Raw genomic sequence first — 144,179 nt, 5'->3', positions numbered from 1 at the left:
CAGTTTTTCTGCTGCGATCCGCAGTTTTTTTTTTTTTTTTTTTCCCGCTGCGATCCACGGGTCCAGTCCAGTTTGTTCAGGTCTGCCTCGGATCGCTAGGTCTGGTCGAGCTGCAGACTCCGGGTTGCGGGGAGGGGGGAGCTCTCTCTTTTGCCCTCTGGGTCTCTGACGTGGGAGGCTTCTCGTTTGCCCCTCTTTATCCGCTCTCTGGGGTGCTCAGATGTTGATGGTAGCCCTGTGGCTCCTCTGAGTCCTCTGTGCGGGAGTTTCCCACTGGCTGAGAGAGCCCGAAGAGCCACGGTTTCCCCGCCGAGGGCCGCCCCTCCCCCCTCTCTGGGAGCAGCGCAGACCAGGATCGCTGATCTGATGGGGACGGAGCGGAGTTCTCCTTACCTCTCCCCACTTCCTCCGGGGGCCCAGCACATTCCGCTCTCAGATGTGCGGCAGTGTGGATCCCTCCGCTCTAGGTTTTCACTGTCTGGGATTCCGTTGTTGGTCTGTGGCTGTTGCTTTTGTTGTATCTTGTGGGGGAAGAATTCACGGGAAAGCTCACTCCGCCATGATGCTGACGTCACTCTGATGGATTGACTTTTTGTCTATCAGAGTTGATTACAATTTGATTCATAACAAATCCACAAAATTGAAAAAGAGTTGTATCATTTTGGGCTGAAAGAGATAAAGATAATATGAAATGAAAATAGGCCTTTGGATGTCCAAATGACTGCTATTGGAGAGCACTCCCCGAGAGCGACATAGCAACAGACACCTGCCATTTCCTGGGGATAAAGAAGGAGGACTTAGAGGACAAAACCAAGAGGTCAGAGGCTGGAAAAGAGGACCAGGGAGAATCATGGCAGCAGGACTGGGTTCTAATCCAGTAACCAGCATCCTTGTCCAGCTGGATTTCAGAACCGGAGCAGTAACTAGGGTGCGTCTCCCGTTTTCTCTTCCTTAAACAGGAAGATGCCCACTCCACCATTGCACGTTGAGCGTGTAAAGGGCATATAACTTGCCTTTTTAGTTCACAGATCTTCAGAGCTAAAGAAATTTTACTTGAGGAGCTGTCTTTGAAGAATTTAACCTGAGGAGCCACACTGGCAACTGCACATGATTTGGACGCTAAGAACCTGGATTTTGAAATGATGCTTTATTAAGATGAGACTTGAGGGTCTTGGGCGAGAAGAATGAATGTATTTTGGATATGAGGAGACAGGAATTATTGTGGCCGGAGAATGAACTGTGGCAGATGATATTTTCCAAAGATGGAAGCACCAATATTTATCTGATCCCACACATTCTTCTTACAATGAGCCATTTCATTGACACCCCTCCAACAAGACGTGAGTTTCACATCTGCTTTGATTAATAGAATGTAGTAGAAGGGACACTATGACTTCCCAGGCTAAATTACAAACGGCAATCTAACATCTACTTGATCTCTTTTCTCTTCCCTCCTCTTCTCTCGCTCTCTCTTTGATTTCTCTCTCTCTCTCTGGGACACTTGCTTACTCTCTGGGCAAGTCAGACACTGTGCTGTGAGGAAGTCTGAACTAGCCTATGTGGAGAGACCACATGGAGCGGTCACATGGAGGGACCATGCAGGAGGAAATTAAGAGCTGAAGCCCTCACCAACTCCCAGGCATATGCATAAACAGGCTTGCAAATGTTTACAGTCCTCAGCCTTGGAGCCACTTCAGGTGATGCTTATAGGACCCAAACTTTCCCAAGCTCTACTCAAATTATAAATTTATGAGCAAAACAAATGTTCTTGTTTTAAGCCACTACACTTCGGAATATATGTTATGAAGCACTAAATAACTGGAACAAAAATTATGTATGTGTAAATGTTTACATTCTAAACCTTTGAAATTAATATCCACAAATTTTACCAACTGTGGCTAAAAACTAGGGTCATATGTACCTTTATGTCAAAACACAGTGGCTTTACTCTCCTATCTGTTCAAGTAGAAACTCATTCTTCATCCAACTCACATCTTGGTCATCTGTGTTCTACTGCTTCAGAAGAAGACACACGTGCACGTGCGTGTGCACACACACAGACACGCACACCAGTTCTCCCTGTCTGTACAATTCGAATCGTCTCCATCCCAAATGCACCAAATCTTTTCTCTCAGGAAACTCAGTCCCCAGAGTCGCGTCTCCGCTTATGTCTCCCTGTAGGTGCAGTCCTCAAGTAGTGGCCTTATTTCACTAAAGGCCTGGTGTTAACTCTCAGTCAGAGTCACTGGTGAAAAATATAGTTCCATCTGGATTCATCTGCTTCTGGGTAATGGAGATCCCTCTTAGGGCCCTGTGTTGGAAGTTTTTCACTGGGATGCTCAGCTTGGCTTCAAGTATTTATTCTTCAGTTCTTAATCTTTGCTCAACCTTCAGCGTTTTTTTCTTTTTCAGGCCATGCCCATGATGCTTGGCTTCTCTACCATGTGCACAGCAACCTGCTGGCTCCCTGCTCCTCTTGTTAGTGGCTGGATGAAACTGCAGCTCTCTGTCTCCTTAGAGTAAGCCGCCGTCTCTGTATGGTCTCTGGCCTCAGCAGCATTCTGCTGTAGCTTTGGAATAGAAGTAGTGCTTTACAGTAACAGTAGTAGGGAGAAGCTGATATGAAAATAGATGCCCATTGTACAGAACGCTGGTGCCTTTTGCATTCTACCACTGAACAACCCTCCAGAAGCCACAGCTCAAGGGTATCACTGGTTAATTGTCTTATACCCAATGTCATGGTAGGTTTCATGTGCAAATACTTTTATTACAATCAAAATGTTCATTCTAATTTTCACCTGTTTTTTTTTCAGTTAAAATTAATGTATTCCAGTGTTCCTACATGGCTTGTGAAACATAATTTTAACAGTTGCATATAACATTCGATTTAGTGGATCAATTATAATTTTCTCAACGACTCCGCTCTTATTGACACAGTAGATTGCTTCCTATCTTTCACTACTATGAACACTACATACATGGGAACCTATTTAATATAATAGTTTTTTTCCCAAATAATGGACAATTTATTTAATCCTGTCAAGAACTAAAAAACTATTTATGCTTCCTAACACATATTGTCATTTTTATTCCTTGACGTTTTCTGTTCTCATTTTCGTTGTCACCTCCATTATACAAGAGAAAATATTTTTCTTATTCTTCCTAGGACAGATATTTACCTTATTTACATTTTCCTAGTTTCATAAATGAAAAAGTACTGATTGCCTAATGCACATTTCTTTGATTACTGGAAAAGGTGAACTTTTTTTTCATGTCCTTGATTATACTGTTTACTCCTTCCTATGTCTCTTATGAATTGTCTGTTTTTTTGCTCATTTACCTTTGCCAAAAATCATAGAACTAGTTTCCTGCAAAGTCCGTGTTTGTAGCCAGGATTGTCAGGCCTTGGGCAAGTCTTATCAGCTCTTTTCTCATCTGTAAACCTCAGAGAGATATGGCATTTTAATGACATAATAGACATAAAAACTAAAACTGGCAAGTAGTGGATATTCAAGAAATGATTCTTGATAATATCATTATTTCTCATGTTTACATTAGTAACTTGATTATCCAGAGTATTAAAGAGCAATGATAGCAGTAATCATTGTTATTTGATTCTTCATGTTTATGGAAACATTTTTATTGTTTCATGCTGTTAGTTTTCTTGAATATTGGTTCTTAGAATATACCACCTTTTAGAAAGAATTTTATAATTTAACAAGGCCTTTTGGTTTATATTGAGATAAATTTTATTTTACTTTGTTTTTCTGATTTGATCAATTGATTTGATGTTTTGTTACAATAAAGTTCTTAGTATATAACCATTTTTGTGTTTAAAAGATTAAACTTTATTTGTTAATGGTGGAATTGTTGTAATGAACCACTGACTTCTATGAAGAAAAAACTGAGGGTTTCCAAATCTATATCCATTGATCTATGGTTTTCTGTTTGTACTATCCTTGTATTTTTTGATATCAGGGTTATAGTTCCCTTATAAATTAAATTGGTTTGCTTTATTTCTTCTGGGATAACATCATTTTCTGTTGTGTGGAAATTTTCTGCTGATGAGTATTTGAAAGTATTAGCTTTTATAATCAACAAGACCTGAGGTTTCAGTTGGTTCATTCTTTAATAAATTTATCAGCTACTTTTCATGTTATGTATTTATTCAATTTTTCTACTTCATTTTGTAATAACTTTTATAATCTAAATTTTTAATATTCTATGAAAATTATCTGTTACACAAGGATTCAGGTTAATCAATATATGCTACATGTTGTATTTTGTTATAAATTACACCTTTTTTTCTAAAATTACTGTTACATCTCCTTTCTTCCTTTGCACTTTATTTGCAGATTTTTTCCTACTTTTAAATTTGTTGTGTTGGATATTTATTTTTCAAAACATAGAATATTGCTATCTTCTAATTAATTTTTAACCACTTATATATTATTTTTTAAACTCAATTATTTTCTTTTTTAAATTTATGGGACATATCATTATTACTATTTTATTTTATCATTATTATTAAAAATTTACATCTATAAACTCACCTCTTTATGCATCTTTGCTATAGCATATAACTCTAGAAAAGGTACTTTTATGGATTTCATTTATTAAACCATATTTATTTATTACCAACTCTGTGCTAGGCCATTGCTAGGCATTCCTGATATAATTATGGCTATGATATTATTCTTACCACCTGGAGCTGAAATACCACCTGGGTGAAAAAGAGGTATTGGCAAATAAGGATTTATAAAACATCATGGTACGTATTAAAATAAAAACCACATGGTCTCACAGAAACACAGAAAAGCAAGCACATGTGAGAAATGCCACAAAATGTTATACAGATATTATATTGCTTTTGCTTTGCTTTTTTGCCAGTGTCATCTGTAAGACATTACCCAAAATACTTGCCTCTACTCTCTGTGTCTGCCCTCCATCACCCCTTTCCCACTCCCCGTTTGATAGGATGCTGATGGGATATGTTCAAATAGTGGCTCCTTTCTACTTATTATCTATCTATCTTTCTATCTATCTATCTATCTATCTATCTATCTATCTATCTATCTATTATTTATCTATTTATCTAATCTGTCTATCTATGCAGCTGAAGGCTCAGAGACCTCCTTTCATGCATGGACTGGCCACTAGGAGCTATAAGCCAGCTTGAAATAGCAGCATTCCAGCTTGGCCTTTATGGAATATTCTGTTTATTACAGCACACTGTTTCCCAGAGTGATTTTTACAATTGATAGGTATTACATTAAAAAATAAGTTGGGAATCTCTAAGAGAAAGATTATCTTTCATTATTAGATTTTTAGAGACTTTAATGTGCTTTTAAGTCTCCAAGAAAGAAATACAGTATGCAGAATTTTTATTTTGTTTTTTTATTTTATAATTTTATTTTATTGAAGTGGTTGGATAAAACATTATATAAATTTCATGTGTACATCATTATATTTCAACTTCTGTGTAGATTATGTCGTGTTCACCACCAAAAGTCTAGTATCCATCCATCACAGTAAAACTGTCCCCCTCTATCCATTTCACCCTCTCCCTAACCCCCTTCTCCTCTGGTAACCACCAATCTGTTCTCCGTATCTATGTGTGTGTTTGTTACTTTTTTTTATCTTCCACAGATGAGTGAAATCATACACTATTTTACCTTTCTCCGTCTGACTTATTTCACTTAATAACGTGCGTTAACACTGTCAAGCTCCATCCATATCCTCACAAATGTCAAGATTTCATCTTTTTTTCTGGCTGAGTAGTATTCCATTGTGTATATACACCACCTCTTCTTTATCTGTTCATCTGCTGATGGGCACTTAGGTTGCTTCCAAGTCTCAGCTATTGTGAATAATGCTGCAATGAACACAGGGGTGCACATATCTTTTCAAATTAGTGTTTTCATGTTCTTTGAATAAATACCCAGACATGGAATAGCTGGATAATATGGTATTTCTATTTTTAATTTTTTGAGGAATCTCCATACTGTTCTCCATAGTGGCTGCACAAATTTACATTCCCACCAGCAGTGTATGAGAGTTCCCTTCTCTCCACATCCTCTCCAATGCCTGCCTTTTCTTGTCTTTTCAATAATAGCCATTCTGACGGGCATGAGGTGAATATCTCATTGTAGTTTTGATTTGCATTTCCCTAATAATTAGTGATATTGAACATTTTTTCTTGTGCCTGTTGACGATCTATATATCTTCTTTGGATGTCTGTTCACATCTTCTGCCCATTTTTCAATCAGGTTGTTTGTTTTTTTATTGTTGAGTTGTGTGAGTTATTTATATATTTTGGATATTAACCCCTTATCAGATATATGATTTGTAAATAACTTCTCCCAATCGGTAGGTTGTCTTTTTATTTTGTTGATGGTTTCCTTTGCTGTGCAGAGCTTTCTAGTTCGACAGAGTCCCATTTGTTTATTTTTTCTTTTGTTTCCCATGCCTGAGGACACATATCCAAAAAGATATTGCTAAGACTGATGTCAAAGATCATACTGCCTGTGTTGTTTTCTAGAAGTTTTGTGGTTTCAGGTCTTACATTCAAGTCTTTAATCCATTTGGAGTTAATTTTTGTGTATAGTATAAGATAGTGGTCCAGTTTCATTCTTTTGCATGTGACTGTCCAGTTTTCCCAACATCATTTATTGAAGAGACTTTTCCTTCTCCATTTTATGTTCTTGGCTCCCTTGTTGAAAAGTAGCTGTCCGTAAATGTGTGGGTTTATTTCTGGGCTTTCAATTCTGTTCTATTGATCTGTGTGTCTGTTTTTCTGCGAATACCATACTGTTTTGGATACTATAACTTTGCAGTATACTTTGAAATCAGAGAGTGTGATACCTCTAGCTTTGTTCTTTTTTTTTCAGAATTGCTTTGGCTGTTCAGGGTCTTTTTTTGTTCCATATAAATTTTAGGATTATTTCTTCTATTTCCATGGAAAATGTCATAGAAATTTTGACAGGGATTGCATTGAATCTGCAGATTTCTTTAGGTAACACGGACATTTTAACTATGATGAATTCTATCAAATATTCAAAGAAGATTTAATACCTACCCTTCTCAAACTGTTCCAAAAAATTCAAAAGAAGGGGACACTTTCTAACTCATTTTACAAGGCCAACATTACCCTGATACAAAAACCAGACAAGGACAACACAAAAAAGAATATTACAGGCCAGTATTGCTGATGAACATAAATGCAAAAATCCTCAACACAATACTAGCAGATCGAATACAACAATACATTAAAAGGATCATACACCATGATCAAGTGGGATTTATTCCAGGGATTCAAGGATGGTTCAACAACTGCAAACTGATATACCACATTAACAAAATGAAGAATAAAATCACCTGATCATCTCAATAGATGCAGAAAAAGCATTTAACAAAATTCAGCATTCATTTATAATCAAAACTCTGAATAAAGTGGATATAGAAAAAAATACTTCAATATAATAAAGGCCATATATGACAAGCCCACAGTTAACATCATACTCAATGGTAAAAAACTGAAAGCCATCCCACTGAGAACAGGAATAAGACGAGGATGCCCACTATCGCCATTCTTATTCAACATAGTATGTGGATGTCCTAACCAGAGCAATTAGCTAAGAAAAAGAAATAAAAGGTATCCAAATTGGAAAGGAAGAAGCAAAACTGTCACTATCTGCGGATGACATGATTTTATATATAGAAAGCCCTCAAGAATCCGCCAAAAAACTATTAGAAATAATAGACAAACACAGTAAAGTTGCAGGGTACAAAATTAACATACAAAAATCAGTTGTGTTTCTACATATTAACAACAAACTAACAGGAGACATCAAGAAGACAATACCACTTACAATTGCAACAAATAAAATAAAATACCTAGCAATAAATTTAACCAAGGAAGTGAAAGACCTGTACACAAAAAACTATAAGACATTATTGAAAGAAATTGAAGACACAAAGAAATGGAAAGTTATTCTATGCTCATGGATTGGCAGAATTTTTCATATTAATTTCATCATAGGTTTCTTTGATCTGGGACCTTCTTAAGAGGACAGTATTCCTTAGAACAGACTTTGAGAAGATCTTTTTTATACTACCATCCATATATTTGGTTTAGGATTCTGCCATCCTCAGAAAAGGAGACATAGAAAGGTCACTGAATTTATTTACGTGTATTGGGAAATGTTAATTGTAGGATAAACACAAGTAAAACAAAAGGCATACACACACAATAAAATATACAATACAATATGTAAATATATCTACTATTTAAAATACAAATCCTATAGTGCCTTGCAGTATTATAAAACAAAATTGTTTTAATGAGACTTAGCATGTATGTGATGCATTACCTAAAGAATGACTATTAGACTATTTAGGAGAAAAAAAAGTTACTCTGTTTTGTGAGACAGTCAGCAAAATGGCATGAAAGATGTAAAAAATGATTGCAAGACTGACTTTATTTTTAAATTGTTGAGACTTAGGATTCACATTTATAGAAACCAAACTATATCCAGCTGGGTAAAAGGTTTAGCAAATTGAATCTACGCCAACTTGGAGGACACCAAAGAGGAACTCACAGTGAGGAGAGAATGTCTATACTCTTATGATATGGAAACCACTAGGGTTGGCTGAAAGTTGGTGATAATTCAATACAGGACGATGAAATAGGCTATCAACCCAGGGGATCTTTATTTCCAAGGTAGAATATTTTTAGACTCCATACCACTTTATTTTCTTTAATTTTTTTGGAATAATTTCACACTTAGAGAAGAGTTGCAAAGATAGTTTCTTTATACCCTGCACGCAGCTCCTCCTCGTGTTAATATCTTACATAACCATGGTTCAACTATCAAAACTAAGAAATTAACATGAGAACAATACTAATAAGTAAACTACAGACTTCATTCAGATTTCCTCAGTTTTCCCACTAATGTCCCCCTTTTTTTAATTCTATGATCCAATCCTGCATTGTACATTGCATTTGGTTGTCATGTATCCTTAATTTAATCAGTGATAATTCCTCAATTATTCCTTGTCTTGGTGACCTTGACACTTCTGAAATGTAGTGGTCAGGTATTTTATAAAATGCTCCCTGATTTACGTTTGTATGATGTTTTCTCATGATTAGACTGAGGTTATACATTTTGGGGGAGAGTATCAGAGGTGTGATGGCCCTTGTATATTACATCATTATCAGAGGCACATGATATCAATATGACAGGTGATGTTAACCTTGGCCACTTGGTTAAAGTCATGTCTGCCAGTATTCTCTATTGTAAAGTTATTATTTTTTCCCTTGTCTTACTCTATATGTTAGATGTAACTCACTAAATCCAATCCATGCCTAAGGGGTAAGGAATTAAACTCCATCACTTGGAAGGAGAAGTGGCAAAGAATTTGTGGACATATGTTAAAATCACCATAGTAATAAATATTTCAAGACAGATACTTAGAAGATGTGCAAATACCCTATTTCTCTTTAGTATTTCTTCCTCTAAATTTAGCATTTGTCAGTGGGTTTTGTTTGCAGCAATTCTTACTGTGGTATTCTAGTAGTAATTTCCCATTTCTCTCCTCTATGCCTATTAACTAGAATTTTTCTGTAAGGACACATAACCCTTTATACCTCATTTATTTATTTATTCAGTTATGTATTTATATCAGTATGGACTTATGGATATTTATTTTATTCTTTGCGTTATAACCTATCATTTTTAATTTTGTCACTCAAATTATTCTAACTTTGGTCACTGAGCTCTTACCGATTGATTCCCGTGACCTTTTGACATGCCCCCTGCTTTGATGTTCCTTTGTTTTTCAGCTTTTCTTTAATTCTGGCACCAAAAGATGCTCCAGGCTTATGCTGTGTCATCCTGTGCCAGCCCTGGAATCATCCATTTCTCCAAGGAGCCCAGAATGGTAATTAGAGATCAAGATTTCTCTCTCTCTCTCTCAAAACATATGTATAAATGTATATATGTTTCTAGACATATATACATATGAACATATAAATACATATATAAATATATGTGTGTGTATATATACTTATTTAGGTATCTATATATTTGTATATACATTAAAAATATAAGTTCATACTAGTATATTTAACTCTAATCCAGCATCATGTGTTCATTCTAGCATTATCTCATTACTTATTTGTTACATCTTCCTCCGACAGCGAAAAACCTGGCTTTCACTGTCTAAATACATATTATTTTGTCCAAACTTGGTTTATATTTAGTTTCAGAATGACTAACCTTTACGCCTGTGAGAAACAAATTTACCAATTAGAATACAGTGTTTATGTACAATTCTTTTTGTATCCTCACGATACGATATCTGGTTGAAATCATTGTTTCCCAAAGATAATTAGGTCAGATCCTTTCTTACCTACACTCTTTTTATTTTATTTTATTTTATTGTGAGGAAAATCGGCCCTGAGCTAACATCTGCCAATCCTCCTCCTTTTTTGCTGAGGAAGACTGGCCCTGGGCTAACATCCATGTCCATCTTCCTCCACTTTTTATATGGGATGCCACCACAGCATGGCCTGACAAGTGGTGCGTCGGTGCGCGCCCGGGATCCAAACCGGCGAACCCCGGGCTGCTGCAGCAGAGCGTGCACACTTAACCGCTTGCGCCACCGGGCAGGCCCTTACCTACACTCTTTAGTGTGGTTATGTTACGCATTCGTAATAGAGTTAGATTCATTTGTCAAAGTCTACATTACATTTTGGGCTACTGGGACCTACTGATTTTCTGCCAACTTGTACTTTGAATTGAGAGTGAAGTGTTGAAGCCTCCAATTCTAATCGCAGATTTATCTCTCATTTCAGTTCTACCAGGTTTTCCTTATGTATTTCTTGTTGTTGCATATACTTGTGGATTAATATGTCATCTCAGAGAATTAAACCCTCTTATCATTAATGAATATCCATCTTTGTCCCTGCTAATATTCCTTGTTTAGAAGTCTACTTCGTGTGAAATGACTATAGCTACTCCAGCTTTCTTTTGGTTAGTGTTTATGTGATATATTTTTTCATCCTTTTGCTTTTAATTTATCTATTTTTTAAATTTAATGTGATTTCTTTTAGAAAGCAATAGCCAGGTCTTGCTTTGTGTCCAATTTGACAATCTCAATCTTTTAAATAATTTGTTTATACCATTCACCTTCAATGTGATCTAGGTATAAGGGGCCTGAATTTGGGGCCAGCAGGGAATCACTGTAGAACTGTAGTCTGCAGTCCTAATTAGAGATATGACCTAGGTCAAAGGATAGCCACGGTAAGGAAAAAGGATGCAGCTTAGGCACAGAGAAGGGCTACAATCTGGAGCCCTGGGACGTTGGTCTGGTTTCTGGTAGCATGATGTAACATAGACTGAGAACTAGCCCACTTTCATTTACGGGACAGATGTAGAGGAAATGTTTCACTTGACTTCTCAAGTGCATTTCCAATTAGCCTGACAAATAGGAATGGCCCAGAGGTCTGCTGAGCCCTGAGTTTGGCCCATGCAGAGCACTGCTCCCCACACTGGGGCTCAGGTTGTCCCCATCACTAGTCTTCAGAAACATCTGTTCCTCAGCCCAGCACTTGCAAGAGGTCTCCCACCAACCCTGGATCGTGGCAGATTTCATCTTAGGGATATATCAAGTTGTTAAAATTTGATCCCAGAAAATGAGATTCATCAGGAGTAATAAGTACGCTTGCCCAGATTCTGATCTGTACACTGCTTTTAAATAGCTGAGTGAGCTTGGGCAATGCCCACTGACTGCTACAAATCTAATCTTCAAAATGGGCATATGGTCTCCATTCTACTGATAGCAGGATAGCCTACTGGGACCTTCAAATGCAGCTTAGCTCCTCTTTTTATATCATTAATTATCAAAGTGTGGAAGTCAGTATTTGTCATCCTAAAATAGGATTGACCCATATGTTGGGATTTAAACATAGAATAAAGTTTGCATGTCTCGCTCCCCCTTCCCTCCAAATCCATCCCCTCTGGGCTTACATATTTTTTGTTTGCTCTGAACTTGGAAATAGAATGTTTGTGGCTCTGAGACTCCTCTGGTTTCTTTCTTTTATGGGAACACTGTTACATACACTTCTATTTTAGACAGAGACCTTCTGTTTTGAAAGTTTTGGGGAGAGAAAGGCCTGCGGCCCTTTGTCAATACAGCGTATGTCAGAATTAATTTTCTGAAAAAGAGACTGCGTTTGTCTTTAACCTTTTAAGGTGTTATAGCTGAGGAGAGAGAGTGGCACCAGGAATCTCAGGGAAGCTGGTTCTGAGGATGAGTAAGTAAGCAGAGTGGGGAGAACCCAGGTTGAGTTTTTTTTACAGGGGGTCTGGGTATGAGGTAGGAATTGGCACGGTTTCTAGAGGGTGCTCGGTGGCGTGCTCACTAGTGAAGGCAGACAAAGCTGACAGGCTCCCAGGTCAAGACAGACGGAACGCCACAGACTCAAAACTGGCAGAGGGCTTCCACACCGAAAACTGTGCCACCTCCTTTACAGGTCCACATTACCCATGAATAATTTCTCATGAAATTAGGAGAACGAATCACATTTTAACTCTCTGAGTTCTGGTTTATCTGATTGTCCTCGGGCAGAGGGTGCAGTGGGAAGTGCGAGGACTACAGAATTAGACTGGGGACTTCGGACACACCACCTGCCTTATTTGAGCTTCATTTCCTCCTTCTGTGTAATGGAAATGATAATTAATAATAATAATTTATCGTGCAGATTAAATATTTGAAACACAAAGAACGCACTTGGAAAGCAGAAAGTATAGAATATATAGAATATATGTTGGCTATTTTTGTTATGAAAATAAGTTAGGCTTCCTCTCAGAAAAACTCTGCCCACCCAACTGAGATCATCATTCCTGATGGTTATTTTTGATCAATCTGAGTAGGACAACAAATCTCTTCTCTCCCATTGTTTTTATCAATCAACCCATCATGGGTCAGGAAATACAATCTATTTATCCTTTCTACTGATAAATGTGGTTAGCTTGCTGAATACAGCTGTGTACTGTGGAGTCTTCACAAGTTAGACTCAAGTGTAGGTTTCATTTAAGGACACACACATATACACACACTTATCTATAAAATTTGAAGCATCTGTTTAGGCTTTAATTCAGCTTCTCTCATTTTGAAGATGAGGAAACTGAGACCTTGAGAGTTCCAATACAGAGTCGGAGCTCCGCAGAGTTGCAATGACCTCGGGAGAAGCAGTTACCTGAGTGCAGCCTGCATTTCTTCTACGCCACCCCTGACAAGTCTATTCCTTTCCTGTGTTTATCCATCTCCAGAAAATTGACCACGACCTTGGCCAGCCCACTACCTGTGAGAGCTCAGAAGGTCCAGCCATTTCCTTTTAGTATCAAATGGAACCTGACCTCCTGCAGCGTTCACTCTCAGGCCAGACCAGGGTTCATAAAGGTCGAGAGTGATTCTCCCCCCACATTCTGGTGCCTCAGTGATTTCTTGGCAACACCATGCCCTGCTGAGTCTTTCCTTTGTCAGGGCCTTTCACTGCCACCTTCCCCATCCTGGCTGGTGCTCTGAACTGGCCCAGTGTGGGGGAAACAGAAGTCAGCGGTGGAGATGTGGCATCAGACGGGACCTATGGGCTCAGATTTCTGATCCTTGAAATGGGGTTAGGAGTCACCACCTCACAGGCACGTTGTGAGAAGATGTAGCAAACGCTACATCTTTGCTTCCTCCTTCTTCTGAACACATGTGATTTAATCAGAAATGTATTGTTAGCTGAACTATGGAGGAATGATCAGTAGAAATCCAGAAGTTAGATCTTCTTCCTTGGTTGAGGATAAGCCCAAAATTAAGAAAATGAGGAAGGGAGAGAGAGATCTGTTGTTTTGAATTCATTTTTTTCCCCAAAAACTGTTGCATAATTACATTGCCTCAAAGCTATATAATTAGATCTTACTATTCTTATCCCATTATAGTAGCTTTGAGCTTCAACAAATTTTAAATTTAAGCAATATTTATATGGCCTATTATGTTTATAAAAGTAAAGAAAAAAATAAAAATATGATAAAGCTGCAATTGAAGTAACAATTGTTTTTATTGGTGTCTCTCTCCCCACCCCTGGCTACAAGATAAAGGCAAAATCTCACGGTTGTAGAACCTCTTCAGACCTTAGCTATGTATTTCCTTTTTTCTGAAAGTCATAAAAAATAAGGTCTTAACAAATGATTTGAAATTAATTTTTTAAGCAAACTTTATTGACAGTCTATCAAGCACCAACCACAATGATGACTGTATTGGATATTTTTTTCTTTCTTTCATAATACTAATGTGTTTCCAGTGTCTGCATACTATAGGGGCCTTTGCAGCTGCTGGCAGGTGTAAAGGGCAGGGAGATAGGTCACACTTCCCCTTGGTATGCAGCCTGAGTTTGGTCTGGGCCAAAGGCTCCTGCCCTAGCTGGCATGATGCAGGGTAGGGGCATGCTGGGAGCTCCCAGCTGGAGGACGAGCAGGCTGTCAAGGGCATGGGAAGGGAGTGGGCATCCCCCAGGATGGCAATTAGGCAACAGCCCCGTTGCTCAGGAGGATGGAGCAGCAAATCTGACTTTATTGGAGACTGAAATTATGTCTAAGGCATCTGATCTAAGGCACAAGGGCTGTGAGGCCACAGGGTTTGGAGGAAAAGAAGTTTCTGGTACCTGGTGAAGGTAAGGGTCGCAGGCCCTATCAGGAGTTCTGAGTGGATACAACGATGCTAGGAATTGGATCCCACTACAGGAAAAAGGGAAAGGTAGGGTGGAGCAAATGAACATGGAACCAGGACCTGGGCAGAAAGCCCACTAACAAACTGAAGGCCCCCAGTGGGGCTCCTCGGTGACTGCCCCTTGCTCCGGCATGGCACCGGGGGCTCCTCCTCTCAGGTCCATCATGGGCCTCGTTCACTACGGGAGGAGGAGTTCTGGCTACACAGGCTGGCGGGCCGGGGTCCGCAGGCTCTGGGACTTGGTGGTGGACTTCTCGCTGCAGCTGGCAGAGCCCTGGGCTGGCCGTGATGGACAGTTTGTCCCTGAGCAAACAGGTCCGGAGGCCAGGGGACTGGGACACGTGGAGCAGCTCCTGCTTTAGTGAGAAGAGGTGGCCTCAGCACCTCACCCTGCTCTTCCTCCCCCTCCGCCCTCACAGAACTCCTCTTGCTCAGAAAAGATGCTCACACAGGGGTGCCGAAGATTAGTTATTTAGTGTCAGGAGAGGGTGGTGTTTCTGATGATGAAGAGTTTCATGTAACTGCTAAGTATTATTATAATTAGGGAGCTAAGCAGATACATTTATCCTGCATCTACTAATTAGGCAGGGAAGTAAATTAATTTTTCCCTATCCATGCTCATTTTGCTTGTTGGTTATTTTTATATCAAGTACAAGGAGAAAGCCTTATCTCTTTCAGTATGGATTATATATGCTGTGCTCCTCTGTCCAACCAATTTAGATAAAACTGGATCTGCCCTAGAGAAATTTCATTTGGGGGAGTGGTGGTGGGAGGAGGAGATAAGACCTCCTTGTCTGAGTGAGTTATAAATAGCGGACAAATAAATAGAGAGTCCCAGCTGCTGTTGGGAAAAAAAAATGTGTGTGGTTTTTTCCTCCCTGTTACTGTATAATTAGCTTGAGTCACTGTCCTCTCGGCTGAGAGTGTGTGCGGGAGAGCAGGAGGAGGCGTGGAGGAGGACAGCCAGGCCCGGGACTGGGGAAGGTGCTGTTCTTCCTTGAGTTCCCAGAGACAGGAGCTCCAGAGCAGAGAGCGCACAAACGGCATTCTGCTCCTAGTGGGGAAGCCAGGAGGAAAGGAACATCATTGCTCAATGGGTCCCCTAGACGAGACACTGTGGATGTGTGTACAAGATGTGTAACGTCTGTATTTCATTCCCCCTTTGAGACCTCATTCCCCAGGAGGTTTAATTGCTGCCAGTCTGTGATCTTCTCACCACTTTTCCCTGTTGCACATACCTTCCCGGTGGTGTTCATCTGGTCCTCCATGGTGTCCATGCTGGCAAGCTCTGAGGCAACCTCATTCACCATCTGGCCTGCGATCCTATTCCCAGATCGAGGAAAGACTGGCTCTCCAAGACTGGCTCCATCTGAGTGAAACCTGCTCCACTCTGGGGTGTTACTAGAGCGGGGCGTTACTCTTATGATCATGGAAAATCATTCCCTTGCTCTATATCCTCTTCCCCGTCTGTTACTCTATGCCTCACTATACACACACACACATGCAAACACACACACACTCACTCAGGCAAACACATCCAAGCTCCCCAAACCACAAGAACTCTATTGGACTGTCTCAGGCCTGCTGCCTAGACACATCCCCACCTATTTCTGCTGTAGCTCTGCTTTGCCAGGCTGGAGCACCGAGGCACTCCAAGACAGGGCCTGGACTAGGGTGAGATGAGCAAGGCATCTACTGCACACGATTTTAGGAAGTGTACATTTTGAGGAGCTGATCCTTCACTCAGGGTGGTCCTGAGAGTGAGGGTCTCCTTAAGTCATGCACCCTGCGTGCCTCACTCGCCTCATCCTGGTCCCGGCTCTGCTCCAGGACTCCCTGGGCTTTACTCATTAAAGGAGATCTGGTGGGCTGAATAATGGTGCCCAAAGATGACCAGGTCCCAATCCCTAGAACTTGTGACTATGTTACCATAAATTGCAAAAATGGCTTTGTAGATGCTGATTAAATTAAGGATCTTGAGATGGAGGAGATCATCCTGGATTATCCACTTAAGCTCTAAATGTGATTCCTGTGTCCTTATAAGAGGCAAGCAGAGGGACATTTGACCACTGAGACAGAAGAGAGAAGGCGATGTCACAACCTCAGCAGAGAGAGAGAGATTTGAAGATGCTACAGTGTGGGCTTTGAAGATGGAAAAAGACACCAGCCGAGGAATGTGGACAGACTCCAGACTCTGGCAAAGGCAAGGAAAGAAGTTCTCTTCCCCTGGAGCCTTCAGAGGGAGCATGGCCTTGCTGGCACTTTAATTTTGACCCCCTAAGAACTGTAAGAGAATAAATGTGTGTTGCTTTAAGCCACCAACATTGTGGAAATTTCTTACAGCAGCCATAGGAAATGGATTGGGAGCCCAGCTCCCTCTACCCTTGACTTTCCCAAAACTATTTGGTATGCTTGTCATCCCTCAAAGCAGGGAAGAGGCTAGAAGTACACAGATGTCTCAGCCACACCCGCTAGAGTCTAACTCTTGGCTTCCCATCAGACTCTGACTCCTCTTTAGCCTATTGCTAGCAATTTGGCTTCTGCAACTCCAAAGCTCAGAATTGACACAGGTGGTAAAGATGGAATGCCTGAGTGAGGGGACAGCGATATGGGAATCTTGTTAAATATCACAATGTGCTTTATCTCCACAAAGGCAGTGAGCAAGGCATTTTATACACTAAGATATTTACCCATCAAGGCAGCCCAATTTGCCCTCAATATGCAAATAAGTAAACAAAGGATGAGAGAGTTAATTTACTTATTCTAGTCTCACAGTTAATGAATAGCGAAACAAGGATTCTCTTTTCTCCTAACTCTTGTTTTCTCCTTCAAACCAGGAATTTAGAGCCCCCTCCTGGAGCTTGTAGGATTTGGAATTTAATATCTGCTACCCATAATGAGACCTGAACCAGAGAAAATACAGCCCTGACAGCCACCAGCAAGGCAGCTGTGTTCCATTGCTCCACCCCTGTTAGTTACTGATGGGGTAGAGTTAAAGCTCTTACCACTGCTTAGGAGGTGATGTGGCCCTGGCCTCTCCCCCCACTGGGTGTGGTCCATCTCCCATGATCATTGTGCTGCTCCCCACGCAGGCTCCTCCAGCCTCAGCACCAGGCTCTGTCACTAACTTACTCATCCATGCCCACCTCCCCTGGTTCTAGTAGACACACTTGCTTTTGCGCATGTCCTCTCCATTTATTCTGCAAGTGCAAGTCAAAAGTACCTTCACTGGCTAAAGCTCTCCTGATACCCCTTTGGGCAGAGTGACAGTGCCCTTTCTTGGGGACTCATAGTTTCCACCTGAAACCCTATCTAACTGCTCTATGACTGTTTATTTTATTTCTTCCTACAACAGACAGAATCTGTATCTTACAAATTCTGTATCTTTTCCCATAAGTGACTTGCACAGTGCCCAGTACATAAAGATCACGCAGTAAATGTTTGTACAATAAGTGAATAAATTAATACATAAATATAATAAAGTAGAATGTTATTATTGTTAGAAAATTAATTCTGGTATCTCCAAACAGTGGCATGTAGGACTTGCCCCAGGGTGAGATAAAGCCTAAGAGCATACCTGAGCGGATAAATTTCAGTCTGACCCTTTGGAATGGGATGAAGGAGTGCTACAGTGATTTTTCCTTCCTGGTTTTTACATTTCATTGCAGTAACAACATCCCGCCTCACCCACAGTGGAGCCGTATGTCTTGCAGAGCACATCGACGTCGAATGAGTGTGCCTGGGAGATGATGCGGGGAACTGAAGATAAACATCAATTTACTTGGGCCTTCAAATAAAAGTGTCATGGTTAGGGAAATCAGTAATGTGAATCTTCCCTTGAACTCAGAGGTAGATGAATAGATGGGGCTAAAAAGGGGTACTTTAAGAACATTCCACAGAACCTGCGGGAGTGGAAGGAGACTCATTTGACCAGACTTGGTGAGGTGGGGCGGGGAGGGGGAGCCTGAACAAGGAAACACAATTGGGAAGGCTCTCCGCTCTTTCCTCCTGCTACTTCCTTCCTCTCACTGTCACCATGAGGTTGCCCTAAGTGTACAGGGTTCAGGAAACTCGCATTTTAAGAGTCCTGTCCCTTCAGCCTTTTATCTTAGTGATTATATATCTTAGTCCAAGAATTCTGCGATTTCAAAAGCAAGGAAGTATTGGAGGGCGTGAGTTGAGGAAATATGACAAGCTGAGTCAGGAACAGGTTTCAATCCTTGATCATAGAGAAACAAAATGTTTGGCCTAAGGATAAGTTGAAAAAGACCCTAAGTACAGAAGCATTTTCTGTTTCCAGGTTTAGTGGAAATAGAAACATGTGTAAGTAAGATGGAGGAGGGGAAAGAGAACGGCCCCTGGGGTCAGAGTGCCCTGGGCTTGAGTCCCAGCTCTGTTACTTGCTAACAGAGGGGCTGTAGGCTACCAGGAGACCTCACCTCCACTTCTCTCCCGGTTAGAAGTACCTCCACCTCCACCATGAAGAATGGTCATGGCTATTGTACAGGAGAGGACACACGCACCATCCCTGTGCACGCACGGCACACTGAGGAATCACAGCCGAGCAGTTCCCCTTCCCCTCTAGACACTTGTCTGCTAATCCAGATGCAGAAATACTATTGTGTCGCATGTCAATTGTTGATGATATGCTTTATTATTCTCATGCCATGATATCACCCTCCCTGACCATTTCTTGGGAAGCTAATTTTAAATTTCTCTATGTTAAGTTACAAGTTTGCTACAAACATCTACATTCTTTTACAGCATTTCTTGAGGTGAAGTTGTAAATATTCATCCCATATTCTTCTGTCTTTGGCTTCAGGACATTAGAGGATAGCATCGAGTTGTGTCTGCAGGTAAACAACACTGGCCTTCAAATCTTTGTTGAGTCTTTCCATCAGAAAACTAGTCACGAGTGTGTATGAATATGTATATACACATATACATGCATATATATGTGTATATACACGTATACACACACATACACCTACATGTAAGTGTGTGTGTATGTTTATACACAGGGAGAGATCGAATAAGTGGCTCTTAAGGTGATGTAACCCTGAAGCAGTACTTCTATATTTATTACATTTGGCTTCTCTGGAAGCTCTTGAGAAACTGGAAAGAGTTCTATAGGAAATGCTGTCCCTTTTGGAACTGACATGTGCTTTGTCAGAGGTTTTCTGCTGCAAGGAGCAGAAGCACACTCAGAGAAGCTTAAGGAGATAGGAGGTTGATTATAAGAGGAAGGGAAAGTGCAGCCCGACCTCGCAAGGAGTACAAACCGTTTAGGCCTACATGTTCTACAGGATTGGAAACAAATAATCACAAAAATGTTCAATGAAGCATTAATAAAAATGCGTAAGAAAGATAGATTCTAAATTCACAGCAATAAGGGACATGATTACTTAAATTATAAGCTGCTTCTGATGCATCATTTAGCCATTAAAATGTGTAAGTATGATAACCATCTCTTAAGTTAGTTAAAAAAATAAGATGCAAAATTGTACATACAGTAAAATCTAAAATATGCTAAGAATAAGCATAAATAAAATATAAAACTTAATACATCGGGATGTTTGCACCTGAAGACTTTAGTATATGGATCTATATTTTTCCCCCCTTTTCCTCTAAATTTTCATGTGTTACAAATTTTGTGTTATGAATATGTATTATTTTATACCAAAAATTTACCCTAAGTCCTGATACTGTTTAAGAGAACCCTTCTGGCTTCCTCTTGCTTTTTAGCTCCTGCATTGGGACTGGAAACATAAACTGATACATGAGAATAGAGGAGGTAATGAACAGAGTTATGCTGATAGGAGATTCAAGGAGTAAATCTGGCGCACTCCAATTTGTGGCAAGAAAAACGTCCTAAACAGGGCTTTCATTTTGCCAAATATCAATTAACCTTAGGCCCTTTTTAGATATGTTAACACTTTTTTGTTAGCTAAATGATGATTACTCAGTCTGCATGTCTCCAAACCCTCATTAAGTCTTCCATTGAAGTCTTCACAAATTACAGCATTTGAGAGATGCATTCTGCTGCACAATCGCAGGAAACCTTAGAAATATCCTTGATCGCTTATTTCTTCTTGGGGAGGAAAAACTTAATTATAGTTATTGGAGATCCATCAATATAATTTAAAATAGAACCAATCTGGCAGAATTTTTAAGCTGGTCTCTGAAAAAGGCTGGTGATTATTTTGTATTATAATAAAGTCTTCCCTCCCCTTCTCCTGTCCCCATTCCCCTGAAAATTCAGAGTTCTTCATGAATGAACGCTGTTACCTGCATACCCCACCTGGAAACTGATAGTCAATAAGGTAAATTTTAATACCATTGGGAAGAAAGAAATGTCAACACAGCATTGTTATGGGCCAGATAGCGCTTTTGTCTCTTTCTGAAGCACACATCTTACCTATGCCACTGTAATTAGCAAAGTTTTATTTTAATTTATACATCCATGTATGTGTTCATTTACTCAACAAACATTTGTAGAAAAGCCTAGAAGAGCTATGGCAAACACCTAAAAAACAATTAGAACTATAAAGGATGTCATGCACACTGGGCCAAGCAGTCCCCTAGGTGCTGAAGGTATAATAGTCAACAAGTCAACATCCCTGTCCTCATGGAACTGACATTTCAGTGGAGGAGATACAATAAAGAAGCATGCACATATAACACATAGAATGTGTGTTACGTATAAATATATATACACACACTCACATATATACATAGATATGTATACATAATATAATATATACACACGTGTATGATGTATGTATAACATATCATAATATACACATATACATATATAATTGACATAATATGTATAAATGTGAATGTGCTTCTATTGGGCCACATGCCATGGAGACTGCACTACTAGAATGGGTTTGGGAGTCACATAGACGAGTTTAAACCCTGGCTCAGTTAAGTACTAACTTCATGGACTTCAGCAAGTGACTTAAACTTCTCTGAAGAAAGAAGATATACAGATAAATAAGCATTTGAAAAGATGTTCAACATCATATGTCATCGGGTAATTGTAAATTAAAACAACAATGACATACCACTACATACCTATTAGGATGGCCAGAAAAACAAAACACTGACAATATGAAATGCTCGCAAGGGTGTGGAGCAACAGAAGCTCTCATTCTTTGCTGGTGAGAATGCAAAATGGTACAGCCACCTTGGAAGACTGTTTGGCAGTTTCTTATAAAACAAAACATACTTTGACCATGATATGTAGCAATCATGCTCCTTGGTATTTATACAAAGGAGTTAAAATTTATATCCACACAAAAACCTGCACGTGGATTTTATAGTAGCTATATTCATAATTGCCAAAACTTGGAAGCAACCAAGGTGTCCTTCAGTTGGTGAATGGACAAATGAACTGTGATATATCCTGACAATGAAATATTACTCAATGCTAAAAAGAAATGAGGTATCAAGCCACAAAAAATATGAATGAACTTAAAATGCATATTGCTAAGTGAAAGAAACCAATTTGAAAAGGCCACATACTATGTGATTCCAACTATATGACATTCTGGAAAAGGCAAAAACCACGGAGACAGTAAAAAGATCAGTGGTTGCCGGGGGTTAGGGCAGGGAGGCATATATTTATTTGGTGCTTACTGTGGACCAAGGCCAGTTAGTTCTGTTTTCTCTGAGGAAACTGAGATTCAGAGGAGTTAAATCACTTGCTTAAGATCATGAATCTCGTACTGAACAGATCCAGGGTTTAAACTCTAGTCTTTGTGACTCCCAATCTGTTCTAGGAGTGCAGTCTCCATGGTGCGTGGCGCAATAGGAGCGCATTCACACTATGAGGAATAGCGAGCTTGAAGCAGGAAGATGACAGATGACACCCAGAGCAGTATTCTCAGTCTCTGAGGCCAGGTAAGATCCACAATGGCAGGCCGGGGTCTTACAAGGCAGAAATACAACCTCTACCTGAGCACTTATGCTATCGCATGGACTGCGCCAGATGTTCCTTCATCACCTCATTTAATACAAATAACAATAATTTATGATGAAGCTGCACTGTATTCATTTAAAAGTGAAAGAACTGAGGCTCAGAATGTTGAAGTAATTCTCCAAAGGGCAAAGAGTTGGTTGTAGTAACACTTGCCTTTGTCCACTCCAAATTCTGTGTTCTATTTGCCCATGCTGAAATATTATTTGCACTTCAATTAAAACAGATTACCAGACACTTGTCTAAGGCACAAAAGAACCAAAGGCATTGTTTGAGGACACTGGAGGTTTAGCCACAAAATGAAATAAACCAGCCAAATGAGCAGAATTCTCAAGTAGCACAAAATTTTTAGTGCTTAAGGATCTAGGCTATGCTTGTTTTTCTGATCTCCCATCTACTGGCACAGGCAGCCTTGGGCACCTCATGGGACAGAGTACTCAGGTTTTAAATGAGACCCCAAGCTGCTCTCTCCATAGCCTGTGTCATGGATTCTCTCAAAAGAATTGTAGTTGGAATTGGAAATTAATTGTAATTATTCTTTTTTAAGAATATACATCTTGGTAACTCTTTTTATTCATCATGGAAACAAGAGAGCCTCTCTGAAAGATTGACATGTCAATGAATGGGGAAATGTTTCAGCTTTTAAGCTGTTCTTGAAAAACACCGCAAACCATCTGCCGAAAGAGGCTTTAGTCTAGAAGACCAGGTGGTCAATATCACCACAAGAGATATGATAAAGAAGAGGATTTACTGAAAAGTTAAGGAAAAGCAAAACTCTTGTTTCAATGACAATAACTTCCAGGATATTTCACATTAGTGAGGAGGACTCACAAGTGCTTTGTATTTTAACCTGTGTACAGGTCCTTGTAGTGGGAAGGGCTTTTCAAGAACACTCCCAACGCTGATACTCTGTGTTTCCATCTTTCAGTATTTATGGTATTGAGATTTATGATACTCATATTTGTATAATCAGTTTTTCTGGTATTCTGTATTTCCATTCTGGGGAATGCCTCTACTCAATATTTTTAATAATCAATGTTTCTCTTATTTGGGATTTATAGCTTTGGAACTCATTTTTTTTTTTTTAGTACCTTTTTTGTTTTTAAGGTCTCTGCATCTTAGTGTAACACTCAGGTTAAGTGTACCTTACCTTTGGGGATCCCCAGATCACTAGCTTAGATATATCACCTTTGTGGAAAATTTCTTTCTCAGAACTCCTAGAAACATCTACAAACTGGGACAAAAGTAAGTCTCAGTAACATACTTAGTGCTTGGTATTGAAAAAAGTATCGACAGACAAAACATAACCTGAAACATGTTGCCCATGTTTACATGTTAAGGGTAAAATTCTCACTAAATTCTCCTCATCTGACAACTGTGTTAGAAGAAGAGGTCCAATGGCCTGGGCACCAGTGTATCTCAACGTCACAGTGGAGCCTCCCTCTGTTCCCATGACAGCATACACCTCTAAGGAGTCCCTTTTCTAATACAGGTTCCTGTAGACTAAGGATCTTCTAGTAGGGTTGCCATGTTGAACCGTAGAGTGCAGCATCTTGAATTTACTCTTGGCATCTTTGTTTTAATATTGGTGTGGTGTTGGTGGTCTATGACACAGCACAGACCTGGAGATTCCTGCTCACTCTCTGACCTTGCTTATCAATTAGTAGGCTGACTTGTGGTTCACTTGGAAGAGCTTGAGACTTCCTTAAGCATCAGAGTAGGCAGTTTTATATGCCGCACAGACCATATGTGGCAGAATCCAATTTCACTCACATTTGCCACTCTCCAGTAACCGTGCAAATGTGCTGCAGAGTGCCATATTTTCATTTTCAAAAATGGAAAGTTCAAAACAATATTGTTCTTTGTAAGTCTTTCATTTATCTTGATTTTTACGTTACTCATTTAAGGTAGGGAATATTTAGTAATTCTCCCCTTTGGGAGACCCCAGAATTGTCTCTATTCATAATCATAGGCTATTTTGCTTAGCCCATGTTCTATTGCTGTGGGACTAGGTCCAACATTAACTGTTTGACCTCTTACCATCTGACCATGACAAGTGAGTTTGCATTTTCTCTTTAAGAGCATGCCAAAATCAAAAGTCACAATTCCAAATACACGCCATCTGAAAGAGATTTATGTCTATTGATAATGAAGTGAATATTTATCTCCAAAGCACTACCCCTCTAGGCATCAATCATGGATCAGGACACAACCACTGTTCAGCATATTGTATGAGCCCCCCAAAATGCCCCATTTTCTTGTACTCACATATGTCATGAGTCCAGCTGATTTAAAGAGCACAGCCAACGCAAGGCAATCCGAAGCTGGTTTTTGCTGAGGATGTGGGTGTGGGAGCTACAGTCCCTGATCCCAGGGCCACAAACATTTCACTCTCTGTGGTCAATTATTTAGTGTCTGCAAAACTCAGAGATGACCCTCACATGGTCACAGCCACTTTTCCATTGATCAGGGGGTATGCGTGTGTGTTGTCGAGGAGAGAGGTTGCTGTATTTTCTCTTCCAGTGACTGTCAGGTGAAGAGCCAGGATGAGGTGAGGTATTAGCAGTTTTTCATCCAGCTTAGGAGGTATGAGATGGACATTGACCATGGTTGGCGCTATGAAAAAGATGCCTTCCCTGGGAGTTAATGCTTATTGTGTTACCCCCATAGAGGGAAAATACTTCGCTGTTCTTTATCTTTTACTGAATCATCTTTCCATTTTCTCTTTGGACTCCAGCTTGAGAGGATGTGCCTTCTTATTAATTTTGAAAGAAAAATGCCAAGTTTTATACACTGTTTTGATAAGTAGAGACGAGTTTTTTAAACAGTGTTGGTAAATCACTGCAGCAACTGGGTTGAATTGTCAAAATTTTCCCAAATTTGATTTGATTCCCAAATTTTTTAAAGAGAGTAATTATTATGATTTTTAAAAATTAACATCCCATTTATATGAATGACTATTTATCAGTTCCTATATACAGTACATCTCCTTCTGAAGTTCGAATATGTGTATGAGGGTGCTCAGAAGTCCAGGAAGGGCAAGGCTTTGACAATTTAACAGTTGATGCTCTGAGTGCTTTGAATTTGGTGAATCACAAAATAAATCACCATCACCATTTTTTGCTGAAGTAATTCAAATTTGGATGGTATAAACACGAAGCTAAAAATGCCTTCCATTTACTTTTAATAAAAAGCCATCGCTTTAAAGATAATATAGAATATAGACTTCACTTGGGAAAATAGCAATGCCTGATGAGCACATTTTTTTTAAGGCAGCAACTGAGCTTCTCTTCCAAATTAGTTAAACTGATTGAATATTCTGTTTCAAATCTCATATAAAGTGATCAAACAAAAATAGTTTTTAGTATCATGGGTAATCTCTTGAGTGAAGAAAGCAATAGATTCAATGTTATATTTGTAAGAAGTAAACTTTTTATGAGTTTTTAGCATATTTTTTCATTTGCATGGACAAAATATGGTCTCTTAAGTATATAATTTTAAGATTATAAAGCCTATAAACCCTACTGTAAAATATAACATACAATTTATATTGTCATTGAGAAACTTTAACTGTTACGTGTTATGGACTGAATATTTATGTTCCCCTCAAATTCCTATGCTGAAATACTAGCCTGCAATGTGATAGTATTAAAAGGTGAGGCCTTTGAGAAGTGTATTAGTCAGGGCTCTCCAGAGAAACAGAACCAATATAATAGATAGATAGATAGATAATTGATAGATCAATCAATCGATCGGAGGAAATTTATTATGACAGTTGATTCACGCAATTATAGAGGCTGAGATATACCATGATATGCCGTCTGCAAGCTGGAGAACCAGGAAAGCCAGAGATGTAATTCAGCTCAAGTCCAAAGACCTGAGAACCAGAGATGTCAATGGTGTGACCCTCAGTCCGAGGCCGAAGGCCTGAGAATGGGGGTAGGGGGCACAACTAGTGTAAGTCCTGGAATCCAAAGGCACAAGAAGTAGGAGCTCCGATGTCTGAGGGCAGAAGAAGATGGATGTTCCAGCTCAAAATGAGAGAGAAAGAACTTGCCCTTCCTTCACTTTTTTTCTGTTAAGGCCCTCAATGGATTGGATGACACCTGCCCACCTTGGTGAAGGCAGATCTTCTTTAGTCAGCCTACTGATTCAAATGCTAATCTCTTTCAGAAATACTCTCAGAGACTCACCCAGAAATAATGTGTTACCAAATAGTTGAGTATCTCTTAGCTCAGTCAAGTTGACACATACAATTAAACACCAAAGGAGGTGACTAAGTCATGAGGACAGAGTTCTCATAAATGAGATTTGTGCATTATAAAAGTTACCCCCAAAGAGCTGTCTTGCTCCTTCCTTCATGTGAGAACATAGCAAAAAGATATGGCCATCTATGAACCAGGAAGTAGGCCTTCACCAGACACCAAATCTGTCAGCTCCTTGATCTTGGACTTCTCAGTCTCCAGAACTGCGAGAAATAAATGTTTGTTCTTTAAACCATCCAAGTGGACTAAGACACTAAGTATTCTTGTTTCCGTGACAAAACTTTATTAGGTGCTTCAGATATTTTTGATGAAGCCTTTTGGCACAAAAACCATCAGAACTTTTTCTTCATGCATGATGTCAACTTCTATATTCTTTTGCCTGTTGACACTCATTTGTGGTATTTTGCTGAAGAGAAACTTACTTTTAGATTTTGTGCTCTTGGGAAAGTTATTCCTTTCCTCATTTAAAAAGTATGGTTGCTGGAAATCTTCCCTCCTGCCCCATTACACCCTCAATAGGAGCGTCTATGGTCAAACCTATTAGCAAACGTTTAATATCCATTTACCTATGCATTATTAGTGCATGGGTAAACTTATTTTAGTGCTTGATATTTCCAGTTTATGCTACATTTTTCTCTATAATTATAATATTCTGGATTTATGATCCTCATGATTTGTGTTATGCAAAAGTATATCTGGTACTCATTTCATATGCCATCTCCACAGAACTCTTTGCAGTATTACTGGTGATTATATTTCTGGTAATCAAAGTTTTCCTAACATTGCTTTAAAAACTCTGTATGAACATCGTAGTCAATAGTGAGAAACTTGAAGCTTTCCTACAAAGATCAGGTACAAGACAAGGACATCCTCTCTTGTCATGCCTTTTGGACATTTTACTGCAAGTTCTGGCAAATGCAGTAAGACTGGAAAAAGAAATAAAAGATATACAGATTGAGAAGAAAGAAATAAAACTGTCTTTGGTCACAGGTTACATAATCATGTAATTATGAATAATTATGTAATCTATGAATAAAATACAAAAGGATAGACAAAAGAACTCTTGGAACTAATAAATGACTATAGCCTGGTTGCACAATGCAAGGTTAATATACAGAAATCAATTGCTTTCCTATATACCAACAAAGAACAAATGGAATTTGAAATTAAAAACACAGTAACATTTATATTAGCACCCCTCAAAATGAAATACTTAGGTATAAACCTAACAAAATATGTATAAGAGCTACATGAGGAAAACCACAAAACCTTGATTAATAAAATAAAAGAAGAATTAAATAAAGAGAGAGATATTCCATGTTCATGGATAGGAAGACTTAATATTGTCTATTCTAAAATCTAAAAATTTTAGTTCTTCCCAACCTGATCTATAGATTCAATGCAATCCCAATCATGATCTCAGCAAGTAATTTTGTAGATATCAATAAACTGATTCTGAAGTTTATATGGAGAGGTAAATGACCCAGAATAGCCAACCCAATATTGAAGGAGAAGAACAAAGTTGGAGGACTGACACTATTTGACTTGAAGGCTTACTATAATGCTATAGTAATCAAGACAGTGTGGTATTGGCAAAAGAATAGATAAATAGATCAGTGGAATAGAATAGAGAGCCTGGGGATAGTCCCACATAAAAGTAGTCAACTGATCTTTGACAAAGGAGTAAGGGAAATAAAATAGATCAAAGACAGTCTTTTCAACAAATGGCATTAGAACAACTGGACAGCCACATGCAAAAAATGAATCTAGAGACGTCTTACACCTTTCACAAAAAATAACTCAAAATGGATCACAGACCTAAATGTAAAATGTAAAAATATAAAACTTTTAGAAGATGTCACAGGAGAAAACTTAGATGACCTTAGGTATGGTGATGATGTTTTAGATACAACACCAAAGGCACAATCCAGGAAGAAATAATTGATAACCTGGACTTCATTAAAATTGAAAACTTCTGCTCTGTGAAAGACAATGTCAAGAGAATGAGAAGACAAACCACAGACTGGGAGAGAATATTTTCAAAAGACACATCTGATAAAGGACTGTTATCCAAAACGTACAAAGAACTCTTAAAACTCAACAATAAGAAAACAAACAACACAATTAAAAAACGGGCCAAAGACCTTAACAGACACCTCACCAAAGATGATATAGAGATGGTAAATAACCATATGAAAAGATGCTCCACATCATGTATCATCAGAAAATTTCAAATTAAAACAACATTGACATACCACTACTCACTTGTTAGAATGGCCAAAATCCAAACACTGACATCAAATGCCTGTGAGGAGGTGAAACAAAAAGAGCTCTCATTCACTGTTGGTGGGAATGGAAAATGGTACAGCCACTCTGGAAGACAGTTTGGTAGTTTCTTATAAAGTTAAACATTCTTACCTTATGATCCAGCAATTATGCTCCTTGGTATTGACTCAAAGAAGGTGAAAATTTATGTCCACACAAAACCTGCACGTGGATGTTTATAGCAGCTTTATTCATAATTGCCTAAACTTAGAAGCAACCAAGATGTCCTTCAGTAGGTGAATGGATAAATAACCTGTGGTACATCCACACAATAAAATACTATTCAGTGCTAAAAATAAATAAGTTTTCACAACAGGAAAAGCATAGATGAAGCTTAAATGCATATTGCTATGTGAAATAAGCCCATATGAAAAGGTTACATACTGTTTGAGTCCAACCATATGACATTCTGGAAAATGCAAAACTATGGGGACAGTAAAAAGATTAGTGGTTTCCAGGGGTTGGGGGGAGGGAGGGGTGAATATACAGAGCACAAAGGATTTTTAAGTCAATGAAACTCTTCTGTGTGATACCATAATGATGGATACAATCCTTATACTTTTGTCCAATCCCATAAAATGTACAGCAAAAGTGAACTCTAATGTAAAGTATGGACTTTGGGTGATAATGATGTTTCAATGTAGGCTCAACAATTGTAAAAAGTGTACCACTCTGGAGGGGGATATTGATAATGGGGGAAGCTAATGCATGTGTGGGGCAGGTGATATGTAGGAAATCTTTGTACCTTCCCTTCAATTTTGCTGTGAACCTAAAACTGCTCTAAAAAATTGTCTAATGAAAAAATATATATGCTAGTCCTTTGGTATTATTTTTGGAAGAGAGAATCGCCATCCTCACTCCCCACATTCCTCAGCATGTTTTCATTCAGTGGGTATAATCAAACCTCAGTAGAGAAGTTAGTTAAATATAAGCTGTTTCTATGAATACTATACCTCAAAGATGATATATTTTCTCATTAATTAGGTCATTTGACAAACTTATATTGTGCACCTACTATGTGCCAGACGCTTTGCTGTGCTTTTAGGGAGATCTTGTGTAGAATAAACCATTATCACTCTTGTCAGAAAGCGGAAAAAAAGAGGAATATTAGAAAAAGGAAATTTGGAAATAAAACACAAAAGCAATAGAAAAGATTTAAAAAGCCCAACATTTGTTCTCTTAAAAGATTAACAAGATAGACCTCAGGCAAGACTGAATAGGAAAAATTAGAAAATACAAATAAGTGCCAAAGGAAATGGAGTGATAATTTAGACACATTAGAGATTTAAACATATGAAAACAACAAGTAGAGAGGAGGAAAACAGAGAGCATGTATATGACAAGCTGCTCAAACTCATTAATAATATCAAAAATGCAAATTAAAACAACAAAGAGATATCTCTTTAAACTTTGTAGATTGGAAAAATTAGAAAGCTGGATAACGCCAAGTGTTAGCAGGGATTAAGACACTGAGTGGGATTAGACTAGGACTACCCACCAGGAGAGTACACTGACAGTACCTTATCAAATTAAATGTACACACGCTTCATGGTTCAGCATTTACACTCCTGATTTTACATGCTGTGATGGTTAATTTTATGTGTCAACTTGACTGGGCTACAGAATGCCCAGATATTTGGTTAAATGTTAAATAAATTATTCTGAGTGTGTTTTTGAGGGTATTTTTTGAACATTAACATTTAAATCGACAGACTTAGTAAAGCAGATTGCCCGCCATAATGTGGACAGACGTCATCGAATCAGTTGAAGGCCTGAATAGAACAAAAAAAGACTAACCCTTCCCTGAGTCAGAGAGAATTTTTCCTGTCTGATGACTTTCAAACTGGGATATCAGCTTTGTCCTGCCTTTGGACTAGAACCGAAATGTTGATGCTTCCTGGGTCTTGAGCCTGCCATCCTGGAATCACAGCCTGGAATTACAACACCAGCTCTCCTGGGTCTCCCGTTTGTGACTCACACTGCAGATCTTGGGCCTCACCAGCCTCCATAATCATCTGAGCCAATTTCTTCTAATACATTTATCTCTCTCTATATATAAATAATTTCTTTATATATATATAAATATAGCTATATTTATATAAATATATATGGAGAAAGAGGGAATACACACACACACACACACACACACACACATACTCACATATCCTATTGGTTCTGTTTTTCTGGAGAATTTTGTCTAACACACATGTCAAAGTCTACGTTTACCAGTCCATAAAGATGTAGATAAGGGTGTTCATTTTATTTGTGGAGGTAGAGAGTGGCTAGGTCAAATACAGTGCAATTCACACCATGGAGGGCTACAGCATAGTTGGAAGCAATGGACCAAATATAGCAAAATGGATGGATAGTGAAGACTGGGTGCTTAATGAAGAAAGTTAGAAATAGAATAAAATATATCACACAATAACACTAGTGTACATTGAAAATGCATGTGTGTAAAACAACAAGTATACATTTTGCAAAATGAACACCTATTTTGCAAGGATACAGTTTTTCATATGAACAGAAAGATATATATTAAATATATTGGAATTTTGCCTAATGTGGGAGAGGAAAATGGGAAAAGACTGTGCAGAGATAAGAAGGAATGAACAAATAATTGAATTAAACAAATAAGAGGAGAGCTTTGCATAAGCCAGCAGAAATAATGTACCAAGAACTAAGGAGTACGATTAACTCAACTTTCTGCAATTTAAAGGGGATAAAGAAAATCTGGTATCATTTAATATCTAATGAGATTACTTTAAAAAAGACAACTAAAGAAGTCAAGCATCCCCGGATGGGAGACTCACAGATTCTCGGAGTTGGAGGCTCCCTTGAGGCCATTAGTCCAATGTGCCTCGTGATGCCGAATCACCTTTCAAACCTCTCTGGGGAGTGGCTGTGCAGCCTGTGACAGAGCACCGTGGGGATGAAGAGCAGAGAGCCAACTGCAGCAGAGACAGTTTTGTCTTTGATCAACTGAGGCTGCTAGAAAGATCTCCTTCAAAATGTGATTGAAAATCTGTCTCCTCAAGCTTCCTGGCTGGCTCTAGACCTTGGGCCTCACAACTTCTCAGTTTCCTTTTTCGTGATTTCCTTTGCCTCATTGTGATCTCAACATAATACCATAGATGTGACAAATGTTCTTTGTATTTAAATCTTCATTGTCGTGATGCTGTCTTAGAAACACTTGGATAAAGGATCTCCCCTCAATCTCCCAACTTTGTTGTGCAACATGAAAACATATGGCTATAGCTCACAAAAGCCCTGTGAGCCATAGAATTACGTTTAATCCCTTCCTAATTGGACTGCTATTGTAGTTAAGAACTCCATAGATGAACAGAATTGGGGGCCAGCATTGAAATAATTGTTAGGTAAAATATGAAAGTCCAATCTTAAATTTGCAACCATGATTTACTAAAAGTTTTTTATTCTGAAGGGCCATAGTATCTAGTCAGGACCAAAACATCAGATAGAAATGAAGTTGGATAAATATTCAGAACTAGATCAACAAATCTGAAATTTAATCCATCACAGAGGTCACTGAATTCTCTATCATCGGTGTCCGTTCATTTAAAAGGAAGGGTGATACAGCCTTGCTCCTAAAAAGAGTCACTTTAGATAAAATATTACCTAACATAACGAAAAAGCAAAAATACTAAACAACTCAAACACCCTTAAAACATGGTTATGTAATAGCAGACTGGGCGTTTCAAACTAATTCTTTCACTAACAACAAATTAAAAGGCTGGAAAAATGCAGAAAGACTTGTTTTAATAGCATCAAAGACCAAACAAGATACTGAAGATTCCTGGACCAAGTCACTGGCTGAAAATAGGAGCACAAAATGTAGAGCAGAATGCTCTGCCCATGGACGTCTTCCTAGGAATCAGGAGGGAGGCAACTGGGAGGCAGAGCTCCGTGAGCACACTGAAGGCAGGGTAGCGTTGAGCCAGGGACACTACAGAAGGGGGATCAGAGAGCCTCATCTCTGTCACACACATACACACATGTGCACGTGTGCACACATACATGCACACAAACACACACACTGAGATCTCATCCCCCGTCTGTGCATCCCTGACAAACAGCTGAGAGGTGAGCAGAGATTTGGTTGACATGGGGGGTTGACAGGATGGGAGCTCAGATCCACCAAAGGCAGAAGGCAATGGTAACACCCCACACTGCAGAGATTCTTAATCCTTTTTTCTTTCTCATGGCCCCTTGACAGTCTGATGAAGCTTATGTGATCCCTTCTTAGAATAATTTTTTAGATGCATGCAATGAAATAATTAGGAATACAAAGAAACCAATTATACTGAAAAACAGTTATCAAAGTATGTTTTACAATAAAATATATTCTTGTTAGTGTATAATTCTATGATTTTTGACAAACACATACAGTCCAGTGGTCATCATGACGTATAACATATAAAAAAGTTCTATCACCTCAAAAAATTCCCCACGTTTCTCTGTTGTCAACCCCTCCTCCAATCTCCAGCCCTGGCAACCATTTGCCTATTTTTTCCCCCTGTAATTTTGCCTTTTCTATAATGTCAGATAAATAGAATCATACAGTATGTAGTTTTTTGAGTTTGTCTGCCTTCAGTCAGTATAATGCATTTGAGATCCATGTAAGTTCTTGTGTATATCAATAGTTTGCTCCTTTTTATTTCTGTCTAGTATTCCAGTGTATTAATGGACCATAATTTGTTTATCCATTCACCCCTTGAAGGGCATTTTGGTTTTCCCAGACTTTTTGTGATTAGAAAAAAAGATGCTATAATCATTCAAGTACAGGTGTTTAGTGTGAACATAAGTTTTCATTTCTCTTGGGTAAATAAGGATTGCTGGGTCTATTTATTTGTTTTTTGAAAACCCTAATTTTTAGAGCATTCTTGAAGAAATGCAGAACTATTTCCTTCAATCCTTAACAAATGCTGTTTTAAAAGGTGAAACTACTTCATTCTTTGGAGGATTTTCTGTGTGTTTCCATCATTGTGCAGAGGGTTTTGTAAATTAGCAAAGTCACCGTTGCTTATAATGGCTCTCTTCATAATAATTTCGTTAGCACTTAGAGAAAGTTTCTTGTTCTTAATTAGGAAGGATAAACATTACCTTTGTCTACCTGTTGATTCACCTTGTAAACATTTTCCCATTTGAACAGTGTGATATCTTGTCGTGGGTGAGGTCTTACTGTGCTCGGGTTGGTCACCATGCCATGACCAAATTGGGACTCAAGGTCTTATCCAGGCTAAGACGCTGAACACTCTGTCTTGAGAGCACTTCCTCAGAGCAGTGGCAAGGGTGAAGGCAGCCTAACGTAGGGAAGATCCCAGACCTGCATTAGAGAACCTGTATTAGTTCTGGCTCTGCCACCAACCGGTCACATGAACTGACCAGGCACTTGGTCTCCATGGGCACCAGTTTCAACGCTCAAACTAAGGTGAGGTGAGTAAGGTGCTGAGGGCACAAAAGTCCAGAGATAGGCACTCTCAGGGCAGGGCCTGCGCCTACTATCCTGTGAGCAAGTGCCCCTTAAATTTCGCACCCTCGGTGCCTCACTCACCCAAGCCCAGTCCAGGCTGTGCACATTTCTCTCATCTGTACAATCAGGAGTCAGGCTTTACAATCTTTCCTAGTGCTAACATTTCATGTCCCAACCTAGAACTTGGCCCAACGGAGAACCGATTAAAGTAAGACTAATATAATTATTCAATTGACTTTGGTCAATAGCCAAGCTCAATAATTCTGACCAAAAATACTCTTTTCCTGTAACTCTTTTCTTTGCTCTCCATTTCAGAAAGGCTATATGAACACTGCTCAATTATCCTGTGACTTCATTATATCCACAGTCCTCAGTCCACTGGCTCCAGTATTTTTCTTTGACTTTTAGCCCAAGCCATGCCTTCTCTTGCCCCATGACAATATATTAACTTATGCAGTCTAAAAATCCTCAAAACGTGTGTGTATGTATGTGTGTTGGTGGGAGAAAGTGTCTTACGAGTTACAATAGCTGCACCTCTAGGAGTGATATTTATTTTATTTTGAATTTCAAGTAACATGAAAGAAATGTATTAAAATATTTTTAAGAAGTTAATTTGTGATATGACAGTATTTGCTTTTTTATTTAAACATTCAGTAACAAGATCAAATGGTGGGTCCTAAAACTATGAAAATTTCAAAGAGGTGATGAGCACAAGTGATATTTTGAGAAATTTGCAATCACTGTAATGTGCATCTTCAGGAGAGATTGCAGAGGTGGAATTGCTGGGTTCAATGGTAAATGTACATGTGTGATTTTCTAGGTACTGTCAAATTCCCCTCCAAAGAGATTGTACCCTTTTGCATTCCCACCAGCAAAGCAGGATGGTGCCTGTCTCCGCACAGCTTGATCCACAGTATAGTGGCAGACTTTGGGGTTTTTGTTATTCTGATGGATGAGAAATAATATCTCATTATAATTTTAATTTACATTTCTCTTATTGTATAAACAAGCTTGAACATCTTTTTATAAGTTTACAAGTCATTTTCATATCTTTTTCTGTGAACTTTCTGTTTAGTTTTTTAGCCCCTTTTTCTATAAAGTTGTTGGCTTTTTCTTTTCTATTTTTGAAAGCTCTCTCTAAGTTAGGAAAATCGAGAATTTGTTTGTCTCATTAGTACTAATCTTTTTCCTGTAGTATGCAATTTTCCCTTTTAATTTGCACTGAGCATTTTTTTGTCTCAGACAGTTTTTAAATGTAATCAAAATTATCTATCTTTATTTATTTGCTGCTTCTGGATTTTGAGTAATAGATTAAAAATATTTCCCAATTTGCAGATTATAGAAGAATTTACCCATGTTTTCTTCTGGTACTTGCATGATTTCACTTAAATTTTGCTATCCATTTGAAAACCTGGTGCACATTATAAGAGATGATCCACTGTTATATTTTCCCAGGTACACCAAAACCACTAAATTAAATGTCCATCTTTTCTATTGATCTGAGATGTTTCCTGTGTCTGAATCACACAGGAATTTAGGAATGTACTGAATTTCCATATGCAATTAGGTCTACTTATAGATTTTACACTATGTTCCACTGGTACATCTGTCAATACCTCACTATTTTAGTCATAGAAATTTTAGAGTATATTTAAATGTCTGATAAGGCTGGGACCCACTCATTGCTCCTTTTGAAAAAGAAGAATAAAGTGGGAGGAATCAATCTATCTGATTTTAATGTTTACTTTATAGCTGTAGTAACAAAGACAGTGTGGTATGGCAGAAGGCCAGACACACAGATGAATGAAACAGAATAGAGATCCAAGAAATAGTCCTACACAAGTATGTCTAACTGATTTTTGACAAAGGGGCAACAGCAATTCAATGGAAGAAAGATATCCTTTCCACAAATGCTACTGGAACAATTGGACACCTACAGGGAAAAAAATGAACCTGAACCTAAACTCATGCCTTATAGACAAATTAACTCAAAATGGATCACATACTTAAATATAAAATGTACAATATAGCATGCATTAGAATAAAACATAGGAGAAAATCTTCAGGACACATAGCTAGATGAAGATATCTTAGATATGATGCCAAAACATGATCTTATAAGAAAATATTGATAAAATGGGCTTCATCAAAATTAAAGCTTTTACTCTGCAAAAGACTCTGTTAAGATAATGAAAAGACAAACTACAGATTGGGAGAAAATATTTGCAATTGTATATCTTAAAAAGGACTCGTATTTAGAGTATATAAAGGATCGGCAAAACTGAACAGAAAAAAAATAAACAATCCAACTAGAAAATAGCAGAAGACATAAAGGGACATTTCACTAAAGAGGATATATGGATGACAACTAAGCACATGAAAAGATGTTCAACTTCATTAGGCAATAAGGAAATGCAAATTAAAATCATGATGACATATTACTAGACACCTAGTAGAACAATTGGGAAAAAAACAGTAGCAATGTCAAATGCTGACAAGGATGTGTAGAACCTGAATCTATCATATATTGCTGGTGGAAATATAACATGGCATAGCCACTCGGGAAAATAGTTTGACACTTTCTGTGTAGGCAGAATAATGATCCTCAAAGATGTTCACAACCTGATCCCTGGAACCTGTGAATAAATTACATTATTTGGGAAAAGGGACTTTGTAGACGAGATTAAGGTTACGGACCTTGAGAAAGGGAGATTATCTTGGATAATCTAGATGGGTTCAATCTAATCACTAGAGTCCTGAAAAGCAGAGGACCTCTCTCAGCTATGTTCAGAGAGAGAGACTTAGGGCAGAAAAAGAGTTGGAGAGATGTGACATTATTGTCTTTGAAGACTGAGGAATAGAGCTGTGAGTCAAAGAATATAGCCAGCTTCTACAAGCTAGAAAAGTCAAGGAAATGGATCTCCCCCCACCCAGCCCCTGCACCGGAGCCTGCACAAAGGAACACAGTCCTGACAACACCTTGATGTTAATCCAGTGAGACCCATTTTCGGCCTCGGGCCTCCAGAACTATAAGGCAAGAAATTTGTGGTGTTTAAGCCACTAAGTTTGTGGTCATTTGTAATGGCAGCAACAGAAAACTAATGACGTTTCTTAAAAAAAAAAACTAAATGTAAACTTACTATGTGTTTTAGTAATCACACTCCTGGGCATTTATATCTTAGAGAAAAGAAAACTTATGTCCACCCCAACAACCCATACGTGAAAGTTCATAGCAGTGTTCTTTGTAATAGCCAAATATTGGTAACAACTCAAATGCTCTTCAATGGGTGAACGTTTTAACTGTGTTATGTCCAAACCACGGAATACTACTCAGCAATAAAACAGAGACAAACTATTGATACATACAATAACTTGGGTGGATCTCAACGGCAATGTGCTGAATGAAAATGCCAATCTCAAAAGGTCACATACTGTAGGATTCTATTTATATAACCTCCTTGAAATGACAATATTATAGAGATAAAGAATGGATTTGTGCTTATCAACAGTTATGGACAAGGTGTGGGGAAAGGGGATGGGTGTGACTATAAAGGGGTAGCATTTGAGGTCATGAAACAATTCTGTGTCCTGAATGTGTTGGTGGTTAACAAATCTACATGTGTGATAAAATTGCATAGAATTACACACACACCCATCCACACCCACCCACACACAGAGAAACACACAGACACAAATGGGTACATACAAACTTGATGAAATCTGAATATGGTTTGGATTGTACTAATGTTAATTTTATTATTTGGATATTGTACTATAATTATGTAAGATGTCATTAAGGGAAACTGAGTGAAGGGCACATGGGCCTTCTTTGTATTAATTTTGCCTTTTTCTGTGGATCTATAATTGTTTTATAATAAAAGTTGAAAATATAATAGGAAAATATTTGGGGTAATTCCCTTGTCATCTGGAACTGTGAACAATTTTTCTAACCACTGCTCAAAATCTAGAAGCTATAAGTGAAATGGTAGATGAATACAGTTCCACAAAAATAAAAACTTTTACATGGTTACAGAAAGAAAGTCAAGTAAAGTAGAAAATAATTTGACAAATTGGAAAATATCTGCAACTTGTATCACAAAGGCTCAATATTTCTAATATATAAAGGGGTTATAAAAATAGAGAAAAAATGAGAACATCTCTAATCAATGGACTGAGAATATAAAGTTCATAGAAAAGAAAATTCATATAATCATTTGAAAATATGCTCACATCACTCACAGTAAGACAGATGAAAGTTAAAATTCTAATAAGGTATCATTTCTCACTTGGTAGACTGGCAACACAAGAAATGATTGACAACATACTGTGTCGTCACAGCTGTGGGGGATATCAGGCAGGCTCATGTATCCCTGGTGGAAATGTAGATTAATAAATACCAGTATAGGCACCATTTCTAGGAAAATTACATATTCATTTAACCTTTGACCCAGCGATTCCACTTTTAGGAATTGATGCCAAAAATGCACAGGTAAAAATACGCAAAATCATATGCTCTAGGCATTCTTTGCAGGAATATTTGAAATATCAATAGACTACAAACAACCCAGATAGCCAACAGTCTCCAGATAGGAGATTGGGTGAATACACTGTAGTACTCCACAGTGGAGTACTAGGCATTCATGAAAAGTAATGAGGGATATCTCTATATCTTAATTTGGAGAGTTCTCTAGAATATCTTATTCTCTGAAAATAAAGGGGAGAAAAATGTATAGTTTGCTACCGCTTATCTAAGAAAAGTGAGAATACCAAATTGTGTGTGTGTGTGTGTGTGTGTGTGTGTGTGTTTGTGAACTTCACTTTAGTTGGGGGATGAAATAGGAATATGATAGGAGGGACAGAGTTAGAAACTAGACATCTTTGAAAATACTTTGTTTTACAAAACTGATTTTGGAATTAGATCCTTGAAAATTTGAAAAGTGATATGGAACAAATGAACCTAAAAGTTTGTGTATTTGGTGGCCAGTCATTCAGAGTGGAACTGAATCTAAAACCTCAATCATTTGTACATATCCTAGTGGGATATATGTGCAGAGGGAAAAACTGCAACAAAAAAGTCTCAAACTTTCTACGGTAAACATATTGTTGGTGACAGTGTTGTTATTTGTTGTTTGTTTTTGAGACTGTTAGGTATGTATATTTGGGAATTTATCAAATAGGTAAGTATACGATAGTCTATCATTCTTGTGTCCTGGAGTACTGGGATTCAAATTATAATTTTATATAGATAGGCAGATAGATAGATAGATAGACAAGTAGATAGATATAGATAGAGAGACACATACACACATGTAAATACATACATACATATATAAATATACACACATATACATATACATACATATAAACAGATATATACATAAGTGTGTTTATTTTCTAGCTCTGTTCCCTGAAAATGCCTTGAAAATATAACATCATAAACCAGTGTCAAGGAACACCCATAGCTCACAGATAGTCTTGAAATGCCATTTCTCACCAAAAGGAACAGAATGACTGATTCCAAGTCTGGGGCAGGAAACGTACAAGGTGATCTTGGAATATCTTGTTATACCAGATAACAAGATAGACTAGTGGGGTTATATCTAAACAAATATGAAGGCAACCCAAGTAAGTTTTTATTGGCCAAAGTGGTACAATTTGAGCATCACTAAGATTAATATCTTCTATGAATTGAAACACATCAAATATGTATAAAAATATAGAGTGCAATATAACTGAAAAAAAATAACTTTGGTGATCATTGGAAACTTGAAAATAAAGGGAAAGAATTCAGCATTTTATCACGCCTTCCCCTACTACTAGGTCACCAAAAAGCAGATGAGACAAAGTTTCTCTTTATAGCAGTATTCTAGTTAACGAATAAAGAAGAAATGAAAGAAGTAGAACATCATCATTGTGTAACACATAATGAATTCATATATCTAAGCACTGGTCATTAACTACTGTAAACATTACAAAAAGTGGCAAGCAAACAGTCCATGTATCCTGATGCAATATACAAATCTATGTGTAAACTAGTCTTGTCCTCACCCAAATCAGTCTTGAATCTGATCAAGCCTCCAGATTCAATTTAGCAATGTGGAAGATTGAACAACATATTATATGTTAAACAACAGACATTAAACAACCACCATATGTCTGTAATCAGCAAAATTCAGCTTGTACAAAACTCTACACGACAAAACAATCCGGTTTCTTCAACAAATACATTGCAAGGTGGATAGAGAAAGATGGAAAAGAACTTAAAATCTAAAAAGAGTCTTAAGAGACATAATAGTAAATTGTAATGTTGGAACTTATTTGAATACTGATTCAAAGAAACTTTAAAAAATGACAATTATGAGACAATTGGAAATTTGTACACTGCCTATTATATTTTCACTTGTAGTGGTGATTAGTTGACTCTCTAATTTATCAACACCAAGTAGAGTGAATTTTTCTGTACGTAAATTTTAAAAAGTTCTAACAAATGGTAGCAAACCAAATCTAGAAACATGTAAGAATAGTGCATCATGCCCAAGTTAGGTTTATACCATGAATACAAGGTTTTTTTTTTTACATTAGAAAAGTCAAACAATTTAATGTAGACATTAAAAAATTGATAGAGAAAAAACATGAATACCTCAATGTTTCAAGGAATTGAGGATTCACATTAAAAACTTGTACTATAATACGAATAGGACATCCTCACTCTGACAAGGAAATCTACAAAACTCATATAACAAACGTCACTTTTAGTAGTGAAATGTTGAAAGCCTCCCTTTTAGTAGTGAAATGTTGAAAGCCTCCCTTTGGGATCTAGAACAAGACAAGGATACCCACTGCCACAGATTGGGTCCTCTTGAAAGCAGACACTTAGATAAAATCAAAGCCAGTATCTAAATCCTGAAGTAGAATAAAATGGAAATATTAGGAATTTAGGTACTTAATGAGGTTAAAAGATGTTTCATGAAATTTTGTTTCAATTCTACATACGTCTACTAGATCGTGATGTAAAACCTAATTCTTGTGATTCACATCACAAAAGCGTGAGGAACACGACAGAGAAGAGTACTGTAAGTCAGAGAAGTATCTCCTGACCCCTGACCTGCCTACCCCGCATCCCCACAATTCCCCCCTGCCAGACCTCCTTTACCTTTCTTTCTAGCATTATTTAACTACTTGCAGATTTTAGATTGCACAGTATAATTTCAGGTACTCTGTGTTTGCAAACGAGAATCCTTCCCTAACTCACCTGCCTAATGCGTTTCTACAGGGGGTTTACGCCCAGCTCTAGTGCGTTCCCTGCAAAGCTGATTCACTTCCACTTCTCTGCCCCTCCTGTATAGTACTTAGCTCAATATGTTTCCATTATTTGCCACAAGCTTCTTTATCTCAGCATAGGCTGCTTTTCAAAGGCAGACATTGTGCCTCAACTATCCTTTTTATCGGGATAATAGATTTGAGGAAAGCAGGGAAGGAAGGAAGAGAGAGAAGAAGGAACTGAGCCCAGAGTAACAGAAGAACATTTCTAGTAATGTCTTTATTTAGGCTTGAGCAGAGCGTGTGGGGTTGGAGGGAGCCTTCCATGGGGAGTCCTCCCAACACCTCCTGTCACTCACAGCCTTCCAAGCCCAGCAGCAAACACACTGAGCTGTACTTTCCCACATGGACCCCTGTCACCCGGATACAGTGACATGCCCCCACAGGGCTACTTTCTGTAATGAGAAATGAGCCACGGAAGTGTTTTCGCAAACAGGCGGCATTGAACTGTCAAATTATCCTCCGCTCTGGGGTAGCAGGAGAAGCCTGGCTTCCTTTGTCATTTGCTTCTCATTACTCTTAGCTTTATTAGCTTCATGATGCTGTGTGGATCCTAACGACTAAAATCTACAGATAGCTGAGGTTGAACTTCAACATTTTCCCACCAAACCTCCAAAGGTGGTTCAGTAACGCATTGGAGAAAGAAGCACTTCTTGGGGGATTGTAGAAACCAATCTTTTTCTCTAATAATTCTGAAAATATTTTCTGAGGAAAGATGTGATCCTAGAACTGTGTGTGTAAGAATACATTGATAAATAAAACAGATTCCCTATCCTCAAGGAGCTTAATGACCTGGGGATTCATGCAGACCAGTAAAGAGAACAATGTAATGCTGTAAGTAGAAAAATAGAGATCTGCACTGTGTGCTCTCCACACTTCCATGTGCACACAAATCATCTGGGATACTTGATAAAGGCAGAGTCTGAGTCGGTAGGTCTGGGATGGATCCTGAGATACGGCATTTGTAACAAGCTCTTGCATGCTGCTGATGTTGCCTGTCTAGGCACCATGCTTTGAATAAGTAGGAGCTAGAAACATGGAGAAGTAGATTTATCCCCTCTGACAGTTTGTGAATAGAGCAGTTTTCCCAAAGGGTTGAAAGCTTGAACCAAATCTTGGCAGCTCTGTAACTGTTTCCCTGCTGATCTAGGGGTTAAGGCATTTAAGGGAGAGAGATGAGCATGCCCACAGCCCATTATGTTTAGGTAATTACAGTGGAGTCACGCGGCTGAAGCAGACCATGAATGAATCAATGGTAGATGACAACCAGAGAAGGCATCGACCAGATGTTAAAGGGCATAATAAGAAGCATAAATTGTGTCTTGTAGGCATTGAGGCGCCATAGAAAATGAAGATATATGGAAATATCTGTGCCCTTTTTATGCTGAAGAAAATGAAGGATCAATGTCTCCTGCTGTACCTGTAATTTTTGAATAGGATGAAGGAAATGAAAGGAAATTATATCAACCCACTGGCTATATATATTTATATTTACATATGCATATATATTTAAATGTTTGTATTTATCTACATTGATGTGCATATACATGTGATTATATGATGTGTGCAGAGTATTTTATTCTTTTCAAAATGTTTTAGCACAAATGGAAGCAGAAATAAACAAATTCAAGATTAAAATTTAGAGCCTATATGAATTGGGGAAAAGTGTGACACTGTTTTTTTTTAAGTCAAGTAAAATTCACATCACATAAACTTCACCATTTTAAAGTGAACAAATCAGTGCCTTTAGTACATTCACAATGCTGTGCAACCACCATCTCTATCTAATTAGAAAACATTTTCATCATCCCAAAAAGAAACCCCATACCCATTAAGCAGTTCTTCCCCATTCCCCCTCCTCCCAGCTCCCGGCACCACTAATCTCTTTCTTTCTGTGTGAATTTACCTACCCAGGATATTTCGTATAAAACGAATCATACAATATGTGACATTTTGTGACTGGCTTCTTTCATTTACGTAGTTCCCAGTTCATCCATGTTTTAGCGTGACTCAGTGATTTCACTCCTTTTTATGGCTCCATTGCACTCATATATCACTTTTTAAAAATCCATTCATTAGTTGATGGACATTTGAGTTGTTTCCATGTTGGCTATTCTCAACAGTGCTACTAAGAATATTCACATGCTAGTTTTTATTTGAATGCCTGTTTTCAATTATTTTGGATATATACCAAGGATTAGAATTGCTGGGTCACATGGTAATTGCATGTTGAACTTTTTGATGAATCATCAAACTGCTTTTCATAGAGGAGACGCCATTTTACGTTCTCACTAGCAATGTACAAGAGTTCCAGTTTCTCTACATTCTTGCCAACACTTAAACTATTTTCCTGCTTTTTAGAAAATTGTAGCAATCCTAGTAGGTGTGAAATAGTATCGTATTATAATTTTGATTTACATTTTCTTAATGACTAATGATGTGGCAAATTTTCTCATGTACTTGCAGACATTTGCATATCTTCTTTGGAGAAATGTCTACTCAAATTCTTTCTCATTTGTTAATTGGGTTGTTTGTCTTTTGGTTGTTGAATTGTGAGAGATTTTGTTGGTGTTGTTTTTACGTGTTCTGGATCTTAGACCCTTATCAGATACACAATTTGCAAATATTTTCTCCCATTCTGTAGGTTGTCTTTTTGCTTTCTTGATAATGTCCTTTGATAAACAAAAGTTTTTAATTTTGGTGAAGTCCAATTTATTTACCTTATTTTTTGTGTTGCCTGTTTTTTTGGCATCAGATATAAGAATCCACTGCCAAATCCAAGGTCATGAAGATTTACTCTATGTTTTATTCTAAGATTTTTAGTTTTAGCTCTTATATTTAGGTTTTTGATATATTTGGCATTAATTTTTGCATATTGTGTAAGATAATTCTTCATTCTTTTGCCTGTGCATATCTACTTATCCCAGCATCATTGGTTGAAGACCGTATTCTTTCCTTTATTGAATATCCTTGGAACCCTTGTCAAAAATCAGTTGACCATAGATATATGGCTTTATTTCTGAACTTTCAGTCTATTCTGTTGATCTGTTATGTCTATCCTAATGCCAGTACTACATTGTCTAGATTACTATAGATTTGTAGTAAGTTTTGAAATTGCAAAGTATGAGTCTTCCAACTTTGTTTTTCTTTTTCAAGATTGAGACCAACATTTCCACCTCTGAAAAAAAGGCTTTGAGATTTTATAGACATTGCATTGAATCTGTACATTGCTTTAGGGACTATTGCTATCTTAACAAGATGATACATTGTATGATCTCAATATGTATGAAGATATGTTGTATGATTTCAATATTTTTAAATGTATTAAAACTTGTTCTGTGGTCTAACATATGGTTAGAATGTTCCATATGCACTTGAGAAGAATGTGTATTCTCTTGTTGTTGGGTTGAATGTTATAGATGTGTCAGTTATGTCTAGTTGGTTTATAGTGTTGTTAAAGTTCTCGATATCCTTATTGGTTTTCAATCTAGATGTTCCATCCATTATTGAAAATGGGAAATTGAAGTCAACAACTATTATTGTAGAACTGTCTAATTCTCCTTTCAATTCTGTTAGTTTTTGCTTCATATATTTTGGGGTTCTGTTTTTAGGGGCATATATATTTATAGTCATTACATCTTCTTGATGGATTGACCCTTTTATCAGTATGTAATATCTTTCTTTGTCTCTTATAACAATTTTTGAACTGTATTTTATCTGACATTAGCATAGTCATCCAGCTCTCTTTTGTTTACTATTACACACATTAACTTTTCCATCCTTTTACATTCCCTCAGTGTGTCTTTGGATCCAAAGAGAGTCTCTTGTAGACAGCATGTAGTTACACGATGTTTTTTTGTTCATTCTGCTAGTTGTTGACTTTCAATTAAAGAGTTGTAATCATTTATATATAAAGTAATTACTGATAAAGACGGACTTTCTTCTGTCATTTGGCTATCTGTTTTTGTGTATTGTCTTTTTTCATGCCTATATTCCTCCATACTGACTTTCCCAATGATTTATTGATTTGTTTCTAGTATATCATTTTGATTCCCTTCTTGTTTCTTTGTCTGTGTAATTTTTTTTAGTTTTCTTTCTTAGTGGTCACCATGAGATTAAAAGTAATATCCAAATTTACAAGAATCAAGTTTGAATTCATACCAACTTACTTTCAGTAGTATACAAAAACAGTTCCTTTACAGCTTCATCCCTCCTCCATTTATGATATTTTTTTCCCAATTACATCTCTATACATTGCATGTTCATTAACACAGATCAATAATTATTGTTTTATGCTTTTATTTTAAATTGTATATGAAAGAAAAAAGAGGAGATAGAAAAAATTGCAAAAATACTGGCTTTTATATTTACCTCTGTATCTACCTTTGCCAGTGTTCTTTGTTTCTTCACATGGCTTTGAGTTACTGTCTAATGTCCTTTCATTTCAGTCTAATGGACTCTTTTTAGCATTTTTGTTGGACATGTCTACTAGTAATAAACTCTTTTTTGTTTTGTGAGGAAGATCAGCACTGAGCTAACATTTGATGCCAATCCTCCTCTTTTTTTGCTGAAGAAGATTGGCCCTGAGCTAACATCCACGCCCATCTTCCTCTACCTTATATGGGATGCCACCACAGCATGGCTCTACATGCAGTGCATCGATGTGCGCCCAGGATCCGAACCGGTGAACCCCAGGCCACCACAGTGGAGCGTGCGCACTTAACCACTTGTGCCACCGGGCCGGCCCCCAACTCTACTTTTTTTAAATCAGGGAATATCTTAATCTCACCTTTGTTTTTGAAGGATAGTTTTTTCTGGGTATAGAAGTCTTTGTTGACAGTTTTTTTCTGTAAGTACTTTAAATATATCATCCCACTGCCTCCTGGCCTTTACGTTTTCTGAAGAGAAATTAACTGTTAATCTTATCTTATTGAAGATCCGCTGTACATGACAAATTGCTTCTCTCTTGCTCCTTTCAAGACTCCATCTTCAAGTTTTGACTATTGTACTACAATTTCTCTCATTGTGGATATCTTTGACTTCATCTTATTTGCAGTTCCTTCAGCTTCTTGGATACATTCCTGTCATTCATTACACTTTTGGCCAATATTTCTTCAAAGATTCTTTCTGCCTCTTTCTCTCCTTTCTTGCTGAGACTCTCATTATGCATATGTTCCTATGCTTGATGTTGTCCCACAAGTCTCTTAGGCTTCATTCATTTTTCCTCATTCTTTTCTCTGTCTGTTCCTTAGACTAGATAATCTCAATTGATCTATCTTCCAACTTTGCTGATTCTGTCTTCTTCATATTCAACTTTGACATGATCTATGTTAGTGAATTTTTAATTTCAGTTATTGTATTTTTCAGCTCCAGAATCTCTATTCAGTTCCTTTTTACAATTTTTATCTCTTTACTGACATTCTCTACTGGGTGAGACATCATTCTCCATGGGATTTTTCAGTTCTTTGAACATATTGAATACAGTCCACGTCTAGTAAGTCCAATGTCTGTACTTTCTCAGGGATAGTTTCCATTAATTTCATTTTTTTTCCTGTGACTAAGATATACGTCCTCATTTTTTGGCATGCCGTATCATTTCTTATTGAAAACTAGATTTTTCTGAACATTTTACTGTGACAACTTTAGAAATCCTATTCTTTGCCCTCCCTGGTTTTGTGTTCCTGTTTGGTAGGAGTTGCTGTTTCTTTGTTAATGACTCTTCTAAACTATTCTTCTAAAGTCTATATTCTCTGCCATATGTAGCCAATGAAATCTCTGTTCCATTACCTTAGCAGTCAACTAGTGTTTTGACAAAATTCCATTAAATATCTGAAGCCCAAAGAAGAAAAAATTTTCCCAGTCTTTGTAGATTGGCTTTATTTTGGGGCACTTCTTCAGTGCTTAGTCAGGCCATTTACAACTCTGCCTTAGCCTTCACTTCCTGCTTGTGTGGAGCCTGAAGGTCACCCAGAGGTGAAAGCTTAAAGACTTTTCAGGCCATTATTGAAAATGCATCCATCCATAGGAATGGTCTTGGTCTTCTTGATTCTCCCATGTACACAGGAGCTTTTTAAAGCCCATATTCCCCCCACATATTTCATTTCTCAGCCTCTCCTTTCCCAGGAGTTTGGTCTGTCTACTTCTTGTCCTAACTGTTTTCCCTTGCCTAAGTTTCCTGCAGTCAATACTCTTGCCTTTAAATGCTTTCACTAAAAGCTGCCTTGGATGCCACTCAGCCCTGGGAATGCGCCTGGTCAGGCAAAACCAATGCCAGCCCTGTGCCAATCTTTGAGGAGGCTGCCAGAGAGGGTGAAGTCCACAACCATAATGTTTTGATAATAAGATCTTTATTGCTCCGTATGGTACTTGCCACCTGCACCTGATGTTCAGATTGCCATTTTCCTGGCTCCTGACATTCTGGAGAGGGGGGATGACAGGCAGGTGATTTAAAATGCCACAGCTCTCTCTTACTGCAATACAGCTACTTTGTTCTTCATTAAACTTTCCCCTGGTTATTGAAAGTTTTTGACTAGATCTCAGAGTTCTGTAAAAGTTAATTCTGACAGTTTTTGTCAGCTTATTAGTTGTTTTTCTAGAAGGACAAAGTCATAGAGCTCCTTATTCCACCATGTTTGTTGAATTCACCATGATATTGTTTTATAGCCCATGCTGTAATTAATCCATGTTTCTGCCCAATTTGAGCAGAAGAGGAAGCAATGTTAAGTTGAGTGTTAATTTTTAAAGAGAATGTTACTTCCAGAGCAATTTCTTTTACTCTGGAGCAAAAGGAATTTTTTATCTCTTATATGCTTTGATTAGATCTCACTGTGCTGGCCTCATAGAAACTCAACAGCTCTGGTCCCAGAGAAAGAACTCAACTGTCGATGGAGATAAATGTTACTCTTATATTGGGCTGGTCTGCACATACCTCTGTGCTTCACCTTTGCCTCTCTCTCTCTTCCTCTCATATAGGGTTTGTTAAAATGTGACTTTTTACATTCTAGACATCTCTGAGGGACTGTTTTGGAAGAGGGCACGGGGCGTGCACATCATCTTTCCTACTTAGTCATTCATTCAATGATTAGAACAACTTCACACATAGCTCATGCTGGGACAAAGCCACAGGGAGGAATAATGTATGGGACTATCCTCACATAGCTCACTAGCTGCAGGCACTGCAAGGGTTTCAGATCAAAATATTCTATCATTTTGTAATTGTGGGGAAGGGCTGCACACTAAAAAGAATGATAGACTATAAACCTACAGTCATGACTTTTATTTGTTAGCAAGATAGTTTTAGCAGTTTCAGCAAGATACGTGTCTGTCTTCCTCCAATAAATTCATGGAATCAATTTTTAATTCATGCTCTTATTTTCTGAGTAAAAGCAGGCAACTCTGAAACCCAAATGGATATCTAAAAATCAAAGCAGATCTGTCACAGTGTTTGATCATATCTCTTCACCCAATGTTAACATGAAAACCAATCACTACACAGTATGCTCCTTCCTCTGGTAAAGGGTTATGAACTATAATGATCCAAATTCTAGTGACTTTATAAAATTATATTTGTAATTAGGAAATGGAAGAAAAAGAAGTAACAATTAGTTCTGTTAGTAAAATTGGAAATCCATTTGGGGAAGTGAGGCTAAAAGAGTGTATTTAACCAAGATTGAGAAAATACTGGATTTACTCCCTTTCCATAAACAAGTAGAAAACTGAACAAAATATATTAAAGAACTGTTTCCTATGGGCAGGATAGGACTGTGATTTCTGAGGGAAGAGAAACAAATGAGGTGAGCCATACAATTAATTACCCTAGATTTCTGAGCCTCCTTCCAGAGCAAGAGAGCCCAAGCGTGGAACTGAGGTCTCCCTGAGTTAAGGACAGAGATCAGGGCTCATGGAGGCTGAGGCAGCTAGAATTTCCAGGGCAGATACCAGAGAGGAAGAAGTCACATAGATAAAAACCAGCAGAAATTTTCATAGGTTTCCCTCTGAATCTTTGTCTGTGCATATATAGGGTGATTCCCCACAAAGCCAGACAAAGAATGACCAAGGACCTGTAAACTGAGCAACTGTCACAGCTCACACAAGGATAAGGAACCTTCTAGTTCCAACCAGCCAGAGTGGAGAGGCCTTGGTGAACATCCGGGACATTCAGTAAATTACCTAGTAGAGAATCTTACTAGTAGGGCTAAACTATTTAAAAACAAACCTGAAAGGAAAATATTCAAGTTTTTAACAGCCTTATTGGGATATAATTCATATACCGTATATTTCAGCCATTTAGATTGTGCAGTTTGGCATTTCATCAAAATGCTAAACATAGGGGTACCACGTTCCCAACAATTCCACTCCTAGATATATACCAAAAGAAAAGAAAACACAAATCCATACAAAAGCTTGAACGCAAATATTCATAGCAGCTTTATTCATAAGTACCTAAAAAGTGGAAACAATCCCAATGACCATAAGTTGATGAATGAATAAACAAAAAGTGTTAAATCTATACAATGGAATATTATTTGGCAATACAAAGGAATAAAATACTGACACATGCTCCAGTATGGGCAACCCTTGAAAACATTATGCTAAGTGAAAGAAACCCATCATAAAAGACCAAATATTATATGATTTCACTTATATGACATGTCCAGAACAAGCAATTGCATAGAGATAGAAAGTAGCCTAAGGCTGGAGAGGAGCAGGTGGGGGATCAGGGAGTGACTGCTAATTTTGGGAATGATGAAATGTTTTAAAATTAGATTGTTGTAATGGTTTCAGAGTTTTATGAATATACTAAAAAATACTGAACCATACATTCTAAATGGGCGAATTATGCTATGTGAATTATATTTCAATAAGTCTGGGTTTTTTTTCCCATGAGTTTTAAAGGGCATAAAAACTAGATACAATCCCTGGTCCTATATTGGATGCCCATAGACAAATAAACAAATTATTAAAGATGGTTAGAAAAATTTGAATATGGAATGGGCATTATTGAGACAAAGAATATTAAATATTGACACGGAAACATGGGAAGCTAGAGATTGCTCCTCTCAAATAATAAAATAAACACAATAAGAACAACAGAAAATCCTCAAGTTAAAAAAATATATACTTTTATCTAATTTTGGTTAAATAAAAGACAAAAAGGTAAGACTAATGTGTGTATCTGCGTCTACACATATGTAAAGATTTGGAAGGACCTATGACAATATACACTTAACTGTGGTAAACTCTGGGTAATAGAAATACGACGTTTTCATTTTCTCATTTTTTCTTTCCTTTTTTCTTCAGTTCTTTACACTGCATGCATACTTGTTTTCTAATAAGATTTTATTTTATTTTTATCTGTTTTGTATATGTCAAACATACACAAAGTATAGACAATAGAGTGACAGACTTCTCTGTACCTGTCAAGCTGCTTCAATATTTATCAGCACAGCCTATTCTGTTTCACTTGAACCCTACCAACTGTCTCCTCCCACATGCTCCATGTATTATTTTGAAGCAAATTAAAATGTTATTTTTAATTCAAAGATTATCAACTTAATAATTAATTTTATATAAATGCCTAGAATAAGGTCTATTAGGGCACATATCAAACTGTGATTGAGAATGGAATAGGGGTGCAGTAGAGTGGGTGGATCTTTTACGATGAAAAAGTATTCATGTAGAATTTTTGTCATAAAACATAGAAAGATACTTTAAAAAAAGAACTATCCCTCCATATGTGCTAGAGGCATAAGGTTTTCCTCAGATTAGTAAAGGTCCATGTAAAGTAATTGAAGGAGCACTGAACTAGAAATCAAAAGATGAGAGTTTTACTTTTATTTCTGTCATTGTAACCATATTTCTGAGTCACTGCTTATAATTGCTTGTAAGGATCAAGCATATTATTCACTCATTCCAATAATATATTTGAGCATCTACTCTACACCCTACGTTGTCCTCAGTGCTGGAGATACAGCAAGAGTTCACTTCCATATTAGTCAGGGCTCTTTTGGTTGTAAGTAAGGATAACTCCAATTCAAACTAGCTAAACTAAAGAGAAGATACAATGGCTTGCACAACCGCGGAATCCAGGGATGGACCTGATTTCACGTGCACCCGGATCCAGAGGTCAATAGAGTTCCATCAGGACCTGGTCTTCCTATTGCTCCCTCCCACCTCCTCAGCTCTGCTTTCCTCTGGGTGGGCTTCCCTTTCATGTAGGCTTTCTCAGTGTAGTGACCCCTGGCAGCTCCATGATTATATCCTCATCACATCAACACCAAGGTAATGCCTTTCCTCCTCTAGGTCTAATGTGATCCCATCTCAACATTCTCCTGTATAAAGTCCAAACAATGTACACCAAACACAATGTCCGGTACATTAGCTGCTACGTAAATGTTATTATCTCCCACCCTCTACCTAGAGGGTGCATTCCTTATGCTTGACTCAAGTTGTTTCTTTCTTTCTTTTTAAAAACTAGTTATTCTTTATATTTTTATTTTTATCCATGATCTACTTTCTGAGGCCACAGTTTGGAAAAGATCCATGGCCCAATTATTCATAAAGATATTCTGGGCCAGTTTCCAATTAATCATCATTGGATGCTTCCCCATTGTAACCATCAGGGATTCTGCGGAGGTTACTTTGCCAGTACGTCCCACATTATCCACACTCTGCGCTGATGAGAGAAGCTGTGCTTGTGTTTTCATAGCTATCATTTCAGAAAAAAAAGTGCCGTGATTCCCCCCTCTTTTGGAGAGCTGCTTGTACTTTCCCTGTCATCTAATGTAAAGTTGCAGCAATAGCACAGTTCTTTTTTCTCTGGGGCCAGTGAAAACGTCTTTCCTCTACTGTCTCTCTCCTTAGAGTCAATGAGTATTCCAGAAAGAGCCGACCTTAAAGTCAGACATGTAAAATCTCTCTCATCATCTACTAGTCGGGGCTTCTTGGAAAGTCATCTGGCCCTTCTAAGCCTCAGTTCTCACAACCATTAAATGGGAAACTAATCGACCTACCCTACAATGAGTTGGGAGGATTACGGAAAATAAGGTTTGTAAATTGCTATCGTAGGTCCTGAGACAGAGTAGCCACCTGCTAAGCACAAGTCAACTTTCCTCCTCTGATGGCACAGCAATTCCAGATTTATTTCTATAGGTCTCACTTTACTTCTTGTATGACCACTATTCTTCTTATCTCTCCTACTCATTTATAAATCCCTTGAGCTTGTGAATCATGCTTTGTTTCCTTTTATTACCCATGGAGCTGAAGGCAATGTCTTTTCTTGGAGAGGGGCCCTATCAAATGATTCATAGCTGTATAAAACATAATAACTTTGATTGATACTCCTATTCCAAAACTATAGGTAGAAATATATTAATGATTCAAGCATCTAATAATCCTACCAAGTGTCAGACTGTGTTATGTGATTTCCATTTATTTTCTCATTTAATCTAACATTATGAACATAGGTATGGCTCCTTTCTCATCTTACAAATGAGGAAACTGAGGTTTGCAGTTACTAAGAACTCGCTGTGAAGTCATCCAGCTAGTGTGGTGTGGTGTCTTGTCCTTAAGCCCAGGTCTGGTCACTCTGAACACCCAGCTCCTCTGATTCGATTAGACTGCTGCACATTGCCCAACTTCCAGGGAGGCCAGTGCCCAGGATGTTGGCATCTCTCAGTGTGGCATAGTCCTGGCAGGATGAAAAGACCAGGCTAAGCCATGAAGAGACTTTAAGAACCCATACTTCATGGTACAGGTGGATACCACTGTGGGAGTGGAGATGTGAATACTCACAAAGGCAATCTGGGGAGAAAACCAGGCTACAAGAATTCCTCTCCAGCCCTGGAGCCCAGCCAAGTATGCAAAAATAACCTCTTGTTGCAAGGCTTAGGCATGGTGCCCATTCCCAACTCGGTTGCCCCATCTAAGGATCCTTTCCATGTTACCGTCTCAGGCCTAGATTGGATTCTCCGTGGGTGCTTTGTTTTGAGTCTCAGGTCTGTGCTCCACAAAGACGCCTACTCCTCTGACCTCCTGCTATACTTTGATGTCTAAGCTCCCTTCTTAGCTCCTGCCTTGTAAAATGGTCCAGTCAAATTCTAAGTTGTCGTGGGAACCTGGCTTCCCACCTCTCTTCTGCAAAGAAGCATCATGTCTTATTCGTGAGACCTAAAATTTAACAGCATGCATATTCCTATGTCAGAAAAATATTTTAGCTCCCTTTCCACTGGCTTTTTGCTAGTTTAAACCTTCAAGCTTTCTCTTCTCAATATCAAATTGGGTCATTGCAAGCCCAGCCCAGTTGCAAGTGAGTAGAGTCTGATCTAGGTTACAAAACAAGAGTAGACCCCAAAGTGTTGGATGGAGATGATGGAACTCCACTCTCCACTCATTGGATCCTTTGATCCAGATTCAAAAGGAGGCAGAAAAAGTGCACCTGGGGCCAACCATCAGGAAACAGGTATGCAAGGAAACGAAGAAGAACCCTGAATCCAGATCAACTGACTGAAGAATTAGGTAACAGCATCATGACATTGGGAGGCAGTTATGGAGAAACCTTACAGGTGTAGGCAAAAGAGGTTAGAGCAGGAAAGGTTTAGCCTGTCATTTAATACTAATGAAAATATTTGCTATCTCCTTACAACGATTACTTCTTTCCATCTTCCAAACAAGTCTGTGGTATACATTTTTATATCCATTTCAAAGATGGGAAATTTGAGATTCAAGAAGGTTAGGCAATTTGTCTAGCATCCTACAGCTAATGAGTGGCCAAGATTTGAATGCAGATTTCTCTGATTCCAGAACTCATGCTGATATTCCAGAGATATTCTGGGGGCTACATTTGAATACGGGTATTATCCCTGGAAGCCAAGATGGTCTCCAAATTCAATGGACTGATGGGGCAGGAGGTTACTGATGTACTGCTCAGCCTGCTTTCTTTGCCACGGTACTATTCAGCTGACTGAGGTCCCATATGGCCAGAGAAGACAGGGTGGGAAGCTGCGGGAGCTTGCACATGTGGATAAAGGGGTAGCACTAAAGACCTTGACTTGGGCTGTGATGTTCTACTCAGGGCCCCTTGAACCTGGCAAAGAGCTTCGCCCTCCTTCTTCCCCCACTCTGACTTTTCTCTCCCTTTGCAGGCTTTCTCTCTCCTGCCCACATAACATGTCTGCAGTGATTTGAGAAGGTTCATGTGCTTCCCATGTCCCTCCAAGCTTGTAATTCCACAAGGCATGTTCTAAAAATAAAATGAAGCTATTCTGACGTAGGAATGTTCATTGCTCAGAGCTAAGCTTCTGGGGAGCTCCAGGCAGTCACTGACATGTGTCACATTTGCAGAGACCTGCCCTATCTCTTATCAGCACTGGGGTCTACTCCCCTAACCTAGAAACATTGCCGTCTGGCTTTTAGCACTGTATGACTGGTGCAGGTTCTCTTGGCCTCATTTCATTAAAGACAAAATATATATTTAGACAGGATCAAAGCAGATAATGCTTTAAGCATCCCTAGAGCAATGATGGTAACTTGGGAGTCACCAATGAATAATCTGGGGTCGGGGGTTGCAGGGAAGGGAGGTGAAATGGGCCTGTAGAGTCAGGAGCTGTGGGCGGAAGTTACAGAGAAGTAGACTGTGGTCACATGAGGACATTCTAACAGCCAGAGCTGTTGGAAGATGAAATGGACTACGTTGGAAGGTAATGTGTTTCTTGTTACCGAGAGGGGGGCTGGAGAAGCACTTGAGGTTGTAGGGGAAGGGCTCACCCCCTGAAAACCTGGCCTATAGGCAGGCTGAGGTGTCCATGCCAAGTGGGCAGTGTCAGGGGAGTAGCCAGGCACCATGGGGACAGGCTCTGGGAAATAACTAGTGCCTGTGCCTGACTAGGAAGAAAGCTAGCTGTTAGCCCAATCCCATCATCTCCAGGGGGCCATTGCAGTCTGGACAGGTGTGGGTGGGGGGTAGCAATTCCCAGTATCAGGAATCTGGGTAGTGATGTTAATCCACCTTAGCAGGAAGCAGAAGAATGAATGAAGCAAAGCAGGATGTTTGCCAGAATCTGAAGGAGTAGGGCCAATTTTGCATTCTGAGCGGAGTACCAGGTCAAGTCATAGACCCAGCCAAGGGGGTGCTGAGGTCCGAGTAGGAATCTGGGACTCGGGGAAACCAGAATGATGTGCCCTAGATACAAATGGTGTGGAGGAGGGTGCAGGAAGGTGGGAGGGAGTGTGGGGGGCAGGGAGGCCTCCTTTGTTCAGTGCTCCTGCCAGTGGACATGAAGTTCTTACAGAAGGAAGGCCAACACGACACTGCATGGGGAAGGGCCTGCGTGTCTGTGCCAAGTGAGGCAGGGAGAGCAGGAGCTGAGTCTTCCAGCTGGGGCTGGGTGATTGCACGTCATACTGCCTTCAACTCTGAGACCATGGCATCCCATGGCCTGAGGGAATCTGGGATTCAGCCAGAGTTGTGTTAAATTTGCTTAGTGGTGTCAGTCCTTGGTCTAAAGCAGTTATTCTCAAAGTTTAGTACGTGTCAGAATCACCTGGAGGACTTTTTAAACCCCAGGTGGCTGGCCCTACCTGCAGAGTTTCTGAGTCAGTGTGTCTGGATGGGGCCTGCGAATTGGCATTTCTAACAAGTTCCCAGGGATGCTGATACTGCTGGTCCAGGGACTACCCTTTGAGTAGCTCTGGTCTAAAGTAATGCTAAGCCAAAGGGCACCCAGAACAGTAATGCTTGCTTTCCTTCACACCTTATTGAACAAATGTAGCCTCTTCTTGATTTCAGTTACCTTGCCAAGAACTAGAGACAACCCAGTAAACAAGACAGAATCCCTAATGTCAAGTGGCTTATAGTCTAGAGATACACGAAAGGGCAGTTACAAGGCAAGGTAAGTGCCAAGACAGGGGTAGTTACTGGGGCTGGTGAGCATGTGAGCATGGGTGCACATGTGTACTGAGACATACACTCTTGGGGACACTAGAGAAATTTTCTGGATCATGTGACCTTGAACCCAGAAGCTGATTTTGGAGTCAGGAAACTCTGCACCAATTTTTGGCTCTGCCTCTTCTTAGCTGGTTGACCTTAGGTGAGTCAGTTAAGTTCTTTGAGCCTCAGATTCCTCATCAACCAAATTGTCCTGAGTCACTCAACACCGTGAACGTGGGCATGTGCTAGGCACAGGGTCACAGAATGAACAGGCCTGACACCCTGTCCCTGTTCCCAGGGAGCTCACATTCAGTTTGTGGCAGTGGGATTGGAGACAGGACACTACCATTCAGATACATAAATAAGGTGAGCTGTGACAGAACAAAACAGGATGACAATGACAGGGAAAGATGGAAGAGAGCAGATGATTTTAGGGAAGATTGTCAGGGAAGGCCTCCCTGAGGAGGTAACATTTGAACTGAGATCTGGATGATACGAAGGAAGAGGCTGTATTTTCCATATAAACTGCGCTGTCAGGGGTGGACGTTAGAGTAGATATGTGAGTTAAACAACTCTGATGGTAAACTGTCAACAAAATGTGCTTATCATCATCATCATCATTCTCCTTATTATCCTTATTGTTGTTATTATTAGCACAGTCATTACAATTACTGATTCCAGGAAGGCAAGTGCACGAGAAAGGCCCAGAGGAGCCTGGCCCCCGGGCACAGTTGGAAAGGTCATAGGTCAGTAGCACTGAGGCACAGAGGGTTCAGGGGGGCATGAATGACAACCCTTGAGAACCCAGTAACAGATCTGGGTACAAGCTGGACCCTGGACCTTGTCATCGGGAGCCACCAAAGAAATCTGGGTAGCAATGTGACATGTTCATATTTGTGTTTTCAGAAAAGCACCTGCCATCTCGCTCTCTTCTGCACGCAGTGTGGCGAGTGGGTGGAGGTGAATGAGACTGTGTGCGAGGGGGAGACGCCGAGAGTCTGCACCAGAAGAGAGCGATGGAGCAGGCGGTAACAAATATCTGGGAGGAGCGAGGAACAGCTGTTGATTGGATTGGAGGGCGAAAGGGCTCAGGCAACGGAGGAAGCCCACCCTGAGGACAGGATGTGCCTCTCCCCCACCTCCCTTGGACCTACAACCCAGGAAGACAGACCACTGAGGCAGGACTTTGGGGAACCTGCTGTGGGATGTCAGGCAGGTGACTTTGCCCTTCAGAGCTTCTTTATGTCAAATAGGATGTTTTCCTGCTTCCCGGAAAAGTGTATTGTGAGGACTGAGTCAGATGAGAGGTATGAAAAGCACTTTGGCAATTTTAAAACATTTTTCAAATGTGAGGTGCTATTTTTAGTGCCTTCGGTTTCCCTGTATAGAATGTGACCCAATAACTGGATGATGGCATCTGGCTGCTCCAAGGGAGCTACACAGGACGGGAGGGCAGGACCCAGCTTCCCCTGCCCGGGCCTCCAGACAAGGCCTCAGCTAGCCCCCTAGGGGCCCACCCTTTCCAACAAGGCCCTTAATGGGTCTCTCATTTAAAGTGATTTGCTAGGCAAAGCTGTGTATATCATCAGAGAAAAGGCCGCAGCCTCGGATGATTCGGTGGCTGCAAGGAAACAATCCCGGGGGACTCCAGGGGGAGCTAAGATTGCAGTGCCATGATTACCAAGCAGCCTCCCGTTACGAAGCTGCGCAGGGCGGCCAGCAGACAGACACTCCCAGCTGGGGCCTTCCCTGAGCAAAGCACTAACAAGAACTTAAGACAAATTCCGCTTCACTGGGCTTTGGACAGGAAACCCATTTCAGGCTGGGCACGCCACGCCGTGGAAGTCATTATACAGGTAGTGGATCCCCTCCTCCTTTCCCGTCCTCTCTTTTCCTCTCTCCCACTTCTATTTCCCTTCCCACTCTGTTCCTGACATTTTCCATCTCCTGCTGAGACTTGGAAAGTACTCCCTGAGGCACGGTCCCTGAGGCAGGTGGAGCCCAGCTATTGACTGATGGGGCGGGGGAGTGCTGCAGGGCTCGCTGCGTGGGCGCTGGGGGTGAGGATGGTGGGAAGCCTGTGGTCACACCCACACTTGCTTCTGCCCCTTGCAGATTGCACAGGTTGACACGTGGCTCCTGCTGCTCTTGAGTGTGTGTGCACATGAGAGCACTGGCCCAGCATGGCCTCCTGTCCTTTTACCCCTACCAAGCCTCCTGAGGACTTGTTCAGAGTAGAGCAGCTCCCTGCACTGAGTCCCCCGAAGTTCCAAAGGAATCTGCAAACATTGGCAAACTCATTTGCTGTGAAGAATTTTATATCAAGACTCTTACAAGGGCCACAGCAAACTCGCTCAATCCCAAATTGCAGAAGCTGTCGTGGCTCTGTTCGGTGCCCTCTCCTTCCCTGCCCGCAGTGAAGAGCAGTCTTTTCTGTCCCAGACCAGCTCCTGGGAGCTCTGCTCCCACCTTCTCTCAGACTGAAACTCTGAACCCTAGAGGAAGTCCTGGATCTCTGTGGGAACAGACCCTGGGTTCCCCTTCTCAGAGCTGCTTCACCCATCTCTAGGGCGTTGGCTGGGCTAGGTTACCGCCTTCCCCAGAGCTCACCCCCTTTCCAGGGTAAGGCAGCATCTACTCAAGGCTGCGCTGCTTCCTGCGATAGGGACCACTGTCCTTGTTTGAGCTTCAGTACGCACCTGGCATTTGCATTAGTTCGATAAATGTTTACTGATTAGCGATTGCTGGGGATGCAAATAAAAATAAGACACAGCTCCTGCCTGTAAGAAACTCACAATCTAGAGGAGAGACATATGTAAACAAATAAGTACAGTAGATTATTTTGTGTCCTTTATCATTTGGAGATGTTTGCATTTGCTGATATTTTTTTCATCACTGGATGAAAAAAATGGGTTGGAAAAAAATGGGGTGTTCCACTAGGGTGGAACAGAGCATCATATTCCATAATTCCTGGGGAATCTCCTGTTATGACTGAGAATAGCAATAATATTACAAGCCTCACTGTGATCTCACGGTGTCACTAAGTCCATTATACAGCTGAGCAAACTGAGGCATAAAGCAGTTAAATGACTTGCCCAAGCCTAGACATTGAGAAAATGGCAGACATATAAATCAAATCCTTGCCTATTTGACTCCAAAAGACTCACTCTTTACCCTGCCCCAGACTGCCTCTCTCTGACACCTTCCCTTTTGGATGGGGACTTGTCACCAGCCTGCAAAATAGTGGAGAGTGACCCTTTTTAGGTCATCATCATGCAAGACTGTTTTAACTTCTGAAATCAGGCCAGCATCAGACATGTGACACGACAAGGGAACATTTCCCCATTCAGAGGATCATTAAAGGAAATGAAAGCCAGCAGATCATTGTTATGCACTAGGAAACAACATAAATGGAAAAATCTATGAATATCACATCCGTAGGTCTCTGGGACACTTGCAGCGAAAACAAATGGGCCAGAGTGAGAATGGGTAATGCTCCACCAGTGGGAACCTGGGAACTATGGGGCCAGGCTCACAGTAAAATGACCCATTCTGTTCAGCATGAAGTGAATTCTCTGGAGAAACAGAGGCGAGGCAGCTCAGCCACCTGCTCCTTGACTGTAAGATCTGTGGGTCTGGTTTTGACTTCTGGAAGATGAAGGAATGCGTACGCATATTCCTCTAGGCATATGGGCAGACACTTGGCGGATTCTTCTGCAGGTGGGTGGAAGCCCTTTGGCCATGTCCTCGCAAACTTGGCCAGGTTTGGAGATTAGGGCTTGATCCACACTCCTCAGGTTCTTTCTAAAAATGGGAATTGGGATAAAAGGCCACCCCAGGAAGTTGAACATGGCATCCAACACAATGCCTCTTAGAGCAAAGACTGTTCAGCAAGCCCCCGTCTTTTCTGACAAAGGGACAGTTCCTAGTTAATCAGGAGGATGTTTCATTATCAGGCCAAAGTTTCCATTCTGTCCATATTTGGGCATATTATGAATTTCCCCCAAATCCCTGTCTACTTGGGAATTCCATTCTGCTTCTCCTCAGAAAAGTGTCTTCCTTGTGCATATCTGATTGATCCACTAGTTGCAAACCTATAGTCCCTCCCCCTCAGGGTCCTTATATATCCACCAGGAAGTGTGAATCAAATGCAAAACACAGTGGAATCTGTGTTTTCCCTGCCCAGTATCCATCCTCATTTTGTATAATAGTCCCACGATTTTCTGAAAGAGAAATCTCCTTGACAGACACTTGTTCTCTCCTTAGGACTTAGTAATTTTACAGAAGAGAGGCTCTGAGCAGCTTCCAGGAAACACGATGATCCCATCTCTTTTTAAAAATATAAATAAGACTAATATTAATGAGTTAGCCTTTCTTGAATGGTTAAGCACTTTTCCAATATTATCTCATTTAATCCTCACACATACATCAATGAAGAAAACACTATTATTCCCATTTTATAGATGCAGAGTCAAGAGGCCGATAGTGCAGAACCAGATATATGCACCCCAGTGTCTCTGACCTCAAAGTCTTGGCCACTATGCTCTGTGCTGTCTCATAACTCATTTTTTTAGCTTTACAATACAAATTAGAGGATTAAATGCTCTGACATATACTCAGTAAAGAACCCTATTTCATTTTGCTTAACGTTAAACAACATTAAGAGCTCTGTTAAGCTCTGCCAGGTACCATTGCCACAGTCAGCAGGTGTATCCTTCCTGTCCTGTATGCTCAGAACAGGACAATCATGTAGAGGTTGGAGTAGCAGTATTGGTGGTGACAGTGATGGTGATGATGATGATGATAGCATTTATTGAGACTATTATGTGCTAAGTACTTTCCGTGTATTATCTCATCTAATCTTCACAATTTTGCTAAAGAATGAAGGCTATCAGTGTCCCTATTCACAGTAGATGAGGACACTGGAATATTGAGAGTTACCTTGCCAAAGGTGACCCCACCGGGAAATGGTAGAACAGGGATTTGAACCCAGACCTGCCTGAATTCTCAGCCCCCCAGGCAGTGTCTGCTTTTCCCCTAAGCATTTGCCTCCTGCCTTCCCTTAGGGGTGGGGCCAGCTTCCAACCCAGCAGAGCCCCACCCACCCTGGTAGCTCAAACTCTAAAAGGATCTGACGATTTTCCTTCAAGGTCTTAAGCACACCAGAAAGAGCAGATCCCCTTGTCCATCTGTCCCTCTGCCTTCTAGAATGCAAAACACTGGAGCCTGTGGAGGCTCTGCTGTCAGCCAGAGAGCTCTCCTTGCAGAAGCCTGGCCAGGGGAAGGCAGTCCCACAAGCCTCACTGCAGCAGCGTGGGCCTTGCTTTACGTGAAACTCCATAGACCAAGAGTAGATTAAGGCTCCAAGATACACGACTTTCAAAATTGAAGCAATAAAGCACATTTTTTTTTTCTTGGCTTGCAATTTCTCCTTAATTGGACCATGAATAGCAATTACACTATAAAGGCTAACAGGAATTTTTGAGTAATTAGAGTTTGTCTTGGGCAGTGGGTTTTAATGGAGGAACCGGCTAATATTTGAGTGACTTTCACTCTCTGTCGAGTGATAAAATCATCATGAAATGCCTAGCAATCATTCAGAGAAATTGCAAGCATGATTTTAATTCCTGCTAGAGTGGGACTAAGAAGGCTGGAAAACCACCCTGCCCAGAAGGCTCTGTCTGTGTCCTGGAAGACGTGGGAGACACAGAAGCAAAGGTTCTCCCACGGTCTGGAACCTACAGTGTCTGTCTGCAGCTGCTGTGCACACATCACTTACTTCAGTCCTCCACACAGCTTCGTGGGGAGCATAGCTTTATGCCCATTGCACAGATAAAGGCATTGAGACTTGGAGTAATTTACCCAAACTCACATAGCTAGTCAGTGACAGATCCAGAATTTAAATCCAGGTGTCTAATTTAGGTCAAGCTCAAAGCTCATGACCTTTCAACTCTACAATTGCTGAACGTTTATTGAGCACCTACTATGGGCAGCAGCTGTCCATACGTCATGCAATTTAATACTTTCAACAGTTACATAAGGTAGGTATTTTTATCACACTTATAAATGAAAAAGTAGAAATCTGACAGGAGTGGTAGTTCTCGTCCTGGGCTATATCACCCTCTCTCACCCTTCTCATCTCACACACACACAGCCCACATTTCTTCTGTGTCTCTACCTCTACTTTCCAGCAGCTGAGGCCACATTTTGGGGGTTCCCTCAAAAGCAGGGCATGGGACCACAATACAAGAGATAACCTAAGGAATACCCCTAGGGGGATGGAGAAATGGGGCAAGGAAGGAAAGGCAGCCAGAAAAGGAGTTAGCAGAGCAGCTACCAATGTCAGAACCTGGGGCTCTGCCTCACAGGGAAACTAAAAGCCAGTGGACCAACATGGTCATTGGAAATATGTTGTGACACCAGTGTCGAAGAGCGTACTTCCTATGTTTTCTTCTAGAATTTTCATGGTTTCAGGACTTACATTCAAGTCTTGAATCCATTTTGAGTTAATTTTTGTGTATGGTGTAAGATAATCATCTACTTTCATTTTTTTGCATGTGGCTGTCCAGTTTTCCCAACACCATTTGTTGAAGAGACTTTCCTTTCTCCATTGTATGTTCTTGGCTCCTTTGTCAAAAATTAGCTGTCCATAGATGTGTGGGTTTATTTCTGGGCTCTCGATTCTGTTCCATTGATCTGTGTCCTGTTTTTGTGCCAGTACCATGCTGTTTTGGTTACTACAGCTTTGTAGTATATTTTGAAATCAGGGAGTAACTGAAAAGCTTCTGCACAGTGAAGGAAACCATCAACAAAACAAAAAGACAACCTAACAATTGGGAGAAGATATTTGCAAACCATATATCTGATAAGGGGTTAATCTAAAAAATATATAAAGAACTCATGCATCTCAACAACAGAAAAGCTAACAACCAATTGAAAAATGAGCAAAAGACCTGAACAGACATTTCTCCAAAGAAGATACACAGATGGCCAACAGGCACATGAAAAGATGTTCAGCATCATTAACCATCAGGGAAATGCAAATCAAAACTACAATGAGATATCACCTCACTCCCATCAGAATGGCTATAATTAACGAGACAGGAAACAAGTGTTGGAGAGGATGTGGAGAGAAGGGAACTCTCATACACTGCTGGTGGGAGTGCAAACTGGTGTAGTCACTATGGAAAACAGTATGGAGATTCCTCAAAAAATTAAGGATAGAACTGCCATACGATCCAGCTATTCCACTGCTGGGTATTTATCCAAAGAATGTGAAAACACCAATGCGTAAAGATACGTGCACCCCTGTGTTCACTGCAGCATTATTCACGATAGCCGAGACTTGGAAGCAACCTAAGTGTCTATCAAGGGACGAATAGATGAAGAGGATGCGGTATATATACACAATGGAATACTACTCAGCCATAAGAAACGATGAAATCCAGCCATTTGTGACAACATGGATGGACATTGAGGGTATTATGCTAAGTGAAATAAGTCAGAGGGAGAGGGTCAAATATCATATGATCTCACTCATAAGTAGAAGATAAAAACAACAACAAACAGACACATCGAGACAAAGATTGGATTGCTGGTTACCAGAGTGGGGGAAGATAGGGGGGAGGGTGAAAGTGATGATAGGCACATGTGTGTGGTGATGGATTGTAAGTAGTATTTGGGTGGTGAACATGATGTGATCTATGCAGAGACAGAAGTATAATCATGTATGCCTGAAATTTATACACTGTTACAAACCAATGTTACTGCAATAAAAGAAAGAAAGAAAATAAAGAAAGAAAGAGAGAGAGAGAGAGACAGAAAGAAAGAAAGAAAGAAAGAAAGAAAGAAAGAAAGAAAGAAAGAAAGAAAGAAAGAAAGAAAGAAAGAAAGAAAGGAAAGAAAGGAAGCAAAAAAGTGGAGGCAACACATATTAGCACTGTGTTTACCAACTCTGCTAGTCATCCTAGAGGTAGGAGAGTTAATTCCTCCTTGCTCCCAACTTATGGTGAGGATAGCAAAATGGGGTCCAGAGCAAGAGAAGGCCGTCAGCAAAAGAATTCAGGCACCTATAGGTAGTAAGGACAGAGGCCGGGCACAAGTCCAATAGCAAAGGAACGCACTGGTCTTTAACGAACCAAGAAGCAAAGAAGAGGCAACCAAAAGCATAGCTTTGGAACCAGATAGACCTGGCTACTTTCACTTGTTGTGTCATCACCTGACAGAGATTGACCTGGTCCAACGTGCTCGCCATCGTTTGTTCAGTCCAGGTCAACCGCGCGTGGGCCAGGAGCACTGATGCCCACATCACAGCAGAGTGGATTACAAGACCCAACAGATAAGACCGTCAGATCCCAAGATTGCACTTACCTGGCGTACAATGCTGCTCCAGATAGTAATTCACCTGCACCTTGAAAACTGCCTTAAAACCAAACAATAAGAGGCAGTTTCTGGCCTAGCCAAAATATCAAGTCATACAGGTCCTCTAAAGCAGTAACAGTAATCTGTAACTTCTCTATCAAGGGGGTCATGGATTCCTTTGGAAAATCTATTGAAATCTCTTAGCTCCCATCCCAGAAATACACACAGAAGATAGAAAAATACATCTTGCAGAAAGCAGAAGAAATACCTACGCAATTATCTGGGGGAATCCATATGCAAGCACAAGAACATTTAGTGAATTTGCTGGGGTTTTTTTTGCCTGCTGTGAGCATTTATGAGTCCTAATGCTGGTAGTGATGTAAGCCCACATGGACTCTTGGAAGAAAAGCTTCCTGAATGGTGTCTATGAGTGGCTGAGGGCCAGATAGGACCCTTATTCTATATCCCTGTTCCCAGCAGCATGAGGACCACATGCTTTAGTAGGGACAAAAGCATTTTGTGAATCATTTGCTCAGTTCAGCTCTGGGCCATTGGTTTCCCTTCATGTCAGCATCCTTCCAGAAAATGATTTAGGTCAAGCTCAAGGATAACTGCTGACTGGTTTATTTTCAGCTCTCAAGTATAAGAAAAAGAGTGATGGAAAACAGAAGCCAAGTTTGGAGTTACTGACCCTAGCTGAGAGACATCAGTCTTTCATGAAAAAGATACTGATCTGCTAACATCTTGGATCTAAGTCTTGGCTTGTTCCTTTTGGGAAAGGAAACCTCCACATGGGAGTGATATAATATTTCATTACCTTTTTATAATCCAATTCCTAAGTTTTGCTTGCTAAGGCTCCTCTTCCCTACCGAGCAGCAGAGGTCAGAACTACACAACACGGGGACCCATAACTTACTTGATATTGCCCTGTGTCCTCACTTCTTTCCCCCTTTATTCTCTCCGGCAATAATCCAGGACAGAGAGAACTCTTCTGAAGCTTAGAAGTGGAGTCCTACTATTTCTACTTTGTGCCAAGGGGCTGTTCCATGTGAAATAGACGCTATTCCACTAGGACCCTGAGCGACCCAAGAGGGATCACTTAACCTCAAGTTTACTGCAGAGCAACTCCCCCGCTGGGCTCCCTTTCCACGGAAGAGGAGTCTGCTACCATCTGTATGTGACAAAAGCAAGCGGCTGGGGGACTGTTTGAGTCAGTGAATAAGGATTTATTCCTTCTTCAGAGATTAAAAAGAGGCACATTTTATATCTTTTCCACATCTTCCCTGTTTCTCTCTTACCTTCATTTGTCCTCAATAAAGTAGAGAGTTATCAACAGGCCTCTCAAATGTCATGCAACAAGGGAACACACGGGAGGCACAAGAGTGACAGGAAAATAGCAAGAAGTGCACTCCCTCCTCACGGCCCCGATCTCCCGGTGTGCCTCCACAGAGATCAGCACACTGTGGAGCTATGGACACACGGGCTTGGGGATCAGGTGGTTCTGGGCAGAGAGTTAAACCTCAACTACCAGCTGTGTGACCCTGGGCAAGTCCTTCTCTGAGTGTCTGTTTCCTCACAGCAAAGTGATGACACTCGCAACTGTTGGGGCTGTTGAGAAGATCGCATGAAATAATATAAGTGAAATATTGGATGCATTATAAGTGCTCAATGGATGTGAGTACTCTTTCCCACTGATCTCGGTTCCCAGAAGTCTGTATCATCTTTTCCTTGCCACGTGTTAAAGTGTTACTATGTATCCCATAAAAGTAGAAAAAAAAGACAATTTTTTTTTTTTTTGGTGAGGAAAATTGGCGTTGAGCTAACATCTGTTGCCAATTTTCCTCTTTTTGCTTGAGGAAGATTGTCCCTGAGCTAACATCTGTGCCAGTCTTCCTCTATTTTTTGTATGTGGGACACTGCCCCAGCATGGCTTGATGAGTAGTGTGCAGGTCGGTGCCTGGGATCTGAACCTGTGAACCCCAGGCCACTGAAGCGGAGCACACAAACTTAACCACTACTCCACCGGGCCGGCCCCTAAAACAGACCCATTTTTTAAAAGGATGTAGGAAACATACCCAGCCTCCCTCTACCTTACTTCAACTTATGATAGGTTTATCAGGTAAAATACAGGCATCCAGTTAAATATGTTTTTAGTTTAAGTATGTTCAAACATTGCATAGGATACACTTGTACTAAAACATTATTTATTATTTGTCTGAACTTCAAATTTAACTGGATGTCCTATAGTTTCATTCACTAGTTCTGGCAACCCACTTGTGCATGTATGTCACCACTCGAAGCTGCCCTACTTGGTTGTGGAGTGTAAGAACTCAAGCGCACCAGTCAAATCAGGTGGCCCTAATTTGGATCCCAAGTGATGAAGACTGTCCTGTGTAGTCTTAACCATGTTTTATGCAACTTTGGAAAGATATTAACAAGCTTCAGACAAGCAGACATAAGTTTTTTTTATGATATATAGATTTTCCAAAAGCAATACAATAGCAAAATGAAAACAGGGCAGCTAGAACCAGATAAACCACATTACCTCCTCATTCAGAGGCAGCAATCTATAAAGGAAATTTAACATTTTTGTCCTAAGAGTGTGGAGATATAGTTTTATGACATGTAGATTTGCCAGCAGCAATATAAAAGCAAAACGAAAACAGAGTGGTTAGAATCCAGAGAATGCTTGTCACTTCTCAATCCAGAGCATCAATCTCCAAAGGAAATTCTAATATTTTTTTGTTTTAACAGTATTTCTGTGTCTGTGCCAACATAAGAAATTGGAGAGGAAAACTTCTCAAAGGATCGACAAGATTTGTCCAAATAGAGAGAAGATTCAATGTCTTTTGCCAAAAGCCTGATTTGTGGCTGTCCTTCTTTCAGAGGAACGTGGCTCTTGGGAGAGCAATAGAGGCAAGTAGACTCTTGGAAGGATGTGTAGTGGGGAAATCTGAGATCATAGGCTAGATTCCATCATGGAGACTTTTTCTTTTTTTTTGAGGCATTTCCAAGTTTTCTGTTCTCTGGCTGTTTCAGCTGCCTATTGCTGTATATCAACCCCCGCCCCCACCACCAAATGGTTAAAAACAATAACTACTGTTTATTATCTCTCACAATGCTAGAGTTCATTTGGGCTTAGCTGCAGTGCTCTGCTCCTCATCTCATTGGCTGAGACTGCAATCATCTGCAGGTTTGACTAGGCTAGAACAAGCAAGATGACTCATTCAAATGGCTGATGTTTGGTAGTACGGTTGGCTGGGAGCTAACTGGGGCTGTCATCTAGAGAGATTGCTCCTCCTCTACGCAGCCTCTCCATACAGTTTGAGTTTCTCACAGTGCAGCAACTGGCCTCCAAGAGGGAGAATTCCTAGTGCACAAAAGCTGCACAACTCTTAAGATCAAGACTTGCAAGTTATGCAGGGTCATTTCCACCACATTCCATGTCAAAGCAGGTCCAAGGCCAGCCCCCATTCAAGGGGAGGGGAATAAGTCTCACCTCTAGGTGAGGGGAGTGGCAAAAAAATTACCACCATCTTTAATTATCTATAGTTCATCCTGTGGCCACAGATTATTTACAATCCTCCCACATGCAAAATACACTCCCCCACATCCCAAGAACCACAAAAGTCCTATTCAATAATAGCATCAGACTTAGGCTTGAAGTTCAGGATCTTGTCATTTAATCATGTCCAAGAGTGCGTGAGAAACTTACCCTGATGTGTTGTTCCTTGGGAGTAGGCCCTCTAGCATGGTTCTTCTTGATTTGATGGGGTATGAATGAAAGAGACAAAACACAACCTACAATGATGAAACAGGCATAGCACAACTACTATAGAAACTCATGTTCAGAAAAGAAGGAAACGTGAGGAATACAAGCATCACTGTTCCCTAGCAATTCTGTTCCACAGCAATTCTGAAATCCAGCCGGGCATGTGTCACCACTGCCCCTCCTCTGGGCAAGGGATGTATATTGATTAGAACTCAATTTTGCTCCCTCAGATCTTAGCTTTGTTAGATCTTAGCTTTTTTACATCTGGTTCTCCTCAGATCTTTGCTTTGCTGTCTGAGTGCCTGGCTCCACCCTCTGAGTCATCTCTCCTGTATTGACTACATTTTCCTATTTTTTGTGTTCTCAGAGTTCTGTCATTTGGGGCCTTCATCCTGAAGAGACTGCCCCTCCCAGTGTTAGCTAATTCCTAGAGATAGTAAGCTCCTCCTTTTCCAGTACGACATTGACATCAGCCAATCCAGAACCCATACACCCAACCATCGCCTTTATCAAACTCTTACACACCAAGCCAATATTCTTTCTGTCCTAAATCACCCCAGGGCCAGGTACTGGACAACGAGGGACTACCCCTAGAGTCCAGAGCCCACCTGAAATTATTCAAACTATCTAATCCTAAATTTACTCAGCATGTCCACTCTGCCTCACCCATTCCCTCCTACAAAAATCCCAATAAAGGCTCTGGCTCAGTCTCTCCCCTCTTGCCCTGCTCTGCATCCTCACCATCCCTGGTTCTTCCTCATATGGCCCTGCATGGCATGGCATGCCTCCTGCTTTTAGGGATCTGTGAGTATAAACTTCCTCTACGAGTCTGCTGTCTGACCATACTTGATTAAAACAAGTCCTGGGTACATTTTAATACATCTCCTTTTATATAAGAAATGGTCTGTGTTTGCAGCAGAGTAGCTTTCTCAGGCTGCTTCCTGTCTAAAGAAGATTGGGGGTATAGAGGCCTCCTCATTTCCTATTAGTTTGAGTTCAATTAGGAAAGAAGATCCACTACAAGTACTGTGGAATGAGGGATCTATTGCTGTAATTAGCCTTCCACAGTTGTGGGAGGAGCTGGGTAAGTGGAGATCTAGAAGGAAAAGGTAGGTGATTAGAGGAGAGGGACACACTGGGTGTCCTGGAGAAGTGGAGCAGGTGGACAGATTGCAGCTTGCTGAGAAAGCGTCACAGTGGGCTGTGAAGAGGATCTGAGGGCAACATCTATGGAAAGCCATTGCTTCTGTGTGGCTGTTGCCTTTGGCGGACTGCAAACAAGTGTCTGATGATGGCTTGGAACCACTGTTGGTTAGCAGAGCTAGCATCTGGAAGAAGATCTGGACACAGAGCAGATGAGCACAAGGATCGGTTGGCAGCCATCGGGCACTTCTGTGTTTGACCTTCATCAAATCTTTGGCACACTTGCCTTTACTTCAGACATTTAGTTTTTCTCTCCTTTGCTGAAGACAGGGCTTCCCACTGCCTGTGACAGGAGACTATTTCTCCCTTCCCTGACTCTTTGTGGACAGGGTTGATTCATAACATCTGAATCATCCTGACTGTCCCAGCTTTATCCACCCCCACCTCTGCCCTGTGGTCCAAGAGAGAAAATTAATTGATGGGACTGTAATATAGTTTAAATCCTGACCACCTTGAGCTCATTTTTCCTTTTCTCCTTCCTTCCTCTCTTTCTTTCTTCTTGTCTTCCTGCCTTCCATCCTTTCTTTATGCAAGTCCTATGCATTGAGTACCTATGATATACCTAACAGCGTGCTAGGTGCTACGCAGATCACAATATGAATAATCGAGTAAAGGTGCAGCTTCATTTATCTGTACCTGCCTACCTTATTCACTCATCCAACTGTTGTAATTGGAGACAGTATTTGCAAGACTTGTGCTAAGGTTGGGGAGGCACCCAGCTCATTCTCTAGCAGAGGACAGAAGACACAGATACTTACTAACAGGCACAGCAGATATTGAAAAGGCCACGGGAGAGTTGAAGACAATTAGCTAGAAGGCATTGAGGTTGAAAAGATACATTAAAATCAGACTATAGGAGTTTCTCTACTGTTTGTCTAAGGACTTGGGCCTGTTTCTGAGCCTAATGGGAAGGCATTAAAGATTTCTGAGCTACAGAAGGCTTTGGTAAGAAATGCCATGGAAGGATTGGGAGATGGGGATGACTGGAGTTAGGCTTATCAGTTGGGGGCTGAGGAAGGGAGAGCTGTCATTGAGTCATTTATTAAATGAATCTTCTTGGAGCAGGAGCCTCGATGGTGTGTGTAGTCCTGGGCTGACTGCAGATCTCTCCGAGTTTTCACAGCTGTTGGTGTGGGAGGCACTAGGGAATGGTTATGCTGTCCTGCTGATGGCAGTGGGGCTTCAAGATTGTAGGACCAGGATGCTGGGATTTAAGTCCATTTGGAAGGCAGAGTATAAGCAGGACTCAGGAGACCATGTTACGCAAGACAAATTCACTTGGTCACACCAGGGCAGTAAACTGTTCTCTTCACCATATCCCCTTTGACAAATGAACTTTCTCTTGCTACCAGATCAATAGTTACTGAGCTAAAGAATTGTTGAAGATAATTTTTAACTGAGTGGAGCCTATTTTCTATAAATCATATTTATTTTTACATCCATTTATTCACACATATTGGTTAAGCGTGTCCTGTGGCACCATGATCTGTGGCACACTGATGGTGGTGGTGGTGGAGGGTGCCTGTTCTTTCTCTCATGAAATAATGGTGATAAGAGATGGCAGTATTTTCTTTCTTCCTCCCTCCCTCCCTCCCTCCCTCCCTTCCTTCCTTTCTTTCCTTTCTTTCTTTCTTTTTAATAAATAAAAAATGCCCTTACTTGGCAAAATAAAATATTGGGAACCTATGTTAATACCCTCCCTCCCTCCCTGGTCCATGACTCCCAGGGTAGAAATCACTGCTTCATGACAGTCTGCGTGTAGTTTTTATCCTATTCAATTGTTTATTGTGGACTTATGAAGGCAATGACGATATTCCTATCAAATTTTTACATGACAGGAATAGGAAAGGGTTGTAATATGTAGCTATCTACTATGCTGGATCATGTTCTAAACCTTCTGAAAAAATTGCCAGTGCCATCAGGAGATGGATTACAGAAGCAGCTGGCGACGCAGAGGAAGGCAGTGGTTAAGGTCCAGGCAGCACGGTTCAGGTCACAGCTGGACACTGGGTCTAGAACTGGCCAGCATACTCCAAGAGCAACACTGACAGATGGGGGAGTCTAGGAAAGAGTGGCCGGGGTGCGAAAGTCATCATGTTAGAATAGAAAAAAATAGAAACATAGTTGTTTCATAAAAAAAGAGACGCTTGAGGCAAAAGGGAGAGAGTAGCCTAAGAATGCTCATAAAAAAAGGAAAAATGGTATACTCTTGTATTATAGAGACTTTTGAACTTTTTGCAGGTCCCACCAGGGGGCAGGGATAGTGGATGGAGACTACAAGAAACCCAGTTGGTTTCACTATCAGAAAAAAAAAAAAATCCCCCAGATATTAGTGTTTACTCCAAATGGGATATATTGTTGCCTTGTCTACTTCCTCATTCAATTTTTAGCTCCTCGATGACCAGACCTTGTCCTGGAGCTCTGGGTGCATCCCCAAACTGGCAGCCAGAACAGTACCTGGCTCCTTGTGGGGGCTGGGGAAGTGTGTGTTGAATGTAATTAAACGGATTCACTGCTTTGGGGTTGATTTGTGTCTAGTATCATAAATTTTATGAGCAGTTTCTCATAAAATTCTTTTTGGGATAACTCAGTATAGTGGACCCACAAGTAAATATTTCCCAGCACGCTAAAATCTTAACTTGTATTCCCTGTGGTACACGACTTCTTGAGGCTAAAATAGCCCTCTGCCTCAGTTCCTCCATATGTACAAAAGAAATTGCCAGGAGTCCATGAGCCTAAATGGTGCATACTTGGAGATATATAAAGATAGGATGTTTTGTGACACTATCTTTTCTAATACTTGTTGATACTGACTGACAATAATTGAGGCTCAAAGGAGCTGGGCAGAAGCAGCAGGGAGGAAGGACATAAGGCTGCTTGTGGGGGTCAGGAAAGCTGAATTTGCTAGGTGGACAATTGGTAGAGGGTTGACGCAGGAGGCGAGTGGAGAGCATGGGTGGAGCCAACCCAGAAGCGTCAGGGACAAGATAGTTTGGGGAAGCTGAAGATGTGATTTGATATAACGCCAGCACAAATTTTGAGAGAGAATGGGTTGAAGTGACAAGAGACAAGGCCACACAAATAGATGAGGGATCATGATGGTCTTATAGGGCAGTCTAAGGAGTTAGCGACATCCTGCAGGTAAGTGGGCTTCTTCTCAGGGTGGTCTATTCTGTGGACCGTGCAGGCTTCCAGTGGTGTGACTTTCTCATCTTTCACCTACATCTCCTTAGATAATCTTCAAAGTATGATGTATCCAAATGGGCTGCGATCTAATGACTCAGATTTCTAGTAGGAGCATTGGTAATCAAGTTAGAAAAATGTCTTTATTTTCTCCTTCAAAAGAAGTGTTTTCTCTCCACTCTTCTCTTCTGCCTGTTTCTCTTTTTTGTTGGCAATAAGAATCACGAATTTGACAAATGAGCAGGTGAGCTGCCTTCAGCCTAACAACAAAGGCAGTTTTTTAAAAATATTATTTTATTTAAAAATGAGCTTAGCTTCTGCAAGTCTTCCTGTTTTCTAAATCTATACCATTTCAGGTGGGCCTCCACTGTGAAAAGTAAACACTCCAAATTACCCCTTCTCCTTGCAGGCCCCTTAAAGCTGAGACTATCGTGACGTGAGAATCATGTTTTGATAAATATTTTTTAAAGCAAATTTCCCTTCATCTGACACTCATCAGCAGGTATTAAAGCTTCACTGAAAAGTGACATTAGAAAGCAGGAAGATTGTCCTAGAGCCACCAACATAAAAGGCTTAAGGAACCCAAATGTTTTTAACAAGATAATTAGAAGCCACAGCCTGAGTTGGGAATTAAACTTCTCTCTTTTGTCTTTTTCAGTAGAAAGCACAAAAGAAATAATGATTCTTAAAGCCATAGAGCAAAAAAAAGGATGGTCCAGAAGAAATGGAAATGTGTGTGTGTGTGTGGGTGTGTGTGGAATGAGGAGGCTGGGGATGCCAAGCAGAAAATTTGCAAGCCATTTGCATGATAAAGACTTCCAGACAGCCTGTCCCTACCACACAGGCAGGAGTGGAGGGCTGGCTGGCCAGACAGCATGGTTTAGGATCTCGATAAAGCAGAAGTGAAGATGGACGCCTCAGCCCAGCCAGGATGGGGGGTGTTCATAGCACTTTCCATAAGAAAAGGACCTTGCAGGTAAGACAAGTCTCCTCTTCCTCTCCTTTACCCATCGCTACTGCTCCAGGTGGTTGGGGTGCTTATCACCTCACCCTACTGCCTCCTGGGAAGGCAATCCTGGCTGCCAGTAGCCTCTGCAGCTAATGCAGTCCCACTCATGGTAATGTGATCCCACCAGCATTCTCAAGCATCCTCCGCCAGCTTTCCTGCCCTGTCTACTGTTCCTTTTCTTCCTTTCTTGTCTCTTCCTTCCAATGGTGACTCTAAACAATTCCAGATAAACATGACTTGCAGTGAAATGACAGTGAAATGACTATGGTTACAAGTACTAGATATTCAACAACCAGTGCTACTACTGGGACTTATCCAGCACACAATAAGCATGGTACTAAATGCTATAAAACAGTGTCTAATTTTGTCCTCACAAGAAACTTGTGGGAGGAAGCAAGTTCTTATATCCAGTGTAGTTCACAGCTAAGGAAACAGAAAGACTAGGTAACATGTGTAAGGTCACCGAGCTGATGAGTGGCAGAGCCATGTTTGGGATCCCCACGCACATTGTCGCTCTTGAATACTAACAGTGAGCAGGCTACAATCTACCTTCCCCATTGATCACTTACCTACGTGAATGGACATAAAACCAGGATGCCTCTTTGGTATCCTCTGACCTCAGTAATTCTGACAAGTCTGATTTTCTGAATTTAATTTCTGTGACTTGAAAAGAATCAGAGAGTTGCCCCCAGATCTTGCCCAAACCAGCAAAGACCCCCAGGGCTCAGCATCAGTGAACACAGAATTTGGAAACATACTGGGGGTTGCACCTGCCTCCCAGAAAAGTTGCTCATGGGTGGGTAAACACTCCCAGCTTCCTCGTGGAAATAACATCTTCCTCATGGGGCTGTGATGAAGGCTAAGGGAACTCTTCTATAAAGAGACTGAGTACAAAACCTGTCAGAAAGGATGTGCTTGGAAAATATACGTCCCTGCCCTCATTCCCTCTCCTCAGTTATTCACAGGCTCGTGCCAGGAGGGCGGTGGACAGCAGCAGCCCCGGGACACTGCTTCATGTGGAACGTTTCCTGGTGGCACGGCCAGAGAGAGGGACAGGCTGAACATGCCCTTCCTAGAGCCTGGACGGGAGGCAGGCAGGTGAAACGGGGGATCCTGATGTTGGGGTGAGAAACTTAGGGTGGGGGCGACCTGGGCAAGGCACATACCTGTTTTCAGTTCCTGCATTTGGTCACCTTCAAGACCTCGCCTCTGCGGGGTGTTTTGAGAGTTATGCCCGTAATACATGAGGAGTGCTTGGGCTGATGCCCGCTTGAGAGGAAATGGTTACCGTTCGCAGGCTCTCTCTTCTCCCTTCTATTTCCTTTAGATTAGGCCTCTGCAAGGGGCTGATCTCTGGCCTGAAGGGTTTGGAAGATTCACAAGACGAGCTCTGCCTGTCGTCGGATCCGAGACTGTCCGGGGGAAGGATGCGCTTCGCCCAGAGGTGAGCGCCGCCCAGGCGCGGGGGACGCAGCTTGAGCGATGAGCCGGCTCCCTCCTCAGCGCTGGGTCAGGGAGGCAGAACATCACACTCACCCGGAGCCCTTCTTCATTTTCCGCAATGAAATTTGGGAGGGTCTTCAATCAGTGTCTTTCCCAGGAAGAGAAGGAGCCACTTTATTTGTTCACTCCGATTTCCCACAAAAATAAAACCTTGATGAGGCCATCCCTGGGCATCCGCGCCCTCCCGGGTCACACGTCCCCCACCTGACGCGCCCACCCCCTCCTCCCGAAGCCACACAGCGCAGCCCGTCGACTGGTGTGGCCCTTGTTCTCTGTCCACCCCGTTTCCACCTTGTTTCTTGGAGGTGCTCCGCTTCTGACACCCTCTCTCAGCCACTGGGGCTCCTTGAAGTCCCTCGTTCTGCCTCCTGCCGCACATGTGACATCTAAAGGGGCTCTGTAACACCCCCCCAACCCACCCCCTGACACCGACACCAGTCACCACCGTTGGCCTTGCTCCTGAGTCATGCCGGGCTCGCCGATGTCCCCTACCTCCCTCACTTCTTTTTCACCTCACTCTTTGGGCTTGAGGAATTGTAGACTGTACTCTTGCTTATAATCCAACATGGCGCTTTACTAAACTGCTTTAAGATCCTTGCCCTGAGACCCTGTCGATTTTATTCAAGTCTTTAGAACTTCTTCAGGCTTTTTCCAGTACAATGAGCGCCTGTGTTACCCTAGCCCGCAGGCGAAACTGAGCACAGTCTAAAACATTTTGTAAGACGGCCGTTCCTCACCCTCCCCACGCTGGTCTCCTGGTTTAAGCCCCTCTCGTGGGTCACCTGCATTGTTGGGGTAACTGCTTACCTGCTGTCTGCACCCATGTCTTGCTCCTCCTCCCGTGTGCCTCCAGAGTCTATTCTCAGAGCAGCAGCAACAAAGAGACTCGTAAACCTAAGCCAGAGCCGTTCAGACCTACTCACGGCTCCCTCTCCCTGGCGGGAAAAGGCTTGGGCATTCTAGCCCCTCTACTCCCCGCCTCACACTGCCTGCTCTCTGACACCACCTCCTTCCCTGCCGCTTGTTCCTTCTTTTCTTTTTAATTTAATTAATTTTTACTGAGGTAACGTTGACTTACAACATTAAATAAATTTTAGGTGTATATCATTATATTTCGACTTCTGTGTAGACTACATCGCGTTCACCACCAAAAGTGTAGCTGCCATCTGTCACCACACACATATGCCCAGTCGCTCCTTTTGCCCTTCATTCTCTGCCTTCCCCTCTGGTGACCACCAATCTGTTATCTGTACCTGTGTTTCCTTGTTGTTGTTGTTGCTGCTGTTTTTTATCTTCCACATATGAGTGAAATCATACAGTATTTGTCTTTCTCCATCTGACTTATTTCACTTAGCATAGTGCCCTCAAGGTCCACCCATGTTGTTGCAAATGTCAAGATTTCATCTTCTGGGGCTGGCCTGGTGGCGCAAAAGGTTAAGTGTGCGCCCTCCACTGGGGTGACCCGGGGTTCGCCAGTTTGGATCCCGGGTGTGCACCAACGCACTGCTTGGCAAGCCGTGCTGTGGGCGTCCCATACAAAGTGGAGGAAGATGGGCATTGGATGTTAGCCCAGGGCCAATCTTCCTCAGCAAAAAAAAAAAAAAAAAAAAAAAGAGGAGGCTTGGCAGATGTTAGCACAGGGCTGATCTTCCTCACATACAAAAAAAGATGCCATCTTTTTATGGCTGAGTAGTATTCCATTGTGTGGGTGTGTGCGTATACATATATATATATATATATGTATACACACATACATATATACCTCATTTTCTTTATCCCTTCATCCATTCGTGGGCACTTAGATATTCCTTCTTGCTGTCTTCCAACATGCTAGGCAGCCCTCTACTTCAGAGGAATGCTCTTCTCCCAGAAATGAAGTGGGTCTTATTGTGTTCTTTTCTTCATTTCCTTTATTCTACAGCCCCCCCTCCAACACAGCCTTTTCATTGAGGTCTTCAGTAAACACTCTATTTTAAATTGGAATTTTTAGCTCCTGAACTCCGGCATCTATTATTTTTAATCCCCTTTCTTGCTTTCTTCTTTTCTTCACAGTATTTATCAGTTTCTAACATGCTATATATTTTACTTATTTTGTCTGTCTCCCCCCAATCAATTTTAAGCTCCATGAGGATGATATAGTTTTATCCGTATCCCAGCACCTAGAGCACTTCCTGGAATAATGTGGGCCCTCAATAAATGCACATTAATAAGCGGACTCTAATAACTGCAGCCAAGACTGGGACCTGGTCATCTCTCCACCCATCCCTTCACAGTGTTGTTCCTCACTACAGTGCACATGGCCCGTGACTGGCCTCACAGGCTCCCATAGCAGGAAGAAGATAAAGGCATAGTTCCTTCTTCAGGAAACAGATCTATGTAGACTTTTTTCCAGTCATTACTTATGCTCTAACTCTAGATTTTTCATTACCATGTGTCACTGACTTTAAGGGACTCCTAGGATGGAGTGCAGATGACCCTGTACACACCTGTGCCCTATTCAAGGGCCAGCATGGAAATGAAGGATGGCCCTGTTACTGTTACAAGTTCTCAAGAAATCTCATTGGCTTGATCAGTCCAGACAACCTGTATTCAGAGGCAAGAGACAAATCAGTCAAATCACTTATTTGACAAGGTGTCAAAAACACAATCAGTTATTTGGCTGAAATGACGTTCTCTATCAATTAGGTTGGTTTTGTTTAGAAATTTTCCTTCCTTTAGAGGCTCTATAAAGTACACATATACCCCGTTATTCAAATCCTTGGAACATGAGCCCAAACTTGCCTCGTTTACTTGTCCTAAAACCAGGAACTACTATTTGTGGGTGGACATGGGGGGAACTCCTAATCACTTCCCTGAGGTGGTATTTGTCAGCTTCCATAGTCAGAGACAGATAGGTTGCCCCTGAGATGAGTGGGGAACTAGTCTCTATAGAGTGGCTACACTGGCTGAGTACTTTATATGCATCCTGTTCCTTATTTCTCAGAATAGCCCTATGAGAAAGGTTTTATCATCACGTCTTACTGATGAGAAAACTGAAGTGCAGAGAGGTTCAGTAATTCTCCAAAGCCATTTGATATACAGTATCAGAGCTAAGATTTGAACCAAGTACTGTCTGATTCCTATCCCAGGTTCCTTCAGTATTTCAGTCTGTATCCCAGTCTCATTCTTTCTCTTCTAGGCTAGTTCTGTGGCCAGCTGGATAAGGTCTGTGTTTAAAATAGCCAAAGGTTCAGAAGGAGAAGTAGATTAAATATCCAACCCCTTCCTCTTGCATGATTCTTGGAGTGTATCTGCTCTCCAGCTATGTACACAAGCATCAAGGGGTCAGCCATTCTTCAGTTAATATCCAAGGTCAACAATTACTTATTTAATTCTATATTAAGACTCATCCAATTGCTAGAGGGAGAAATTCACCTTAAACTGTCTCAAGGAATGAAGGAAAGGTACTGACTTCCTAAAACGCCCGATGGGTAGCACCAGCTTCAGCAATGGTGGAATACAGGTGCTAAAACTATTAGCATACCAGGAATATGTCTCTCTTTATCACGTGTCTCTATTTTCTTTCATGTCAGCATTTTGTCACCAAGCCTTCCCCTTGAGATGGTAAGTTGGTCGTCATTAGCTATATTTATCTTACTTGAGCAATCGTAAGAAAGAAGTATTTCCTTTCCTAACATTTCTAGGAAAATCCAGGAACTGAGTCTCACTGGTCTGGCTGGGGCCATGTGCCCATCCGGAACTCACAAAAAGGCCAGGACAGTGGAACAATTTGATTAGCCAGCCATAGGCTATGGAGTGGGGTCAGCCCCACTCAAACAACATATGCTAAAAGTTGGACAAATCAGGGTATTATGGCTAGAATGATGGCAAATGGATGCTGAACAGGCAAAAATAATAAATAGCCACTGAGGCAAGCGTGTGATACGGGACAATTTGCAGATCCTCTCTGTGTATCAGTTTCCTCATCTGTAAAACAAACATACGGCATATCTCACAGCATTTGTTAAGGACACAATGACATAATGTTTGAAATTGCTTAGCACAATGCTTGATGCTTCGTAAGTCCTCCAAATAGCATAAGATCAGTTTATATTATCATGCCCCAGGCCTCTTGACTCTCTTCTTACCTTCATCCAGGCAACTGGATTGCCTTATTTTCCTCATGCCTCTGGCTCCTTATTTAAATGGCCCAGAATTCCTCACACTATCTTTGAATTTTTGATGGCCAGAGGGCACGGGAAGCTGGAACTTTCAGAAAGGCTGCTACAAAAGCTGTTGGCGGCCATCGTTTTTCAGCAGGAGTTGTGTGTGTAGACACAGTGTGAGGCAGAGGTACACATCTCATTATCCTGTTAATCCTCTAACATGTTGCTATTTGGTCATAATCTCCTTTCCCCAAAGACAAGGAAGGAGAGAGAGACAACAACAGCAACACACATAACAGATTGTGCTTTGATACACATGGAAGATCTGGGAGGAGAAGCACTTCCTCTGTAGAAAATACTCCATAAAATTTGGTCCCGGTAGCAATTAACTGGTTGGGGCATATCATTCGGGGAAAGTCTTATTAAATAAGCTGTGGAGATACGCTTCTGGGGACAGCTTTTCCTTTCCCTTTCTCCAAATCTGTTCTGTAAATATTTCAGGATAAGTGCCGAAAGCTGACTTTGCCTCCCTGGTTGCGGATATCATTGTTTTAGGAAACACAGTTTATAAGCAAGATTCTTTGAAATGCTTAAAAAAAAAATGTCAGCCAACTTTCCACTGAGGGAACACGAAAATGGCGCAGGAAACAAAGGAACTCTAGGGAGCAGGTGACCATGACAAGGACGACTCAGTCTTCTCATTTTGTTTATGACATGTTCTTTGTCTGAACATAAACTATTTTTCTGTTTCAGAAGGAAAAGGTGTGTGGCAATCAACATTCACTCATTAAACCAGCGTTTGTTCTGGAGTATAGAGATGTATCCCTGAACAAAACAGACAGGGCCGCTGCTCTCAAGATCCTATACTCTAATCAGGGAGACAGAAAACCCACAAATAATTAAGCAGGAAAAGTATTAGAGAATAAATGTAAGCCAAAGAGTTGAACTAAGTTTCTGTGATGGAGGGTGTAGATGGCAGTGTGGGGCCAGGTGGTCACAGCAGGTGAGCTGGTGCCTGCTGGATCCTGTTTGCAAGCCAGTGCACACATCCTCCAGCTGCTGGAGGATGGTTTTGTGGCCAGTAGCTGAAACCTGCAACCTTTTCAGGAGAAGTGTCCTTGGCTGGTAGGAGATGCCTGTGAGGCAGCCCAAGACTGATTGATGCAGTGGTACAAAAGTCTGGCTTCAAGGCAGGCTATCTATGAGGAATGACTCATGCTCCACATCCCTCCCCACTACCACAACGCATAGATCAGTCCGAAGCTAGACATTACCTGAGACCACATCTAACACCACATCCTTGTCCTCTGTTCCTCTTCCCCTCTTTGCTACCCTCACCTCTTTACAGGTTTTCTTCTAAGCATACACTTTAAACAAATCCTGTGCTCCCAAACTCCTCCCTCAGGCTCTGTTTCTAGGAAACCAAACCAAGACAGTGGTCAAGGAAGGCCTCTTCTGAGTTATTATATTTAAGCTGGGAAATGAGTGATGAGAAGTAGGCAGGAATGTAAACATCAGGTGGAACAAGCTTAGCATGCTTTAAGAACCAAGAGAAAGTCTTAGATGGAGGGCACTAGAGAGGGGAGAAGTGGGAGAAGAGGAGGTTGGGGAGTCCTAAGAGCTGAGCCCAGATCTTATAGGATACAGATCCTAGAGTTTAGCCTAAGAGTAATGAGAAGCTGTTAGAAAGTTTTGAGCAGTTGTATATTCTGACTTAGGTTTTTCAAAAATTCCTCTGGAGAACAGATAATTTGGGGGTCAGAGTGGAAACACGGAGACCAGGCAGGAGACTGAAAACGATGACCTCGGTTTGGACTAGCAACCACTGTGTGCCTGTTATGTGTGAGACCATTGACATACACTTCTTCAAGTCTACTAACAACTTCGTGAGGTGGGTATTATTCTAGCCATGTTAGAGATAAGGAAACTGAGACACAGATTGCTTAAACAGCTGATGTGAAATCACCCAGTTATTAAGTGGTATATCTGTGATTTAAATGAAACTATTAGGTTCCAAAACGCACATTTTTCTTACTATGCTGCTCACCTTATCTGATTTTCTTGTGTATTGTTTTCTCTGAAAACAGCTCAATCACTTTGGCTTGCCATATTTGGGTTGTCAGAGGTGTTGAAGCATCTCTGTCCCACTGGGGATATGAATCCCTGCTGAAGCGTCAGTCTCTTGGGCCCCTGAAAGACTGGCTGCCATTATTCAAATACATCTGTTTGTAATTACAAGGTACCCTTACACTTCCCCTTTTGTCAACATAATTACTTTCAATTATATGAACACTCTGCCCCAACCAGCCCAGGGATCCACTCCCCTGCCAACTACAATGGTCGATTTCCAAAGCCCCTGCCACTTCAGTCCAAACATATGGACCCTCTTCTCAGCTCCAAGCACAAGAGGGTTCAGCTCCAAAAACAGTATAAATAGAAGCTACTTCTCACTTTGTCTGTATCATTAGGGCAGTGCAAGAGATGGTTAAATTACCTGGGGCCGTATTTGGAATGGTAACAAAATCAATGACTTTGTCAACTAGAGGGAAATTTTTAATGGGCATTTAATTTCAAAGTGGTTCTCTTGCCATGAAAAGCCATGGCAATCCAAAAACTCCTCCTACCAACGTGATGCAGATAGAAAAAGAGAAACGAAACCCATTTCCAATGATCAATTTAGAATTAGGGAAAGGAGACCTCCCAAAATTCAAGCAGTGTACAGATCTGAAGAACAGCAAATTAGGAACAGTAGTAGCTAGAGTTTTTACATGATTGATGAAGAGTCTAGATTAAAATCCAAACTTTGAGAAAGGGCAAGTTGAGAAGTTCTGTAGTTTGTGTAAAACTATGAAGTAAATACATGATAAGTCCAATGTGCACTAGAATATGGAAGGAAAAAAGGAGGAGAATTATCATTTCCTTAGCCTCTCTCTTGCCAGGCATGTTTTAAGGTGTTTTGCCTCTAAGATGCATTTAGTCCTTCTACCAATCCTATGGGGGCGATTATTGTTATTCCGGTTCTCTAGCAGAGGAAATGCTCTCAGAGAGTTTAACAACTTGCCAGAGGCTACACACTTAGTAAATGGCACAGACGATATCTGAGCTCTGGTCTCTGTAGTTTCAAAGGCAACAATGTCTTTTCAACCTGCAATAGTGAAAATGGAAAAGTGAGTGAACAAAGGAAAAGTTAAGAAAGTAAGAAAACATGACGAAGAGATTTTCTTTGGAGATGCCTGACCTAGAGGGTGTTGAGGGAATGATTAGAGATAATACAGAATCCCAAAGTATATTAATTACAGCTTGATGAGTGTGTGTGTGTGCACCAAAAATAACTTCATTCATTCCATAGTGTATGGTTCAGTTGCTCTCAAATATTCCTCTTCGACCCTATTTAATACTGAAGAACCATTGAAGTCTGTAATCCAGGTATCATGCTGCTTACAGAGCAGGTTACCATTCCCCAACGTAAAACGGAGCCTAAATGAGTTCCACCTCCACCGGGCTAAGGCAGAGCTTAATCCTGTACTGCTCAAAGGAGGGTCGTTCATTGTCTTAGTTCTAGTTCCAGACCTGTATAGATCACCTGAGGTTAAACCCACGTGGAGGGCAAAGCTGTTGATAGGAGTCTTTCCAAAAAATTTCCAGTGACCTGCTTGGCCTCTCTCCTCTCTGTCCTATATTTTTGTCAGAGTTTCTTTAGCAATTCCCCTTGTTCTAGCGGAAGTACAGGCATGAGGCTTACTTGCAGGCTGACTCTGCAGACCCTCTGCCTGAGAATAAGGAGTTACTGTTGGGCCCCTTCAGTGGAGTCCCAGCCTCCTCTATGTAATGTCCTATTTCGAGAAACCTCTCGGGAGAATCTTGACTTTAGTCTGGACTTCTCCCTAATTCTCCCCAATTCTCCCCATTATGCTGGTCCTGCTTCTATTCAAGAACTTGAATACAGTCTGTCCCTGATGGCAAAACGTATATGTTCCTTTTTTAAAATTTTTTCTTTTCATTTCTTTTTTTGTTGTTTTCTTTGTTCATCTATTTGGCTCATCCTTTGCAATTTTTTCCCCTTGTCCACCTAGAACTCAAGCTGGTCTCCTGTGAACTTTTCTCTGAGTAATACACAGCCAACTACAGTGGATAGAATTTTCCTTTATGCTCTGGGATGTCTTTTGAGAACTAGAAATGCAACTGCCAATCTTAGCAGGGTTCAAAGACAGCTGTATTCAGAAAGGTAAGTGGAAATATGATCAAGTGAGCATTTTCAAGTCTCAGTAAAGTGCATTTTGCTGAATTGACAAGGCTGAAAAGCCAACTTACAAAAGGCAATCCTCTAACGAAAACAGCGTGGTGATGTTCCCCTAGCTTTGCAGGACCTGGCTAGAGAGATGGCATTTAGTTGGCTCAGCTTTGTTGGGGTCCTAATAGAATATTTGGGGTATGACAAACTCTGGGCCAGTTTTCTCAATTCTTTTCCCATGAGTGTCTAATTGGGTCTCTGGGATAGAGATAAATATAGTAACAACAGCCACCAATGCCTGACGGTCACATGTCAGGGACTGTTCTAAGCACTGTTCCATGTATTATCCATAACGATCCTGTGAGGTAAGTATTATTACAATCTCCACTTCACAGGTGAGAAAACTGAGGTTTAAGAGAAATAAAGCATTGCCATGACCACCTTATAGGTCGATTTGACATCACAATCGGTACTCTTAACACTTTGTGTCCCTCTCGGAGGCTAACTGCAGATTAAAGCCCCAGGCAGGAAGAAGAAGCCCTCACTGCTCTTGGGTATTGGGAAAAAGAGAACAGAAGAATTTGAAGGTATGGGGTGCCACTGTGTGCCAGCCACCATGTGAGGACCTTTATAGACACTTTATGATTTAATCCTCATCACAATCGCTCTGGCAGGTTACTTTCATTATTCTCATTCTACATATCTGGAAATATAGGCTCAGGGCTGTTGGTGTGTTCCCAAAGGAACATTCATTTGTTCATTCATTCAACAACTGTTCACTGGACATCTATGAAGTATCCTGTCTTGTGCTGGATACTGGGGGCAATGAAATAAGTGAATCATGGCTCAGGGAAGGAGTTGAACACTAATCAAATAGCCACAAGAATGGATCTGTGATTACAATGGTCACCAATGCAGGCCGTGGTGCCTCAGAGAGAGCGTGTGCCTAATCGGGGTCAGAGAAGGATTCCCTAAGGAAGTGACAAACGAGCTGAAATCTAAAGGATGCACAGGAGGTAGTGAGGAGGAGGGGAGCGATCATTTTAGGCAGATAGAAAAGCAAGTATTAAGACCGTGTGGGAGGAGGTAGTGTGACTTATTTGAGGAACTGAAAGAAAGCAGAGAGAGTGAGGGAGTGGCTGGGAGCCAGGGGACCAAGTGAGGCCAAAGCCTTTCAGCGGGAGCAAGGCTGGCTGAGCCCTGTGAAGCCACACAGTCAGTGAGGAGCTCCTGACCCATGGTTGCACCCAGCCCTTGTTGTGTGCTCTGTCATTTTCCATAGGGCCTCTGGGTTCTGTAGACTTGTCTACAGTCTACTCTAGAGGTCCAGGGGAGGCCGAGGAGTGAGCACAGTGCAGGCAGAGGCCGGCTTAGAGGAGGACGAGAAGAGTAATCGAACTCTATCTGCCAGGAAAGATTGGCTGTGGCTAGGTAGCACAAAAGAAGTAGTGTTCCTGGAAAGATGGAAAATGCCAATTGTAGGACAGAGGCCACATTCCCAAGAATATAGAAAATGTATGTGTATGGTGAAGTGGTGGGGGAGGTTCCTGGTTTGATTCTTTTCATTATCAAGTATGGCAAAATCAGAAAATCCCTTTTAGTGGCTGAGGGCTTGGTTGGACCATCCTCACAGACCAGTATTTCTTAGAGCCCTGTGTTGGGTGGAGCACCGAGTGACTTGGAGCCACTGGTCGGGGCCTTCATAGCAGCCTCTGGGTCTGGTGTGTAATTACATTCCACTGGGTTGGGCCTACTCCTCTCTGTGTGGGACCGCCTTGCAGTGTGGGGAACAGGTGCACAAGAACTAGAATCTTAAATAGACACACTGTCCAGTGGATCCAGACATGATAGCCTATCTGATCTGTCTAGAGGGTTGAGACCTTACAAGCAAAGGCCATGTAGCACTTATTTGGGAATCCTATATTCATCAACCCAGCATCTAGGCCCTTCCCAGTCCTTCTAGTTTCAGGATAATCTACTCCATGGATCGCAGTCTCCATGACACAAGAATCCTTACCCATCCAACCCTACGCAATACTCAGGTTTGGACAGCAATTTGGATGGTGAAGTATACATGTACTTGCTGGTGGCATCCCACGATGCTATCTGAATGCCTGATCATCCTGTGGTGCCATCTCTCCATTCACCTGTGCCTCTGCTGATCTCTGATCTCATCGGTGAGTTGCCTGGACATCACGTAGACCATAGTTACCTGTTGCCAGCTGTCTTTCCACCTGTACTTCTGGTAATCAATAGATACCATCTGGCTGCTCACCTGTACGTACTCTAGACACCTGATGCCACCCACTGCCAATTGTGTGCTCATCCTCTGCTTGAATGGCCACTCTGAATATTGGATTCCATCTCAGCCTTTTGCCAGGATCACTTGCCTGCCACCTGTTCTCCCCTCCGTACGTCAGACGGGTGGCTTTTGTGCTACCTTTGCATGCTTTTGTTGGATTATGACCTCAGCAATCATGTTCCCTCTGAGTCTTCAAGGCCTGGAACCTTCACACCTAGGCCATCCAGATGGGACTGGATTTGTCTTGCTCTCTAACCCTGGATCATCACTTAGCAATGGTAGATTGTAGGCTTCTACTAATCCCCACCACATGTTCCCAATGTATTTGTCCTTCTGCTTCATTTCTTGCTTTGCTTTCTGGCTTTCCACACTTTTCTGGGGTCCTGACTTCCTGCCTAGTCACCGCCACATGCTTCTTCCTGGGGCAAGTCCTTATCCCCTTAAATCCGGTCTCTTGCAGGAATTTTCCAACAAACTGAATGACTGCCTTCAGTCACAAACCACCTCCCACCTGACTGTGAAGCATCTGTTTCCTGGGGATTCCCCTGTTCATGTTCTTCCTCAAGAACAGCCTCCATTTGGTTAATGGTATTTGGATTACAGTTCTTACCACTGGGGTCAGTCCCAGCAGGGTGTCTTTGACAAGTTATACAATTTTTCTGAGCTTCAGTTTTCTCACTTGTTAGTTGGGTTAATAACTGTGTCTATATTATAGATGCATTGTGAGGATTAAAAGGTTAAGACATGTAATGCATTTGGAAGAGTGCCTGGCAGACAGTGCGCTCTGGACCAAGGTTAGTTATTATCCCCGCTTCCTGTCTTTCCCCACTGGTGTGCTGTGAGTGGGGCCTTGGCTAGGCTAGGCTGATATTTCATACCTTCTCTCAGCCCTGGAGTGGTTGGCCACATTAGCAACATCTCTTAGGATCCTTGCTTGGTTTCCAAATTACAGACCCTGCAGGAATCAGAATGTGCAATGAGAACAAACTTGCATCCATCCATTCATTTATTGTTTTATTCATTCAAGTACTATTTATTAAGCCTGGCTCCATGCAAGGCATTGGGTTCAGTGCTTTGCGTGCCTTGTCTCCTGTACACAGCCCCTTGGGTTGAGCATTTCCCAGGAGCTGGAATTCCCATATATGGAAATCTAGATCCACAAAGCCTGCCTGAATATATTCATCTTTGTGAGCCAATGAATTCCCTATCAGATAGTGTGGTCTGTACAGCAGAGGGAGCCGAAATGCTCCACACATGCCACATGCTCCCCGTCCCTGCTGATGTCACCAGATCCAGAGTTGAAGTGGGAAGGGGGATTTAAACCCAATCCTCCACAGAGCCAGCTCCTCCTGGGGTTTCCAGCCTCCATGAGGCTCTAACTCATTTCCCATCCTTTCACCCCTGGGGAATGCTCGCTGACTCCACCCTGCTGTCCTCTGGCTCTGCTTATCTGCAGCCATGCCTGTATATTTCTGCGCCTCTAAGCCCTTCAATGCAGGGTCCCCGTCTGTCTGAATTATCCATGTCCTTCACCAATCCAGTGCTCTTGATTGTCATTATGCTAAGCAAGCACTCTGGGCAAAGCACACATTTTTCATCCCGGAATGTATACCCAATATATCTTGGATACTCTGATCAGATTTGGAAATATGTCCATAATTAAAACTGCCAAATTGAATGCTTGCTGGAAAAATTGGTTTCATTAGTAATGGGGAAACTGTTCTAATGTGTTAGATTATAGATAGATTTGCTGCTTTTTAAAAAGAAATGAATTTTAAAAAGAAAGAATAGAATAAGAGCTAGAAAATAACGTATCCAGGTGATGAGTAAGAAAGTTCTTCTGAAGGTTCTCAGGTCTGCCTCTTCATGCTTCTTTTTAAAAATAGGTTGCAAATAGTCCCCAGAGAGGGAAGTACTAAAAGAAATGATTGAGGTGCAAGCATGCCCTTTGGAAAATTTTGTCTAACTTACAAATGTTGATTGATTGATTGATTGATGGATGGATGGATGGATGGAATGAGTGATGGATGGATGGATGGATAGATGGAAGGATTGATGATGCCTGGCTTAGGAGGGGTGAGGATCCCTTGAGCATGGCCTGCCGGGTGATGGGGTTAGAAACATCCATCGGGTGCTTAAGTGGATATTAATCTAGAGGAGCTGATAGGCTCAGGGACGTGGCTGTGGTGAGCAGCCCTGGGAGAAGAGAGGTGAGTTCTCTAAATGTAGACTCAGTCACAGGCTCACTGGGGATCAAGTTCAAATTGCTTCACCTCACTTGATCTGGTTAACTCAGATGGAAAACTGGGTTAGAAGCAGATCACATACATGGAGAACAACTGCAGCTACCCAGGGCCATTTTTACAGCGTAGTGAGGTCTCTGAGGAAGGAGCGGATAGTTAAGGTGGATGGGTAGACAGGAATGAGGAAGAGGCGCAGGCTTCCTGGGCAGCAGGACTCCGCATTACCATCAGGAGCATCATGCTGGAAAATCTTTTCCACTTCCTACCTCCAGTTGTTGCCAAAAGTCCCTGCCTCCTCCCAGGCCCCTGGTGAGGATGGCTGCCCAAACTTGGGTGGGGCCTCTGTGGGTTGCAGGAAACAGAGTGGGCATTTTGGGAATGAGTAGTGCTTTGGGGATGGAAGCCACTCAATATACTCTTGGCCAATGAAAGCAAAAGGAACAGCCATACTTAATCCTCTCCTGTCTCATAACTCACCTCCAGCTTGAATCTAGTTCTCTGGCTCTTGTTGGAGTGGCTCTGGGCTTCTCAGATTAAATTTTGCTCAACACTAATTCTGCCCCACAGATCAGAGCTGACAAGAAACTGTGTTTTCTTGCTGTCACTCAGTGCCTTTTCCCGTTCCTCCCACACTCGTTTCTGCCCAAGTGTTCTGCTGGCCCAAGTCTGAGAGGAATGACCACCAAAACTTCCTGTGGGAAGTGAATGCACTGCTGGATATTCTCCTAAGGAGAATTTGTTGAATCCCTTTCCGTGAAAATGGTGATTGAAGAGCCTAAATTAGGTGTGCTCACTCTCTGCACCTCCAGTCAAGTGTAGCCTCTGAAAAGAGAGATAAATCGGTGTCCTCCCCACACCATGGAAAATGAAAATTTTCTGCTGGGTACCTAGAGCCAGACAGGAAACCATTGATCATCCTGAAAAAATATTCTTCAATAAATCTTTATCTCTTCTGAAGATAATTGGGAGGACAGTGGCTTCTGAGTTCACTCTCTTTCAGCAGTTACTCCCTTTCATTCTTCTGGGTATATTTGTTTTTCAAAGCCAAAATCTACTACATGGCCCCATTCATCAAAGCGAAGGAACCCCAGATGATTCCCTATTTCAACTCCAATGTGTCAAGCTTGAAAATTCTCTTAATCCACTGGCTTTGTAGGTGCTTGGCATTTTCCATTACAGGTGAGCATGTCATGTTGCCTCATTCCCACGAAGGATGTATCCACACTACTAATCCCATTGCTTTCCTTGGATTCAAGGCTTCCATTTTTTCTCTTCTTTTAATTCACTTATTCATTTATTCATTTCACATGTAACCCATTATATGCCCATTGCTGTTCCTGGAAGCCCAGTTGTTAAAGTAGACCTGAGGACAGATGTGCATGCACCTGAGGTCTACCCAAATGAACATCCCTGGGGGCCTGGCTTCCCACACCCCCTGAGCTGTGCAGCTAAAGCAAAGAAAATCATTCTGGTGGGCCACATTCATAATCAAACCTATACCTTTTCAGTTCTAAAAATCATTTGAAACACTCAAAGCCTTAAGCTTGATATTTTTGATTTTCTGAGCTCTTAATTAGCTGTGTAGCTGGTACATTAATATCTTAAGACCATATTCATTTTTTTAAAAAATCTAGGTTATGGGCTGGCCCCGTGGCTTAGCAGTTAAGTGCGCGAGCTCCGCTGCTGGCGACCCGGGTTCGGATCCCGGGCTCGCACCGACGCACCGCTTCTCCGGCCATGCTGAGGCCGCGTCCCACATACAGCAACTAGAAGGATGTGCAGCTATGACATACAACTATCTACTGGGGCTTTGGGGGGAAAAATAAATAAATAAAATCTTTAAAAAAAAATCTAGGTTATTACAATATATAACTTTTAATAAAACCTTCTAACTATAGTAACGCAAATCATAGCACCTCTGAAAGGTCTACGAATCAAAGCCACCAGCTCATACCCAGCTGTGGTAGTTATTTGGTATTTGCACAATAACCTTTAAATAGAAGAGAGTATTCTTAAACATACTGGGCCTCTGCAAGGGGCTCACCCACATGATTAGGAGTCCCAGCGTCTGTGTTGTGCTGTTATGTGCAAATATAATGGAAATAATTTTTAATACGACAGAAATAAATGTCAACTCTTACAAGAAGATTTCACAAGCATCTATTGACTTCGAAGGTCAGCAGTACAATGCAGATGGTTCTTTTTTATAAGTGTATAAACGCAAAAGATGATGGTTCCCATGAACAGAGAAAGATGTCAGGTCTCACTATGAAGACTCTTTGAATAAATTTGAAGATAATAAATTAAGAATGATGAACCAAGTTACCTTTAAAGTGGAGAAATCCGGAAAACACCATGTTTACCAAGTGATCAACGCTAACCTCCTCAGTAATGGAATAAATTGGCATCATATGCCTCCTGATGTGATGTGCTGATTGGAACAGAATATTGCTTTTATAGTAGTCCTACGAGAAAGCACAAATTGAGAAATATGCTACAAAAAAAATGCTTGACTTTTCACACATGTCAAAATCACAAAAGAGAAAAAAAAAGAAGAGAAACCATTCCCCATTAAAGGAAACTGAATAAAAGGCATGGCTCTGGATTAGAGCCTGGGTCAGAAAAAGAAAAATATATAGATTAGATGCAGATCTATCTATCTACCTATCCATACAGAATATTCCCTCTGTATCTCTTTTTATGTGTATATGTGTGTGTGTATCTCCTAAGAAGAAAGACGTTCTTTTACGTAACCATCACACAGTTATCAATTTTAGGAAATTTAACACTGATAAAATAAAAATGTTATAATCCCCTGTCCATATTCAAATTTTGTCGGTTGTCCTAATAATGCACTTTAAAGCAGGGATCTGCAAACTACAGCCCACCTGCCATCTGTTTTCCTAAGTAAAGTTTTATTGGAACAGAATCATGCCCATTTGTTTACATGTTGTCTATGGATGCTTTCGCATTACAACCACAGAGTTCAGTAGTTGCAACAGAGACCATATGGTCCAGAAAGCCTAAAATATTTATTATCTGGCTCTTTACAGAAATAGTTTGCCAACCCCTGCTTCAGAGCTGTTTTACGCCAATCCCATCCAGGACTATGCATTGCCCTCAATTGTCGGGTCCCTAACAGCTTCTTGAATCTGGAGTAGTTCCTCCTCCTTTCTTTGTGTTTCTTCACCTTGACATTTTGAAGAGTATAAGCCAGTTATATTGTGGAATTTCATTCAACTTGGGTTTGTCTGATGTTTTCTCACTATCAGATTCAGGTTATGCGTTTTTGGTGGGAAAACTACTGAAGTGAGGTTGCATCCTTTTCAGTGCATCGTATCAAGAATCATGTGATATGATTTTGTCCCAATATTGATGATATTACCTTTGGTCAGTTGGCCAAGGTGGTGGCCACCACAAGAAAAAATATTTTATTTTGCTCTAAAGGACATTCTTGGGAAGATTAGTAACATTCAAATGTGGGTTGCATATTAGGTGACAACAATCTACCAATATTAAATTTCTATTATTTGATAATCGTGTCATGATTCTATAAAACAATCTTTGTTGTTAGCAAATTTGTACTAAAGTTTTTAGGGACTGTAGGGTCATTATAATTACCACATAGCAAATGATTCAGCATACACACACACATACACACACACAACATAAATGTGGAAAATGTTACCACTTGACCAATCTAGGTAAAGCGTATGTGAATGTCCATTGTACTATTCTTATAACTTTTGTGTAGGTTTAATTTTTTTTTAAATAAGAGGTTTAAATAATAATGAATCTGTATTACCTGACAGACAAGACAAAACAAAGTGGCAGAAGGATGGTAAAGTGAGGTTGGGCATAAAGAGTATCCTCAACTCGGTACTGTGAGGAGCATTCCTGGCCACTGCAGTGGTTGATAAGGGAGCTCCCGGAGGGGAGAGCCCAGGCCACTGTCCATTCTTAGCCCTGGCTTTCACCGACTGACTGGATAAAATCAATTTTTATTTAATTGAATGTAAGGCTTCAGCACAGTTTTGATTTACCCATGAAAGCTATAACTTCCAAATCACTTAGAGAAAAAAAAAATTAGGAAGGAAAAGAAAAAGCAAAAAGAAAAGTGACAATAAGGAATAATAAGAGAGCTGAAGTAAGCCAAAACACATCAGCTATAAAAATAATGCAAATTATTAAAGACTAATGTCTAAGGTAGCGTCAAAGCACAAAAGCAAACTAGAATATAAGCTATTTGCCAACAGACAAGCCTGAAACAAAAGCTACAGAGGGGACAGAGTAGAGAAGTGGTTGTCAGGGGCCAGGGTGGGGAAATGGGGAGAGGCGGGTAAAAGGGCACAAACTTCCAGTTATAAGATGAATAAAGTCCCAGGATCTAACTTAAAACTTGGTGACTATAGTTGATAACATTGTATCATATAGCTGAAACTTGCTAAAAGAGTAAAACTTAAATGTTCTCACAAAAAAAAAAAAAAGAAAGGTGACATGTCAGGTGATGGATGTGCTAATTACCTCAGTGCGGGAAATCCTTTCACAATGTATAGCATTATCAAAGCATCACGTTGCACACTTTAAATATCTTACAATTTTCTTTGTCAATTATACCTCAGTACAGATGGGAAGAAATTACAGAAGAGAAGAGCAGCGACAGATCGAGCAGTGAAAATGCAGAAGCAGATGTAGAAAAATTAGTATCAGACGAGAGGATGGGAAAGCCAATGCATGAAAGCTGCCAACAGTGTTATTTTATGTTTTAAAAAGAATAATCCGCAGTTAAGATACAACATTCATAAAATGAATAATAAAACAGTGAACAATATAAAGGAAGAGCTGTTAGAAACCCAAGGAGAAATTGACAATATCATAATTATTGTGAAAGTCTATTTTTATTTTTTTATTTCTTTTTATTTTCTTCCCCAAAGCCCCAGTAGCTAGTTGTATGTCATAGCTGCACATTCTTCTAGTTGCTGTATGTGGGACGCGGCCTCAGCATGGCTGGAGAAGCGGTACGTCGGTGTGCGCCCGGGATCCGAACCCGGGCCACCAGCAGCGGAGTGCACGCACTTAACCGCTCAGCCACGGGGCCGGCCCTGTGAAAGTCTAAACATAAATTTCAGTCTTTGACACAGTGAGAAGACAAAAATTTTTAAAAATGATATGGAAAACTTAATTAATGTTTCTTTAATAGGTATATATTAAATATATAGCTACAGAAAATACCTATAGAAAATATACCTTTCTGATGCCAATGTAATTTTTGCACAGGGAGATCACATTCGATACTAAAAAAGAGAAAGAATCTCAGTGACCCCAAGAGTAGAAATTCTGCAAGTCACAATCGACTAATTATAATGCAAACAAACTAAATACTTAATACCAAATAACCTTTGACAAAATATCCAATAGTTATAATTATAAAAACAATTAATAGAATTAAAACTAAATAAGAAAGAATTAAGCAAAAAGCTCCATTTATGTTTTTAATATTTAAGTTTGATTGAAGCAGAGAACAAAATTAACTTTAAGTATTTTTTTCAAAATTGGTGTCAAGCTATCATTACAGTTTAAAGATCATCTCACACAAAACTGTACTCAAGAAAATTCATATGCTTATACAATTTACTAGTAAATATGAAAAAACTAATGAAATAAACTTTCATTCCATTATAGAAGCAAAGAACAATGAAAACTTCCTAGAAAAGGCATAGAAAATATATAATAAAAATAAAACCAAAATTTAATGAATTAGAATAAGATGCAATAAAACTGAGAAATCAAAGATGTGATTCTTAGAAAACAGCAATAAGATGGATATATCTCTGGCAGTATGAAAAACAGCAAAAATAAAAATACAAAAATGTATAACATTATGCATGCAAAGTAGGATATATACACAAATAAGATAATGAGTGAAATAATTACAATGGAATGCAATGTCATTATAATCTTAACATGCAGTTCATTGATAAATGCATGACTTCCTAGAAAAATGTAAATTACCAAAATTTATTAAAGAAAAGTTAGAAGAGGGAAATAGGCCATTAACTGTGGTCGACAATGATAAAAGTTGTTGAAGAACTTCCATAAAAATAAATGTTCAAGACAAATCATTCTTTGAAAAAATTTTATCCAATGCTATTTAACCTGTCAAAATATAAGAAGTTATTGCAAATTTCTCAATAAGTTGTATAAAAGTAGCAAAACTTGCAAAAAGCACCAAAAGAAAATCTTCAACTTAGTCTCACTATGAATATATGTGTGTATAATCATAAATACAATATTTCAAAACTTTAAAAATGATATATGACAGACATGCACGGGTTAATCCCAATAAAGCAGCAAGGCAAAGAAATTTTAAAATTTTGGAAATCCTTTGATATGTCATTACTTTAACAGGAAAGAGAGCCCAATATAACTATCTCAAGCAGAAAAGGTATTTGATGGAAGCTTGTGTCAAATAAATTATTTTAATGTAGACTAGGAAGACAGGAATAAGTCCTCAGCTTGAAATCAGCAGCCACCATTATGTTTAAGTGATGTACTGGTGTCACTGCCACTCTACCCCAAATGGTCTCAGGTGGTTTGCTGTTATTTAACATTTCTACGGCCAGTGCAAGAAGCCAAGAAAACTAAATATGACATACATCTAGCAAAATGAAGGAAGAACAGGCAACTGACCACCTGGCAAATCAAAAGAATTTCCTCAATAAATTTAGAAATAGTGAAATAAGGAAGCTAGTTCAAGTATAACTTGTTTGAAAATTTTTCCTACAATTCAGAAGTAATCATTTGGAAGAGATAAAAAAAATCCCTTTCCAATATCAGATATATTACAAAATATTTAGTAAGTAATCTGCAGAACTCGTTTGAACAAAGCCATAAATTTTTACTGAAGAAAATAAACACTTTATATGCATTATATAATGGAATCCTCATAACTAGCCTATGAGGCAGATATTATTATCTTCATTTTGCAAACAAGAATACTGAGGCTCAGAGTTATTTGGTAACTTGCCCAAAGTCACAGACTTGAACTATCATATATTACATTTTATTTGGGACCACAAAATAATAAAAATACATAGTGACCAACATGGGAAAAGACAACAACAAGCAATAAAGGAAGGATTTGACCATATAATTAGCATTGTGAGAAGATATCTGATCTCCTCCTGCCACTAGTCCCAGAGTATTCACCCTCTCTGTTATTGCCCATTCTATTATTGCAGTTATGCAGACCAAGAATCTTGGAGCCATCCTTCCTTGTTTCCTAACTCTTCTCTTTCTCAATACCACTCATCCAATCTATAAGCAAATCCAGTTATCTTTACCTTCAATATGCACCCAGAATCCCATTGCTTACCACCTGTACAATGATCACCCTCATCCATAGTCGCCCAATTGCTCTCCCCTTTCCTGCCCTTGCCTTTTAGTCTAGTTGATCCCTAGCAGCCTACACAGTCCTTTGAAAATTTAAGTCAGGTCATGTTACCTCTTTGTTTAAAATCCTCCAGTGGTTTTACATCTTATTGAGGATAAAAATCCAAACTCCTTGCGTTTTTCCACATGCCTCCTATATTCCCCTCTGACTTTATTGCATCCTCCTCTGCCCATAGCTCCTCTCCTCCAGCCACACTGGTCCCTCCCCATTCCCCGAACCCTCGGAGCATGGCTTCACCTCAAGGAAGGCACTGGCTCTTCTCTCTGCCTGCTGCGCTCTTTCACCAGATATCCATGAGACTTGTTTCCTCACCTTTTTCAGATGTCTGCTTAACAGGGAGGCCTTCCTAATACCTTATATGACGTTGCCTTCCCTCATTTTCTAGGTGAGCTCCACGAGGGCAGTGGGCTCTCGTCGGTTCACGGCTGTGTTTTCAGTGCCTAGGACATTGCCTGACCTAAAGCTGTTGTCCTTGAGTGGTGGTGGAATAGACGAAGTTGCTCAAAACATTAACTAAGTACATGTGAGGACTCAGAAACCACCAGATGCTGAGGAAGCCAATACACGTTAAGAAAAAGTCATAGACTTGAAGAGGAGATAGACAAGTGTGAGAGAAGGACTGGGGAGCAGCCACGTATTGGTGGCCAGCTCAGTGGATGCTTGCCTCATGCTGAGCGGCATCCCATTAAGCCTCAGAGCTCCATGAGGTGGGCAGATGATCTTCATCCTGAAGGGGAGATGGAGAACCATGGTAGGGTTTCCTTCAGGAGGCTCACATGATCAGTTTCATATTTTAGGAAGATTGTTCTAAGTGCTTCATGGAGCTGGGAGGGCAGTGGGCGAGACAGGAGGCTGCTGTGATATCCCCTCTGAGAAAAGGCCCATTTTTGTACTAGAACAATGTATCAGTGGGGATGGAGAGAAATAAATGGCTTTCAGAGAGAGGTGGAGGTAGAACCCTAGCATTCAGTAATGCAAAACCATAAATCAAGCATAATCTTGAGAGGCAGGTATTATTCCCAGGAGCCATCCCACTTTATCTGCTAGAGTTGTTTCCTTTTATCCCTTTCAATAAAAGCAATTAGAAATACTTTCAGAATGTCTTCTCCATCAAAACTGAGGTTGTCATTCCGCACACTCTGGAGAAATACATGTGACTGTAACAACTCAACCCTGTCTCCAGTTGCCGGCTCACACTGCTTGGTGAGTGATAGAACACCAGAAGCGAGGACCCTGCATTTCGTAGCCCGGTATCTGAGCCACAGAGAAAGAGAGAGATACATTGGGGGAAAAAGATACATTTGTGGATGTGGGGTTAATTTTATTAAAGCTTTATCCTGGCGTTGCTAAGATCTAAACCCGCTGTCAGACTGAACGGAGATGCCTCTCTCTTTTCCTGCAGCATCGCCATCATTGCAGGCACCCACATGCAGCCACACCCCAGTCCTCAGGGATCCTGTTAACTCCAAATCCAGGACAGCCTGCCTTGGCTTCTCTGCCCAGAGAAAGTGGCTAAGTCAGAGGGACTTTGGCTTTCACACAGAGGACTAAAGTCTAGGCAAATCTAGCACTGGAGCGACAAGCACATGTAGGGGAAACATTGCATAGTTTGAGGAGGATTTATCTTTCACCCCAGGGATTGGTAGTAGATCCTGAGGAATTTGGTTAAAAACAAATAAACTAAAAAATAAGCCTGTGTTGAGATGAACTCAGCAGTGAAGAGAGAAACAAACAAACATCAGGGGAGCAGAGAGACAGAAAATCCACAGAGAACCAGAGAAATGCTATATGCCCTGTAGAAGTAGTTTGACTTTCCGAGCCCCTAACGTGACATTGAACAAGTCAGGGTTAAGCTGGGCAGAAAGTCCACTGCCTCAATATTTCTGTTGTAGATTTCATTGGCAGGAGATCGGGCCTCTGAAACTAGGTCTTTGGATGACTGGGCGACTGGCAAAGCAGAGCAGACACAAGACAAGAAGTCTACCTCAGTAAGGTGGGCTCTACATGACAGAACTCCTGGCAGATGGGCACCTGAAGGTAAGATGTCAGAACCCAGCATGCAAAAATTGGCAGCACCATGCATTTATTCACGCAACCAGCCCCTCACGTGCATTCACTGCTGGGCAAGAAGTGTGGGATAGTGTCATCCCTCCCCTGTTTCAGCTTCCCATCTAGAAGAGGGCATAACACATGACACTGCTATCCAAGCAGCTCCCCAGAACATGCTGTTATTCATACCAAAGACCTCAGAGAACCCTTTACTGAGTCTTCCCCAGCCCTCCCTTGAGAAGTGCTTTCTTCCTTGATGTGAGAAACAGTCAGCCACGACCAGTGACAAGGCAATACGATGCTGCTCTGATTTGATGATGGAAGTTCAGTGCACTGCTTATCTACACTTTATTTTCTTGCTTTTGAATTCACAGGTCATAAAAAAGCACTACATGTCAACAGACCAGCAAGAAGAATTACTTAAGGGGAGGCTTTTAATGCAGAAAGCAGCTTACTGAGATAATGGAAATGGCTTTGGTAAGACTTGGCTTAATTGGAATTTCAAGCAATTCCTTGCCTGTTGTACTAGGGATTTTTACTGTTATAGACAGGATGAGCAAGCTGTTTAAAGAGCTTATGGGCAGAACTGGACTCAGAGGTTTCGGCAGAGATGGAGTTGGCTCAAACAATCAGGGCTGCCTCAGAAAGCCGCAAGCAGGGAGTGTGGACGTGTTCTCCTGTTACCGCATGGACATGTAAGACTGATAAGCCTTTATTGTCCCAGATAACCCAGAAACTAAGAGATGAACTGGAGGGTCAAGTTCCAATGCATCAAACTTGCTGCTTGTTTCTAGGTATAAATACGGGATGAGGCAAAGAGGGACCAAATGCAGAGCGTGGGCTTTGGAGTCTGAAATTCATGGTCACACCCCAATTCTACCATGTACTTCCTGATAAATTCCAGATCATAATGCCCATGTCACAGGAGCAGTGTGGATATTAACTGTTAAGAGAACAAGTTAAATGCATAGCGCTCTGCTGCAATGTGCAGCGTTCTCTGGGTAGAACACATCAATGGACAAGACATGGACATTTCCTTAAAGAAGCTTATAATAGGACATAGATGGCACACAAATTCTGTTAGCTGGGATGAAGCCTTTTCCATTTGAATCACTAACTGAGCATTACATTAACTGAGCAACTGGAAGACAGAGCTAATTGAAATGACTGCCTTTCAAGGACATGACAGGGCTTCAGGAAAGAAGGCAGTGGCTCTGTCTTTTCATGAGCTGGTTAGGGTGAGTAGGGCACCAGAAGATGACTGAGGATTTATCATTGCTTCCTAGTCTTCCTGCCCCACAGTACCGCACTTTGCCTTTTCCTCGGGTCCAAAAGCTACTCAACATAAACACCTATGCCTGCCACTCAGTGGGACCATCTGAAGGGCGGTTTGTCTGGAAATTAGCTTCATTCACATCTGAATTACCAATGATTACCAATGATTAGTTGATTATGTCTTGACTTGAGCTCCAGTTGCTAAAGTGCTATATGTCACCCTAAAATATATTTCACTGGAGGCTGATTCTGTTTGCTTCTTGTCTCATTGGTGCTAAACTGAAATTCTCTTAGCACACCTAATGGATGGCTTTGGAGAACAAGCATATATTCTTCTCTGTGACAGTCCACCTACTAGGTCAGGGAGTGCAAAGAGAAATTCCTTGGTTCCAAGATAAGGATGGCATCTCTTTCAGGGGTGGCAATTTCCCCAGTAAAAATAGTTTCTGCTGTTGTGATAACAAAGAGAATGGAACTGAATCCAGGGCATTGTCCTGAAGCTTTTTCCAAGCAGTAGATATATATGACTTTGAAAATAAGCAGTCTTAAATAAGTAAGACCCCAGAGGCAAGAAAGAACCCAGAAGAATATGAATTTGCTGGAATAATAACCTTCTAATATAGCAGCACAAAGCTTCCCCAATGCAACTGAAAATTCCAAGATGAGTTTCTTAGAAGAGGCTGGATTATAGCAGTTTATATGCAGGAAAAATGGACCCATATCTGTTACTCTTCTCAATGTATTTTGTACCAGTTCCTCATATGAGTCTATTACTGTGAAGAGCTTTCACATTTGTCCCCTAATTTTATCTGCACAGCGACACTGAGAGGTATGTGTTTTTACTGCCATTTATAGATTAGGCTACCAAGGGTGAGAAAAGGCTAATAATTTTCCCACGTTCACATAGCCATCAAGGGTGCAGATTGACGTGTGGAACATAAACTTTTTCCTCCAATTACCTAGAGTTTTTTACTCCACGGTTTCTGGAATACTGTTTTGCTTCTATTTTGCAATTCCCTGGAGCAGTTTCCTGGGGGTTCTACCCTAAAACTCCTCCCAGGACCGTATCCCAGCAGTAGCCAGCTTTCAGGACCCTCCCACCCTAGGCCAGGGTTTCTCAAGTGTGAGTGCACTTCAGAATTACCAGGACGGCTTGTTAAACACACATTGCTGGGCAGAGTCTTCAATTTAGTTGGTCTGGGATGAGGCCAGAGAATTTGCCTGTCTTTTTTTTTTTTTTTTTAACAGCTTCATTGAGGTATAGTTTACATACCATAAAATTCAACCATTTAAAGTGTACAATTCAATGATTTTTAATAACTTGACCTACTTGTACAACCATCATCACAATCTAGTTTAGAACATTTCCATCACTCCAGGAAGATCCCTTGTGTCTATTTGTTGTCACTCCCAGTTCCCACCCCCAGCCCCTAGCAAGCACTCATCTACTTTCTGTCTCTATAATTTTCCAATTCTGGAATCATACAATATGTGATCTTTTGCGCTTACCTTCCCCCCCCCCTTTTATTTTGTGAGGAAGATTGGCCCTGTGCTAACATCTGCCAATCCTCTTCTTTTTTTGCTGAGGAAGACTGGCCCTGGGCTAACATGTGTGCCTATCTTCCTCCACTTTATATGGGACGCCACCATCGCATGGCTTGCCAAGCAGTGCGTCGATGCGCACCCGGGATCCAAACCGGCAAGCGCGTGCACTTAACCCCTTGTGCTGCAGGGCCAGCCTCCTGCACTTACCTTTTTTCACTTAGTCTAATAATTTTGAGATCCATTCATGTTGTAGCACGTAGCAGTACTTCATTTCTTTCTTTAAATTGCTGAGTAATATTCTGTTCCTTGGATATACCACAATTTGTTTATCTATTCACTGAGAATTTGCATTTCTGACAAGTTCCCAGGTGAAGCTGATGCTACTGTTCTGGTGACTACACTTTGAGGACCACTAATTTAGACCAATGGTTCTCAACTTTGGATGCCCATTGGAATCTCTGGGGGACATTTTACCAAATACCATTCCTGGGCTTCAACCATATTCTGATTTAAATGATCTGAAGTGGGGCTCAGGAACTGGTGCTTTTGTAGAACTTCCTAGGTGATTTGAATGCGCAGCAGAAACTGAAAATTACATCTCTAAACCCTGCTACTCAAAGTGTGTTCCATGGACCAGTGGTAGCAGCTCTTAACCTGGGAGCCTGTTGGAATCTCCGGTCCCATCCTAGAACTCCTGAATCAGAATCAGCATTTGAACAGCATCTCCAAGTGATTCTTAGATACACGGGAGTTTGAGAAGTGCTGCTCCACACCAGGGCAAAATGCCGAGGAGCAGAAGACAGCAACAAAAAGAAAATTTCACTTTCAGATTGAACTGTCATGAGGTCTGAACAAAAGGCCATTGATGAACAGGTAGTTCCTCTGGTATGAACTGCCAAGATCAGCTCTTGTGTCGATTAAATTATGGGACAATTGCTGACTTTCCTCCCCAGTCCCTGTGGCTCCAGATAAACCTAGTGAAGGGAGCTGGATTAAACTGCTTGCTCTAAATAGATCTCACTCTCTTTCCAGAGAGCGTGGCTGGCATATGTTAATGTGTTTCATCTGTGAAACCCTCCTAATGCGATGGGCTGGGATTCCTGCAACAATTTCTTGTTTGGACTGCTAAAGCCATGTTTAGATTCCATGGGACCTCAACATCTTGACCAGATGGAGTGTGACAATTTTTTGGTGAACCTGTTTAGTTCTAGGCATTGGAAAGTAGGTATTAGGGTACAGAGAGCAAGACACAGTGTCTGCCTGGAGGTACATGGTATAGTAAGTGGCTCAGAGGCTCAACGAGACGTGTAGTGCTCAGAGTGATGATGATCCTGGAAGCCCCAGAAGGGAAGACCCATTACCACATATTGAGGTAGAGGTATAGTGAGAGAAGGCTTCCTGGAGGAGGTAATTATTGGGATAATGTGGAATAATTAATAGCAATTAACCAGCTTGGGATGATGAGAAGGTGCAAGGGATGCTAATGAGGCACAAGGAAGAAGAAGGGCAAAGGCCGGGGAACATGAACTTACTTGAATTCTTGCTTCATTTTTAGGACTCAGAGTTTGTAAAAGAAAAGCATTTTTTTTAGATACAGAATCTCAAATTAGTATTTTTTGTGGAGAGTCAGGAGAGGAATTTATGATAAGTTTTAAGCTTGAAGCCAGAAGTGCTTTTAATACGGAGACAAAGACCCCAAACCCAACTATATTTCTGACAAGGAAGCATGCTATAAAAAGGATATGACTGCATTATTTTGGGTGTGGGGCTCTGGCACACGGAGGTCTATGCAAGATCACTTCTCATCATGTCACCCAGACAGGGCAATCTGACTGTTCGTCTCTGGATCCTCCTGACTTGGTAGCACCCAAGAACATGCTGTGGGCCAGGGGAGCTGAGAACCAGCCAAATGGAGAGTCTGTTCCTCAGGATATGAATAGTCCCAACAAGAGAAGGGAGACTAGGTAGGAAGCTATAGGTCTTGATTACCAGGATTCTGAAATCAGAGACCGAGACATGGGTTCAAATTAGGGCTTTGAAACTCACCAACTATGTGAAAAGAGTGTGAGTAAAACATTAGACATAGGGTCAAGTTTGATATAGATGATCAACTGATGCCAATTTCCCTCCCTGCCATAAGCCTCTTTTCATGACAAAATCTTGGAAATCAAACCCAGATTCCAACTATCACTTGCCCTATTCACCTCCCTTATATTGCCCTATTTATAGCCTGACCTTTAGCCATACAGCCAGAGCCTCTTCTGTTGGTGACTGTAGAGCCATGCAGCAATCAACTAAAGACTTTCAATTTTAAGTTTCCTCTCCCTCCCTCCCTCCCTCCCTCCTTCCCTTTCACGTTAAATTTTCCTGCTGCAGCTGCCTGAATACTGAGGGCTTAGAAAACATTCAAAATGAGTGGAAGGGAATTAACATTCAGGGGATTATCTCATTTCAATCCTCAAAATAACTTTGTGAAGTAGAAATTATCCCCATTTTACAAATTTAGAAACACTGAAGCATACAATCTTGCCCAAGACCATTCAGCTAGTAAATGGTGTTCTCTGGATCAGGCTGCCCCTCAATGGGACTGTTTCATGTGCCAGTGGCTCAGCAGACACTAGAGGGACATGTGTTCTTGGATGTTCAAGTTGCAGTGGTTGTTGGGTCACTATCTTCAGAAATAGACTAGGATGATCTTGGGAGCAGTCCTGGGCTTGTGAAATGTTGCCGTGAATATGAATGGATATGAGAGTCCCCTGGATCTGCTAGGTCCGTGACCCCCGGCTGGGCAGCCAAGGGGCTGGCCTGCCAGTGTGCTCACCTGACATTTCCGCATGTTCCATTTAGAATCCATATTGTGGGGTCAACACAGGACTCAGACCCAGGGAAGGGCACATGAATCACAGCTGCAGAACAATTCTATTTTGTTGGATCCCAGCAGGCGAGTTAGCTTGGAAACAAATTATGTGCATGAAAGAGTTGGATGAGTCCGTTGTGGACAAGGCTGCAGGGTAGCAGGTTATTTCTTGTCCTTAATTACACTGTCCTCTGGTGGGGACAGAAAATAAAGGTAATCCATTCCATTCTGTCCTCAGAGCAGAGACCCACTTTGATTGTTTCAACTTTTCAAATACTCATTTTGTTTGAATGAGTATGATTGTTGTTTTAAATTTGTAAATTAATATAATTAACAAAAAAATCCTAACTGAAGTGTGAGAGATTACATTTGGCATCTACTCCATTAATGTCTAGCATCTAAAAAGCATTGTTAATCGTGTGCACACTGTTAATTATCTCAACATGTTTAATTGCTGTTTTCTTAAATAACTAGTAGGCTGTATGTAAATGATCTTTCAGGCATTAACATTTCATTTTGTGAAAAAGTAAAGCACTGAACAGACTGCATGACACATTAGACTGAACATGATCTTTGGGCCATTCATACTGTATTAGGAAAATGGGAAACCGAATGAGTGATTCCCTCTTACCATCCCAACCGAATCCCACAAAGGTCCAGGGAGGCAAACATAGCTACACTTGGAAATACTACAGAATTGTCAAAAGAACAGTAAATCTGAAGTATAAATTGTGAAACGTACATTAGAATTCTACTTTTTCTGCAACCATAAACTTTGCAATTTTTTGTCAAGCTAGGAAACGAAAATAATGTCTAACTTTTAGGGAGCGCTTGCTATGTTTCAGGCACGGTGCAATAGCTCTGTGCATTTTCTTTTTTTCATTTCATTCTCATCATAGTCTATGATGAAGATAATGTGATTATCTTCCCATTTTACAAACCCGGGCAGGGAAAAGTTAAGTAACTTGCCCAAGGTCACATATAGTGTAGTGGCCATTTGGGATGCTTGTCTAATATTTCCTGTTGTCTTTCTTTTTTTGTAGGATTGCCCAGCAGCCTCCTTTGGTGGCGATTCTTTTTCTTTTTTTTGTGTGTGAGGAAGATCAGCCCTGAGCTAATATCCGTGCTAATCCTCCTCTTTTTGCTGAGGAAGACCGACTCTGAGCTAACATCTATTGCCAATCCTCCTCCTTTTTTTTTTTTCCCCAAAGCCCCAGTGGATAGTTGCATGTCGTAGTTGCACATCCTTCTAGTTGCTGTATGTGGGATGTGGCCTCAGCATGACCGGAGAAGCGGTGCGTCGGTGCGCACTCGGGATCCAAACCCGGGCCACCAGCAGCGGAGCGCACGCACTTAACTGCTAAGCCAAGGGGCCGGCCCCTGGTGGCGATTCTTTAACATTCACAATGACCTCACCTCTCCTGTTTGTTGAGCATCTAAGCTCAGCATCTAGTAGGAGTTAAAACACTCACTCCTTAGAAAACTAGAAAACTTCCATAAACCCGCTTCCTGTCCAGTGTGTTGGGAGAGATATAATAGTCTGTTCAACAGACAGGTTTTCTGCATGGCGATCCTTTTATTTTTTTCCTCCAAAATCAGGGAAGCACTATGGTGAACATAGAGGAAGGGAGGAGATTGTGTGTCTGCGTATTATGCAGACAGAGAGAGAGAGGGAAAGGCACAAAGGGCATGGGAAAGGAGCTGTACTAACGTCTGAGTGGATGTGGATGGGGGATGCTGTCCCTCCCCCTCAATGGGTTTTGGGGAAGAGTGTAGGCAGAGCTCAATGGAATGAATGTTGAGAATTATAGCAACAGCATTCAAACAAATATTTGCCTCCCTGAAAAGATTACATCATTGAGTGGTTATCAAGGGGCCTATGTCATTCTAGATCAAGCAGAAACTTCGAGTCATTTCTCTGATAATCCAGAAGGAGGGACAGAGTAGAGACTACATTCCCAAAGGACAGCTTCCAACAGAGTGTGGGAGACCTCTCCACCCTGCAAGGCGGCCCCAGGGTCGTGGTAATCTTGGTGCGTTGGAGACGGATAGTGCAGTGTGTATGGTGACAAGAACTTTGCAGAGAGCAGATATGCAGTAATGCCAACGCAGGAGGAAAAGCCTGTGTGTGTGTGGTGATGGACTTGAGTGAACCATGAATTAACATCACATTAAACTATAAACGTCAATCCACTAAATATGCTCCCTCAAAATCCTCACCAATTTATAACTTTGTTAAATCTGAAAAAGCTGAAAAACTTAGACAGTGAGTGAGGAAATGCAAAGTCAGAGTGCAGTGGTAAGTGGGGCGTGATGTATTAGGGCCTATGCACAGGGCAGTGAGGTGAGAGAACGATTTGGCCATGAGCAGCCCAAGCCACTGCCCAAGACATGGTTCAGAGCACAGGTTCCCTGAAATGTCACCGATGACACTAATTGTATATTTTTAAAGGAAATAACCTGCCCCAATGTTGAGTCCTTGGTGTTTCCTGATTTTTCAACTTTCCCTACTTGTTGGTCCGTTTGGCCACATTTCCATTCTTTTCTTGAGTTACACGTAAATCAGTGGCTATTTGTGGGTTCAAATGCATATGTTTACTTAGAGGAAAAAGCGAGGATAGGGACGCCACTGAGTGGGGGACCTCAATCTCTCAGGAGAGATTGCACTCATAAGTCTAATGTAAAGCAAGACTCGCCTACGCAGGCTCTAGGTGGCCAGGAAGGACCCTACGAGGCTCTGGGCTCTAATCCTGTCCTGCTAAAAATAGTTCAGTGTTCTTCACAAACTTCCAAGCATAATATGGGTTCCATGCCACTGGATGGCTGCTTCACTGGGCAGCTGAGTCACTGAGTTGCAGTCCCGCCATGGGTGAGACTATTTTAAAGCCACGATGTTTCACAACTCTCTGAGTCTCTACGTGCTCTTCACTTTGCTTTAGAGTGAAGCTATCTCCACAGCCCTACCACCACCATCACCCCCCCATTCCAGTCTGCCTGGAAGGTTCTTAATCATTCTTCAAGGATCAGTCCATAAGCTATATATTCTGTGAAATCCTTCCTAATTGCCCCAAATCATGTTATCTTATTTTTTTGTCTAATATTTCTCAGACAACAAACTTGACAGTACCTCCTATATCTTATTTCTCTAAGTAACCCTAGGACCTAGAAAAAGATCAATAAAGTTTCTTAAATGCATAAATGAAGGGCAGTTAAGGAAGAAGAAGGAGAGTAAAGGAGAGAGGGAAGAAGTGGAAAAGGGAGAGAAAGAGAGAGAAAAGAAGGAAAGAAATGAAAGCTTAAGTTCCAGCCCTAACCACTTTGTCATATAGACAGGGACATGGAGCTAGGGACTTGAGCTGCTTTCTCTATGACTATCACTATGACAACTGGCCTGGGGCTGGCAGTGTCTGGGGAAAAGAGATTTTCCCTATGATCTCTCAGATAAAAATTGTTGTAAGCTCTGCGGTTCCTGTCGACAACAACAATGGCTTGTGACAATTATTTTCCACGTCAAGAACTCAGAGTAGGCATGAAACTTCAACCCTTTCTAATCAGAACATCCTGCAGTCTTTGAGAACTGTTTGCCCTAAAAGCTGATAGCAATCCCCTGTTGAATATCAGTGTAAGCAAGATCTCATGGTGCTCCTTAGCCTGTTCTGGAACTCCTGGCTTGTGTTCTAGAAACCAGGGTTGTAAAGTCTCCAGAGCATCCAAATCTTCATTCCAGAATCCTGGGTTTCCTCTGTCAAGACAAGTGAGGCCTCCTCTAGCTGGTTAATGTGGCTAAACTGTAAATAAGTCATGGCCAGACTGAAGTCTCTTTGTGAGGGAAATTTCAAGAAGGAGAAATCTTCCAAACCTAAGACCAGGATCAGTTCCTCGGGCCAAAGGTTTGGGTACTAGGATATGCCCAATCAGCCAAATGCTGAAAGGAATTGGAGTGAGGTAGAATGGGACTCTTTATTTAGAGAAAATCACATAACCTGGACCTTTCCAGTCTTCACTCCACTGACAACATGGCAGGGATGTCGCTCTGCTAAGTGTTTTACATGATTATTTTGTTCATCCTATAACAGCAATAAATTAGTTTTCAAATTTATTATGCCTGATTTACAGATGAGGAAACTGAGGCGTAGGGCTATGGCAATGGTTGAGTCCTCTGGGAAGTAGACGCTGAGATGGAGTTAGGAGTAGAAAAAGCTTATCGTGGAGTAACACCTGTGACAGAACCAGGGAGGAAGCAGGCCTGGTCAAGGGGGACCGTGAAGCCACAGTGTGGAGTTGAGAAAGATTCTGCTAGTCCAACGGGATGCAGAGCAAAGTCTGCCCTTTAGAGGAGGCCTCTTTTTGAAGGAAATGTCTACACCCTTCCACCACCACATGCTTAGTCACCGGCAGGGGCTGCCTCAACAGTAACATGACCTCAGCTTGAAAGCCAGGGTGGACACTGCTAATAGCGGGAGGCTGTCAGCTATCCACACACCTCTACCTGAGCCACAAGCCCATTCTTGAAGGGGAAGCTGAGTGGCATATCTCTGTGTCTTCCACAGGCAGTGAACTTTTCCAACCTAATATCCGTAGTAAGTGCAGGGCCGGGTTTGAACCCAGGTGGCATGACTCCAGCCCCAGCACTCTTACACACGGTTTTGCTATACAGACATGTGTCACTTAACGACAGGGATACGTTCTGAAAAATGCATCATTAGGTGATTTCGTCATTGTGTGACCATCACAGAGTGCACTTACACAAACCTAGATGGTATAGCCTACTACACACCTAGGCCATATGGGACTAATCTTATGGGACCACCATCGTATATGTGGTCCATCATTTACCAAAACATCATCACACAGCACTTGACTGTAGTTGTTTCTAGAGTAGAGTTGCCAGTAGAGAAACTCAAGTACTTCCACCTCACTTCACCACCAAGTTCCCCTCAACCCACTCACCCCCTGGAAAGGACCTATGAGTCCTGCTGATGGCTAGGACAGCTCTGCTGATGGCTGCCAGTGTAAAGCCCTGATCTGACCTTCTCACCACTTACCTTCGTAGCACACAGGATGGGCCCTGGGCTCTCTCCAAAGGTTGCCTGCTTTATTGACAAGTCTCCTTCCTTCCCTTCTGGGTCCTCATCCCACGTTTCAGGGGATTTTCCCAGGAAAGAGAAAAAAGCTTTATCCTTATTTTTGTTGATATTTCAACCCATAGCCCCTCTCTCCTCATTTTTGCTCTAACAGCAATTGGATTGGTGTTGCAGGTCTACTTTTTCATCCTACTTCCTCCCTCAAAAATCTCAAGGAGTATTCTCTGTAGGATTGGTCAGAAGAAAACACCTGTGCCTACAGCACCACATCCACAGTCAACCCTTCCAGCTTCTCTGAGTCCCAGCATCTTCCCTCTCCTGCTGAGGTGGGACATTTACATCAGAGCCTTACTGATCGTGCATTAACTCCAAAGTGCCCAGTGGCTGCTCTTTCTCCCAGAATACCTATAGATCCCTTCTACAAATAGAACCCTCGGTGGCCCACCTGATATAATGTTACATATCAGAGTCCCTTCTCACATGGATTTACAGAGGAGAAATAGCCCTGCAACCTTACTACATTTTCAATGAGCTAACCAAGGGAGCATCGGAGAAAGAGAGATGGAAAGAGACTTAGAGGAGATTGGCTTCTGTTCCTCACCCCAGTTGGGTATTGAATCATTTCCAGGCAAAGATGACTTTCTATCCAGTTGTTCTCCTGTGGAGTCAGCTGTCGGTATATTAATGTGATCCCTGTGCAGCCCCGAGTGAATAATGATAACCTGGCACCGACACAATTACGCTTTGACAATTTCAGGCCTGCCTCTGCCAGCCTCATCCACCCCAGCAACTTGCAGCTTTCAAGTCTTGGGCCTACGTGGTTTCTAAATCATTTGTGACCTAGACAGGGGACAGCCAGCACACAGAGGTACAACTTGTGCTTCTGTAAGGTCATTATGGGCATGATGGGGTTGCACCTTGAATATCCTGTCACCTTCTCCAAATGGCAGCAAGATATCACTGAGTGTTCACAATACAATGTTTTTCCCAATCGTTTTGAGATTGAGGTAGGTCTGTAGCAATAACCCAACAGAAAATGTAGCTAAAGAGATGATAACATGCCACCTGGGAAATGAAGCAGCGTCAAAAATCTAATTTCCATGGACAAATTTTCAGAGCACTCACTGATGGGACAATCATGCTCAACTAAATCTTTAACCGAGCATTTACAAACTATGATTCATTAGATTTTAAACCAGACGATACTTGCAAATGTGCTTTTATAGAAAAACTAATTAAAATAACCTGATATCGTATCTAGTGTGAGAATTAAAAAAAGACTATAAACTACAGAATAAGAATACACTATAACACTATTTTTCCTGGTGGACATTATGAACCAAAGAGAACTTAAAGCCCTGTAGGAGACTAGAATAAAACCTTAGCATAAAATTTGGTTTGTGTGCCAATTTTAATTAATCCTCCTCTGGTTATATTTAATTATGCTGCTCCTTTGATGCAGGGGTATCGTCTTCATGTCTTCTGTGCAGGGCACACTCTCGGCCCAGTGCCTCCTCTGGGACCTCTTGCTTTGATCTCTGAACCAGCCCCTCCCAGGGCCCAGTGGGGAGATCAATCACTTGGGCATCTCCCAGGACACCAGGTCAAGTGGCAAGAGTTCATCCTCCAGGATTCTTGGTCCTCAGGACCTTTGTAGCATTGACTGTCAACTTGACAAAGCCAGCTGAATTTTTGTGTGCAATCCACAGACAGCATAAGGCAGAGCAAATCATGAGAGGCCAACACTAAATCTTCAGGCTTTCTTAAGAGGAAGAGCGATGGGGCATCATTCTGCAGTAGGAAAAACAAACCACGTATACCCAGTACCATTTAATACTGTGTGAACATGGACCAGTTGAATAATCTCTTTGGGCCTCTGTTTGCTCATCTGTAAATGGAGTGGTTGCCCCGTCTTGCAGGGGGTGAGCTGCCTCTCTAGAGCTCTAGCCCAGTGTCTTGTGGCCCTGCTGCATCCTCTTCTGGGGGAACTCCGAGGGGCTCAGGCATTGATAATCCCTTTCTCCCCATCACCCCAATTATTCAGCAACACAAACAAAGGTCACATCAAATCTTTATGTGACCATAATGGAATTTGATGGAACATTAATAAGACATAGAGGAGAGTCCTCGGATAACATCCTTAACGCATCTTTGCTCTGGGAGGAAAAGTATCCATTGCCAAAAACCAAATGTGTGTCTTATTAAATGATAAATGCAGGAAGGTCATAGTGGAGCACAGTGATTTTGGCAAAGATTCTCAGATTGTCACAGCTTTGTCAGGCCACCCTGGAAAAGAGCCACTAGAGGGTCCCCAGTGAGAGCTCACAATACCTTGACATCCAACAGAGGTCGGCTAGCTTGAGGCAGAGAAATTGTAACATCCCAGCCTAAGAGTGTACGTCTCCTTCATACAGGAAAGCGGAAGGCTGGGAAACCGGAATCAGCAGATGCGGGCAGCTGGGGTTTTCCTGAGTATTTCTGGGGATATTAATAGGAGTTAGATGAGAAAGAGAGATCAAGAGTCAAACGGATGTTGGGGACATGCCGAATTAAGGAAAATGCTAAACTTTTGGTATATAATATATCATTGATTCCTCATCCCAGTATTTCAAATTTCGAGTCAATACCATCTCTCTCTCTATATACTGGGAGATGAATGACTTTTCCAAGGTCAAACGGTTAGTTATGTCAGAACTTGGATTTCATCTTAAGTCTGCCTCACTCCCACACTGGTAGTTTTCTATAAGATTATATCCCTTACAGAAGAAAGGAGCAGGGAGTTTTTTGAGAGATATTTTAAGAAGTAAAAATAAAGCTTGCCAATAAAAGCCATGGAAATTAGGAAAGCCATGAGTATTTCAGGACTTTCCTAAGCCATGGAAATTAAGGCCTGCATATGTACGAGTAGTGTGTATTAGAGGGTGCTCCCATACCCTTAAGCCTGGGCATAATTAACATCCCAAGGACAGGCATAAGCCATATTCTCTGTTCCTGCTTGGGACAGAGCCAGAGCAAGTGACATGAACACTCTGTGTTAAGCACAGAGGCCTCATCCAACTAAAACGTGTCATTGGAGATTCTTGGCCCTGCCTTGTGGCCAGTCTCAGTGCAAACTCCTTCCTAGCTGGGCACCATGATTAGTAAGGTAGCCACAGGCAGGACGACTCCCTCCAAAGGCAGAGCAGCAAACCCATCAGGCCTCAGGGGCTTGCATCTAATGGATGCAACGCCCTCCACATTTGGAGGGGCAGCCCAGACTTCTCGGTCCCTCTGGTTCTTTGAAATCTGGGGACTGTTGTGTCGTACCATTCTCCTTTTCTGGGAAACCTGCCCACCTTTCCAGCCAAGCTCCTGGTTTTCATCATCTGTGCCATATCTCCCAAGGGCATCCCTGGACACAACTTATCTCTGCATGTCTAGACTCTGAGTGCTAAGCTCACACCCTCCTCCCTAAGAATTACACCCCTCACACCACCCCCACAGAAAATTGTGTGTGGCGATAAATGGCCTCAAGCTTTTTCACAGCCCTTGGTCTTCTTTTGTCATGATTTTGGCGTTCCCTAGACCTGAAGGGCTGCAAGGTCGCATCCCTCCTTCTTAGTCTGTGCCCCTCCTTTCTGAGGGTTTGTGCAGCTGGTGCAACCCTCTCCTGAATGCACTTGCTTCTGGGGATCTGAGACCACAAATAGTCAGTACCTTTCCCCTGGACATGGAACCTCAGAACTTAAACGGTTGAAGGCTCTCAAAGTGAATTGTAATATAGACAGGACTTTTCTGAAAAGAGTTTGTTTGAACCATGTGAATATATTTCTGTGAACAACCCATTGTGTCCTGAAGCCTTCAGAGGACAGTATCCCTGTCACTCAGGAAAGGCACCGGTCATGTGGAGGATGCTTGTGAATGCTCCTCCTCTGGGAGGGGTCAAAGTTTCCCTGGGCCCCGAACTCTCAGGGGTGAGAACAGCAGGGAAGCAGGGCTTCTGGGTGGTATTGTTTCTGAGGGATGGTGTGGCTCTGTGTCTCTGAGGCCCCACCGTCCCTCTATAAGTGACAAGAGGAAACAGATCTCTCTCCTGTCTCCACATGGGGAGATGTAAATGGCACTAGTGTTTGGCGGCAGGGGGCAAAGCCGTCGTCCAACTGCTCATTATTTGGAAACCAAGTGCTATTTTCTAATATGGAGAAATTACGGGTTGGTAATGTGACCCGGTGGAAACAAAATATAGTGGCTGATCCCTTCTGTCATTCAAATCCTAGTGTCAGCAGGGAATCCCCTTGCCGAGGGTTAAAATATGATGGTTTGGAAGGGGAGACTTTAAAATGTAAATATCAGGTATTTGTGTTTCACTTTATGGAAATTCTTGACCATTGAGCTGTTTGGTAATTGCTATGCACAGCTGAGTAAATACAGAGTGAGTTCCAAATCCTTCAGTACTAAGAAAATGCAACCGTGTGTGTGTAAAACTTCTTCTTAGAACAACCTCCTTTGAGACTGAAGCTGGCCGTTTTTTTCTGGCTGTGACTGGAGGTCAGCTAGGATGTTGTGAAATGTCAGAACTCCCAAATATTCTCTTTAATTTCCAATTCAGAAATGTTGGCTGAAGGGATGGGAAGTAGGAAACTAGGTTTCTCAGAGCACTAGTTTATTTTTCCCATTGCGCAGCCCCTTCTTTTCCAAGCAGGTTGGCAGCTCTACAAAAATACTTTCATTCCCTTCCTTTCTTTCCTCTGGCGGCTATCTCCAGGGCAGGGCTGTGGCTAGGCAGGACCTATTGGAGGGATAACACAGAGAACCAGCTGCCTTGCCAGTTTTGTGCCTCAGGACCTTCACACAGGCCATGCTTTCTGACTGGGAAACTGCCTCACCCCCATCCCCCACCCCCATCCTTCTCCTGGCCAAATTCCTCCTCATCCTTCGGATCTCATGTTAAATGCCACTCCCCAGACAGGCTTTATTTGACTCCTAACAGACCAGGCCATAACCCCTGTGATTGGTTCTTACTGTATCCTAGACTTCTCTTTATAGCTTATCACAGTAACAAAGGGATTTGGCCAGTAGGAGCCATAGGGTCAGCACATGGGGGTCTTAGACGGCCAAGGGAGCCAATTGACATCCGATCAATATGGACACAGTGGCTCAGCCTCCTCTAGAGCGTGGGATCAAAGCAGCCATACCGGGAGCAACTTCCGATTAAAAGAGAGCTGGGTGAGGCCTTTGGGCAAACTTATTTCTGTCTTCTTGCTCTGTGGATATTCTCATACTCCAAGGTTTCCATCACTGACCCATTTTTATACTTGCATTTTATTTCAACTAAGTTTTGCTGGATTAAAAATATATATTCTGCTGCCTTTAAGATAATTTTCCGGCGTGGACCTATTTCAAACTCCTGACTCTTCTTCTTTACCTCTGCTCTGAGAACCTACGTCCTCTTGCAAGTTAACTCCGCTCCTCTCCTCCTGGCCTCCTTCCTGGATGGCTCTGAGCACATCTAGACTGACTTCCGTCCTATCTCTGGCTGGGCCCTGGCTGCCACCAGCCATTCTCAGCGAGACCTTAAAAAGAAGTGGTCAGTCATTAGTTTATGCTCTGGGGTTTAGGGAGAGAATTAAAATCCATCAACAAAAGCAAGACAGGGTCTCTGTCTTTGAGAGAACTGAACTTTAGAATAAATAGTCTTATTTCTCTACTCTGCGGTAGACACTTAACTCTTGAATTAAATAACCAGAGCTCCAAACCACCTGGAGCAAGAGTCCTCATGATGAGTTCAGAGTGTGGGACAGGAAGTCCTGAATCCCTTTTGGCAAATTGAGAATTAATCATGAGGATGAGAAGGGGGCCTCGGTCTGGTACTGAAAGTTAGATGTCTCCCTCCGTGAGTAGTTGCAGGTTGTGTGCTCTTATGATGTCACTGTCTTTATATCTTGCCAAGTCTGCTCCCATTTCCTGATGTCTAAGTCATTCCTAGATTACTGACAACTTCAAAAGGTCAGAAGCCTCAGCCAGCGTCATTTCCAAAACCACACGTTCTTTCCACGGCAAGTTATGGCAACCGATGTTAGTGACTTCCTTGCTACATTCGAGGGCTGACTGTGCCTGTGGAATTGTGCCTACCTTTCCTTTTAAGGATTGCTACCCAACATCTCCTTTGGGCTTTCACAGCTCATTATCACCTCATTAGAAAGGATTGCAGGTCAAACTCTGGCACCAAAAATCCACTGTAGATAGGTCCTTAGTGACTCAATTATTTGTGTTCTCCTCTTCAGAATTCAATTTACATGCTAATTACCTTTTGTGCATCTGAGCACATTTAACACATTTACCTGTACATAGTAGTGATTCTCTTCTTCCTCCTTGAACTTCAGTTTTGTTACACTACCTTCTCACTGAGAAGCAATCATTCTCATTGGGCCTTTTTAGTCCAGAATTGGAGGCACTTCTATTTCAAAACTCAAGAAGCCATGCTCATTAATTTCGCCTCCAGAAACAAGGAGCAAGGACAGACCTGCCTGCATTCCTTAACACAGGAGAGGGCTTTTCTCCCGCCTGAGTCATTTTGCATGGCAATATGGAAATTGGTAGTCTAACATTCAATACTGGAGATCCAGTGACTTCTCTCTATCCAAATGTGGCTCCGAAGTCTTCAAATAGTTACTAAGGGAACCATTTTGCCCTCTGTAGTGTGTCTGTGCACAAGTGTTCTGAAGCACTAAATGCCAAACTGTGTGCTTTAACTGAGGTCTGCTCCTTTGCAGATTTTACTCCACAGTTTTAATTCTAACGTAATTAACCATGACAATGCTGAAGGCGCTAAAACTCTTCCTTTATTGGAATTAACTACAAAACACTTCACCCATTGGGGACATGTGCTGCACAGGAAGGGCTTGCACAGGAAGGGCTTACGCAGGCACCCTGCTGAAAATTCATAAATAGAAAAATTTCCTGGAAAAGAGTAAAAATGGACCTCAGAGGATAGTGGCATGAAAGTGAGGGCAGCTAGACCACGTGGGCCGGCTCTGAGTCCTCTTTGATTTCCACCATATATTTTTATGGCCGTTTAACAAGATGGACCAGTGAGACCAGATGAGCTGCTCTTGTGATGCTCACATCGCCCAGCTGCTGTGGTTCTGTTTTTCCCTGAACGATTTATAGATCCCACCCACACTGGGCATTCTACTAGGGACCTCGGTGTGGGAATTAGAAGAAGGATGACATCTTTGGGATTCTATGAAACCACTTTCAGCATTTCTTCTAAATTGGATCCTATAAGTCTTTCTCAGAAAATGTAATTGAAATTAGAGTCTGTATCTCTAGTTGAATAAGACAATATATGAGAAACTTATGAAGACCTTGAAAGGCCAAATGGTATCTGAGTGGGTGTTTCAGCAGTGCTGAGAAAGCCCTGATGTTTAACATGGGGTCCTGGAGACACCTCTCAGAGCATGTAGTGAAGTGTAGCAAAGCCCCTCAGGAAAACTCAGGGGTGCCCTCACCAGGAAGCATTTCTTGATCACCATCATCCCCCACTACCCCAAATGATGCCTCCCCCGACATGTCACCACGGGGCCCCTCAGATTTCCATCACAACAGCTAAGAACATGAAAGTGCAGTTACTTGTTCACACAGGTGTCTCTCCCCCTGGAGAGCGAGTTCTTCAAGACCATAACTGTGTTTCCTTTGCCTTTGTCTTTGCAGATCTTAGCACTTGGTAGGGGCTCAATCAATACTTGAGCTTGTTGGGGAAAGGGGAAATTCCCCCTTCTACCCTTCTTGTGTTCTTGTGGCTGGACTAATAATAAAATTGACACAAGACCAGATTAACAGGAGAAAAACTCAGTCTAATACATACGCATTAGAGATCATAGAGAAATGATGCTCGGAGAGTGAACAAAGCAGGCAGTATATATATCTTTTACATAAAGAAACAGTACATTTGTGAGGAATGACTGGACAAAGAAACTTAGGTTTGAGGTACATCATTAGTGAGGAGTTTAAGCAGAGTTTAGGCTTGAGGTAATAAATTAGCATGGTTTGTTTATATAGGCTCCTTGGCCCTGAATTCCCTAGCCCTGGTGATAAGGATGCAGGGAGAGCACCTCTCACATGGGAAATTTATTTCCTGCTTTCAGGGGGAACAAAGAGAGGAGAGTCAAAACGTGTTTTTTTGATTTGGCTAAAGTAACTTTAATTCAAAATAATCAATATGCCATTGTGGGATATTTTGGGGAAGCCTGCCCTGGGCCCCAACAAGCTGAATAATAAAAGGCCATCTATATTTTCTATGACTTACAGAAATGTGCTCTTGTTATGTTCTTTGCTTAGGTTTACCTTCCCGTGCCCCATTTCCCACACAGGTTAGTATGGAGGGAAAACCTCTTACAATCTTTATGTGACAGAAGGTCTCCTGGCCCTTGTACCAAGGAGCACCACCATAGACTCATGCTTCCAATTGATGAGGATGATATGGTGCTTGCTATAGTAAAAGGAAGCTGGGACATTCCACTTAGAAATCCAGCAAGTTTCCTATTTCCAGTGTTGTCTGGAAGGGGGTTAGATAATCACTGCCTGCCTTAGATGGAAGAAGGAATGAAAGAACCACAGATCTGGACAGCTATGGAGGGAGAAAGGACTGTTATCTCTGGCCAAACTCCAGGCAACATCCATGTACAAAATTCCAAGAGAGAAACCCTTGACCCTTTGTAAATGGTGTTGAGCAAACCCCTCTTCAGACAAAGTCTATGTCCTGGAAGCCACTTAAGTCTGGAGAACCTCATACTCTGATCACCTCTGGTATAAAGAGATTAAACTGATAAGAGCAGAGTAAACGAGGTATGGGCAGGTGGGAGGTTGGGAGGTGGGTGAGGGTGCCGAAAGGGTGATGGTGTTTGTAGGGTAGAAGACCAATGTAAAATTACTCTGATCTTATCCCCTATTTCCTGCTGCTGAAAAGGAACTGGACGTTTCACAGGTTGGCTTCAGACAAGTAGGGCTTTGTGGATCATCTACCCTGAGACACCGGGCAAAGCTCAGCCTGGTAGAGAACTTGAGAGGGAGGTGAGCTGTGAGGGAAAAGGGACCTAATACTTCCTGAGCTCCTAATATTGTCAAGCACTTCACACGCATTATATCACTTAATACCCACAAAATCCTGGAGGCTAAGTATTCTTGTCTCCATTTTACAGAAGAGAAAAGTATGGCTCGTAACAATTTGTGTTGGGTTTAAAAGTCATTAACTGGCTGAAATGACTGCACTGTCTCATTCCAGAGCCCATGGTCCATTCATTTTACTAGAAAAGGAGAAAAGGGAAACTGAACAAAAAGCAAGGAACAAAGAAGAGAAAGAAAATAAGAAATATAGAGAAAAAATAAAAGCTGCATATACCAGGAGGGAAAAAGAAGAGGCATCTGGACTCCTGAGCCCCTTCCCCTTAGTCTGTGTGGGAAGGAGGTCTCAGCATAAATAACAATGAGAAGATCTACTCTCTCATTGAGTCTGAGTCTTCCTGCCTCACCACAAGCTAGTTCTCTTCTATATTTGGTTCTTCATTTCCTTCAGGAGATAATCTGAGTTTTGGCGAATTTCTGTACTAAAATGGTTGATGAAGTAGGCATAATGACAGTGCAAAAACTACATTAATTTTAGCGTCATTATAATAAATACACTAGTAGCTGTGTAAGTCAATTCCTTATATGGTTGTTCAGCCATAACGCTATTTTATCTTGAGTCAATGGGCATGACATAGGGTGACCTTCAGTAGTGCGGGTGCATTCATGCTCAATGCACACCATCTAGTCTATCCAGCTGGACATGGGAGTCAGGAGTTTGGCTTCTCGTTCTCTCACCCATCACTGGTTGAAAAAATTCACTTGGGAAAGACATTGAAATCTCCTTGTTTGTCATATTTGCTGAAACATCATTCCCACATTGATTTTGCCTTTTTAAATGTGGACACATCCTAATTGCATTACTCTAATTTCAATTTAGCCACATCTGTTCACATTTTTGTTGAGAATTCTTTCATTGCATCTGAGATTATAAAATTCTCCTCCATGCACAAATTTAATAAATATTTAATTCTATTTTACTAAATTGTTTTGTGTGATTTTTTTAATATTTAAATCCATAAAATTTATTTTGCAGTATTGGATGAGGTAGGGATATAATTTATTCCCAATTATTCCATCACCAGGTATTAAATAATCATCTTTGTCCCTATTGATTTATGATGCTTCTTTTAGACTGGGGTATTTTTTTTTTTAGGTCAAAATTCTTATCTATTGTAACCCTTTTCTCCAGCCATTCTGGCTTATTTTTTAGAGGGAGAAGATCTTCTATAGGAATTCCTGTAATTTATAAGTGATTTCCCATTGTTTGCCTTTTCAATCTATTTCTCTCTCTCTCAATATTTTTCTCTTTTATCTCTTCTGCCCCAAAACTGTAAATCTTTGTCTCCCCACTATCGTCTTTGCCCCTTTCCTCTGATTTCTGGAATAATTTCTCAAACATTTCCTTCAACACTAATTCAATGTTCTGCACGGACAATTGTATTTCGTTTTGAACCCAATGCCAATTTTAAACCTGATATAACTTTTTTTTGGTTTTGTGGCAGATTTTAAAAATTTTGGCTTATGCTATTTTTTTCTCAGATTTTTGCCCTTTTATCTCACCTGTTCTTTTGTCATATGTCATTTTCTTGTTTCCTGGTTCCGCTTTACCTTACTAAGAGCACAAATCAGATATTTTTTAAACCTGATCTATTTTCACAACAACTGTCAAGATACACTTTTCCTCTGAGTCCTCCATATCTGTTATGCTACAGAATTTTCTCATAGGCCATGATGTTACATATAGCAAGATAGTGAAATATTTGGCAGAGATCTAAATTTTCTGCTCTCTATTTGACTTATTCCATGTGACTTTCCAAGAGGGGGAGAATATTGTTCCCCCAGGAAAAATCCTCAGACAACTGTGCTGTAGACCACCTTCTGGGAACTCTGGGTCATATTTAATGATAAGCCTACCATTCACTAAGCACTGTATGTAAAGCACTGTGCAGTTGCCTAAAGTGAGTCATCACTAATCCTCAGAAAGGGAGGCAGTGTTGTGTCCACATTATAGCTGAGGAAACTGAGTCTCAGAGAGGTTAATTCTTAGTCAAGATCATACACCCAAGAAGCAGTGAAACTGGTATTCGAGTTCAGATCTGTTTGGTCTCAAACCTACTATACAAATCAATAGACAACCAAGTGCAACATAGAACAACCACAAATGACAAAAAAACAAAACAAATCAGGCCATAGTGCTCTGCGATTGGTCAGCCAATACCTCTTTTCTCCTTAAGACAAATATAAGAAAATAATCTAGATGGAGCTCAGTGGATTTTTAGGGCAGTGAAACTACTCTGTATGGTACTGTAATAGTGGATACATGTCAGCATACATGTGTCAAAACCCATAGAATGTGCAACACAGAGAGTGAATACTAATGTAAACTGTGAGCTTTAGTTAAGAATAAGGTGTCAATGGGCTCATCAATTGTATCAAATGTACCACACTAATAAAGGAAGTTAATAAGGGGAAAATGTGTGTGACGGGAGGGTGGCAGTATAGGTAACTCTGGATTTTCTGCTCAATTTTTCTGTAGACCTAAAACTTTTCTAAAAATGAAATCTATTAACTAAAAGAAAAGATATGAGAACTAAAAAAAAAAAAAAAAGGAAATAATCTAGAGATACAATAGCACAGAGGTCTAAGAGAAAGCATTTATCACTTCATTCTGGATCATCTGCAGAAAGATTATTTCCATTTTGCTTTATCCAATTTTTCTTACACAACTGTCAAGAATTATCTCTAGATCTAAGTTAATTAAAGTTGGCCAAAGGGAATAAAGACAAGGAAATGTATTTTGTAAGAACATATTAGGTGCTCTTACTCTCAATCATTGCAAAAGGCACAGAGGGCACCACTGAGCTAATGTTTACTCTGTCTTCGCTAGTAGTTCACATTCATATTGTCTCTGGCATCTCCCGTTCTTTCAGCTCCTCCATTCTGAAAGTGGCACATATAAATCCATCTGGCTCTCCAGCTCTCTCCTGCTCCTCCACACTATTTTAGGTAGCCGAGGCAGTATTTACTGCTTCTAATCTGTTGTCTTTCATTCACTCCATGGTGTCCTGACTCCTGAATCCCCACTCCACTAACGAGTTCAGGCAAAAGCCATGTATGATTGACTAATAATCAAATGCCATGGACTCTTTTCAGTGTTCATCCTATTTGGTCTATGTGCAAAAGCTGATGCTGGTGTAAACCCCATTGTTTCTAAAAACTTCTCTTTCCTTCCTTGATTCCTATAATGTTGTCTCCTGCCTCTCATACCTCTGACAGCTCTTTTTCTTATTTCTCAAGTCTGCTTCCTCCCACTTTCTCTACAATGATTTGCAATGTCTCTCTATGTCCATCCTAAACCTAAACTTATAAATACTAATCTTTTCCCAACTCTTAGCTCCTGAATCAATGAACTCTTTTTCTAATTAGCTAGTGAATGCCTGCATTTGGGTGTATTATAGGTGAGTTGACTGGCACTAATGTCTTCCAAGTCAGCTTCATTTTCCGCCCCCTCAAACCTAAATTTCCTCCTTCAACCAGGTTTGTTTAAGCAGTCTCGTGTGCCAGCTGAAGACCTCAAACCAGACAATCTGAGTGTTGCTCTTAGCTGCTCCTTATCGGGTATCCTCACATTCTGCTTGTCCCCAAGGTTAGCAAATCCACTGCTGCTGCCTCATCCCTAACCCAGGCGAAAACCATTTCTCAACTGTTTACCAACAGCCTCTGCCTCTAGTCTCTGTCCCTCTAACGTTTCCTCCAATGCACTGACAAGACTACCTTTCTAAACCACCAACACTTTCATAAAACTCCCTGATACTAGGAATTTGACAGCCTCTTACTACCTCATTATTCTGTCGTAAATCCACTCGACACACACTGTTTTTAGTATACGGGCTTCGGGCCACTTGTGCAAATTCACCTTTGTCTTCCTCCAAACCCTATTGCCTGTATAAACCATAATTCTTGTTGTCACCTATACCACACTATGCAGTTTCAACTCCATGTCTTTGCTCATATTGCTTTCTTTCTTTCTTTTTCAACTCTGTTAAGACGCATTTCAAATGTCACATCCTTTCTGCTGCTCTCCAGGATCCTCAAACAAAATCAATTGCTCACCTTTTCTCTCTGTGAATGTGTATAATGTCAGCACATTGCGCAAGCACAAATGGTAGTATATAATAAAGAAAATATCTTTTTTTTTAGACTTTCATATCTCAATATTTGTTAGGCTCTATGACTCACTATTTCACTCTTGGATAATAATAATTTGTCCTATTTCTTTACTTTGGAAACATAGTTTCAATACAGAAATTAGAATGTCAAGTTCCAAAAAATTTAATAATCCCCAAAAATAACATTAGCTACTTGCAGTGGAAGAAGAGGCCATGATTCTTCTCTTTTTATCAATCATTCCAGGGAGACAGGAAAAGAAAACATGACAGAGAAGGTCTTTCTAGAGCTGGCACTTCCAAAAGATGTCTTTGAGGTCTCAGGCCCTGGTAAACGTTGATAGTGACTCTCTTGGCACTTTTGCAGAAATCTGGAGGATCGTCTGCTAGGGCATGTCACGTGCAGTTTCCCACAGCCCTCAACCATCCACTTTCCCCCAGCCCCTTGTCCTTAGAGGTCTACGTTCACCCTTCTTATCGCAGGTCCACCACCTCTGTACGTAGTGCTCTTGAGAAGGCCGTAAAATAGCTCCAACTTGGCTCTCTCTTCCGCAGAGTATACATCTGGTGCCCAGAAAATGTCCACTCCTCTTTGAACTGCCCACAGAGGGGAATTAACTTGCTTCCCAGAAGTAGCAGTAGCTTAGCTTTTTCACTACTGGCAGAGCAGTTTGCCAGTCTATGTTGTCTGCCCTCCATATACCTTCACAGGATTCAATGCCTCTTCCAGTCTCTCTCACATCTAAAGTTCTCTGTTAGGTTCCTGTGAAGTCCCTGTCTCTAGCCTTGAAGTGAAGGAGGTAGCATCCTCACCCATCTACTCCCCTCGGTGGGAACCAAGTAAATCGGACACCACATCAGTTCTTGCCAAAAAATTTCATCATGAAATCTTTTCATCTCCATTCTCTCAATCCTTTATAACCTAGAGGAGTCACTGTTTAAGGTGACCATGATTCCTGAAATCAATTAACCACCTATTTTGAAATACTTCCTTTTAGTCTGGTATTAATTCACTTTATAAGCAGCATCTTTAGTACTTTGGTTTCTTGCTTAAAACTTTAATTGCAACATCTCTTTACACAAAAATTCACACACATGCATGTAAAATAATTAGGAGTATGAAAATGCTTTTCCTAAGTAATCTTAAATCTGGATCAGCCTCACCTCCTGGGATTAGCAAGAAATCCAATATCACTCAATCATGTATAGTACGATGATTGCGCAGATTTTTGCCCCTGTGTTATGATGGTTTAAAAACTCTGACACTGGCATCCCATACAGAAAAGTGAGCTCCTAATAAACTGAGCCACCCCAAAATAACAGGTATGAACTCTGAATTAGCTTGAAAACAAAACAAAATGGGGAAAAAGAATACCTATTTTGAGGGCTCTGGAGACTAAACAAAAGAAGACACTATTTGTGGGGAAATCAAAACGTAGAGAAAGTGTCTAGCAAGAAGTGAATTTCTCCCCACCTTTTCTTTCCTTTTCTTTTTTTTTTTGTTGCTTTTCTTTCTTTCTTTTTTTTTTTTTGTGAGGAAAATCAGCCCTGAGGTAACATCCATGCCAATCCTCCTCTCTTTTGGTTGAGGACGACTGGCCCTGGGCTAACATCCGTGCCCATCTTCCTCCACTTTATATGGGACACCACCTTAGCGTGGCCTGACACGCAGTGCGTCGGTGCACACCCGGGATCCGAACCCGGGCCACCAGCAACAGAGTGTACACACTTAACCACTACGCCATGGGGCTGGTCCCTTTCTTGCTTTTTCTTTCCTTCCTTCTTTCCTTCCTTCCTTCCTTCCTTCCTTCCTTTCACCTCAAGGTTAGCCACAGTCACAGTTATCACAATTGCACCAGATAGCTAAAATTCTGGTAGAAAAACCAGTAGTTTTGTTGCTCAATGCAAAAAACCCTGGAACTAAAAGTGCCAACAGATGGTAAAGGAGAAACACTAGAATAAGAGAGCAAAACAGAACCAAAATTATGGAAATCACCACTGTGCATAAACTCTGTAAAAGTCTGTGACTGACTACTAAATCATGCATATGAAAGGAAAACTGAAAGCAGCTTGAACTTGAGCTCAAAGAACTAAATTGACATTTGAACCACTACGCACCACAGATATGATCACTTGGATTTGAGTCTAGTAAGTTAATTGCCTGCTTAAAAAAATCAACAATCTCTGGGTAAGTATAAGAGAATATAGAATCCTCAGAACATAACATTCAAAATGTCCAAGGTACAATCCAAAGTTACTAGGCATATGAAAAACAAGAAAAAATATATGCAACCTTGAAATGATGCAGATGCTGGAAATATCAGATAAGGCCATTAAAGGGTCTGTTATAAGCATGCACACTGTAATAAAGTAAAAAACACTGAGAACATACTTATAACAAATGAAAAGATAGTGTCAACAAAGAAATAGATAATACAAAAAATAGAGAGTTGGACATTCAAGACCTGTAAAATAGAATATGTGAAATAAGTTTTTTAGCACATGGGTTTAATAACAGTATATCAACAAAAAGGATGGAATCAGCGAACACAAAGATAAATCAATATAAATCACACAATTTAAAAACAAGAAAGAAAAACATCAAAAATAAATTAAACAGACAATTTCAAAAAGTCCAAAAGCAACGTAGAGAGAAAAGAGGAGAAAAATATTTAAAGAGTGTCCAACACTTCTCAAATTTGTTAAAAAACAAATATATAGATTCAAGCAGCTCAGTAAAGATTGAACATGATACATTTAAGGAAAACCACACCTAGGCAAACTATAATCAGATTGCTGAAACACAATATAAAAAGTTTGAACACAACCAGCAAATATCAACACATACAGGGGATTAATAATTTGGATGTCTGTAGATTCCTGATGAGAAACTATGGAGGTCAAAAGACGGTGGAACCACATCTTTAGAAGACTAAGAAAAAAGGACATCTGTCAACCCAGAGTTCTGTAAGCAGCAAAGATACCTTAATAAATGAAGGCAAAATACGGACATTTTTAGATAAAGGAAAACTATAGTAATTCATTGTCACCAGACTTTGAAGCACACGAAATGTTCAAAGGAAATTTTTCAGCATGAAGAGAAATCATATAAGAGAGAAACTAGACTCTTCAGGAATAAATGAAGAGCATTAAAATGGTAAATATAAAACATTATTTTTTTATGTTAGCTTCTTTAAACTAAATATGCTGTTTAAAGCAAAAACTATAAATTGTCTTACATGTTAATATGAATAGATGTAACAAATATGGCAAATATAACTAAAAGGAGCAAGACAATTAAAAAGACTAGAAGGTTGCAGAGCTTCTATATTTTACATGAAGTAGTAATATGCAAATTCCAGGTACAATTAGAAAAATTAAGGTTGTATATTGTAGTCCCCAGAGCAACCAGTGACCAGGTTCAGCTAATTCTTTCTAGTCTCAGGTACTCAATGCTGCTGTCCCAGTTAGCTACTTAGTGCAGCAGTTCATCGTGGCTCTTTCTGTCATCTGTCAGACACATGAAATTGCTGGGCTGATAGAAGAGTTAGAAGGAAATGTGGTAAGGTATAGATTAGACATACACGAAATACATGTGGAAAATAAAAGCTAAGCAGTCCTGTCATAGAGTGAAGAGAAGACTCTAAGTGGTGTTGCTACTGTGATTTTATTTATTTTATGTTGTAAAACTAAAGTTATTTATTTAATTTTTTTAAATGTTTTTTTTTTTTTTAATTTTGCAGTAAGCCCTTTGGCAGTAGTAACTGAAAAATGTAAGAGCATGGTTCATCAAAAAAAGGTACTGAAATTCCGTCTCTTACAAAACTTGGTGATGAACCTGTAATTTACACAAGTTTTTCTCAAAATTTACTTTCTACTATGCGGCCATAGTACTTTTTCTCAATACATGAAAACAAGAAGACAAAAATTGCTGGAGACGCATTAGAATCCACTGTTGAGGTTACAACTTTGTCTTGATTTATTGGCTAAGACTTCTAGTACAGAGTTGACTAGAAATGATGAGATCAGGCATTTTTGTCTCATTTTTTATCTTGGGTATAAAACTCAATATTTCAAAAATAAATATGATGTTTACAGTAGACATTTTGAACGTACTCATCCTAGTTTGCTATTTATTTTTAAACATGAATGAATGTAGAATTTTACCAAAAGCTTTTTCTACATAGTCACAGTGATCATATAATTTTTTTCCTTTCTTTTTGTAAATGTGTGAATAATATTGATTGATTTTCAAACATTAAGTCAGCATTACAGATCCAGATAAGCCTTATTAGTTCATGACATATTATCTATTTATAATATCACTGAATTTGACTCACTAATATTATGTTTAGGATTTTTGCATCAGAACTATTTTATAGGGACCAATGTTACAAAACCAATTTGTCTATGAATACAGAGATATTTTTAAATGATATAATTTTATCCTGTAGGTACCTTCTTTCTCTTTCAAAATAATCTCATTGTGAATGATAAGGTGACTTTAACAGTGAATAAAGAGAGCAAAAACACAGAAGGGGCACATAATAAACTACTATAGACTGAAACAAGAAGACCACGGCCCAAAGCCTCGGGAGTAGCCGAGCTCTGGGAATGATAAGGTTATTGCCAACAATGGATTGAGAATAAAACCTCAAAAACAGTTTGGCATCTTCAATAAAACAAAAGAAGACATACACTCAGTGAAACAAGAGCAGAAAACCTTAAACCAATGAAAGATAGACATGGAAATTCAACAAAATGAGATAAGGAATGAACAGGATGAGATTTACAGGGAGATGAGTGATCAGGGAAGCATTTACAAGGCATCTAAACAAGTGAAAAACAGAATCAAAATCCGTGTTAGAGAATAAAAATGATCAGAACTGAAATGGCTGGAAGCAAAATCAGTAGGGCTTTCAGATCAAATGGCAATTTAAAACCAACATTTAACTTACCTCTCTGACAACCCCACTAAAATGAATAAAGAAATATAAAATTGGAAGAAGCATGTATCACCACTTCAAACTAAGGAAACATGGCACCCAAGGGCACAACAAAATTCAAAGACTCTGTAACTAGAGTGTAAAAGCTCTGGGTAAAATAAAGGGCCAGTGGTCTCTTGCAGAGCAGCCTGTGCCTGGGAGTGGGTGGAAAGCCTCTAGCAAATTCCCAGAGTTTCAAGAAGCAAGACCTGAAGGCAACCTTTGGCCATTACATAATCAGCACAGTTTAAATGCAGCCCTGCCAGGGCCAGTGGTAACCAGCACAGCAGACCTATTCTTGTGGACAGTGCCCTAAAGAAAGGAGGTCCTGCTCCTAATGAGGGAAGACCTATCTCTTTACAAAACAGTTATATTAATCAGATATCTTTAAGCTATTATTTTTTTAAAAAAGGAGAGCGAGAGAGAAAGCAAGCCAGAGAAGGCCTTCAGCAGATGATGCAGGTACATTTACCTCTTTATCACTCTCTTGTGCACTTGGACCACTATACATTCACACCGAAAAGAAGTCAGCAAATAGAAACATGTTCTTCTCACTCACTCATTATCCTGATCTCTAGATAGAGATCAGGATAATGCTCTGCATGACCTCTGACCGTGCCCGTCTTGATTCCCAATATTAGATGAACATGAAGCTCTCACTTTAATGAGAGCAAACAAAAAATGAAACCAAATACATTTTAAAGAAACTGAGGAGAAGGAGTAAGTGTTTCCTTATAAAACAAATTATCCTAAGAAGAAAAAAATCTTTCAAGAAATTTTTTGCTTCATATATTTATCAAGATCTGAGTTTAAAATAAATGTGTGAAAAGAAAAAATGAACAATCAGAAAATACTGTTTTCAGAAGAAAAATTAGATTATCAAAAAGGGTAAAGTCAATGAAGATCAGAAATATCAGGTTAGAAACTGTAGAAACAAATAGTGGATTAGAAATCCAGTTTGTAAAATATCAAATAGGGCTCAGCAGACAAGAATAAGGAGATGAATATATGTTCAAGGATAGAATTTGTGGGGGATCAGAATTGGCCACCCCAAAATGTGTCTCTTTACCTTCATTATTTTTATTTATTCATTTATTTTTGCTGAGGAAGATTTACCCTGAGCTAACATCTATGCCAATCTTCCTCTATTTTGTATGTGGGTCACTGCCATGGCATGGTTGATGAGTGGTGTAGGTCTGCGCCCAGGAACCAATCTGGGCCACTGAAGCAGAGCGCACTGAACTCAACCACTAGGCCATGGCGCCGGCCCCTTAATTGTTTTTAAGAACAAAAGACTATGAAAGAAACTTTGACTTTCTCCCCAAATTGCCTAAAAGAATTTAAGATAAAAGGCCTGTCCCCAGGACAGGCCATCACCATAGATAACTCTGGGTATCAGTAGACTGCTAGGGTCCTTGCTAAGCCCATTCTCATCAAAGTTCTGTCTAACAAACATTTGCTTTTCCTTCTCCATGTAACTTGCCTTCCTCCCCTTTGAAGTCCCAAACCTCTACCTCCAACATCCTCCTTTGTCTTTAGCTGAAGATGATATTTAAGGTGGCAACTTTGGCCATTATGGCAAGTTGCTCAGTTTTCCTGGGTTTCTCCCATGTCTACATGTTATAAAGCTTTGTTTGATTTTTCTCCCAGAATTCCATCTCTTGTCAACTTAACTCTTAGACCAACCAGGAGGACCTGGAGGGTAGAGGAATTGTCTTCCTCCCCTACAAATCTATGAAGATGGAGTATTTACTAGAAAGACACACATATTCAAGAAAAGGACTATAGAACAGACGAATAAGCAATAAATACAGACAAAAAGAAATTCCAGTGAGTTGAGGGATTGAGGTTTCACATTGAAAATCAATATGAAGAGGTCTACTCAGACTGGTGATGGTGAACTTTCTGAATTTAAAAAATGAAAGGAAAAACTAGAATCTGAATTCTCATTTCAAATGACTCACTGAACACAAATATTTTCCTCTTCTTTCTCTCAAAATTCTCATGAAAATCACAAAATTACTCTGATACAGAAAAAAACACAAATGGTAAGGCTAAAATATTAAGAATAATGCCTTTAAACGCCAAGAAATATAGAATATTTCTGGAATATCTTAAGCTAATGGAACAATATTGATCCCCAAAACTAATATAGCTGAGGAACCTTGAAATCTATAAAAACAGAAGAGGGAACCTCTGAAAAATTGTTTTCCAAAAAGAATTCCTCAAAAACAAGATCACAGAGAGCAAGAACGAGGAGCTGGAACAGAGTATGGGCTTGTTTACTGTGTAATTAATTAAAGGATTAAAAAATAGTTGCTGCAAACCCCGGCTTTCAGGCCTGCTGTCTGTTACATTTTCCAACTGGGTAAAGCTTACAGGACCACTTTTTACAGACTGTGGGAATTCTGCCAAGGGGCCTATCGTGGGTGACTTTGGGCTCTCGCTGTGGGAGTCCAAGGCACTTGCATCGTCCGGATAGGCCCCTTCTGCACCTGTCAGGCAGAGCCGGCCTGGCTTTCCCTTCCTGTCCACTGGGTGCAGTTGGCCTCAGCACTCATTGCCAAGGAAACTCCCAGGAACAATGATCACGGCTGAATCTATAAGCTCATTAATACATGGAAATGAGCAACCAAAAAAAAAAAATCATCAGACTTTGGAGGAAAAAATATTAAAAACTTAACACCATAAAAGGGAGAAATCAAAATGAACAAACAGGAGAACTAATACTGGAGGTATCAGAGTTAGCATTGAACGCTGAAAGATTTTAACTTTTTTGTATTTGTATTTTCATAGAAAAGAAAGCCTGCTCTGAACAATAGAAATTAATTATTTGTTTCTTTAAATTAAAAACATAATTACTAAGATTAAAAATTACAACAACAATATGAAGGTTGGATAGGAGAATTGTTATGAGTAAAGATTATTTTGGTGATTTGGAAGATAAAGCTAAAAAATTATCCCAATGTACAGTTTAAAATTCAAAACAATAAGAATTAAAAGACAGAAAGCAGAAGTTATGGAGATTAGATCTACAATAGCCAATATCCTTTTAAGATTCAGACTGACATGCACCTTTTTGTCTAAAACACTGGATTCGAGAAAATAGCACACAAGAATGAAGGATTTTCAACTATAAAATGCTATCCCTGTCAAAACTTTGATCCAACTATGAAGAAAAAAAGTAGACTTTTTAAACGTCAATGGAAAGAAACTATATATTGCTTACACTTTCTTTTTTCACAAAATGTATTCATTAACATACCCCTGTGAACTGAGAAATGAATCTTAGTATGTGGAGGATATGTAATGACAAAAGTAATTAATTTTAAATACTTGGAGCTAATAAAGCCAAGGAACTTAACCCAGCTGTTAAGTAAGTGTTCTTTTCCCCAAACGTAAGGGTCCAGGAAGAAGAGAAATTGCTAGAATTTTCGCCTCATTCTATGGGAGCCTAGGGGTGGGCCATGGTTAGCAATCCAGTTTTGACGTTGATAGGAAGCTCTAAGTGTAAATGTATTTGCTTAAAAGTTAATGTCACAACTAGTAGAACAGATGTGTGGAGCAGAAAGTCTAATCCACAAGACAACAGCAAAAGGATCAATCTAACGAAACTCAGGTAAAGAAAAAAGAATCCATTGTAACTTAATGAAATAAATCTTAATAAAGAGAAAACTTTCCCTATATCTAGAAACGTTGTTGATTATATTTTATGAAAACATTCTCATTTAAAACCACCTGGAAATAGCAGATAAAATGCAATAAAGATTCGTTTACTTGCCTAGCTGAATTCTCAAGAATGTTAGAGAAATCTTCACCTTCTAACATCTAGGAGGAAACTAGTAATGGAGATCATAAGCTACAACTGAAGACCTGGCTGTCCTAAGGGCATTTTCCAGTTATAATAAACTCAAGGTCTTTAGGAGATAATGTCTTAGGTGAATGTAGGTGGGAGTTAGACTGACTCTACCACATAAATCCCTCCAAGGGTTACACCTTCAGAGAAAGCTTCCTCTTTTCAAAGACAGATCACAAGAAATTTTTATTATCTTGATCATGGTGTTGGGCAAATACAACAATCCCTTCCAAAAAGTGATAATTGCTATCTTGCCCATGCACGTGTAAGGAGGTTCCATTTATTTGAATGTTCTAGAAAATATAAATTCTGGATATGAACTTAAAGTGGTTGCAGGTCCTTGACACATTTTTCAGGAGAAAGAAGCCTGCTTTCTCAGCTTTGTCACAACTAGATACCTGGTGAAAATGAGCTCATGTACAGAGAAGTTATATATATATTCTTCACAATTAAACCCAATAGAATTAGAGAGTACGATATATAGATCATTCTGGGTGAAATTATTTCCTTGATAATCATGGGAAAGACATTTCTCTTTTATCCCTTTGTAGGGGGTTAGAGGACACATAATTCCTCTTCCTCTCCTCCACTTATTCACTCCCCTCCTCAAGAATGTCTAATCTGATCAGCAATATTGGTGAGAACTAAGTATCCACTGCATCTTGTAACCAGAGGGTGAGAAGCTTGGAATTCGTTCACCGGGGAAAGGCTGGCTGCTCCCGTGTGGTGCCTTCTTTCCTTCTTGGAGACCCCAAGTATCTTGCAATCTAGTAATTAATAAAACCTCTAAATAAAGGCAATACATATCCTTGCTTGGCTCCTTTTGTCTATTCTCTTTTAAAATTAGAACCTGGAAGGAGACATTTAACTCAAAAAGTGAGATAAGGAATAAAATAAACTCATAAAATAGATGAAAGAATGTAATGGTTATAACATCAGAATTTAAAAATAAAACCAAAAATAGATTTTATAAATAAGCTTTAAAGTTTGTTTGTTTTTTTTAAAGACAACTAAATACATATAAAATTCTGACAGGTCAGTCAAGGAAGCACACACACACTTACACACATACACGCGCGTACAATCAAAGGAATTATATTAGAAAAACATCTTAGAGACTATTATGTGTAAGTACGCTTGTAAATCTACATGAAATAAATAATTATAAAAAAAGTTTGTCACAAGCTTGATTGGAGAGGTCATACATAACCTAAATACACTTTTAGTCATGAGAGAGCCTGCAAAAACAGGTATCCACCCCAGAAAGCATTAGGCCTAAATGGTTTTACGTCAAACTTTTGATGATAGAATTTGATGTTGGAACAAGTCTTTTTGTTTCATTTAACGTGCTTCAGAGCTACAAAAAGAAGAATTCTGCATTCATTTGTAACATAAAAGGTACAAAAACGTTTAGAAATAGATGAATAAGTGATCGAAACAGAACAAGACAACCTAAGTATATACGCTAATTTAACACATGCAGAAGGTGGCTTTTCAAATCAGTGAGACGGGAATAGGTTACTCAGTTATTCAATAAATGGTATTGGGAAAATTCACTATTCATTTGGGAACAAAATATAAATACCTCACACCATATACAGAAACAGATTCCAGATGAATAAAATAATTTTCCTTTTGTAATGCCATAAAATACGCTATCAAATGTATCAGAGAATGTTTTCATATTCTTATACAGGGCAAGATCTTTCCTAATTAATATAAAAAAATCCTAGAGGCTACAAAGCAAATGATTGACAAATTTGGTTGAATACATTTTTAATAAAGATTTTCTTTTTTTTATTACAGAAGATTTAGTAAATAAAACCAGCAGACAAGGAAGCCTGGAAAACGTAGTCCTCTGAAACACAGAGCGGAGGAAATAAGAGGAACAGATTTGATAACAAATAAACGAATAGACTGGTGCAAAGCGCATTGTAGACTGAAGAATAGAGATCACTAAATGGATGGGTCAGTTCACACAAAAGGCTCATTGTCATTCCACAAGAGGGAGAAGTTAAGCAGGTCACTCAGTCTGTATCAATGCTCTCAGGTTTAGAAAAAGACAAGACTGAAAACAACGACCTGAGGCTTAGTGCTTAGGATCATTCATGTTTTACATCTGGAATATTCTGCCTGTATGCAAGACAATGGTTATGTCTATTTCGGGCTGAGAAACACCCCATGCCCTATCCAAGAGCATGTAATCACAATGGGCCACTTAAATTTGAATGGTACTCTGATAAGTGGACCGTGCTTTCAGTTGTGTTATCTCATTTAATCATTTCAAAACTACATTAGTCAGATAATATCCACCTTCTTTATCTAAGAGAAATAAAAGCTCAGAGAGATTTAGACAACTTCCAAAAGGTCAGACAGTGAGTGGAGGAGTCAGAATTCAAATCCAGATCTTCCTTGGACATAAAAGCTGTGATATTTCTACCCCTCCGCAGTGACCTCTCCCTGTTTATTCTATTGAGTTTAAAATATTCCATAAACAAGGTTAAAAGAGATCACAGCTTGAAGTAAATGATTTGCAACATATATAATACATAAAGCATTCATGTCTATACTCTGTAATGTGCTCCTTTGTACCAAGAAGAAAAGGCAAACAAACCAACATAAAAATAAGTAAATGACAACATGGACACTTTAAAAACAAAATATATACATGTCCAGAAATATGTTAAACTATGTTCTCTCATGCTGATAATCAAGAAGATACAAACTGAAAATGTAATGCTACACCATTTCTTGCCTATCAATTTGATAAAGACCAGGACATTTGTTTATATTCAGTGTTGGATATTCATATACTTGAATTATATACGATGTATCATTTTGGTAATCAGAATACAAGAGACAGAATATTGATTGATTAGAAATTGATCAATTGATTAGAAAGCATCCCATGTGACATTTTCTATTAATCAAGACGCAGAACTTGTCAGAGAAGAGTGTGCAGCTTTGGCTTCAACTCCCATTTCTACCAGAGAAGATCTACTTGTTAAATCTCTGGATAAGAGTTCATTAAAAAGAAACTGTTCTGTCAAGAAGAAGGAGGAAGAGAAGGAAAAAGAAGAAGAGGAGGAAGAGGAAGAAGACAAGGAAGAAGGGGAAGGAAAACACATTGATAAAGGAAAACACACACTCCCTGCTGTGTTGGAGAGAGCACAGGCAGTGCGGGAAGCCATTTCAGTTTTGCATCTCTCTCACCTCTAACATCTATGGGGACTTGTATAATTTGTTTAACATGTACGAGCCCCAATCTATTCATCTGTGCCAATATTTTGGGATTTCTATGAAAGCTAAAAATTAATATCTGAGTGAGGACCCTCAGCAGTGTGGGGGACATCTGCTGTGTCTATTGGCATGGAGTTCATTCCACCTTTTCTGAGAAGAGTACCTTGACTTACTCTCAAGGATCTCCTCCCCAAATCCTTAGGCAAGATGGTTGCAGTGACACTGGGCTTCTCCCATTGCCCACGTTGCCCTTGACTCGAAACCTCCAAATCTCCCTTTGCTACCTCTGGAAATAGGAAACCCAGGGCGAGAGAGGTTCATGATGAGGATCAGGAGCAAGTTTCAGACACCAGCAGTCATCTTCTCTGCCTCTCCTCTCTCCCCTCTCTGCTTCCGCTCCACCCTTCACTGTCTCACTGAGGACCCATGTCTCCAGTGCACGTGGTAAGACACTTGCCATCAGTTCCTGCAGTTTGTATCTGTGAATTCAGATATCCAGTTAGAGACTCTTTACCTAAACTGGCTCAGAACTGCTTCCCTCAGAGCCCGTGATCTCTCCAACACACAAGACAATGATTGGTCCCGCTGGGGTCAGACTCCCACCGCTGGACCAGCCAGCTTGGGCTGAAGTCACACTGTAACATCACTGCTCCCACTGAGTTGGTGGGGTTTGGAGAGGGAGGGACTATTCTCAGGAAAGAAGGTACTAGAAGAACAAACAGGTAGGTGCCCACCACCGAGAGAAGCCGGGAATAGAGTGCCATGGAAGGTAAAATAAACGCCAGAGTCGTTTCAAAGGATGGACAGTGTTAACCGTGACAAAGGCTGCAGAGCGCTCACACCGTAAGGGTTGACAGGAGTCCCCAGATTTAGTGACGAGGCAGTCACATGTAACCTTGGTAAGAGCGATTTACATGGAGAGGAAGAAGTCAGATTGCAGCGAGTTGAGTGAGGTGTGGAGACTGAGATTACCTTATCCAAGCAGGCAAGAATGCTATTAACTGAAGTAAGAAGGAGTACATGAAGATCTGACAAAATACTATCAAGTTAATTTTTTTTTCTTGTTAGAGAATGACCATGGTCATAGGCTAATAAGCTCTTGACTTTACAATCCCTGGTTTTCTGCTGTCTGAGACTGGTAAGAGAACAGGCACTGAGCTGATACTGGGGAAAGGACTACTTTCCTTGTTTTTTACTGATTCATTAACTCCTACATGCTCTTAATAAATCATGTCTCTTTGCAACCCAAAGAACATATGCGGTGACCACAAGGAGTGCTCACCCCAAAATTTCTCACAGTATCTATACCAACAGATTAATCCATGTAAACAATGCCATGTTTGTTCAACTCCCTGAGCAAGTTATATTCTGTCACATTTATAAAAGTTTCTCTCTCTCTACACGTCCTCCTTCCCCCATCAGTCTGACTGCACAAAGCCCTCTTTTCTATAACACTTTCCTTTGTGGAGGTTTTCTGGAGTTACCCGCAGAGAGTTAATACTTTTCTTTTTCATCTTAATTCTGCATCTCCAAATGCCCCTAATATATCAGAGACAATACCATATTATGATGGTTCATGCACTCGCCCAACTTACATCCCAGGTGTGCCGTTGACCGGGTCAGGACTGGCGCAGCCATTACAAAATCTCAGGTGTGGGGTGGGGCACAAGGCGCAGAGCAGTGCTTGGGGACAGCACTGCACTTCTCTTCCTGAACTAGCCTGTCACGCAGGATTGCTTGCATACCTACGGGAAAACACCTGTGGCTTGCATACACCTAAATAAGACACCTCGGCTCCCAGAACCTGTCAGGAATCATCTAAAGCCTGTCTGCCACACTGAGCATTCTCCCAACACTTGAAACATCCCCTGTCATCCTCCAGCTTGCCTCACCTGGTAGATGAGCAGACCAGGACTCAGCCCCGCTCACTCTCTTCTGTTCTGCTGCAGAAAACATGGCCAAGAGCTACAAGAACAGATGGGCTTGACCCAGCATCTTGGCTCAGCACAGGGGAATGTTATACATGAAACCAGGATGCTTAGGGGGAAGTGCTTGAGGCTCAGCTGGGAAGACTGCAGACCACACTTGGGCTGCAGCCTGCAGAGGAGGGGGGGCTAGCTCCTCCTAGAAATGGTGGGATGAAGGAAGGGAAGGAGAAAACAGATTAGCACTAGTCTGTTCGCACACGCACAACTCTGACTCTCTCGAGAATCAGTGGGCATGTATCTAAGGATCAGTGACAATAGCACCCACCAGCGTTAGGTGAGACTGGCGTTGTGCTTAAAGGCACAGACTCCTGAGCCCAGTTCCACCCCTTACCAGCTGGGTGATCTTGCACAAATTACTTTAATTATTAACATTTAGTTTTACTGTTTAAAATTGAAAAATTAGAAGTCCTACCTGGTAAGGTTGTTGGAGGGATTGTAAAGCATCTGAAGCACCTAACATATGAAGTACTTAACCCAGTACCTAATGGGTGTTCAGTGGACAATTATTATCCGGGAGGTTTCCAGATTTCAGGGTTTCCATAAATTAGTGTTTTAAATTTTCGGTAAGTTTTTTATTTGACATATTTTGTTTCTCATGTCATCAGTTGTGTGTCTGGCGGGAAGTGGGGAGAAGCTTAATGGGAGAATGCTATATACTACCTAGTAAGATGCCATATTTAACTGGAAGCCTGGGAGAAAATTAAACTGTGTTACTATAGTTTTAATTTTTAAAGTATTTAATTATATCCTAATTATTTTCAATTTGATCGTCCAAAATGGCATAGATTGTATATCTAGTACATTTATTTACTTATTTATTTATTTATTTTGTGAGGAAGATCAACCCTGAGCTAACATCCATGCTAATCCTCCTCTTTTTGCTGAGGAAGACCGGCTCTGAGCTAACATCTATTGTCGATCCTCCTCCTTTTTTTTTTAACCCCCCAAAGCCCCAGTGGATAGTTGTATGTCATAGTTGCACATCCTTCTAGTTGCTGTATGTGGGACACGGCCTCAGCACAGCTGGAAAAGCGGTGCGTCGGTGCGCGTCAGGGATCCTAACCCAGGCCGCCAGTAGCAGAGCACGTGCACTTAACCGCTAAGCCACGAGACCAGCCCTCCAGTACATTTAATATTCTACAAATTACATTTCTTAACTCACTATTCTGGAAAAGCTGCCTTAATTGATTTTCTTACTATTGATGACATTTTGAGCACTTTATTCTCCCTAACGGTCTATAAGAAAGCAGAAAATAAGCTAGTCCTGTGTAAAATGCCTTGTCACAAAGAGTTAATGCACTGTCAATGACTGTGTTTATGAAGTTATCTAAATAAACAAAGCAGAGCCCTCAGCAGCATTCAACCTTCCAGAATCTCTGACAATACCCATAGTCTGGTGACTAGTCTGTGCTTTTCTCCACCATCTGTGTACATTCTAGGCTCTTCATGAGCGCAGCCCTGCCGGCTTCATCAACCTCCTCTCTCACCACTCTGCCTGGCTCTCCACAGTCCAGCGACACTGGCCTCCCACGTTTCTGTATCTCTGCCAGCCAGTGCCTTTCTCTGGGCTTGCACACACATACTTCCTTTGCTGGGCATGTTCTTTCCCCTTCTTTTGAAGCTAATGTCTACCTAGGTTTAAGTCCCAGCTTAAGTACTTCTTTCTTAGGGGCACCTTGGATAACACATCAACCTCCTAAATCTTTCCATAGCACCCTGAACTCTTCATCATAGTTCTTACCACAAATGCATTTAAATGGTTATTTATGTAACTTTAACTTTATTGCAGTTATCCCTACTAACATGCATTTTTCACACTGTGAGAGAACTTGTCTTTTTGGTTTACTGCTATATTCTCAGCATTTAGCCCAGTACCTGTTCAATAAATATTTATAAGTTGGTTAAATAAGTGAGGAAGCATGTATGAGAAGCCAAAGCTGTTTCACCTTGAGGCTGCTGCTCGGGCTTTGGAGCTGGACAGCCGTAGGATGGAAACACAGATGTGCTATTGAATTGTCCTGTGACTGTGAGCAAGAAACTAAACATCTCTAAGCCTCAGTGTTTTCTCTTCTGTAATATGGAGATAATATATTACCCTCACATAAGGTTATTGTAAGTTATAAAGTAGATTGTGTTGTGTTCACAAATACCTATTACAGTGCCTGGCACACAGTAAGCACCCAAAAATCGGCCAGTGCTCAAGGATTGCTACTATTAAGAGTGAAGTAGAATAGAAATCTGAATATGTCCACGATATATGTCTTACATGTATCACGAAAACCCAAACAACTGATGTCGTGGCAGAGTCAACATCAATGGCAGATCACTTCTTTCTCAAAGCTGATCAAAAGTATAACCGACCCTGATAGAGCACAGGAAGACCATCTGCTGCCTCTTCATGCTTAGTCCGAGAGGCAAGATGTCCTTCAAGTTGTAGCATCACACAGCTTCTCTCAGGAGAGCTGCTGGCTTCCCAAATACAGCCAGCCCCGATCTCCATCACGTTGTCTAAAATAAGGAGTGATGTCTCTCCCGCTGGAAGGGCTCAACTGGATTTTATAATCCTCACCTTAGCAACTTCTAGTCACTAGCCAGCATTAGGAAAGAGAATATTCTAGTAGTATCTGGTCTGGGTATACACACTGACTTCACAGCTAAGTATAAATCATGTGGCACTAACATCTACATGGTGTGGCAAGACACACGAATATCTAGCTCCTTGGAACCCAGCCTCTGCAACGGATCCATGTCAGATGCAGTTTGTCCTCTACAGTTGCAAAACAAAGTCATTTAAAAATATTTGCTTAATAACCTTTCATTTCTGATTAAACATTGTTGAAAATTCTGTTGTACCAGAAGAAGCACTGATCCCTTTAGAACACAATTTCTGGAGAACTTTGTAGGAAAGAGCAAGTTAAATATTAAATGTTAATGGAGTCAACTATTATTACTAAGTGAATTCATTTTTATAATAAAATTTCAAGCAGTGCATCCAAGAGAAGACTGTGGCTAAATGGCTACTAAGACAAAGCAGTGTTCCCTCAGACAGAGTTGGTTTAGGAGAAAGGCCTTCTTGGTCTTCTTTCCTCATTGAGAACAGATATATTATGTGTGCATTATACGCATATGAAAGGGAATTTCACATTGAGGCTAGTCTCGAGATTTGCAACTACCTAACAAAGAATAAAAAACTCAGCTTTGCCATAGAGTTGATGCAGAAAAGTGGATGCCAGATCAGAGGTTATAGTTGCTGACTCCCTGAGTCTAGATGAGGTCATGTGATCAGTCCTCACCAAAGATAAACGAGCAGAAGTGCTGCTTCTTACTTTGGGGCAGAAACATTTAAGAAGTGGATATGCTGTCTTCATTCTCTATTTCCCCACCTGTCAGCTGTTTCTGGAGCAACCTGAGGCCCAAGGGGATGGTGAAATCACAAGTTGGAAGGAGTCTGGATTCCATAATCATTGTCTGGAGAAAAGCCGCTTGTTGACCAGGAACATCCACATGGTACTGTTTCATGGGCACGAAATATATTTCTATTGTCTTAAGGCTCTGAAATTTTGTGAGAATTTATTACAGCAGTTAATATTGCCCTAACTAATACATTCTCTTAAAAGGAAAGAAAGTCAGACATTTTTCAGACGGCTCTTGAGATCTTGAATTCATCCAAGAAGTAGAAACGTGCATGACATGAGTGGGAATTCAAATCCTGTGAAGTAGCAGCCCTTGTCTCATATATGACAGAATTTATCGCAGGCACCTGTCTGTTCTACTTGCTGAAGCGACTTCTCTGGTGTTTTTGACTTTGACATGATGGAATTCTGATAACTGTTTCTGAAATAGCACCAATTACTAGTTTCAGGCACTTCCTAGTTTTTGACATTTGCGCTTTCTTGTTACTTGTCTGAAATACTGGTTCCTTGACTTCATGCCCCCATAATGGACATTAGGGACCACATTGTCACCAGGTGCAAGCTCATTATTTCTTCCCTAGTTCATGGAAGGCATGATATGTGCAACGGTCAACTCTTTCACTGAGATGCAGGCCAGAAAGCCATACCTTAATAATCCAAAAAATAAAGCAAATGAACTGATTGATCAGGCTGCAGGCAAAGGCCTCAACAGCTCTCAGAAGTTGCAAGAACTTGGAAAGTCAGCTCTTAGTCCAGGCAAGAGGATGTGTTTGGTTCCAAGACGGAAGTTAGGATAAATTTTAAAGAAAAGTTCAAGTTGGCTAAGCCAATAGTGGTTATCAGAATCAGAATTACTATTATTATTATTTTTTTACAGTATCTAGAGAGTCTGTTTGAGTAAGTTTGGAACTGGGCATGGACAACAGTACTTTAAACCAATTTTCCATGTGCTTATAATGTACACGAACACTTGAGACCTACTGTATTAAGCTGTCGATCATAGCACATAAGCATCTGTGAAAAGGCAGTATAAAGGCTGCTGCAAAGATCTAAATGGAAGTGTTTTGTTCTAATGTTGAATAGGAAATGTAAAGAATCAGGTTTTTAAAGGGTAAAAACACTTATATTATCTGACAGAAGCCACCTTAATTACAAGTTCTGTCCTTGTACCATAGAGTCTTGCCCAGGTTCCTCAGCACACTCTGCTGTAGGTTCTTAATGGTGTGAATAAGCTTCTGTAAGGGAGAAGCTCCATTTCTGAAGCAATATCAGGGTCCATTATGGTGCTGGCATAGGAAGGAGTCTATCTAGAGAAGGCAGAAGAGGGAGTACCATGGGGTTGTCCATCCTGTGTGGATACGTTTCAATCACCCGATGCCAAGCTGGTTTCACAGACTCTCTACTTAAAAATCCCAGTGCTGGCAGAACAGTTAAAGTCATCAAGAGCACAAGTTTGAATCTTCAGGTCTAAAACAGAAGCATCCATACCCACTCTGGAGAGTTGGTCTAAAGGAAAAGATAGGATAATAATTACCTTGTTCTATGCATTATGCTAAATACTTTATTCGCAATTTGAGACTTTACTTTCCAAATGGTAAGTACTCAACTATATTTAATTTTATATATATTATATATTTATACAATATACAGGATATGTAATGATATATATTCTGATATATTCAGAATGTTAGTCCTACTCTAACATGGAAGAATTAAATCAATATTTGATAAAAGTTCTTTCCTATTCCTAAAAATTCATTGACGTGCAATGTCTCGTCAATTCTCCTGGCCAACACCCAGAAGACAACATGATATCAAGGGACACATGTAATAGAGAATAAATAACACATTTCAAATATACAGAGTATATACCATGAATTGAAACCCCGTTCCTTCCTTTTACTGCTCCTAAAAGGCTCACAAAACCTTCACTGCCTTTGAATGTGAGGTTTTACTTCTAACACTTATAGGTGATGTCAAGATTCCTAAGATATATGGGTTGGTGGCTTTGTGATTCTGAAATCTAGAAATCAGGGCAGGCTTCTGTTACATGGACACCATGCATACCCAATGGTTCTTTTCAATATTTATTCCTTGGCAGTCAATATTTTGTGGGCAATTTCAGCGGATTATTTATCATTTTCTCCTGGTCTGCAACTCCCTTCTGCTATGCTCTCTTTCCAATCCTATTCCTTTCTGGAAATTGCAGGCCCACAGCAGTGATATAGTCCCAAAGTTCCTATCGTTCATTCTAAACAAGTGCACCGATACCCTCATTCCTCCCTCCGCACACTCCATCATTATCTGCGTTCATTTATAAGCATATCTACATGTCTTCAACAACCCTGCCGAGGCTTGGAGAAGCTCCTCTGTCTGATGAAGTATTCAGAGAAACAGTGACTTTCCTGATGGTGAGGCTCAGGGTGAGTGCAGCCTGGAAGCACATCGCGTTCTTTTCGGGTGCAATGCTGTGTCAAGGAGCCACGAACGCAGCTGAGGGTTGCTCACCAGGGCCAGTAAAAGGCAGCATCAAAGGAATGATCTGAAATGTGAAAAAGAATCAATAATCATTCTTCAAAATAAGGCCTTTTCAAACATGGCAAATGTCACTGGCACTTGGCAACTCTACTTGGGATTTATTCTCTCCAAAAGGGCACCACCACAGGGCTGGAATAAAAAGCCGTGGTATGTTATTCTTTGAAATGGCAAAATGACACAAAAGCAGGCGCAAGAATTCAGACCCAGATGTAAATGAAATGTGCATAATTCCTCGTGGTGGGTCAGGGTAGAGGTAGTGGGGTGGAGGGAGGGGAGGATGGAGGAAACCTCAGCAGAACCTGGATGCTCTCATTCAGTCTCACATGAACATCCAAAGTGGAAGTTGATTTCTTGTTTCCTCATCTGCTTCTGCCTCACATGCTACAAGTCAGTTTTTGACTCCTCGCTCCCCTTCCTGTCCGTCTCCAAACATGTTACTCTCTCTCTGTTTATTCCACTTCTCTCCTGCCCTTGACCTCACATCAAGCCACCAGGGTTATTATGACGGCCTGTTCTCTAGTTTCCTGAGGTGGAATTCTCCTTGCTTCCATGCACTGGCCATGTTTATATCAGAATAATGTGTGCTATACTTAGATCAGATCCCACCACACCTCCTGTTTACCTCTGAATATGTTGGGAGATGATCTACAAAAACAGAGTTCAGACATCTTGCAGTATATTCTACATCCTTCCCAGTGTTAACATCAATTTTTTTTTCAGCACAATCTCCTATATGAACCCCTAAATCCCTATAGTGTAACTACAGCTACTCTCTAAATACACCACGCTGAAATGTAAGCCATGCCTCCTCCTGACTGTCCACTTGGGAGCAACTTGTATCCATCCTTCACATACCAGTGTCTACAGGGAAGACTACATAGCAATGAAAAGAGCTATAGGTACACCCCGTACGTGGATGGATCTCACGGACAAATGTTGTGCTGAAGAAGACAGTTACAAAAGAGGACATATCATATAAATCCATTTATTTGAAATTCAAAAACAGACAAAATAAATCTTTAGTGATAAAATAGTAGTTACGTTTTGGAGGTGGGGAAGAGTGACCAGGAAGGGGCATAAAGAAGCCTTCTTGGGAGATGATAATGTCCCGTCCAAGATCTTGATCTGGGTGGTAATTACCTGGATGATTACAGGAGTAAAGTTTCATTGAGCTGTGCAATGTAGGTGTGTGAACATTACTGTGTGTGTGTTATACCTCACTTAAAAAGAAAACAAATACAAACAGCTAAGTGACATTTTGGAATAATCACTTCCTATATTCAACTGGTCACCACACGCCAATTTCTGCCCATAAAATAATCACTGTCTCATTTATGTCCTCACTGCCTATTACAGCTATAATTAGGACAGATGGTCCTTATTTGTATCTCTTTTGCTCTTAGCCTGTGGCATCTTTATAAAAAAGAATTGAGTAGCATTTTTCTTTTCATCCCCAGCACTTAACACAGTATTTGGTCAAGTATTGCTGAATGAATGCAGTAAAAAACCACAGCTGGGACTGAGCGGACCCCCTGAGAGTGTGGGGCCATTCCTGCTGTAACCGTCTCCTAGCATGGCTAT

Source organism: Ceratotherium simum, chromosome 6, assembly GCF_057802395.1.
Source record: "Ceratotherium simum simum isolate JZ-2026a chromosome 6, ASM5780239v1, whole genome shotgun sequence".
Lineage (NCBI taxonomy): Eukaryota > Metazoa > Chordata > Mammalia > Perissodactyla > Rhinocerotidae > Ceratotherium > Ceratotherium simum.
The sequence above is the reverse complement of the archived record's forward strand: the minus strand, read 5'-3'. Positions refer to the sequence as shown.